This window comes from Nestor notabilis, unplaced genomic scaffold (assembly GCF_000696875.1).
Source record: "Nestor notabilis isolate BGI_N333 unplaced genomic scaffold, ASM69687v1 scaffold524, whole genome shotgun sequence".
In the NCBI taxonomy this organism is placed as follows: domain Eukaryota; kingdom Metazoa; phylum Chordata; class Aves; order Psittaciformes; family Psittacidae; genus Nestor; species Nestor notabilis.
Genome location: NW_009925826.1, coordinates 12,650 through 117,658, shown reverse-complemented (window position 1 = coordinate 117,658; position 105,009 = coordinate 12,650). Strand labels below are relative to the sequence as shown.

At 40.0% G+C, this 105,009-nt stretch overlaps 1 protein-coding gene across 1 annotated transcript; it reads right to left on the bottom strand.

Annotated features, from left to right (window-relative positions):
* Positions 1-27,601: 27,601 nt before the first annotated feature.
* SLC35F1 (solute carrier family 35, member F1) lies at positions 27,602-78,188 on the bottom strand. Its single transcript, XM_010013208.1, has 7 exons — positions 78,128-78,188; positions 77,537-77,664; positions 64,435-64,594; positions 59,608-59,764; positions 54,776-54,828; positions 49,320-49,474; positions 27,602-28,850 (listed from the first exon to the last, which is right to left on the bottom strand). Exons 1-7 carry the CDS (start codon positions 78,186-78,188, stop codon positions 28,626-28,628), a joined length of 939 nt encoding a protein of 312 aa, XP_010011510.1. The 3' UTR covers positions 27,602-28,625.
* Between the last annotated feature and the right edge of the window lie 26,821 nt (positions 78,189-105,009).

Below are 105,009 nucleotides of genomic sequence, written 5' to 3'. Positions count from 1 at the left end.
TATCAGCCAGCAGGAATTGTCCTGAGTCTTGAGCTTTGGGTTTAAGGGTTCTCTTGACCCTCTCTGGCACCAGGAGATGAGCCCTATGCCATCGTATTTAACCTTCTCTAAGAATAAACCAAACCAAATCTACCTGGTAGTGGTAAAGTTCACAGATGCTTTAGGACTGACAACCTATTAGGGTATATCACCACCTAAGTATCACTTTCCACAGACATCCCCAATGAAGGTGTTCTGGAAGTAATAACATTGGGAATCACAGAGCTTTTAAACACAACAGCTCTTTATTCAGATATTGTTTGTACACATGACTGCCCAAACAATTTAACTTCATTTTGAGCATGAAGTTAAAAGTAGTATTTGCTCCAGTGGTTTGCACTGTTATGGGAAAAGGTTTTGTAAGATGTGCTGCTTATGTGTAACAGTTGCATAATATGAGATATCACTTACTTACAATGTCAGTTGACAGATTTAGCCTAATCTCTAGAACCTGAGGCTGATGGGAAGTGTGTCCTTTCCGATTCTGTATTAATCAAAACAATGGAATGAGGCCAGGTCTACACCAAAGAGAAAACAACAAAAAGTTTGTTACCTTGAAATCTGAAAGTATTTCAGCATGAAGTTCCCGTGTCCTGAAGCTAGCTGTAGTCTAGACAGATTTTGATACATATATATACACACATTATTAGGAACAGTTCATTTCCATAATTAGATTTTTAATCTACCCAATGCAATAAGAAATAAGGTAAAAATTGATCTTACTTCAAAGTCTTGGCATCTAGCACCCACTGAACAAAAAAATTTTCAATTTCTAAAAATTCATAAAAAACAATCCAACCAGTAATGAGGTGAAATGAAACCTCCTTTACAAGTAGAATTTATTTGGGTTTCAAAAGATCAATAGCATGCTTCTTGGCTGAAGAAGTTCAAATTGCAGTCCTTAAGAATACCAGTGCATGGAACCTAGCCTTGTTGCTTGTGTCTGAACAATCAAAGCACTGTTTTGTTTCTGATAAGGAGAAGCAGTTTCCTTCGCAATCTCTGGAAGTTAAAACAACCACAGCAACAGAAAAAAAGATTTAGCTGCACATACATGTTTAAAGCAGTAATAAAAATGCTATTCTACTTTACTAGCATGTTGGACCCCAAGTGACGAATAACAGATGAAATCAGCATGTTAGACACCACATAGGCCCGAGCTCCCACACGGGGAAGAAACTCCACAAAGAGAGAGGGTCAGGAAGTTAAAAGCAGAAGTCAGCAGTGCTATAAATGTAATTCTTCAGTGCTTGAGGAGAGGAGCTGCCTGGTTCAGAGAGTCCTTTTCAGAAAGCTCTTCTGATCTTCCCCTTTCCATAACAGGGGTTTGCTTTCTGTTTTGCTGAGCAAGAATAAAGAGAGGTGGAAGGAGTGGGGCAGGTTGTTTTAGTGTGAGCTAGGACAGGACATCAGGTCAAATTATTGACAAAGATTCTTCTTTTTGTCACACACAGAAGACCATATAGTTTTGTATGAGCGTAAGTCTACATCAGAATCTAATGCCTCATTAGACACAATTGGGGAGATCAGGCAATGTAAACAGGCATCTGGCCTTACTGGGTAGAACAAAATCAGAATTTTAGGCTCTGGAAAACTCTGTTCACAGATCTACTAGGCAATAAATCACTGGGAATGCACACGATGTTTTATGACAGAAATCCTCCTCCATTCCATTAAACCATTTCTTGCTCTCTTTGTCATAGCCTAAAAGAGGGTACTTGATAATAAACACTCACAGGTCTGATTAATTTGCTGCTGTTTGTAAAAAACCTTCCTGGTTTCACATAGACCTGGACAACCAGTATGGTTAGGAAGTAAGATCTGAGACCAACCAGAACCCACATCATTATCAATCAGGAACTGATGAGATCTTTTCAAATTTCAAATTTAGTAAGGCTTCAGTGTGTATTTCTATGAGCAAAGGTACTTACAGAGAAATGAAAACAAGGCAGGAGATGCTGAAATCTTTTCTCTCTTTTGTTATTTCATGAGCAGATCCTATTCTGTGTAAACATCACAGCTGGGCTTGTTGGTAGACACCAAGAACAGCATTTACCATCCTAACACACTTTTTTTTGGGGGGGGAAATGCTTCCAAGTGCAACAGTAAGGAACCTCAGCTGCTGTCAACTACATGCAACTGAAAAGTCACATTTTACTCCACATGCTGATCATCATTCTGTATTCTGTGTTTTCAACCTGTGCTTAACAGTATTCACAGGTTGTCATATATATTGCAATTAAAATAAAGACATAGTTATGAGTGTCCTGGGTTCAGCTACAGCAGTCATTTTTTCCCCTTCTTAGTAGCTGGTGCAGTGCTGTGTTTTTGACTTTCAGTCTGGGAACAATGCTGATAACACCGATGTTTTTAGTTGTTGCTAAGTAATGTTTACTCTGACCAAGGACTTTCTCAGTCTCATGCTTTGCCAGAGAGGAGGGGAAGCCAGGAGGAAGCAGAGACAGGACACCTGACCCAAACTGGCCAAAGGGGTATTCCATACCACAGCACGTCATGCCCAGTATATAAACTGGGGGGAGTTACCCGGAAGGCCCAGATCGCTGCTCGGGTCGGGCTGGGTATCGGTCGGCGGGGGGTGAGCGGTTGTGTCCTTTTCCCTTGTTATTCCTCTTATCATTATTACTGGTAGCAGTAGTGGTTTGTATTATACCTTAGTTACTGGAGAGCTGTTATTTCAACTCGTGGGAGTTACATTCCTTCGATTCTCCTCCCCATCCCTCCGGGAGCGGGGGGAGGAAGGAAAAGGGGGGGGAGTGAGCGAGCGGCTGCGTGGTTCCAAGTTGCCGGCTGGGCTTGAACCACGACAATGAGAAAATGACTAACTCTTTACATCTACTTTTATCTTTGATTCTGTGCTGTTGCCTATATTGGTAAAGAATGTGACATTACATATTTTTTATCTCTTTTCAGATGTCTCTTCTTTTTAATCTCTTTTATCGTATTCCCTCATACAGTACTTGCTGGTTCATATTTCTTATACTCTAAGGAACTACAGTCATGAAGTTTCTGTAGCTGGTTTACCCACAGTACTGATTACTTAAAAATGGGATGGAAAATGTAATTAAATAAGTGTACCTTCAGTTTAACTCCAAGTCCTCCTTCTCGGGGAGGTTACATCAAAGCTGACCTCTCAGTTTCTTCTCTGAATGTTTCACTGCAGGCAATGAAACAGAAGTGTTAGTTCAGAAGCTACGCTATTGTGGTGATGGTGATCCACTGCCAAATTTGGCACTGGTGGCAGGGACAGAGATTCAAGCTGACACTGAGTCTCAAGGTCTTTTAAATTAAATTGACATCAAACATGAAAAAGGTTTGTCGCAAGCACAACAGGCTGGCAGACACAGGGAAGGCTGTGGTATTTTTCTCTGTCAATCCGTTTTCTTAATGTTCATTTTTCAAACATATCTCCTTTATCTATATTGCTCTGTTTGAGTACGTGGAGGATGTGGAGATTTTGGGATGTGGACCCAAAATACAGTGGGTACGAGGCTGTGTGAGCTTCCCCTCCTGGTCCTGGCTGTGCAATTTGCTTTCTTAGATGAGACATTTTATCAGTGGTTAGGAATAGCAGACTTGTGAGTAATATGAGAAGAATCTGTATTTCACGGATGAAGAACATTGGCCACATCTGTGATGTGATGTGTCTCTGACAATTGCCACCCCGGCAGCAGTACTTCCAGCTCCAACCTCAAGGGAAGGTAGGTATCTCTTCTCAAAGATCAGAGAGGAAAAAGAATTCTGAACAGTACTGTAACTAATTAGAGGATACTATTAGGGAAAATGGAAAAGAAGGTTAACCGAGTCTCTGTGACCATTCAGATGCTTGAGGACTTGATAATTAAGAGGCAGGATAATTCACAGGCTTAACCTGAAGTATATAGTTAAGTCCATGACTGCATGAAAGCCTGTATTGTCAACCACTCTGAGACACTTGCAGCATCCACACCTCAATTTAAACTGAACTGGAACCTGATATGCCTTGGGAACATCTACAGGTATTGCTGTGCCGTATCCCTGCCTCGTTCACAGTTCATTGCTGTATCAGTGATATGTATCCTTGCTTCCAAGGAAAGACAGATTAAAGAAGATAAGAATCTTGTAGGGTTTGCTCAGTGCCAAAACAAGTGGTTGTTGTTTCATCCTTTTCATATACAAGGCAGCTGCATGAAAACAAGTTTGGTTGGTTTTTTTGACTCAGTATTTCCGGGAAGAGTGATTGTGAACAGACAGTGGTGGTGTCTCATTCTGCTGCTCTTGCCATTATTTAATGTTTGCGTAGTGTTTACATTCTTGTGCACTTATTTTAACATTGTTGTGTTTTGAACACTGTGTCTTTAATGTTTACTTTCTTTATTGCTAGTCCCTTCTCAGCACCAGTCTGATCTTCTTCACTTGTTGGCATGCTTGGGGAAGGGAGGATGTCTTGAATTTTCACGCTGAAAGTAGCAAGTTATTGTGATCTTGTTACTACTCCAGCTGAACCCCTCTGAACCACCATGGGAACCCTTACAAGACACATTGCCCAGGAATATGAGCTGCCTACCTACTTCTGAAGTACCCCGAGGAGAGCAGTCTTCACAGGAGGTCACCCCGCGGCTGGCCCCAAAACAGAATTTTTGCAAATGGAAAATCTAACACATAAACCAGCATTAGCATATGCAATAAATATGTCAATCAACACGAGTCTTTAGCTAACTTGCATTTCAAAGCCAGGATACACATGCGAAAACAACGGACCTACTCTGACTGGCTTTCCATTGATGTCCTTGCAGTCCCTTCTGGAGAACGTTCGCTCCTAAAGGAGGGCAATCAGCAAGATTTTGAGTGAGGTGAACATTACTTTCTAGGAAGGTAGAAGCTGAAAACGTTTGTAGTATTCTCTTTCAGCTTATATACGACTGCTGTTTTGTGTCAGAGTTGTTGGTGAGTGATCATTGCAAGCAGTAATTCTGATTTTTTTGCTCTGTATTGTCTGCCTGCAAAATCCACGGGCTACAAGAGACAGGCAAACACGTGCTCTGTGAGTGAGCAACCATTGCAGCAGCTTTCTTTTATATTCCTTCAGGGAATGCTGGGGCAAAGGGACCAGCATGGGGCAAGGCAGAAAGGGCCCCTCACTCTGCACACCACAAGGGCGGCTGGCAGCTCTGGGCAAGGCCGTTCTTCTTCTCTGCCACCCAAAAAGTGCACAAAGGCTTACATGTCTTACAAACCCCATCTTACAAAAGTTAAGGAACGGCTGTGGCCGTGGCACATTCTCTCTTTAAACAGAAGTCATGATGCCTGTGGCAGGATGCTGGGTCCTGTCATCTACACTCAAGACAACATCTACCCACACACGAAGCAGTCCAACAGGTTTGATCTGCTTGGGCTAAGCAGGGACCATGCAATTGATTTCACTCACAAGTGGAATTTAAAGCAGAATTTAAAACTGCAGACCCAGAAAATTGATCTTAAAAAACTGCTCAACTCTGTGAAGAGCTCATAAACCTAAAATTAAAGCTCTAAACTAAATGCAAAAGCCGTAAGATACTGCATTATGTTTCTCAGTTATACCAATTTAAAATTTTCACACTGAGATACTCTGAGTAGCCCAACCCTGTGTCAGTAATATCACCTACACTAACACCATGCAAGCACAGCAACAAACCCTCTCAGGCAGGAGGCCAGGTGCCAGCACCAGCTACTGAACTGAAAATCAATTTTTTCTCTCAAGCGTAACTTTATTCTTGTATTCTATGAATATATCACTGTGTACAGGGACAGCTGTACACACATTTTATAGAGATAACTAAGATGAAACCACTGACTTAATAAATTCATTTTTTTATAGCTGTTCCATACTTCTATGCAGCTGTATAACACAGAGCAGGACTGAAGCAAAGTAATGTGAAGAAGGAAGAAAGTGAAGACGAGGAGATCTTCCAGTACCCAAAGGCCTTCAAGAAAGTTGGAGATGGCCTTTTTATATGAGCAAGTAGGGATAGGACAAGGGGGAATGGCTTTAAACTAAAAGAGTGTAGATTTAGATTAGACATAAAGAAGAAATTCTTCACTATGAGAAGAGTGGTGAGGCACTGGAACAGGTTGTCCAGAGAACCTGTGGCTGCCCCATCCCTGGCAGAGGTCAAGGCCAGGTTGGATGGGGCTTGGAGCAACCTGGTCTAGTGAAAGGTGCTCATTGCAGGTGGGCTGGAACTACACAAGCATTAAGATCCGTTCCAACCCAAACTATTCTGTGGTTCTATGTTTTTTAAGATCTGTTACAGATCCTTTCTCTGGAAAGGAAGCTTCTTTCCTGCAAGTTTTATTGTTTCAGTAAAGGATTGCTTTGAGGGCTGACTATTGGCTGTATTTCTCATTCTCCTGTCACACGCACATAAACAATCTGGTATTTGCATCCCCAGTTCTCCTTCTCCCTTGTCACAAAGTTTTACATTTACCTGGTCTTTAAAGTGCCCCAGAATAATCTGGACTTGGTGTGCCCTTTGCAGATTTAAAAAAAAGAAAAAAAAAAAAACCAGATCAGCTTTGTTATCCACTGTGTTAATAGATGTAAGTAATTATTTCCAATACTGAATTATAGCATATAAATTCACTCACCAAATATTTACTTGGAATTGGAGGGGAAGAGAATAAGGAAGAAAAAAATTATTCAGACTAAAGAGAGCTGACTGCAGAAGCCAGCAGTTAATGCTTTGCTGGCAGCAGGCTGAGGTTTCTGCATTTATTCTAAAAGCTAGCAAAATGCAAAAAAGCAAGGTCTAACGTACCACTGAAGCAGTAGAAAACGCCCTCTTATAACCTTCTGTTTGTAGTTATATCATTAATAATATGAATACCTATTTTTCCACCCATATTAGTCCGCTTGAGCCTGACCTGAAATTGTTTAATATTCTTCTTTCACCACAAGAGTTAGTTGATAGCTCCCTCTAACTCCCGGGTCACACATCTCAGCACAGCTCAAGATCATGCTTTTGGCAGAGGTATCCCTCACAGGAGGCAGATCTGCTCACCACTGTGACCGTTTGATGAGCTTAGAACAAACAGAGGCGTTTAGGCAGAAGTGCTGTGGTCGTCTTGCTCTAATGGCTTCATTATCTGGCACGATGCCTGGCATCTTTTGATGCCTTGTTATCTTGTAAAAGCAGAACAGCTGCACACGTGGTACAGTTATTCCAATGAACAAGTCACAAGACTCTCAGAGATATAACTGGTGAAAGGCTGTTGAAATGCTTTTAGAATTATAATGACAACTTATCAATGCTTGGAACAAAATCATCCTGTTACCGATTAATTCACAGGCTCTGGGAATAGTGTTTGCCTGTGAAATCTCTTCTGCCTTTTTTTTTTTTTTCCCCTTCCTTATTTTCTGTTGGTGATCTGTAAAAACGGAATGTTAAGAACAGCACAGCCATGGACTCTTCTGAATTTAGCTCTGTTATCAGATAGCTTTCTTGAGAGACTAATAGATAAAAGCAAAACATGACTTTTCTCACCAAATAACAACTACTTTGACATGCACAGTTTGAGAGATAAGGCACCTGTGCATGTCATCATCTACAGACCTGTGATCTTTATACTACAGCTGTGTTGCCCACTGGGTAGCCAGCTCTAAAATGTGGGCATCAGCCCACCTGTGACCATGCAGGAAAGGAAACCTTTAGGACTTTCCAGATGAGTAGAGACTCCCTCACATGTAAGCTGGTCAAGAATTGATCCAGATGAAACTGAATCTGGCTTTTATCAGCAAGCAATAGTGAGAACCTATATTTCAACCAGTTGCCAGTAATTAAAGATCCCTTTTACTCAATGTACTCAACCTTAGGCAGACATAAAGATCTGAACCCACGCTACTTGTTGGCAGGTATTCAGCTGATGGACTACAGCTGCTAAAAATTATGCTCTAACAAAACAGAGATGATAAGCAGAGGAGACTCAGTATTAGATAAATTTTCACATGAAGGAGAACTTTTCTGACAGGCTCACACTCTCTGAGGGCAAGCAATTCCACATCATTCCAAAATAAGCCACAACACAGCTTGTTTCAAATAGAGGAATGACTCAGAGGGTGCCACTGTCACCACGTCTGGCTGTGAGTCCTTCAGAAGTCACAGTGACACCCTCGCTCACTTTGAGCACTGGATGACAAAAGCCAGAGTGATCTTCACACTTCAGGCTGCAGAACAGCAGGTGGTTTGCATTTGTATTTAATCCAAGTGGTACAACAGCAGGGTTTATACAAGCTCACCCAGCTGATAATTATAACCAAAAAAGCCCCAGAAGCCATCCCTCCTGTCAAAACCCCATGGTAGAGAGTCTGTGCAGGACAGCTCCTGTGCTAGTGAAGTCCTGCACCCTGGGACCTGGCCCATGCCAAGGCTTATTCTGTTTGGAAGCAAATCACTGGGAGAAGAAAAGAACACCTTGATGTGTTTCTGAGAAGGCAGATAAGAGAACACTAAACTGATGTTTGCCTTGGCTGGAAGAAGAAGTGTGCCATGAAGACAGGTCTCTGAGTTTTGTCTGTGGCACTCGGACTTGTGTCCTGAAAGGGGAAGTCCCTCAGGCCAGTACTGTATGATAACACTGTGGTTGCCATAAGGTTATCAGAAGTTTCTTGTTTTCAGTACTGCTTTTCAAGTCCATCTACAAGGCAGGAGAGTACTGGCAAGAGATCATGACATCTAGAGGGACTCTTACCTCCTTGAGGAAAGGAGCCCAGTATGCGTTTGTCAGCCTTTTGAAGTTACATTGCTAAATGGAGAAAGAAAATACTTTGCACTGGCTCCCCAGGACAAGGATGAACATTTCCATATTGAAACCTCTGCTTTACTTACTGCTCTGGTTACAACTTTTCATTTTTTACCCTGTCTGAACCTGAAATCATCTACCATCCCCACTCACAGTAGGCAGTTTATGCAACATATTTCACAGTCTAGGTGCTTGGTCTACAGAGAAATAAAACAGAGATGCTGGCTTCCAGAAACAGCATATGCAGGTCATAAAACAGAAAGCTCTCTGCTCTGTAACTGGTCGCAAACTAGCCATCATGTCCCTCATGTAATCTCTCTTGCTAAGCTCCCAGTCCTTTTTGTTTTGGTTCCTCTTAGAAATTGACCTCACTTGTTATTTCAGTCACAAATACCGAACATTGCATTTGAGATTCTATGCAGACAACCCTCTGCTTACTGACTATTATTTATTAAGGACAGATTGTCTGCAGATGCCCATTACGTAATTACGAAAGACTAAACAAATAGTATGGGAACAGCTTTCGGAGTCCCAAATGCCAGTGCTGATGATGCATACAACCACTGCTTTATTATCGAAGAGAGCACAATATCAGTTGATCAGGTTTGTTCCCTAAATTAAATGGACTTTTGGTTTCTAAATTCCTAATCTAAAAAAAAGTCAACACCTTTCTCAACTTCGAAGCCAAGTCCCTAAATGGTGAATGGCATTGACACAAAAAACCATCTGTCCATTCATAGATTAAAAAGAAAACAAGCAAACAACTCTTCCATCTCTAGGATGAGTGGCTGTAATTTCTCCCCAGGTGATTTGCTCATTATCTTTTCTGACATCTACACAATATGGGAAGCTGAGCACAGTTGTGCTGCTTTTTGCTGAGTTTTTTGGAATGTGTTGACTTACTGCTCTCCTTTAATTGGTTCCTTTGTCATTTTGGCAACATGTATTTTAAGGAAGTCCTCCAAAATAATACATATCTGGTGAAAGACTGAGTCTATAGATGTTGAATGGGAGGTAAAGGAGTTGCATGTTCTCAAAAGTGACAGAGCTCACAGGAAGGTAAGCTATGCTGACTGAAATGGGGTCATCTACAGCTTTGTGCTTGTTTTGCCTTGGTTTTTTTGGCATTCTCCGTCCCAAATCTTCCTTATGCAGCCTTTGAAAAGGCTGTCATAGACTGATACCACACTGTTAAAAATTACAGAGTGTAAACAAACATAATGAACTCCGTCTCAAAGGTCTTTCCAAGAAACCAAGGTACATATTGGTTAAGACCATAAATTGCACACTTTCATTTGAACACTGACTGTACAGCTGAGAAGACAAAGAAAGTACTTTATGTATTAAAGATCAGTTTTGTTTGCTTTCATTGAAAAAAGACAAAGACATCTTGCCAGGTATCTTGAACAGGATACTTAGTTTTTTAGTCCCATTTGATCGGCCACTGGCTTATTTCCAAAAAGATGTGGTTCAAAGCGTGTGGAATGAAGGGACTCAGGTGTATAGATCCAGAAGCAGCTCTACCCATTGAACAGATGGTCACTAGGGTCTATGTCTTTTTCGTTGGTGACAATAATTAACCTCAATAAGCTTCATTTTTCCAACTTCGTAAAGCTCAGACAACACCGATGTGGCATTACTAATAGGGAATGCATGTATTAGGATATGAAATACGGTGAACATCATGCACATAATCTGAAAATCACGGCCCAGTGCTGACTTCTCATGAGGTTTTGCAATTGTGCCATAACAAGCTTCCCCTACCAGGGAGTAAAACTCTGAGCTGTTTATCATTTGCTAATACATACCACAACTGTTATAGGCAGCTTCTTCAAAACCTAATATTGTAATATCTATTTTGACAGACATAATCTTGGGATAAGCAGCACTGAACATAATGTGATTAGCAGCTGTAATTTCCATTTGATGCGAATGCAATAACCCTAACTCAAAACTAAACCAGAAAATAAGTAACTGAAATTTTCAGTCAGTCAGCCCTGGGGATAAATTTAAACAGAAAGTACTCATCGCCATTGTGGAAACTGTCTGAGGCTCTTGAAACCTGCTCAGCTGAGCCCTGAGAAATACCACTTTCAATAAAGCCAATCTAAACACCTCATATCAATTTAACTGTTAGCACAGTAGCAAAGAATTTTCCAAAGCTTCTGATATTTTTATACAGCATTAGTTAGCATAGGAAGAAGTGTTTCCTGAGTAACAAATACATTATCATTGCCAAACACCACTGTTGGAAATGAGAGACAACAAGCACCTGGTAGGTTATTGACAGTGTGGTCTAACCAGAGAGATTTTCTTATCCTTTCTTTTCTTTCTATTTTTATTTTTGACATTTTTTCTTATGTTGCTTTAAACACTTCAGGTAACGTGGCTTCTTCATCCTGTTTTATGAAACCATTCTAATTTGATAAGTAGTAATCAAAAATTTACCTGCAGGCTAAATTTTTTGTTAATTAGTCTAATGTAATTGACTTCATCTCCCCCTGCTTGAGAGTCAAGTCTTTCAGACACTCAGGAAAACTCACAGTTATGGACAGATAGTGCAACTTTACCTGCTTGTATAAAGCCTCTTTTTTTTGCCCAACCCAATCTTTCCACATTTCAGACATTCCTGACAGTCCCCGAAGACTTCCTCCCCTTCCTACAATTACTCAGGTTTGCCAGAGCCAATTCTTTGGAAGTCAGAGATCAAAGGCTAGGCTTGGTGCAGCTGTACATAAAGTAGCACTGGCTGAACTCTGCTTAATCACACAATGCATCTGAGGAAGCTAAAAATCTTTCAGAGATTTTATTATTATATCAAAGTGAACTCTTCTCACAAAGAAGACCTTGATTTTTAACCCTTCCTAGTTTTTCTCACAATTTGAAACCAAACAGCAAATTTTTACTCTCTGAAAGATGTAGTTGCCATTATGGAGTGAAATTAAAACAATCTCAAAACTTAGCGGTGTGTACTGGAAAAGAAAACAAAAGACAAACATGAGGAATGTCCGAAAGGTTTTCATGGTCTTGTATGCTTTGTTGTGCATGTAATATAAGATTTCAGGTAGCAGTTCAACCCTCAGCTTAAGAGGTCCTGTGAGTATCAGCAAAAGACAGTTGATCAATTGTCCTGAATATGCACCGTAGAAAAGTGACAGTAATGGCTATGACAAATTGTTATTTAAGGAGACTGTCAAAAACTCTAACTCAGGACCAGAGGCTTACATAACCCTGCAATGTTCTCTATATACATAGGATAAATTAATCTTTATTTAATAAAGTCAAGCAGACAGCTCCAGTAACAACTCATTCTTATGCTTTAGTCATTGAGCTCTTCAGCAAGCCACAAGCATCATTAATTAATAGAAAAAGAGCACAAGCATTTAGCAAGAATTACTTTGAACAGTTCAGGAAATAGATGTTATGCCCCAGCTACTGCCGCTGTTCCCAGAGCACACATCAGAGCCTTCTTCCTATCAGCAGTATGCATGTAGCTACAACTTCTGCCTTGTACATTATGTTCAGCTCTTTCTCTCACTTGGATTGTGCTATGTTGTGTGGACCCCATTCACTGTGATTGAGGACCTGCTGAAGTACAGCGTGTGGAAACCACAGCCAGAGAGGACTGGTGCATCCCAGAGCTTACACCAATGTGGAGCTGATATGTGGGTAGGGCATACCAGCAACCACAGCACTTCTGTCTCTAAGGTCAGATGTATCCTCCTTCCACCTTCCACTGCTTATTCCCTTCTGTCTGTCTCCTACATTTTTATTCTCACCTGTCTCCTCCTATTATTGTCTCTGCTCCTTCATGAACGGTTACGTGGTGTTTAAAGTGTACATGTTGAGCGTATATCCATACAGTGGGCTCCTGCATACCCTTGCATGACCAAAGAGGGGACATACATGCATATATATGCACTCTTTTGTGCAAAGGATATTCTCTATGTCTTATCACATGAGAACTAAGATGAAAGTCAGATGATAGATGCTGTATCTCATAGAAATGCAAAAGGCCATGTTTTCAAGAGCTGCTGTGTTTTTCTGAGGCTTTCTTATTTTACTTAACATTCAAAATCAGTTAGAAAAATGTTTTTTGTTGACTCACATATCTAAATGTCAATTGTCAGAAAGGCTCTAGCTACTTATTTCACTACGAAAATATTCTGCACCTAAGTATTTCAGTTTTCTATGGCATTTCTATTAAAACCAGTCATACCTATAGGGCACTGAGGCAGTCATTCATGAACTTCTTAAGGAATAAATCTGCTATTTGAATAATTGGAAATGAAAAGTTAAATCCTGAAATTCAATTTCAATGTGAGTTTTCACTGCAGGCCACAATGTTCTAATACCCTAAACATTAGAAAAACTGAAAATCTAATATCAGTGTAATCTCAGTGGAGAAAGGAAACTTCAGATTCAGCACAAGCATTTCTCTTTTATTAAGTAAAGTACCTCATCTTGCTGGAATTTGTAATCCCCATTGTAGCCCTATGTGAACTATTTTGACAGAATGAATGGTGTTTTACAAGCCATGTGATTTTGACATCAAAACAAGAATATCCAACAACAACAACACAAAGAAAACAGATGAAAAGCCAACGTTTGATCCCATAGTGAAGAATGGTCCCATCACAGCCACTGTGTGATAATCAACGAAACACAGACAGACTCAGATTTAACCCTCACTTGCCTGCCTTTAATCCACAGGTAATTTGAAAACGTTCCTGCTGATGGACAGAGGTTTACAGGATGCTTTCATTAACCCATAGCAGTGTTCTCAAACTACACATTTTCCCAGGGTCAGGTAAGATGATGAATAGATATTAAAGTAAGGGAACTGAACGCTGTTGCCAATTCATTTGTGTAGCAGGAGCAGGAAAGGTGTTTTGGATGGAGTAACTGCAAGAAATTTATAATCTCAAATCCTGTTGTAGGAAATAGACAAACAATAACATAATTACAGCAGCAGAACTCATCATGGCAATTTCCAATTTCTTCTCCCCCCAAACCCCATAGACTGCAGCAGTCTATGCTGCAGATAAACCAAGCAGAAATTGTGAGTTCTGGGGAGACAGGTAAACATGGAGAGATTTCCTGGATTAATGACTTCTGTTCTAAAGTATTGGAGCCTAAATGAAAGATGTTCTATTGCTGTTGGGATCAGAGTATGTTTCTTACATACATGGACTCCAAAAATGGCCAATAGAACTGTAAGATATTTTTTCATTTGTAAGCCAAAACCCAGTCTAGTAGATAGCAGCAGAGAACTGCTCTAAACCGGTGGGGTGAAGCAAAGGTGGAAAGAACTTGTGACGAAAGAGACCTTAACAGCTTATGCTTTTAATGTTTCACTGAATTTTTGGGCTTGTGTTAGTAGCTGGGACTTCAGGGATGCATTTTAGTAAGGAGAAAAAAATCAGGCCTTAAAACTCATGTAGACAAAATTCCTCAAGATCTTGGGAGGTTTAGAACTAAGACACACAGGAATGAGGACTCTAAATGGTCTTTTAATCACTGCTTTCATATCTGCAGAACAATAATGAAAGTATCAGATTTGAGGGAAAGTCTGTATTGTCAACTTGCAAAAGGATAGCATAAGAAAGTTGGGTTGGCAAGAGAAACAATGTACATTTTTTCTACCAAAATCAGTGTCAATACCTGTGGAAAAGAAGGTCAGAACCAGAGTTATTTCATTGGAGGGAATGGGGGAGTAATGCTGCACAGGACAGGACACTGGATAACGAACATCTCCCTCTTCCTCCACACATGAACACCTAGGGCACATATGCCTCTTCTTGATCACAATTATTTCACCTATTTGAAACAATATAAGCTTTGAAAGAGCCATAAAGGTGACTCACAGGGAATCCACCCTCTGATCAGCACTAAAACTACAGTCCTCTTCCCCAGACAGACTCTCAGGGGCTCAGTCAGTGTTGAGCAACCACTTTATAGACACAGATGCAGCTGACCTGCTGCCAAGGGATACTAATCACTTAATTTTCCAAATCAGCTATCTCCATAAAAGCACCAGTGTCCCTCTGCTTTTATACTTCAGGAAAAAAGTAGTTGCATTGGAAAATTATGAAACAGATGCTAGAATTATTGATGCTCTATAAAGAACTTCCAGCATTACAAGTCTCTTGGCCATGGTGACTTGTTTCACATTTGTGTTGCCATCTTTAATTATTTTTATAAGCCCTCACAACAGGGGAAGTATAAGCCAGACATGTAAAACCCAAAACAGAACTGAAAGCCTGTGCATCTGGTTTATGTCCTGTAGTATTAAATATTCATATACTAGCAAAAGGCCAAATCACCAAAATAAACCATCATATTGAAAAATTTAGCTCTACTGTGCCGTCAGACTGTAGGTATAGAAATCTTTGTGGCAGAAATACCACTATTTGTCTGAATGTGTCTGCCTATGTGTGAGGGCACCAGCAGAAAATGAAGGGTTAAAACAACAGCATATAGCGCTCGATAACTGAGTAAATGGGACAACGGGCAGGAACTGTGCTGAAGATTAGTGGAAAACAAGATAAGCAAGGTTCAGAGGCTTGTCCCATGGTAACTGTTGAATCCTCAGGGGTACATCAAGTCTGTTCAGAAATTAGTTTTCTCTCCTGACGGATGTGTTGAGGACTTGGAAACTGAAATCCTAGTTCTTGGTGGTGTTCACTACTGATCTTCGATGGCTTGTGATGGGTGTGAATGAGTACAATCCATGAGACAGTGAGTGTGACTGGTGGCAGCTGTTTAAGGTATCTCCTTACCATCTGTAAGGTCTTATGCAGACTTCTCTTACATAAATTTACTACAAGATTTCAGGTACTAGAGGACTGTTCTATCTGAAATGAAAGAAGTAACTAGCTTCCTTATACTGAGGAAACCTTTAAAAAGAACCCCAAAACAACATTCACTTGCCTGATGCCAGCTGAATGCACAACACTTCAGCGACAAAACAGTGAGGAGGTTCTGCTGCTGGAGACAGTTGTGCTAATTACTTTTCCCCCTCCTTATCTGCAGCAGAAGCAAAAGCAGAAGTGGAATTGATTTCCTAAGCTGTGCCCAAAGAACAACCTTCAAGGAGAAATTACTTTAATTAAAACCAAGATGTGCAGCGGCATTTCTTCAGGACAAAACTGCACACCCATCGAAAGTATCAGCAGCTTCAGGACTGCAGAGTTCACAGTAGTTAAGAAGAGAGATGAGTAGATCTGATGGGAAAAGGCTGAACAAGGCTTAAGCCATGCTGTCACCCACAAAATGATGTCAGAGAGCTGCAGACAGTTTAGTCTGACCTGAGAAGGCTGGTTTGAACTTGAGAGGAAGGTTTGGGAGTCATTAGCATTTACCTGGCAGATGGTGTATGAACAAGTTTACCCATGGATAAGATGCAGATGGAAGAGAGAAAGCAAGCAAGGAATTAAATTCTTCAGGGCTTAGAGGAGAGCTGGAGGTGGCACAGTTAAGAGCATTCTGAGGTTAAGCTGTGAAGCTGAGAAGAGGCAAACCAGAAGAATGACAAGTTTCTGGACCTCAGAGGAGCATGTGATTGCCAAAGAGACTTGCTGTATAATCTCAAAGTTTTTGCCAGTTGAATGAGGAGAGAAAGTGCAGGATCAGAGTTGTGTTCACAAAAATCTTCCCAAGGGCTCGGCAGGAGCTATCCTGAAGCTTCAGCAAGAGCTGGCAGTTGGGCAGAAGGCAAAGGGATTAGCTACTGCCCAGCCAGCATTTGTGCAAAGCACCTCCAGAAAAGGTCAGAATTTGCAGCTGTCTGTTATCAAACAGCTTTCTGCAGAAATTGTTCCATGTGCACAAATGCCTGAAGGCATCATCAGGGGATGGAGATGGGAGGGTGGCATCCAAAATTAGAAGCTGACAGCTTAAGAGAGGAATGTATTTCAAGAATAATCCATATTTGCAGCAGTTCTCTTTTCTGCTTAAATGCAAAATCAATTAGGTGTCTCCTATTTTCAAATTCAATACATCAAACACCACACATTCATTGGAGAAACAGGGATAAATGTAGAAATTGTATTAAGAGCAATCCAGTGCTCATGGCATTAGTTTTAAATACAACAGCATGTCTAAAATTTAAAAGTTATGCTATATTAAATGCGAAAAGGACAAATATATTTCAAATTCTTTGTTCCTTTATCATTTTCAGTTGTATCCTTTAAGGCTTTTAAATATGTAGAACTCTTATATCCCAAGCATATTCCAAGCAGAGATGTAAATATATATATAAAAAAAGAATACTCAATAATGGCAAGTTAAATTATTAAATCATGACAGTGGCAAGCCCCAGAAACAAGACTTAGCTCTGCCATCACTCAGAATTAACACTACCACTTGCCTCAGTAAGAAGAAAGTATGGAAGCCAAATGGGCATGATACAAGTGTCACCCAAAAGGTATATGGAGCAGTACCGTATATACAGCTATGCTGTATACAAGCTTTGATCTACAGCTTTACAAGAACATAGAAACATTCAGATCTAGCTGTAAGTAGCATGTTTCTCCAGGTGGCAAGTCAAAATTTTAGACTTTATAAGAGACAAAGAAAATATTCTTTCTTTTGGAGTGCTACTGGATAGCACAGATACCTACAGTATGCAAATGAACATCACCTGCTACATCCTCAGAAGGCTGAAAGGTATTTTTGCTTGTGTCTAGGTAATATAAATACAAATAGTGGCATGTTAAACCTCTAAAGTGAAAATCAGCTTTGCACATTCAAGGCCAGGTTCAGGTCACCAGCTGTGAGTGAAAGGACCCTACAGAAAAATTTGTTCTGTGGGGCTGTGGATTGATGCCATTTCCTCAGAAGTCCAGCAGCTCCCACAGAAGATGTACGTCGATCCGCAGCAGCTGCTGTTGCAATCTGAGGACAATTCTGCATAGACATCTTCCATTCTGGGATTGTTCCTTCTGCACTAGTCAATTTATGATGTGACCGTCTGGTTTATTTTCTGAGCACCACACCTTTCATTTCATGGAAGTCAGAAAGCCCGAGCATTTTAGCTGTGTTGCTTCTCCAAAATGCATGAGTGACAATTAAAGATTCAAAAAGTTCTTGGTCAGTGGTGACATCTTCTGCTCAGTGTGCTCTCATATGTGCTGCTTCACTTTTTTTTCTTAATTCTCTTTATAAAATCTGTGAATCAAAATGGACCCCTTGGGCTCTGCTATTAATGACTCTGGCGCACCACTAGGCACCATTAGGAGAGGAAGAGCAGAGGGCAATCGTAGCTTTCCTGCCTTATGAACCTGCAGTTACAGACACGAAACTGTCACAGAAGACGCCCACAGAGCCAAAGCAGTTTTTCTCCCTTTATTTCTCTCCTTCCTTTCCTCCTTCCTGCAGAATGAGCAGTGAAAGAAGTGACACCTTTAGTTCTAGCTCTGTTGCAAGCAAAGTAGGGGATACGCAGGAGGGGAAACATTGAACATAAAATCTGGGAGTTGCTTTTGTCCGGAACTGCTGGTAACAACATTGAGTTATTTAATAAGTCTTAAAATTCTTCCAAAGTGTTTTGAAATAACCAGCAGAAAGCACCTGGCATTTCTCATTGAAGAGCCAGTGGCAAACTCCAGGCACTACTTCCACAGTACGTTAAACACACCAATTGCCATTCAGCTTGTGCAAAGAACAGTCAGAAGTCAGCCAGTATCAACACTGTGAAATAAAACCCAGCAGACTAGGGTGGGTTATTTTCCCTCTGCTCAGACATACTGACCATCTCACAAGTTCACAGAGGTGACCTCTCCCCACAGTATAAACACCCAGCACAGCAACAATGTTCCCTCATACATCTATACACATTTTTAAGAGTCATTTTGGGGTGGGGGCCATTGGTAGGAAAAAGAAGTCACAAAGAGCAGGGCAACAAGAATACCTTGTGTGACAACAAGAATGAAGTCCCTTTCCATATTATCATTCTTGTTTGAGGAATTTTTCTTCTATCTTGATATCTGGGAAGGGTTGTTCCTTGACTTTGGCAGTGTTTTGTTCTAGGTACGCACACATCCAACACAAGCACCACAAGACACAGCTTCTAAAGAGGAGCCACCTACAAACACAGCTCCTTTCTATTTCCACCATGATTTCAGAGGGAGGTATGGGAGGTATGGATATGGGAGCCCCCCAGGCAAAGCACTGCCATGTGGTAAGTCAGTTGGAACAGGTAAGAATAGAACTCTCTATCTTCTAATGTTAGTAGAAGTCAACAGAAGTGACATTGCAGTGTGGAAGAGAACCGTTGCTTTATAGAATCAGGAGAAGTCACAGATGGCTGCCTGAAGCAAAGGGCAGATGCACCTGTGGCAGGAGGAGGTGAGGGCAGAGCACATTTCTGCTGCACCTACTGCTGATGAAGGGGAGAGCAAGATCCTCAGATTTTGCAGTGTTTTCATAGCAGGCAGGGTGATGAATCTCTCTCCCACCCCTCTTTAGCCTCTTAAATATGTCCCCAGACCACAGCGCCTCTGTCCCCAGCCTTTCTTTCCTTCACAATTCATGTTCATCCTCCACCCCTTTTCCATTCCAAGAGACCCCTCTCCCCCTATTCCCACAATCACCACTTTCCTCTCTTCCCCTCTGCCATGCCTTTAGCTTTCATGACTGTAAAGGTACCTCACCGTCACAGGGGGCTGCAGGAGTCTGGACCTGGCCTTGCAGACACTTTCTTGCCTGGAATGCTGACTATGCAATGGAGGTACAGGACTGGATTTCATGTGGCTGAAAGTGTCTTGGGCTGCCAAAGCCATTTTTTTTTTTAGCCTTTCTGTGTCTGCATTTTGCTTTAAGTCTCCAACACTGATGTGGAAAAGGCGTCCTGGTGCAATGTGTGGGCAAAAAGCATGGTAAACTCATGAGGAAAATGCACAAGTTAAAATGGGAATGCTGCTGTATTTTTCTAATGAACATGTAGCCTCTCCCTGATATTTCATGACGCACACTCAGAGCAAAGTCCATCAGTATTCCCTTGTCATATTAGAATACCTGTGCTATAGCTGGCAGTGATGTTTCCCTTTCCACAGCAGTGGAGACAAGCCATTGCTAGTGCAGCTGCTGCAATTGCTTTCTTTAGCTCAGCAGCTTACAACAGTAATTCCAGTTAAAGTAAACCTGTGGAAGAAGCCAGGCTGCAGGCTCTGCTGAGCATGGCCCTGTATCTAGCCACAATTTGAAATCAAGTAGCTATAGCAGCCCAAACTTTCTCATGCTGTCTTGACCGTATGTCCTTCCCTCCCTCACCCAGGGGAAATAAAAAAAGCTCAGCTGTGTCTGTCTCCCCACCCTCTCTCATTAACTGGAGTCTGAGGTAGAAGCGAAGATTTAGGTTTGGGAGCTGAGTATTCACAGTCCTGCTCTCAGTCTGTCATGACAAACACCAGCTCAGGCACAGTTCATGTTCGCACCAAACATGGCTCAAAGGAGTTACTTGTACAAGGAGAAAAAGCAGCTGTGAGCTGTCACAGTTATAGCTTGGATAAACTCTGCCTTTTTTTTTTTCTTCTTCTTAATGAAATTAAGATTTTCCTTTATGTGACCAGCTGCAGAGGCTGGAGAGGAAAACATGAGCTGCAGGTGAGATGTGGGAAGAGGAAGCCAGTCCCTGTGTATGTGAATGGATTGTTAATGCCATCTCTGAAAATAATTTAAGAAATTACAAGCTGGAGAAGCATTTATGTTTGTCTTTTCTATCACGAAAGGATGATGTAGGTTACCATCACTTGCTCAGTCCAAATGTCACTTCACAGCCTGAAATAATATGGCTTCTTTTGTAACTGACTTGTCAGTGACTTCAAGGATACTCATAGCTCATCCTCCAACAGCCTACCCTCTTAACTTCAAAATCAGAAACAGCTTTACCAAGCAAGTTTTCACCTTCCCTGTCAGTCAAATGGCAGGCAAAGGAACATTGTTTTTTTGACTCTCTTAGGACTGGTTGCACACCATATGGTAGAACGGGGGTTGGAGCAGCATTTAAAATTCAACCTCCACCCAACCAAAAATAAAAATAAAAATAAAAATCCCTCCAGTTGCAATGGAGCAGGGCTGGAATCTGGCATTCATATAGATACCAAAAGAAGCTGCTAGTCAAATATTCTGTGGCCAGAAGCCCATTTGGCTGACTACACAAGCAACAAGGCAGAAAGATGTTTGTTCAAGAGGTCACAGAGCAGGCAGAGGACCCACACCATGGGGGGCAGACTGGAAGTGAAAGGCAGAACAGTGAAGTCTTGAGGATGTGAATGAATTCATTTAGGTCAGGGCTGCACAAGGCAGTGTGACTAACTTGCTTAGAGCAAAAGGGCAGAGAAGATGAGCTTAGCAGTTGTCTTGGCCATGCGGAAATAGGTGGATGGTGACTGACTTGGCAAAAAAAGTCTGACAGACAAACAGGGTAACAGAACACAAGTACGAGGGACCTAGGTGCTATCCTCTTCCTTTCTTTCAATACATGCCTGTTCCGCTTTAAACTGTTTACTTTTATTGTATGTTGTATCAAGGCTCAAGACTAAAGATAAAATTTTGTGGTTTCCAGTGCTTTGCTGACCAGTGTGGCCCACTTGCACTGTGTGCCCTGCCACAGGAGGTGGTGTGCTCCTAGGATGCAATGTCAAAGCAGGGCCTGCAGTGCCAATGTTCCTCATCAACTTGGTTATTAAATAAATCTTGCTGAATGGAGACTGAAGGGTGGAAGAGCTGATCTGCAAGAGTTCTAAATGAATAAAGTCGTCATCCTGCTTTGTGGGTACTCTTTTAATTAAAGTGTAGGCTCACAGAGGAAGTGTGGGGACATAAAGACTTATGAAATCCAGTCCAATGGTTGCATACGTGTGTGACCTATTTACCATCTGCAAAGCTGTTTAATGCCAAGAACTACGTTAGATAATTCAAGCTGAAGCTCAGAGGGAGTCAAATAATGAGACTCTTCAGATTGTTGTCGTGATTAGCCCATTCCCTTCCCCCTTCTCACTTGGGAAGTTCATTTAGGCAAGTAGTCATTTTAAGAATATGCAAACGCTGATTGCCTGCTTGCTATGGATCTGGCAAAAAGCCAGGCTACCGTGACACTGGCCACTATAGGCAGCGTGAAGTTAAATATGCATGACCTCACATAACGTTGATCTGTGGGCTCGCAGGCGTTCTGCACCTGTAAAAATCCAAGCTATTCTGTATGCAAAGTGTCTCTAGCACTATAAGTTGATCACTTAGTGTTTCAGTGCTCAATGATCATGTAAACTCAGCACATGTTCATTATCTGTCTCTGATTTGGTAAGGTGTGAGAATAAAAAAAGATTTGTGTTTATACAAAGTAAATCAAATACTTGGCTCTTGACAAGCATGTATTATGCATTTCACATGGCAAGGAGGGGAAGATTTCATATGGACAGCTCTGCAGTTATGTTCAAGTTGGATGAGTCCACTGCTATTGAGACGTGGGGAGTAAAATGCAATAGTTAGTATAAATAATGTATTTGGCAGTAAGGAATTAATAATGCATTATTAAGATCAGGGTAGCACTACGCAATTGCCTGAGGGCATTGTACATAATAAGGAGTCACAAAAAGTTAAGTGTAGCTGAAGGTTATAAACAAGAATCTAAGTAGTATAAAATCTATAAATCCACTAAAATCAGCTCCACCACTTCACCTAGTCTTGGTTTACAAATACTTGTATAGTATATAGGATTGACAATATCTGTATTCTTAAAGAGATTCTGCCGTCATGAGACTATCCAAAAAGGGGCAAATTCTGACCTTATGAATACCAGAGGAATCAGTGCATAGTTTTCAATTAATAATGGAACTTCTAGGATAAGAAAAAAATGCCTACAAATAATAGCAACTGTACGCTTTTACAGCAGAAAGGACTGCACAGAGTGCTGACTTCTAATTTTGAGCCTCAAGATTTACTTTGAGCCAAGCTTTTTTCTTCCGCCTCGTTGCTGTACAGCAGCAGTGGTAGCAGGGGCTCCCGCTTGACAAGGGAAATGCTGGTGAAAGGTAGCACAGTGGTTCCTCCCTGCACCCAGCAAAGAGAATGATGGGACCATGGGGCACCTAAGGTGTTTTCCAAGGCTGTGGAAGCTGCTCCATGCCAGTGGTGTGGCCTGACGAAACACTGTGGGCCTTTTACTGAAACTAAAATAACAGCTGCAGTGCAAGTAACAACATCGGAGGATTACAACTGTCTTTGTGTGGTCAGTTTGGGGGTTTTTGTCTCCTGTTGGTGGCTCACAGCCAGTCTGTGACTAATCACTGATTAGTGATCCCAGCCCCAAGGAATTAATGTCCTTCATATAGCAGGATTTTTTATTAATAAGTACCACAGTGCATAACCCTGCACTTAAAATTGGAGGAGTAGGATGTCATGGCCAATGCTCTTACTCCAATGTCATCATCACTGCTGCACTGTTGGCATTTGGTACTCGCTTTTCAACTGCCGTGGAAACTGGTCTATGGCCGCATAAAGTGTTCCCTTTCGCAAAGATTTGGCATATTTTTTTTTTCTTAAATTGTGGAGCAGACTTAAAAACCAGCTTTTGTAACTGTAAAAAGCATCACTTCCTTATTTGTATGCCACAGCATACTGCTGTTAAGCATTCAGATTTGGATTTGTAATATTTTGGAGAACTAGCTCTAAATAAACAAAAACAAAGGGAGATGGGTAGGTTTAAGCTGATTGAGTGTCCTTCAGTATTGAAACATGTTTGATTTAAGCACAGAAAGATCCATTAATGCCTATTTATGATGTATTTTTAGAGTAATTCCAAGCAATTACTATTCATATGACTCAAGCACCCAGGCTGAATTCCAGCCAGGCAACAGAAGGAGATTTTTGTAATGCCAGAGAGACTCTTGAGCAGATTTGGAGGAAAATACAAATCCAACTGTTAGCATGATAAAGCCATACACACCAACTCAGTTTCTGGAGCTCTTGATAGATTAGGAAACATTCCCACTGGAAAATCAGACATAAACCAACCCATTTGTACAGCACTGCTGGCTTTGTAGTGTCTGGGGCTCCATGCAGTTACAGTGCAGAGGGAGACTGGAAACGAGCTCACCAGTATCCGTTCCCTTTTTTACTCTCAGCAATGAAGTATGTGAGAAATACCAATGAGAAGTTTCTTGCGGAGACATCAGGCAAGGAGAGATGGACAGATGTGTATGCTGGGAAACCCTCTTAGAGGTGAATACATGTTCACAAAGTCTCACACACTCAGGATCTTCCCTTCCTTTCTTCCCATCTGGACTTTAAATGAGCCAAAGTCTCATTTTCTTCCTCATTCTGCTCCTCCTGACACTCCTTTTCCCCCAGTATCTAATTTTTGCCTCCAGCCTTTCTTTTTCTGTCTCAGGACTCTAGTGGGAATAGCGCTGCAGCGTGGGGCAGGTCAACCAGGAGGGAAGGCTGGGCAAAGCAGCTGCAGACACTCAGTAACCACTGTCAGATAAGCCCTTTAACATCATACACACACGTTGCCCCACATTAATTCTAGATTGATTAAGCATTTCTGGAAGGCAGTGGGAGGAGTGGTTTTGTGTCCAAATGAGGGCAATAAATATCAGGATACCTGAGCTAGCCATAGGGGAATGGCAGGTTAGGACAGAGGGTGCACAGGAGACCTGTTATCCTGCACAGGAAATGCCTTATCCTTCTGGAGCAGCACCTGGGGGCCAGGCAAGATACCTGCAGGTGTCCAATGGCACCTATGCCAAGGCATGTTGGATGGAGTTGTAGGTGAACCACATCACAAGGGAAAGAAATCCTCAACACAGCAAAAAATTATGCCTTGCAGTAAGATTTACACTTCAGAAAAATTGTTTTAGGCTAAGAAAACACAAAGGAAACAGGCAAGGAAACTAATAACCCTGCTTTCATAAAGCATTTATTTCTTTTATTTGAAAACATTATACAGGCATTACATTGCCACAGCCAGTCCATATAGGTGCATGCAAATATCAAAATGGAGAAAGGTTTGTTCAGCTTTTTGATGCAGGATTTGGGGTTGGGATTCTGTTTGCTTGGTTTTGGTTTTGGTTCGTATTTCCATCTGCGGTGTCAAGGTTAGTGTGCTTTATTATGGCATTTAACAATAAAATCCTACCCATGGGGTAAACTTTGTATTTGTAGCTAGCTCAGGAATACTAAATGGTTTAAAAAAAAAGGAAAGAAAACGATACTACACGCTTGTCAAAATGTTAATAGCACAAGTTAGCAATCTCTATACTATACATTGAAACTTCTTATGACACAGTGGTGCAAAATTTTCAATTGCTTGGTCTATTGTTGTGTGTTTTGAAACTTTATAGCTGGAACAAAGACAAGGTCTGTCTCCCAGTGAAGGTTTTCATCCAGTAGCAGAAAATTACATCAGTCTTGCCAAGGGCTGCTCAAGGCCAGCAGTATAACAAGAGTTTCAGTTTGTTCAGGCAAGGAGCTATACAGAGCTAGAGACGTCCTACATGACACAGAGAGTAGATAGCTGCCGGTTAGATAGCAGAACCTTTGCTGGTGCACACTGAGGTCTTGAACTGCAGAAAACAAGCAGGTAGAAGTAATGTTTTCCTTTACTAGACCTCAGTTTTTCAGTCAACACAGTTACTTGTAAAGCTCTACTACTGTTTTCCTTTTACGGTCCATCCAGCACGAGAACACTGGTGCTAACCCAAGTATCCACCTTGTTCAACAGGAGACACAAAGAGTGAAGCAGCCCCACTTTGCACATCAGACTCCTCCTGTGCAGGTATCACAGGGGATGCTGGCTGGGTGCAGAGCGCACACCGAATCATTTGTAACTTCCTTCCGTACAACAGAGCCTTTGAAAATGGCCTATAAAAATTGCTTCAGGTGGCACCTCTCAGCCACTCGTGGATCGCAAACCCTTGAAAATAGAAACTCCCCACCCAGTGACCTGGTTGGGAGATGCCTCCTGCCCAGCTGTTTCTGAGAAGACTCTAACAAACATCTACAAGTAAGGGTCAGAAAAATGAGGAGGGGGAGGCAGAAGGACCACAAACATTTGGCTTAAAAATAAATACTAATAATGAAATTAACCAAAACAATTATGCAAAAGGAAGGAATTGTAAACATGAAACATACACGCACGCAATCCTCAAGGTTCTCAGACCAACACAGGGACAAACATTCAGAGAAAGGTATTTAATTGGTAGAAAAGGTAGCAAAAAAGACTGAAATGACAGGTGCCCATCAGTGTGGCTCTGGGTACCTGAGGGAACCATGGTGATTGTAACCAGAGCCCCTGCTCCTGGGAAATGTACAAAACCCACCTCAAGTAGAATTCCTCCCAGGGCTTGACCGGAGGATGCTTGCTGGCCCCTGTGCATCAGGGCTTCACCTCACCATGTGCTTCCCACCTGGACTTCCACCCTACAGACCTTAATGTTTCTTGTGTGGTTTTTAATTTATTATTTTTTTTTTAATCCTGTAGGATTTAGACTGTCCTGAACATCCCCAGGATACGGACTCTCATTTCTCTGTAGGAATCTTTTTTAATTTTAATCCTCAATGATTTAAGAGAAGAAGCTTGGAAACATCAGTGCTAAAAAGATTAAATAAACAGAAGGCTGGGGGGGAGGGGGTGTTGGAAAAATCATACATTTGTTTAAAACCAAGCCATCTTAACGGAAGCTTTTGGGCCAGTTTTGGGCACAGTTTGGGAATGCTGCAGACCCTTCCATCAGCTGCAGCAAGATTGTGTCAGGCAGCCTAAACACAGTGAGATAGAAATCTGCTCTTCTCCTCCACAGTGAGAGTAAGATTCAACATACTTCTGCTGTTCAGTAGCATTTTGGCATTTGCCACTTCATGTATATTATGCATACATGCTTCTCCAAGACTGCTTCAGGGAAGTCCCTTCTATATTAAAGCAGAACAGGACTATAAAAGATGACTGTTACCTCAGCAGAAATTCATCCTGCTTGGTTGAACTGTGTGGCCTTTTTAATCTCCAGAGTACAGATTGATTTTCTTTTTAAAACAGAAACAGGTAAGTTGAATTTTTCAAACATAAAGCCCTACATTTTCACTTGAGACAGGCTTCTTCAGCAGAATAACATTCAAATCAAATTAATCTTCTATGCCCACAAGCTAAATATTCATCAACCCTGTCGTAAACTCAATTTTCAAACACAATGAATGCATACACACTTTCGTAGTGCTATTGTGTACTTAAACTCCCTCCTTCTGAAGATCCTGAAGCAGTTTAAAATAACTTGGTCCCACAGCAACCCTGTGAGGTAGGTAAAATATGATTATTCCCATCTACAGATATTGGGAAACAGCCACATGTCATGCCCAAGGATCACACAGATGTGGTAGATCTGTGAATAAAATCAAGCTCTCCTGGATCCTTCTCCTACCTGTTAGACATAAGATCATCTCTCCTTCCTTAATTTTAAATTGCAAATAAATGACAGATATTGAAATAATTATTTCCTTTTATTGAGCTCTCAGAAGAGCAAACATACAGATAGAGATGGATTCTTTATGGTAGTGACTAAGATATCCCCCGTTCTGATAAGGCTCTTGGGATAGAAGTACAGTTGCAGAGCACACCCTTACTATTTTCACATGTCCCCAGGAATGTAAGTAAACTGCTGAATTCTTCTGCTAGTTTTCTAGTTGATGGAAAATAATTGGCTGCACCCTGCTGGTACGAATGCCTGTGCGGTACTGCAGCAACACCAGCAGATGGTCCAGTCTTTCTGCTCAGAAATTCCTTGCTTAATCTTCCTGATTTTTGTAATTTGTGGGCTTTTGTAAAAAACCAGACACATTTCTAAATAGGTATTGTTAGAATAGTGAACCACAGGAGACTCAGCAAACTGGAACAGCAGAAGGCGCCCTTGATGCACTGAGTATCTAAAATGAGTGCCCTGATCCACATGATATTGTCATCTTACCTTGGAGAGGTACAATACATAGGAAACTAGAAAATGCATTTTTCTTCTTACAGATTTAAGTTAAAAAGTAAGAAATCTGTGTTAAGTCACGACTACAGAGAAACTAACTCCCCATCACCTCATGCAAAACCTCAGGTGCTAGGAAATCTGCCATGGATCACAGAGAGGTCAATGCTTGAGTATTTCACTTCTGCAAATATAGAAAGGCTAAAATGCTCGCCTTATACCTATTCCTAGAATAGAGACGGGTATTGTAAGTTGTCCCCTCTCTGGATTCATGGAACAGATTACCTAGAAAGGGCAACTAGACAGATAGATAGTACAGATGAATTAATTTGTCTTTCCCTCACCAAATCCAAGGAGCTAGTAAAAGTGTGTCAGGCTGTTGCTACCATGACTAACCCATCTATTTTGTGGAAACAAACAGATCTTAGAGAGAAATTAACAGTGGACTGCACAAGTGTATTTGCTGTAAAAAGGTGGCTTTTCCACAACTGGTGTGGCTTAGGCATAATATCGCTAAGTGGGTGCAGTAACACCCTTCTGTGATTTGCCTTTCGTAATTTCCACTTAGGTATTGAGTATCTTTCACAGGTGTTTGACATTAACTGATTCATATACAGCAGTTTGTATTGCAAACATGCTGCTCACATCGTAAATGAGGGACTGGGATCTCCTTGCAATGAACACTCTGGAACAAGTAATTTGTATTTTCATGAGCTTTCCTTATTTGCTACCTTGCAGCTCACCATTGTAACTGCACCTGGTAAATACCTTTCTCTATGTACAATACAGAGATAGTGGATATATGAACTCCACTGAATCATCAGTAGGTTATCAACGGCCCTGGGTTTAAGCAACTCTAACATGAGGCTCCTCTTCTGTCTCCTGCCCGAGGCTGGTGTATGTTACCGAAGGCTCCAGCTGGCCGGTTGCTGGCAGGTCTACAACAGGTCCTGAAGGGTTTCGAAACTGCTTGTACACCCGAGGATCCTGGGCAACATAGGTGGATGTGGAGGAGTAGAGCACCAGCCCAACAAGGATAGTGAAGAATGACAACAAGTAAAGTCCTGAAAACTAAGCAGAAATAAGAAGAGTCACTAGACACAGCACCAGTTATGTTGAGCTCATGAAAACCCACAAGCAGGGATACACACAGATTTGTTTTCCAAAACAATGCATTGCACAGAACAAACCCCCTATCACAGCAATGATGACTTTTTATGGGAATGTCTCTTTGAAAGTTGTTTTGCTCCCATCAACTCTCCTGTCTCTAATAACCAGCAGATAACTGACACCTTGCAATGGCCTGGGCATCCTAAGTATTGATCATGTGGGACTTGGGAAAGCTGGGTTCTGGTCACAGATCCAAAACCATTTTTGTTGTGCTTTTAGACATGCCAGCTACTTCTCTGATTTCAAGTTTCTCTAGCTCCAGTGTGGGGTACTATCATCTACAGTTGTCTGACAGGTAGTGGACAAATCTGAAGTTGATTACAGCTAAACCACATGTCTGTGAAGTATAACATGCTGTTCGTAATATAAAAATATAATTAAATAAGCATTGAAAACCTACACATTTAAAAAATAAATATTGTCATAAAGGCAGCTTCTCTTGCTTGTAAGAAGAAAGCAGATGCTAGAAGATTTGATGTGAGTTTGGACAGGATGAACTTCAGATGTGAAATATGCTCTAGGTTGATCTCAAGAGGTTTGAAAATGCATACGAATGGCAGTTAACCAAGAGCTCAGGTACACGTTTATTGGCACACAGCTTCAGTGGATCAGAGGTCAGCCTGAATTTTCTGACATACCCAGACCCATTGTTCCTGGACTAAAAATACAACACAAATAGCACTTCTGGCAGATAAAAGTAAAGGCGAAAGTAGGGTTTCAAAAGCACAGATCATTGGATATTAGCTTTCAATACTCGGTTGCCGATATGGGGGACACATAAATGGCTTTAAGACCATTCGTCTTATTTCCTTATCATAGACGACAAGTTATTTCTCCTTGCATGCTGTGTGTGAAAAGCCATGGAGGACAAATTGCAACTGGTGACAACAGGTTGGTGGGGATATAGAACTGATTTGTATTCAGACGGAGTTTAAAAAGTGTCTGTATTCTGCAACTGTCAGGGATCTGTACTTGAACACCAACAACCAGCTGCAACCTGTTACTGGCTGCTTCATGAAGTACATCACTATTTTACTCGAAGGTATCTGCAAGTCTGGTTTTTAACCCTAAATGACTATGCTTTGATGGATGCTCAATTTTTTTTCTCTGGATCACTTTAGAATGGCACAGAATGGATAGTGGATGGACTATTTTACCTTGGAAGCTTTTAGCCATTCTGCTTTTTATATTTAAACAAATAATCATTGTGGAGAAACCAAATTTTACTTAAACTAACTTTTTAGCGATGTTAATTTGTTGCCATTTAATAAACCTACAAAAGGAAGCATTTGGCTTTTTTACAGAATCCACACTATCCTTGAAAGCTTTGGACATAGAACCCATGGTGATATATCTTTATGTGGTTTTGTTTCCCACAGCTAGTATGCGCATCTTAGAGGGAGAGGACCATAATGGGGAAAGTTTAAATTGTGTCACGATTGCAGGGTAGGAAGAGTTCTGCTTTTTATTAGCTCTTAATTGCCTTTTCCCAGGAATGTCACCAGGTCCTCACATGTCATCTGCAGTATGATTTGATGTAATAACCATCCAGCTGTCCCATCAGGCACAAAGACAGTGTGGAGCCTCACCCTGCTTCTGCTGAAAGATTCCTCTCACATGACACAGCTCTGAGAGGACTGTTTAGGCTTAGATCTCCCCCATGTGGCAATCAAACCCAAGTCAATAATTTCAAAGCATTTTCCAATTGATTTTTCTCCCCATTTTCAGTTCAGTTTTGCTCTCAGCACTTTCCTCTTTGCATGTGAATTTGTGTATCACTTGGCAACAGTGGATTTGACTAAGCCAAAGCAAAACTCAGAAGCCAATTGCATCTAGTTTCCCAAGCCAGGAACTAGTTCCCTAGTTTCCCACTGTCCCTCTTTCCCACCTTATGCCTGAATTTCTCACCCTGGACAGCCACTTGGCTTTGCTTCACTGTATAACCAGAGTGCCAGCCAGATTTGTGATTGCCTTGTGTCCTGCTGTGAGGAATCTGTGCGGCTTCCAGCCGCTAAGTGTACTCTTTTTTTCTTGCTCTAGGAGCCACCTAGCCAAAACCGATTCACTTTGCTTTAGTTTGTGACTCCAGCTCTACCATATAACCCTCCTCCAGGCCATACGTCTCATTCCTCTCAGGGGCTTCCTGTCAGTGGGCTCTTTTGCCTGATAATGTTCCCTCCATGGCAGTGTCCCCCGCAGTGGCAGCTCTCCAGCCTGGGAGAAAGGGTTTGGACAAAGCTGGGAGAAATCTAAACAAAGGCCTGTGAATCGTTTCTTTGGTATCTATGCATAGCTAGTGCAAAGACCTGGATCCTGATAGCCCTATAACAATTCCATCTTTAGCTTCCTCAGAAACAAGTTAAGGTTCAGCTTGAATTGTTTTCTCCAGCAGCTCTCTGCAGCACTGGAGCAGAAGGGTTGTTAGTACGGTTAATACAGGAGTATGTACTGTAGGTATATGAGAGATCTTTGGGTTTTGTCAATACTCTGTCAGATTGACCTAATCCCCTTGAAATCAATGGGTATTTTCCTCCTACTAATATGGTAGTGAAGCCAGCAGTGTAATGGGAGGACACAGACTTAGTTCATCAAATACAAAATCTGTTGTTCACTGCACTGTGTTCCTTGGCCTCTAGCTGAAATCTTCATAGTATATTGAAGGTAGGGTTTCCAGACACACTCTAGCACTATGTCCACATGTAGATTTCGGAGGGTTTATTTATCTTAACCTGCTGAGATTCACTATTAATAGACAGCAAGAGAGAGACATTCAAAACCAGCAGAAAGAGCTACTCCTGAGAAACTGAGCAAGGGAAGATCTGGTTTCATTGCTACCCTCTACAAAACTGCAGTACCGAACTGCAGGCTCTCAGGAAGCGTGCGATTCCTTTCTTTGGCTAAAAAGCTACTTAAGAATATTACTGTGCTTCATTTTTCTGATTTCTCTCCCACTTTCAAAAACTTGTATTTCCTTTAAGAAAAAATATTTTTAAAATATCCAAATTTGCACACCTCTCCAAATCCCACTTCCCTCCATGCTAAACAGGATAGCCGTAAACTGTTCAGAGAGTAGCATGGGTAGAAATTGTTCATCTCAGATTAGGTAATGGGTGTCACACACTATAGAGTAAGCAACCAAACAATAAATCATGTTTCTATATCATTAAATAATTTTACTATAGATCTCATAGCTATACATATAGGTACATATGTATATCATAGAATCATAGAACAGTTTCAGTTGGAAGGGGCATTAAAGATCATCTAGTTCCAACCCCCCTGCCATGGACAGGGACACCCTCTACTAGACCAGGTTGCTCCAAGCCCCGTCCATCCTGGCCTTGAACACTGCCAGGGATGGGGCAGCCACAACTTCTCTGGGCAACCTGTGCCAGTGCCTCACCACCCTCACAGGGAAGAATTTCTTCCCAATATCTAATCTAAATCTGCCCTTTGTCATCTTAAAGCCATTATCCTTTGTCCTGTCACTACATGTCATTGTAAAAAGTCCCTCTCCAGCTTTCCTGTAGGGCCCCTTTAGGTGCTGGAAGGCTGCTCTTAGGTCTCCCTGAGCCTTCTCTTCTTCATGGTTAACAAGCTCAACTCTCTTGCTTATCATGCAGTTTCTTGAGAGGCCATGTGACTTTATGATTAAACCAGTGATTTAACACTCTCAGGTCCTGGGACTGATTTTCAGCCTATGAATTCTTCCTGTGAATCAAAATGATTTTAGATAACCCTCAGTTTCTTACCCATTTAAAAGGGACAGTAGTTACTGAATGAAGATGGGATTACAGAATAAAAACGGGAAATAGGGTATCATCCTCTAAGGAGAAGGCAGAGACTTTCTTTTGCAGAGAAAATCTAAGTAAGTGTCTCAGTTGCAATAATATTTCAGATTTCATCACTGACATTAAAGGTATCTGACAAAACTTACAGAGTAGTCAAATCAAATAGTTAAATCAGCCCTACAGATCTCACCATGGCTGCTCCAGTCTGATATTTGGGTGTCTATAAATGCTTTCCCAACTGGAAATATTCAATATGGAACACACAATGATATTTACAAACATTAAAAAAATAGGAAAACATAAAAAACATGTCTTCTCTAGACATGTTACTATCTGCGGTGAAAACAGTTTACACTAAACTACTATTAATTTTAGGCGTATAACAAGCCTGTCAATTTGAAGATAAACATACAAAGCAAAACCTAGACAAATGTAACAAGATAACATCTGTAACAAGATTTTTCACTGTATCAAAACCTGCACAGATTCTAGTGAGCGAATGTTTCTGGTATTTGCCTAAGAGACATTCCTTAGGGAGCCAGTACTTGAATGTATTCGCCCAGTCAGGCTTAGCAGAAGAGCTAATGGCATCTGATGGCTTAGCTGCAGGAGCAGGGGGCTTGCTCCCACAGAACCCTGCCGGAAAACCACTGCTGCAATACAGTCTAGTTGACCACACTAAATACATGGTGAAATCATGCTGATTTTCTATCATCCATGCACAAAGTCTTTTACATTAAAAAAGAGCAGAACCCAAACATACCTGCAGTAGTTTGTTGTGGTTTATTGTTTTTCTTTTTTTTTTTGTTTTGCTGTGGGGTTTTTTAATTTTTTTTTTTTTATTTTTAATAAAATACCTTAAAACGGTGCTAGGTACAATTGTGAATGAAGTTTACAAAACTCGTTTGAAATTCAGTTGATGAATATATAGGTGTCTGCATACTTGCGATTTTTAAAATCTAGAATGAATTATTAAACCTTTCAAAATTGACTTCCCACTAGTTCTTCTCCTCTACTTACTATATCTCCATTCAAAACTTCATATTTCATATATCATTTCATATATCATTAAACCGTTAGGCTAAATCACTTCTACTATTTCCACTTGATATGCTTTAAGGTTATCCACTTGAAAAGCTGGGTGCAAAAGAAACTTCTCGATGGGGAGCTAAGAGTGTGTTTGGTTTCATCGTCTTGAATAGTGATAAGACTGCAAGAGTAGAAGAAAAAAGAAAGAAAAGCTGTTCAGAAAGCAGTAAATTCGTGCCTGGGTCTGGAGAGAGCGAGTTGTTCTTCAGTATACAGATCAGAAATTTAGAAGGGAAAGCCCCGGGAAAGGGCATAGAGGAATCACTGTTATCATAGCTAGGAAAATACTGCACTGACCACTGACTGCTGCAGAGGGAATTCGCAGACAAGTAGTTCTGACTGTCACAGATGTCCACATCCACATTACCACTGACACTAGGGCAAAACAATATCCAGAGTGACAAAAAGAGACAGATGCGAGTCTGCAGAAAAGCCCATGCAGACAAAGAAACTCAATGATTTGCTAATTTTGGTTTATCATTCAGCTATCATGATAATGATCACCACCATTATTACAATGGTTATGAAAATGCAAATTCTTTTTTACTCGGTCCATTGAACTGGAAATAGTCTACAGAAGCAGACTACTGGAGCTGCAGTGCTCCAGTTCCCTTTGTATTTGACAACAGCAGCAGTAAGTAACATGAAGCCCGGCCCCTAGCCTACAGCAACCCAATTGTGCTTTTTAAGACTTTAAAATGAATTTTTTGTTGTAAGACTAACTGAAAATTTAGAATTGTCATGAAATGAATCAACTACCTTCTCCCTTACCTTGTCTAGAAATTCTCCACATTTTGATTTAAAACGAAACAAAACCAACCAAACAAAAAAAAATATTCAGGTCTATTAATTCAAATTTTAAATGTTAGAGAGAAGTGATCTCCTTAGAATTATACTGATGAAGATGAACAAAATATATGTATCAGGTGAAATTCATTTAGTTCCATATTTCTGTTGACACCCTCCATGCTCTCCAGGCAGGCTGTTTCTACCACCTTCTTACTGCCATCAGTGTGTCTGTGCAGGCTGATGAACTTCCCTGTTTCCTGAACTAATTCAGTTTGTAGCATATGCTGCACAGCCCATCAAAGCTAAGGCCAATAGGGGTTCCTACACTGACATATCTCTTCCCCCTGGGTAACTTCACACATGAGTACCTGGACGGGATGAGCGAAGGGAATTAAAACCAAATTTCTGTCATTATCTTTTATATAGCACACAGATATTTCCACTCAGTTTGATGAATTGATTGAGAGACTGAGCTTCTTTTCACACTGTTTTCGATTTTCGCCTCTGATATAGCAAATGAAGTTAACTGTGACCAAGCACAGAAGCTGCGCTGTGGGATCACGCACTCTCCAGCCAGCAGCAGTATCAGGAAGGGTGAGGGCTCTGAGAGCTATGCATTTGCACAGTGCTTTCACTTGTGCGGCTGGATATTACAAACATATTATTTTATCAATAGAAATGGGAGCCAGCATCCTAGTCATAGGTCATCATGCTCTCTCATAGCTCCCTCGGCTCAGACCCATGAGGATCTGGCCAAATTTATCTTAGGTTGGGATTGTGATTCACTGAAACTATTACAAACTATTTTTGTCCCAGCTTTTGATGAAGATGTCCCTTTGGGATTCAGGATCTGCCCTGCTTTTTAATCAGAACAATCTTCTGGTTCAGCCTCAATTACTTCTGTCTACTCTCAGGGGTGAGAGATAAAGACCTGACGTTTGGCTGATCACTGATCCCAGGTGGGAGTTATGGTCAGAGTATTTCCTAGGAATAGGTAGACATCTTCCCAAATGGACTGCAGAACTAAGCTCTAGGCAGGTGATGATACATCTTTGTCATCAACAGAAATGAGGGCAGCCATTTTGTAAAATCCAAATAGCACCAAACACCAGAAAAGCTGCTGAGCTTTCCAGACTTCATTTGAACACATAAAACTCATCCACCTGAACATTTATACATCCTGCTAGGTCTCTCAGATCTTTAATCTAGAGATCTCTGAAGGGACCCAAGCCACTAAGGATATGGTTAACATGTTTTCTCAGCTCTCCAGCTGCAGAAGCTTGAATGCTTGAGTGTTGTCCCCTGCTGGAAAGGGTACCAAGGGGCACTGGACAGCTTCAGTAACAATAACTTCTGAGCAGCAAGTCTGTACACTACAGGCAGGATGGCATCATCTTCACACTTTAATGACCTCCTGGCAAACTGTGAGGATATAATCTTAAGTGATGACTTAAGCTCCTATCTTGCCCTTCCAATGCAGCTCAGATACTAGGTGAAATTCATAGCTAGTTCTTCCACATCTTTTTTCTTTTCTTTCCTGTCCATTGGCAGTCACATAGAAATTTTTCACTGGATGAAGGACTCTTGCACTGCAGGCATGTCTCAACACATCATTGTTGCTCATGCCGGTCAGAACCCAAAGCAAGAAGTATCTGCCTTGCTTCAATGACAGTGAAAACCTGACATTGGCCTCATTGCCATTTAGTGAAAACAAAGAAGCTAAAGGAAGTTTTCCCTCTGTCATTTCATGCATGAAAGAAAGGCCATACTTCTCAATTCCTTCTGCCTGCTTGCGCCCTCAGTGTGCTCTAACTCAGATGAAATGCTGCCTATTACTATGGCTGACACTGAATCACAAATGTTGCATAGAAATTGTGATTTGAAGTAATCGTATAACACATTTTCTGCATTTTCCAGTTGAGTATCAAAGATTTCTGTTCTAGTGCTCTCATGTTTTGCTGTAGGTAAAACATAGTGGTCCATGCTTTCTGTAATATAGCAGCACCTTCTTTTTCAGTCCTTGCATGATATTTGCTGGTGGGCACAGTTTAACTCGTAAGACAGTGGTGAGTGGGAAAGTCCTAACCTCTCAAATGATGAGCTTACCTATACGGGAAAAAAATGAGGGGGTTACCAGAAAACTGTCACCACATATTCTCTTAAAATTTAAGCTTCATAGTTTTCCTAGAATTCATTGGTGGAATAAAACAAACTTACAGAGAAAACTGATAGCATTTGGAGAAAAATCTCTGAGCTGTAAGGCAAATACTGGGTTTACAACAAATCTGCATGATTTCATGCTTCTCAAAAGGTATCATTAGAAAAAATTCATAATTGTCTGCCCTTTCTAAATACGTGCCTGTTAGGGCAACATGTTTGTGCAAAAAGGCTTATCTTCATTTCCTGGGTGCCAGGACAGATGGGAATGCTGCTTTCTCTTCTGTTTCCCTTTGTTGCCTCTGTCATCAGATGTAGAGGAAAAACGAGCCTGTGTTCAGTACCCCTGCAGTACCAGCAGTCTATCTAATCAAAAAGTGCAAGGTAGAATGAGTCCTGCAATCTGTTTTAATCTTATCTACATAAGACAGAGATTTTTATGACATTCAAACACTTGTATTACATTGCTCTAATTTCCTGTGAGCATCCTTACTGTGGGACAAGGTTATTTCTGGTTAACTTCTCTGGTTATTTCATATCAATCACTTCTCAAGATAGTAGTAAAGCAGTTATCCTTTTAAATGTTCTTAATACAAAAAGGAAGAACACAAAAGAAGAGCTTATAAAAATAAAATCAATTTACCCTCTCCACTTTTACCTTTCAATATTCTTTGCTGGTTTGCCCTATCAGCTCCCACTTGCTACATGTCTGTCTGGTTTTGTGTGTAAGTAATATAGTAGCAGTTGTCTGCTGTACTCGATTCTCAAATAATATATATGAGGCTAATTGTGCTCAGTGTGTTCAAAACCAAGGCACAGTAATTAATTCATCTTGGATCTTTATATTTTCCTGATGAATTTAACAATATATTCCTGCAGCATTCTTCCAGAATGTAATTGTTTTCTCTCAGCCATAAAACAGGGAGCACTCCTACCCTGAGAAACAAGGAATACACAGCTGCAGTTACCCTTACCATGAGTGACTATGTAAGCTGTCTGAAGGGAGTGTGATACGGCTGTTTCAAATTGGAGTTCTCCATAGTCTGGCATGTTTGCTGCAGGCAACAGGAGGCTAAACTTCAGGAGTTCCATGAGCTCTCAACTGAGCCAGCTCACAAGACAGGCACACAAGGGAATCAGAACAGAGAGCATGTCCTAAGCTGTTGAATCCAACCCCCAATAACTGCATACAGTCAGATCATATATTCCATCTGGCAAATAGACCCTGTCCTCCTGCAAACATTATAAGAGCTTTTGTCCATTCCCCTCTAATCTATTGAAGACTATTCTGGAACCTCTCTGCTACAGTAGACAAAAAATCCCCCTAATTTCTACTCCAAATATATGCATTCTCAGATTCTGCCCATATATTCTCATGTCTTTAGCTCAAACAATTTTCCTTTCCTCCTTGTGAATTTACAGACTAATTTATATATGTTGAGGTACCATAGTCCCTCCCAGTACATCAGAAATCAAAGCTATGCTACATACAACAAACATTTTTCAGGATTTGCACATTCAGTACATTCTTAGTGGACACACACTTACTCTGTAAAGGCTTTGGAGCAGGTAAGACAAAAAGCTGTTTGGCCCTCTTGAGCTTGATCAAAAGAGTGTGTGGCCACAGCTAAAAAATGCTGTCCTTAGATGGTAAGTTGTCCTGTTCTATGGCATTAGCACTTCACCATCAATGCTAGAAATACCTAGATTGTCCCATTTCGAAACAGCTTTGCCACAACCATGCTTAAATTCCTCCCATCTGTTGCCACAGACATTACCTCGCACTTTGTGCTTCATTGCATTTCTCTATGTCACCCAGTAATTGTTGCCTGATTATTTTAATCCTCCTTCCTACTGACGTGCCAAAGCTATTACTACAGTCACTACACAAGGCCGGTCTTCAGACCAACTCTCTGGGACTTCCATTAGCGAGGAGGTCCTACCAGCAAGCCGTTTCTCTCTCAGCATGTTGCCTTGTCCTTTATCCTCATTAGCAAGTTTCTCACCTAGCTTCCAATCATTACAGTGTTAATCCTGTTCCTTAGCTTAATTGATAATTTTCTACACTGCACTGTACAAAAGCCTTACAGATTAAATCTACATTTGACTTTTGTCTACAAAAATTTGTTAAATTATCAGTCATGAGATTTAGATTGGATGATTTACCTCTATATGTACCAGGTTACATTTTGTCCAATTTTCCATTTATCTCCATGTGTCTAATTATTTTTCCCTAGTGTCCACTTCTGATTTTAGTTTATTGCCTACTTCATATACAATTCCTCCAATTGTCTATATTCCCACGCTTGAAAGAACTCAGCTTACTGTGTTCTGTTTCTACTTTTGACTTAGTAATTTCTATTTCTATTAACTACTGTGCACTGTTTACCTATTTAACTCTTGCTCTTAGTGAATATGACAAAAAGTCCCATTTTCATTTTGGTTCCGAACTAACTGTTGTTTAACTTTGGCCTCTGCTGTTTTTGCATAGCAAAAGTATTTCTTCTTTTCATATACAAGAAGAACTTTTACCTGTTCTAATCCAGGACAGTTTCACTGTTGTCTTCGTTGCCAAGCTTGGTTTATCTTTTACAGCAGTTACTCCTTTTCTTTTTCACCTGCACAGCATCAGTTTTCTTTCACGATTATTTTTTGCCCATTGTTTTCTATTGATTTCTAGCTATTTTTTAAGAAGAATGGTTTGTCCAGTTGCATCTAGAGCTCTCTCTTACAAACTTTCCTCTTGAACTTAAGATACAAAATCCAGATTAATTTAAATCAAAGCTATTTTAAATCTCCTTCAAACTGAGTATGATCCCTTAGAACACCTGAAAAAGCAGATACTCTTGTTTGCTAAATTTAGCCATGTCAGTGCTGGAAATAACTCTAGAAGTTTACTAGTTTACCAGTTTATTAAGGTAAGTTGCTTAGCAGCAGTGCTGATGACAAGCATCTATTCCATATTATGGTTTGAAAGCTTCCAGTTTAGTGGGAAGTGGGAGTTTAGGCACAAAGAAGATGCTTTTTGAAGACTTTCTAGTGGTTAATAAAATCTTACTACTTAGATTGAAAGCATGTAGAAGTGATGACTTCTGACTGATGTTATGTCTGCCTGTTGGTCCATTCCTTCATTTTGGTAGAAAATAGGAGCTAATTTGGATGATGTAACCCTGTATGTCTGTAACATTCATTAATTTGGCTGGTAGGAGGCACTGTCCTGGGTTCAGCTACAGCAGTCATTTTTTCTCCTTCTTAGTAGCTGGTGCAGTGCTGTGGTTTTGACTTTCAGTCTGGGAACAATGCTGATAACACCGATGTTTTTAGTTGCTGCTCAGTAATGTTTACTCTGACCAAGGACTTTCTCAGTCTCATGCTCTGCCAGGGAGGAGGGGAAGCCGGGAGGAAGCAGAGACAGGACACCTGACCCAAACTGGCCAAAGGGCTATTCCATACCACAGCACGTCATGCCCAGTATAGAAACTGGGGGGAGTTACCCGGAAGGCCCAGATCGCTGCTCGGGTCGGGCTGGGTATCGGTCGGCGGGTGGTGAGCGGTTGTGTCCTCTCCCCTTGTTATTTCTCTTATCATTATTACTGGTAGCAGTAGTGGTTTGTATTATACCTTAGTTACTGGAGAGCTGTTATCTCAACCCGTGGGAGTTACATTCCTTCGATTCTCCTCCCCATCCCTCCGGGAGCGGGGGGAGGAAGGAAGAGGGAGGGAGTGAGTGAGTGGCTGCGTGGTTCCAAGTTGCCGGCTGGGCTTAAACCACGACAGGCACAAATAGAGTAAGCGTTTCAATCTACTTAGTTAATCAAAACAGAGAAATTAATAAATTTCCAGTTTTATGCATGTTTCTTTCTGGTGGCTATGTGGACGGTCAGACACAATTCTTAACACACTTCCTAAATATTATCTTCTTTTCTGGAAACAAGGACTTAATACTGTAAGAAATCTCCAAATTTATAATGCAGCTGTTGCATTTAACTCTACCATTTGCTTCCTATGTCTCTGGGGAACTTCCAGCCTTTGTTTCCATATGCTAAGATAGAAATAGCATCCAACTTGAGGAATCATAGTTTGAAAATCTTTGTAGATTTACAGTAACTGAACCTTATTTAAGCTTTTGAATTCGGATGCTGCTTTACTAATTCATTAGGGTTTTTTTTGTTGTCTCCTTTGGGTTGCAAATTATTGCTGAGATATGCAGCTCAACAGATGCATTGTACTTGCTTGTCTTCAAAAGTATGCTTGACTTGGGAAATGCTGAGGTTCTCATTTACTTTTTTTTTTATGTTTCCCCACAAATAATTATGAAACTAAGCCTCCTGGTCTTTGTTTTCATATTCACTGAGTATCATTTAGAAGTATGTTGTAGTAAGATCCAGCTCATTTAATAGGATATCTCTGTTATATTCTTCTGTCTGCACTTTTTCTTATAATGAAGAAAAAGGCACTACTTATTACAATATTTTTTGCTTTCTGCAGTTCATTCAAACCATTTTCTTGTTCTCTGTTGTTACGCATTTCTCTTGCTCCACTCTCCCAAATTTCTCTTTTCAGCCCATGCTCACCAGCATCATTAAAACCCATATGGTTTTGTTGAAGATATATCATCCAAGAGTTAATTATTCCCAATAACAGGAAGATTTTGGGTAGGAATTATAAACTCACTTTTACCTTTCCCATGACTCTTCACCACTTTTTCCAAAACACTATGTACTTCCTTCAGTCTAAGAATTAAATTTCATAGTGTACTCTGTGGTATATTCAAGAGATCTCTGAACAACTTTTTCCTTATATTGAAACTCAAAACTAATTCAAACAAGGCAATGTGTGTTGACTGTTATTTGTCTCCAAGTTCTCAAAACCCATTATTACCATACCTGGATTCTTGCATTTCTTCAAGTTAATAATGTCCAAATATTAACTCCAAATGAAAATGATGGATGGAGGCCTTATGCTAAATACAAGGATACTGTTGCATGTTCCACCAGTTCAATGCCATTGCCTCCTTTTGGCCGCTATAGTGCCCAAGTGTCTGGATCACTGTTGAGCCTGGGGGCAGAGGTGGGGACAGAAGAGACTAGTGGGATCACCTCTTAAGACTATGGGCAGCAGTGACTTCAAACTACGTACAAAATGAAACAGCATCCTGAATTACAATTCCCTAACCATTTCTCACTAGTGAGAAACCTTTATCTCCCTAGTTCCCTAAACACTGCTCCCTCTTATCTACTCCTGTGAAGAAAGCAGTGAAGACTTGGGGATGATGGACTCAGCATTCTGCAAGGTGTTAAAAATTCAGGTCCCATGACAGTGATGTGAATTACCTCCTTCAAGTAGCCAAAGCGTATTTCTGGGTTTTTATCCATGTTCAACTCATTCTCCAAAGATAATTCTTTGTTCAAGACACTTAAGAAGGAGTATTTTATAATAACTGAAAGCAATACTGAAACTCAGCATAACATTGTCTGTATTGAAAAATGTCCATAATGGAAATTTATAATCCTGTGGCTCCTCTTCATTTTGTATAAAATATTAGAGAAAACTAATAGATTCTATGCTAGGACTTAAAACTTTTGTTCATGATTTTGATTGAAAAATAACAACTTCTCACTATAAGGTAAGTAAACCACTTTCCCAGTGCCTTGTAGGTCAGAGTACTTAAGTGGTTCATTGTAAGCAAGTCTAAGAATCAATTTAAGTAGATTACACAGGCAGATACGCTGTCTTCTTTTCTTTCTCTGGGGACTGTCTGTGAACAGGCTGATTTTACACTTTTTTTTGCTACAGTTAACATTTACATTCTTCTTTCATTTCATGCTTTCTTTTGAGTAGTCAATACCCACTAGACAATTTGCTATCCCATATGACCAAAGGCAGAACTCAGTCACATAGTGGAGCTTTTTTTTTTTCTCCCTTGGCTGATTGGATTGTCAGTGTAAACTACTTCAGTCTGAAATTGGCTCTATTCAGTGATTACATGAGTTTCAACTGGCCTCAAACACCTTTTATACAAATGAAAATTTACCTGCATACCTACCTTACGCACATTTTTAAAGAGAGTATAAATACATCAAATTGAAAAGCTCTTTTGAAATTGAAAACAAATCTTTTAACATTTTAACATTTAAGCTCTGCAGGAAGATGTGATACTGAGACATAAGAGAGATTTGATTCAAAAGTTACACACAACAAAAAGGGGGGAAAGTTGGAGAAAAGGAAAGAAATATTATGACCATCTAAGCATTCACACAAAAAACCTAAAGCTGTACTCTGAGTTGACAACCAGGTATTGAGTAGTAAGGCACAGAACAGTGGTGTTGTCAGTAAACCTTGTTAACCAGGCATTCATTAAGAATATTAAGAAATCTAGATTACATAGTTAAAGGAATATAAACTCATGGACAGTTAGGTAGATAAGCTCCTGGCTGTTCTTTTGCTGTAATTATGAACTAGTTCCTGGCTAGGAAACCAAACCGTATGCCTACTGGAAACTCTGGCAACTGCTGACTGCAGCTGACAGGATTATCTCCATGGCAGATGCCTGGAAGCCTTCAAAGCTCCTTCTTGGAGTTCTGGACTGCCTAATGCAGAACTGAGATTTGTTCTCCAGCTTCCAGAATTTATGAGCTGGATAATTTGTGTTTTCTGTGCCGGAGATCTTCCAGTTCTAGAATACCTGGTTGAAAATGTTGGAAAATGTGCACTGCTGCAACCTCTTAGATGAGAGGGCAAAAAAACAGTCAAGGTCTGAGAAATGCCATCTTCTGTTTCCTTGGGAGCATATTGAAAACAGATTTTTTTCCACTTAGAATTTCTCTTTTGATAATTAGGCATTTCCAACAAAAATGAATTTTGCTAGAAAACTGCTAACCAGTTCTGTTGTGAGCAGTCTTTTAACATAAGACAAAATAAAAATCCCAAGCTAAAAGCCAGGAAAACAATCTACAGAACTTGACATTTATGATGAGCTACTGTCTGAAAAAATATAATTGAAATGGAAGCTTTCATCGTAACTTTTACAATATGAATGCCACATCTTTTATACTCTTTTTGACAGCTCCAAAACAGTAAGTATCCATGTTTCACTATTCATGCTTTGTAACTAATGAATCTATTGCAAGATAACACTGTGAAAGGAAGAGATATCCTTTCAACAATGAACTATTTCACAAAGCTGCCATATCTGTGCTGTTTTGTTAAAAATCTACTGCCAGACTGTGCAACGTCTTGGTAGGAGTCATTTAATTTTCCAGCTTCTACTCTTTTTTGTCATTTACTTCACAGCTTTTTTATTGTATAGCATCCTGCATCCTCAGACAAAGAGCGAGTGGATGTGGCCCTTTCTATCAGAGGAATACACATTCAAGTGTGACCAAAGACAGACCTAACTCCTTTCCACCTCAAGGTAGCTCTTTAAATATACACAGCTAACTATTTTCTAATTTATTATAATTTGGAGGAAGAAATGCAAATAAACAAATAAATAAATGTAAAGAAATATGAAAAAGAAGACTTTAAAATGCCAGTTAGATGAAAGGCATGCAGACAGTACAGCTTCATGGGAACACAGTCGTTGAGAGGGAGATCCACTGTAAGAAATTTAGTACACTGGAAAAGAGAGAGAAACATGAACATCGTTTTCTGCACATTAGCAATAGCATAAAGAATTAACTAGTAATATGATTTACCCTCATTATCAAAGGCTTAGAAGCCTTTACTAGGATAAAAGTCTGGTGAGATTAAATTCCATTCAAACAGAGTTTATGGGTCAAACAGCTTGCATATCCAATTTCATCAGGAAAATATCTTAAATCATATGACTGAGGAAGTAATAATGTAAAAAATACATTTTTACAGTTGTTCAGCCTGCACTACCTGCTCTACTAGGAATAATGTTGCACCATTGTTTCCAGTAAGGGCCAAATTTTCACCTCAGTGAAGCTTACATAAATCCCCAATTCATGGACATTGCTTAGGATTTGTGCTGGCAAAAATTAAATTGGAACCTACTGCCCCCAACTTGTACCCTCTCTTCTCCATTATGTTAAAACTCACTCTCCTTCATGGCCTGTTTCTTGATGTAACGGGAAGGCTGTTATCTGCTCCCTTCCATTGGAGGGACTCTGCTGTTAGAATTAGCATTGAAAAGTCATTTTTAGAAGCATAAGTATCAGCAAGTGAGGCTTCAGCTAGCATCATTTCAGATTTCTGGTGCTGAAAGGTTTTGAGTATCATGTTTGTCTGTGTATCCAAGTCCTTTGTCACAGATACTCTGCATGAGTCTAAATCAAATTATATGACTTCCTTGATTTATTATGAAATATATGTTTTCTCCACTTAGAAATTGCTACTATATCCAGAAATTCTGAATTTTTATAGCTGCATCTTGGATAAAATAATGAATGAATTTGCCAAGGCAGAATATAATTGATTGTGCTTGGCTTGCTAGGTAATGATATAATATAGTGTGACTCGACCTGCTGGTGCAGAACACAATCAGTATGCGTGCTCTAGCTGGTGGGAAACTTAAAATAAACTGCTTAGATTATTTAGTGAGAACCCAATTTGCTTAGAATGACTAAAGCACAACATACAGCTTGCCAATGAAAAGTATGAACTTTAAAAATTCACATAAAATGAAGGCAAGACTGAGACTAAAATGTAAAAAAGAACACCCCCTAAGCAAAAACCAACTGAAGTTATAAAAAAGTGCCAACCTGTACACCCAGAGAACTGGACCTGAATTTCCCACCTCCACTGGTGTCAGTGTATCCACGACAAAGAACAGCTATTGCAGCCTCTGACAGGGCAAGGACAGTCCTGTTACTCAGAACATTAAATTTCCTCCATGCTATGCCGAGACATCCCTCTACACAGCATGTATCACATTTGTACGGCATCCTTCTGGTCCCAACACTGTTTACCACCATGTGTATAAACAGAAAGAATGGATGAAACCCAGCCAGCAAAACAATGCATTGGCTCTGCTCTGCAGGCTCATTTCTCACAGTGGGGGCCACTGTGGACTCCCTCCTGCATGTGTAGGGTGGGAAAGAACCTTATGCAGACTGGCTTTAGTACTCCTGGGAACACTGAAGTTCACAGAAATCAAGAAATCAGGGTAAATCAAACCAAGAGATGAGTCTGAAAGACAGGAGGTGAAGATGAATGTGATAGTACAGCATAACAACAGCAATAATAACAACTTCAACAATAACAATAATAGTAAGTTAAGTTTGTGTTTCAAAGCAGAAGATAATTCAATTGTGCTAAGAAGAAGGTGAAGTGAGAACAAATAGGAAAGTTTTGAACATCAAAACTCTATAAAATATATCAATAAGATGACAATTTTAAAAAAGGATTGAAGAGATGGAGGTGTATACTTAAATCCTATGGCAGTTGCAAATACTCAGCTACCAAAGAGGCCAGACACCTTTTCCCATTCACTGGGATATCCGGAATCAGTTACTGATTACAGAAGAACTAAAAGAGAGCTTTTATTTGGGGGATGTACATAATTTTAAGAATGATGCACTACAATTTAGTTATCTACCTCAAACTGAAAGTCATAAATCATTACATTTAAATACAATAAAAACTTGAACAATTAACATCTTGAACTATAAGTTAACTGCTTATCTGTCAAGTTAACATGCCATATTTCTAGTTTCTATGGGTCTGTGAACTGTACAATGTGTTACAAAGATATCTGTATATGGGTTAAGAATATAAATATAAACTCATTGTCCTGCATGACACGATGTTGCAAGTCTGTATGAGAAAAAAACTAAATGCTAACGAATACAAACACTTCAAGCACAATTTTTTCCCAGTTTGGTTTCAGAGGCTCTAAAACCCAGTTAAACTAATTTCCTGCATTTTCTATGGATTTTCATAGATTTACTGTTATAGGTGCAATAAACCCATCTGGTGATAAAGGTAGCAGTGCAGGGTAAAAATAATAACTGTTCCTTGAAAGACTCATGAAATTATATTCTTCAAGGGGCACTAAACCACTCAGTTCATCCTAATTCAGCAAAAAACCATTTGCTTCCCAGTGAAGTGGGGCTGTGCCCATTGGCCAGTGCAGCAATAAGCAGGAGGAGCTGTGTATCTGAAGGAGATGCAGAGGGGAGATGGGAACAAAACAGCTTTTTAGAAGCTAGAAAACAACCAAGTGTGCACAGTCTTAGGAGGGGAATTAATTTAGAGCATTTAAGGTTAGACTTCATTATTGACGGCAAGTCGCACATTTCACAGTTCTACTTCCTCATATAAAATGATACCTGACAGTAAACCAGAAAGAAAATGAGGAGGTGATCTGTCTAAGGAAAAATACATGGTAACTAAAGAAGGAACCAGATAAACAAGTGGGCTTTTAAATCTGGATCATCTTTGAATATAGCCTCTATTTTCAAATTTCTTCTGCAATGTAAATTGGGTATGAAAGGAGACACCAACAGCTTGGGAAGTTGATACCACATTTCAGGTAAAGTCTCTTTCACAAAGTCCTGACAATGGTCTTTTCTGTATCAGCGCTTCAGCTGGGAAGAACAAAGGAGAGACTCACATGAGTTATATGAATTGCAGGGTGAGTACAAAACATGAAGGAAAAGCATTGATGAAAAATGTAAATACAGTTTTACTACCTATGGGGTAACAAGCTTCCTGGAGAGAGAGACGAGCATTGCACAAGGTGCTGGAGGGACCTTTACTGCTTCTTGAGTTGAAGGGACTACCTCAGGAAGGATGAAATCCAACCAGATGAGGTGCAGAGAAGGATTTGCTCTGATTTGTGAACTAGGGGCATGGAGAGGATGCAACTGCTGCCTATTGGTGTGTCAATGGAATAAAATGCTAGGGAGACATGGGCATTCTTTATACTGGGGCATACTCTTGGCAGAAAAATGAGTAGACCAAAAGCCACAAGTAAATTTATGCTGGAAATAAGAAGGTTTGTAACTGTTGAAGTAGTCATGTCTTGAAGTAAGAGTTGGTAAGAGTTTATGAAGAAGGCTGCATGACATATACATTAACCCTAGAAGAAAGATTTTCCGTTTTCTAATCAGATGAGTAAGTGGCAGAGGAGACTGCCAGCTACTTCAGAGGTAGAACTTCACCAGTTATCAGGGCAGATGATGAAACCTTGCTTTCAACCAGAAAACCTTCCAGTTCTGATTCTCCTCTCTTTACTTGAAGTTTAAGGTTTGTGTTTTCTAAATTGCCTTTTTTGTTAGGTATGAGCAATGATGAGCACAAAGCTGTCCAACCCCTGCTGCCTTTGCTTCTCTCCCTCTAATAGAGTTTGACTTTGCTAGAACACCACCACCACTGTTTTCAGAATTAAATTTGCATGTCTTTTACAGTTAATATAGCCATTTTTCTTGGAAACAGTGAACTAGCATAGCTAAACATATTTTGCTATGGGTATCAAATAACATTATTAACAGGAGATAACAATATTCAGGTAATACCTAATGTCAAACACTTTGGGTTTGAAGTGTCGGGCAGAAGGAACGAGGAACCAGATCACCATGAGACCAACCCATGAAGTAGCAGACAACCTCTGTATGGTTTTGTCAGTCAAATTTTTGTTTCTATACTTGCTTTTCTTCTCTCTGCAAAATTCTTAAAGCCATAAAATAAAATAAAAGGCAGGAGTGAAAAAAAAAAATAATTTGTGTTGAACTCTGAAGCTTTGAACTTTCACTGTCTCATTCAGATTCACTCAGGTACCATCAGTATCACAAAGTCGGATATGAGTTGGTTAGCTACTCAGAATTTTAAGGCTTTTCTTTACCTAACACTTTTCTGGGCCACCATTTTAGCTATTAAGTAACCTCCCTCTTATGAATAAATGATGGTACAAATCAATTGCCTCCAGCACCCTGATGCTTCTTTCATGTGATGGACACTGGGGGGGATACTTGTGAAAAATGAAGTGCGCCTTCTTTTAATTGGAGACAAAATGTGTGCCAGATGTTTTAAACATTAGAACACCTGGGAGGTAAAAGTTCAGCTTCAACACAAATCTGCAGCACAATTTGGCATTTACACTAACAGGAAAGCCATTGGTTTGGTTGACAAGAAAGGTGCAATTCATGGACAACTACGAGTTATAATTTCAGAATCAGCACAATTCAGAATTCAGCATGTCCCTTGTTCTCAGGCAAAAAAAGGATAAAATCCTATGGGATTTTTGGAAGAGTCTTTCCCTTCATGCTGTCACCCTGGGTCTGGTTACAGCAGTTGAAAGTTATCTCTGATAAGTAAAATAAAATTAGTGATACAGTTGCTGATGAACAGATACTCAAAATTCATAACAATAAGACCAAATGAGCCCTCTTTAAAAACCGGGAATCATAAAATTCTTTTAAAAAAACGGGAATCATGAAATTCTTTTTGGTGTGGGAGGCCTGAAGATCTACTGTGTAGATCTAACAAAACTGGGAGGCTTCTTCTGTTTCATTGTTCTGCATTGACATTTCTTCATACATACTGATATTACTCAAATGCATCTCTCATTTCCACATACCTTGTAGTGGAAGAGGAATAATCCACAGAAGAGGCTGTACAGATCAGCTGTGAGTAGGGAGAGGTTGACAGCAGTAGCACTAGTTTTCTTTATGACCACTGGCATAAAGCTGTAGAGGCCAAACATACAGGCGCTGAAGCCAACATACAACAAGCCTGCAGAAGAGAAACAAGAAGCAGAGTGACCTTTCACAGCCTGCGGAAATAACTTGTGTTGGTAGGAAGAAGGCTGTGCTTTTAGAAAAGAATGAATAATGAGTTTTCAAAGAAACATGGATTCAAATTATTAAAATACACATATATATAGAGAGGGACTAAGAACATAATTCTAAATTTGTAAGAAAAATAGTGAAAACCATGTCAGAAGTGGACATGAAGTCCTTTCTCTGTGCTCTTCATAATAGCAGCGCAGTTTTAAATTGGTGTCTTCCACTACTAGTGAATACCTCATTTCCAACATAAATTTGAAGGAAACGATGCATTCAGACATGTCAAATCTAGTCTTTGATGGAGATGAATGTCCCCAACACCAACTGAGTTCAGCTGAGTTGGATGGAGCACACAGTATTTTCTGGGAATGGGCCCAAAAACTGAATGCAAAAGTATTTGCAGAGGAGTTAATGAGCCACTGTATGGAAGCATGAGGACAGCACTCAAATGACAGAGGTCCTAGTTCTATTTTGCCACCAAACCTGTCAAATCACTTCACAGTTTTGCACCTCTCTTCCTCTATCCTTTTTTGTCTGCCTTCCTTAATAAAGCTTTCCAGAGCAGAGAGTCTTTCTTGTTACATATTAACAGAGTGCCTCACACAAATTAGATTGTTAGACACTAATATAATAAAAATACATTACAGCAAAAATCTAATTTCATTTAAAAATCTAAATAACTTACTGGGAAAGAATTCATTGCTTCAGTTATTACTTGATAAATCCCAAGGCAAATTAATCAATATGAAGTTAAGAAAACAGCAAACACTCCACTCATCTGCTCTCATGCAAATGATATTTCTTAGGCTGCCGTATGCTGAGGAATTCCCAGCTGATATGTGCTCAAACCTAAATTTAGACTCACTCCAACTCTTCAGAGCATGTTGTTATTGACTAAAAGTTGCAGAAAATCTGATTGCCAAAGTCCTGAAAGGGATTAGAAGGGAAAAGAAACAAAAAAAGCCCATATGATTTGCATGTGCTTGCAGAACCACTTAGTTAAAAACTCTTTAGAAAAGTTATCTAAAGGACAAAATCAGCTGTAACAGCTTGAGTCCCTTAGAAGCATCTGAACTGAAGTGTACGTTCATCCGAAAAAAACACAGCAAATGCAAAATGTCAGTGTTCAAGTGTCCACATATCAATGGTTATGGCATGATAATGAATTTGAATTTTTATTTATATTCAGAATATGGATAATCATAAGAACTGCTTTTACTAACAGGTAGCAATTTTTTCAGGTGTACCATGTATATGGGTAACAACAGAATTAGTCTTAAGCAGTGCTTGAAACAGTTGCTTTATGCAAAATCTGCAGTTCTTCTGTAGTAGGCAAACAATTGCATCAAATGGAGCGTAGTTTTGATCAATGAGAAATTGTTCGCATACATGAGCATTAAGTCAGCTTTTCTTCCAGGCTTAAATCAAGAACAGATCAGGCTCAAAAGACATTCTGGACCCTAAGTAAGCATTCTTCAAGTACAGTCTGCAAACCACCAGCTGGTCCACAGAGCTCCTGTCAGTCAGTCTGGATTTTACTCATATATTCAAGTGCTTTGCTGGGTTACGGTCTCAACCAACAGTATAATTTTATGGTACTGCCTTGGTGTTCACATTATTTGCCAGCCAACTACATGCACTTCACAGGCTGCTTTTCCAAAGGGCATTTCAGTTCCAGTGGAAAATTGCTTAAACCACAGCTGTCCTATCAGAGGTGAATATAAAGTGTCATTTCATTTACATCTTAAATTACATGTAATATCCACCAGCTGGACAGCATTTAGTGGTGACAACAGCAAACTGGAAATAACGTCATATGATTTTCAGATACTGCTTCTTAGAGAGCCAGTTTTCAGACTTAAAATATGTTTTAAGACAAAGGCTTGGAGCCTTAGCTTCCTTGGGAACTGCATGTGGCAGGCTTGGGAATTGCTACTAGTGCTGCAGTTCCGGTTCCAAGTTGCTGTTAAAATAAAAGGCAGGAGTGTGGCACCAAGTGACTCAGTGCCCAGGCACTGAACATAAGCAACCTGGTAAATTAGGAGGTGTTTTGTAATAACCTGCTGATCAGCTGATCTGCCTTAAATGCTGAGAGGCTCGTAATGACTCCTTTCAGATGTGCTGGCATTGTCCTGAACTGAGGGATTAATCTTAATGTGCATAAAGGCAGCTGTGAGTAGGATTCATTACACCTAACTCTGGACACATACTGAGGGTTGGCAGTCAATGAAGAAATTGGGAAAATTTAGGGTGCAGACTGTTCAACCTCTTTTAGACACCAGCTTTAGCATAGTATGGTTTGTATCATGCCTGTTTATTGTTGCTGATGTAAAGGGAGATGATTCATCTAAATAAGATGTCTACATCCCAGGTATCTAAAGTTGGTGGAAGGAATCCCATCTTGTCTGTCATTGTTCACCCTGGTGGGTAAGGTCACCAGTTTTACCTGGTTGGGTGAGAATGCCTCACAAGTGTCTGTACTGGGTGCTTAGGATCAGAGTCGTGGGGTGATCCAGGCTGGAAGGAAGCCCTACTTCAAACCCTGCTCAAATCAGGCTCAGCTGTATTATCAGACCAAGTTACTCAAGGCTCTGCTCAGCCTGGTCTTGAAACCTCTGAGGATGAAGACTACACGACCTCTCTGGTCAAGCTGCTCCACTGCTTGCCTGTCCTCAGGATAAAGATTTTCCTCTTATCCAGTCTGGATCTCTCATTTTGGGTTCTGCCTGTTGTCTCTCACCCTCCTGCCATGCCCCGCTGTGAAGACCTTGTCTCTGTCCTTTTGATAACTGCTTTGTAGGTAATTCCTCAAAGACTTCTCTTCTGCAAGCTGAACAAGCCCCAGACTCTCAGTATTTCCCCACTTCTTTTAAAACTAGGCATCTCCACACAGATTGGCAGGATCTGCCTGCAGGGACTGCTCTAAAGTAGCCCAAGTACCACCAAGACTAAGATGCCTTGGGAACTTCCATTTTAGGTCCTGAGCGTGCTGGTTGAATGTTGCATGTTTTAGCCTTCATGTTTTTACTCCAAAAGCTATCATTCCATTGGGATAAGATGGAATCAGTTATGATTTTTCATACTGTCTTCCTGGAATAAAGACCATTTAGAAATATTCAATCCCTCTGTAAAAAAGGACACTTCCTTGGAGATTCAAACTGGCTTTTCACTTAAATAAAACTGATGTTAGTTTATTTGTTATTATTTCATCTATCAATCACTCTACAAAACGTGTCATGGTCTCATATGAAACCACTCAGACAGAACAGTATAATCATTCTCCTTTCAGTCAGGTTGTCATCAAGTATTAATACTTAAACCTTCAAGGTTTCAAACAGAGCTACCCTGATTTATACTAAGTGTGAAGATTATGCTATATATCAGAGGAATTTCCAAAATTAAAACCAGGAGGGCCACAGCCTGTTTTAAACATGATAGACATAACAGATTGGCTAGACCATTATATTCAAAAATAATTTGCATTTTACATCAGTTGAAAGGTAGCTCATCCATTCTTAATAGCACAATTATGGCAGATGGCAACAGGCCACCTTGAGTTGTTTATTAGGTTGTCTGCTGTGACTCTATCACTACCATTCAGAAGGCTGATGATTTAACTCTGCTGGACTGCAGGTTTGACTCTGTCACAGTGGATAACTGTTCAGAACAAGGCTGTGAACACCCTGGAAAAGATCTGTCAGTCACTACTGACAACCTCATATCACTGCCAGTGTAATGGAAAGCACACCAAGCGCAGTAGAAGCCAGGGAAGAACATACAACTACACATAATTGTCTCCATTTAATCCATGTTCAACTACATTACATTTCCAATTATTGCTTTAACAAAACAAGTACATATCTATGATGCTCTTGCTAAGATGATCTCCTTATAAAGCATAGGGACCCTTCAGAATTAGTGACTAACTTTCAGTGACATTTTAACGGCATCACAGAGCAAGTAAGACTTCAGTTTAATAGTACACTTAACTGATGTTGAGTAACAACAGAACTCCCATGGAAGTTTACATGAATAGTAGATTAATTCACTATGACCACTGCTAGTTTCATCAGTAGCAGATTAATTATGTCCCTGAGCTCCTTATCATGAAATATAAACAAACACTGATGCAATTATACTAATTATCTCAGATTAAAGAAGGCCAATACACTTACAGTACACAGTTGAGTGTGTTTCTCCATGGATACTTTAAATTGATTTGTCATTTAGTTTTCTAGCTCATCCATCAAATCTCCAAGACTTCTAGGTGCAGTGTTTTGCAAAAGATGCACTGTTTTTATTAAGGTTTATGAAATGAAGAGGAAGTTGTGAAAATGAAAGGAAATTGTTAAATAAGTTTAAAGAAAAGAACAGTGTATTCCATAACATGTATCCCCTGTCCTCAGAGATTCCCCAATTGCCTTTGCACACTTCTGAGATGTCATTTTGATGTTTGTTCTGAGACTAGGTAACAAGCTATTTTCAAGGTATTACCAAAGCTTGAATCTTCTGATAAGTATATGAGCTCTATACTATTAGTATTCTTTTATTTCTTCCATTGTTATAAGTAGTAAAGAGTGATTATAGGGGCTCTCCTAAATGTCGATTTGCTTTTAAAGCAAATAATTTGTTGGACTAATTAGAAAGGAGTCTTAGATCATGAACTTAGCTTCCAAACTGAAATGGGAAGATTCAATCCACTGCGTAGCAGAACACTGTAAGAGCTTCATTGTGCACAATGCTACCTAAACTTGTCTAAAAGACACATCTGCTATATTCCACTGAAACTACCTGGAAAGCAATTAACCACTTGCATACAGAAATGCTCCCTTTGGAAATGAGTTTATGAGGCACTGCAAGCACTTTTTTGGGTTTTTTGTTAGGTTCCATTTTCTTTCTCTGACATTCATTGAACAGGTTTGGCTCTTAATGACTACCATTTATTCGTCCCATGTGTTGCACTGAATCTTAGAACTGGAACTCCATTATTGTTTTACTTCACAGCTCTCTGCATAATTATCTTACAGTTTACATATGCTTAACCTAATGGTGCAACAAAGGCATAGGATGGCAGTGGGAGGAGATACCACTTTAGAACAGTGAAGCATGTAGTTCAACCTTTGGCAGTAACTGGTGGAAAAGTCAGAAACATTGGCTCCTGTGAAACTCTGCACCTGCTTCCCCAAACATTGGTTATCTCCACGCCTCCTTCAGCAACTATCTGCAGTGAGGTAAAGTGTTTTCTTACCTATTTGCCAATCCCAAGGAACTTTCAACAGCTCTTTGTGTTCCATGATTGCACTATAAGAGAAGAGAAGGCAAAATTTGATGGAAGAGAACAGAAGTTAAATTACTTCCACTCATTCAATTCAAATGCTGGACAAAACAACATAAATAACCTTATTACAAAAAATCTCAGTAGGAAACAAATGCAATCAGACTTTGCTAATCCACTCTGGCATTATCCCTGTGCCTGTGTAGTTGAAAGATCTTCAGGGCATTAAACAGACGTGATAGAATAAAATTTCCACAGGTTTATTTCCAACTCTCTATACCTGCCCAAAGTGCCCATCCCCCCATGTCCAATCCTCATATACTCTTCTGACTTAATATTCTGAAAGCTTTTCAACTTCAATGATTAATAATGTATCTGCCTGAGTTATTCATCCTTCAGAGCAGCTCTGCTGTGTCAAATAAATAGATATTACAGGCTGGCTTTGGGGAGAATACTGTGATTTTTTACACACTGAGAGAGATCATATAGTCACAGCAAAGAAAGTCAGGAAACAAAGCAAAGGATGGGCCAAGCCACAAAAGTCCACTTCCAACATCTTGCAAGTCTTGCACTGTACCTGCACATCAAAATCCCAGATCCAGGAAATTCTAAGGTGGTAATGAGTCTCAACTATTCCCAATACAGCCAAATAGACCCTTGGAGATTAGGTATCTCATGATCTAGGTCTTCAGTCAGCAAACCACTTTCTCTGATCTGTGGTCTCCAGGTAACTCCTGCTGTGCAGAACTCTGCATGCTAGTCTGGACACTATTTTAAACAAGTATAAAACATGAAATTACTCAGATTGAAAACAAAGTACCTAGTACAAAAAATGGCATGTGGAAGACCAAGTCTAATAGTAAAACTGCAGGAACTCAGTGCCTTCCAGATTAATCTGGTCTAGAGAGTTGCATCCTGGAAATTTTGATTTGCTTGCTGCTGATGTGTGGTAAATCTAATACTGTGTACAGAATAGTAAGATTATTTTGTCTGCAAAATAATTAAATTATAAGTGTCTTTGATGCATAAGGCATATGTCTCTTTTATCAGCAGTTCCTGAAGAATATCTGAAAACATACTGCAATGTCTCTTGTTCTGGCAAACAACTTTCGATATAACTTAAATGTAGGAACATTGCTTTCACACTATCGCCTATCCGATACAAAAGAGATATAAGACAATATGGTATGGTCTGTGATTCATTATGCTCCATGAAACAAAGAAGGGTAAGAACAATTCACTGGAGAATTGGAACCACAATGATCTTTGAAAGGTTGTAGTAATTGGAGTAGGCCCCTGATAACTGAAAAGAGACAAATGCAACATCCGGTTTCAAAAGGAGCAGAACTATAGCCTGGCCAGCCTTATGCTAACCTTTGGGAAGATTATGGAGAAAATCTTACCAGAAGACATTTGCAGGAAATAAAGAAGACATGACTGGAAACAGCCAGCACAGACTTCTCAAAAGCAAACCGTACCTGACCAAACTAACTGCCTTCTATGACTGGCTCAGCAGATAAAGGGGAAGGAATGAATGAGAGGATGAGATATAACCTACCTTGACTTTAGCAAAGCTTCCAACATGATTTCATGAGACATCCTTAGAGATTGAAGAGATTTGGACTGGATGGGTGGACTACCCACAAGTTAGTCTGAAGAAATGGGCCAAGAGAAACCATGTGGGGTTCAGTAAAAGTAAATATGAATGCCTGCACCCAGGAGTAATCCTATGCAACAGTACAGGCTGAAAGCTGACTGTATAGAAAGCTGCTTTTTAGAAATAAACCCTGGAGTCCTGGTGGACATCAACCTGAACATGAGTCAGTAATGTGTCCTTGGAGCAGAGGAGGCCTACAGCATCCTGGGCTGTGTTAGTGAGAGTCTGGCCAGCAAGCTGAAGGATATGATTTGTGAGACAGCAGCTGGAGTACTGTATCCAATTTTGGCCTGACCAGAATAAGACAGACATTGACAAACTGGAGAGAGTACAGTGGAGCACCATCACAGTGATCAGGCGGCTGGAGCACATGATGTAAGAGGAGATGCTGAAACAACAGGGTTTGTTCAGTGTGAAGAAAAGAAGGCTAAGCCAGGGGGAAAGGTGGGCAGAACAATAAATCAGCTGTCTTTACTTAATGGGTAGTTACTGAAAAGATAGGATGGATGACAAATGGACCCAAGTTGCAATTTGGGAAACTCTGATTAGATATAAGGAAAAAATATTGGTCAAACACTTGAACAGGTTGCCCAACAGGACTGGAATTTCAATTCTTTGAGATATTAAGAAGTCAAATGTACAAGTTCCTGAGCAACCTGACGTAACTTTGAAGTTAGCTTTGAGTCGCTTTGAGTAGGAGCTTGAACCAGATGACCTTCAGGGATCCATTACAAAGTAGGTTATTCTAGGATTAGGTGATTCCATCAGACAGCATTATCTCCATTTGTTAGGTAGTTACTATATTCCCAACTCCAGTCAACTAATTTCTACTCTTTTTTTAATATACAGTTCTTCCCCGCTTCACTCACATTCAACCCACTAAACTTCTCTTTCCATCATGCCTGGGAAGTTAGCCAACTCCTTCCTTCACTGTTTGCCCTGACACCTTAGCCATTCATTTGCTGTCCAACAGGCATTATCTGGGTTTATTTTATATTACAGTCTAATATTAAGCACTCTTGCTAAACTGTTCTAGGAAACAACAGCCTACTTCTTCAAAGTCCTCTTGGAGACACAGCCCTGTACTAGAGTCAAAGCACGAATCAACATGAATCACCCACACTTACGTAGATATTTGTAAACACACATGGAATAAAAGGCAAATACCACAGCTTTTTGCCATTATATTATTTTGAGATCAGTGCATGTCAGTAAAAGGGACAATCGCTTGTGGGTATTGTTTTGTGTTTCATACATTCAGCATAGTCCTACACATTTTTCAATGCTTTCCCTTCTTCAGAATTGTACTGTTCCCTGTAAATATGAGACTTAAACCTCCGGTGATATTAGCACACATCTTCCCCATCCTCAATCACTTTGTGGATGCTAACTGAACTTTGCTGTGTCTAGCATGCTGGGAAACAGCCCTGTTTCTGGGACATTCCTTCCCCAGACTACTTCAGTTTATAGGACCTAAAGGTTCTATGTTGCACCAAAATGGCCAATAGTGTTTCAGAGACAGTGTCTGCTATTTTAACATGGGGAGCTGGCTTCTTTTTCAAACAACTGATATATTTAGTTAGATTAAACATCTGTGAACACGTAACTATGTGAAATCTGCTGACCTCATCGGAGGTAAAAGTAAGGAAGTGCTGAATTGCTACATGGAACCAAGTACCAGAAACATTATTGGCCTCTCCTGTTATGCAAGCTTTCGCCACCTTGTTAAAAAAGTACACATGACCACTAAGTGTGGTCAAGTGTCCACAATGTGCCACAAAATTACTAGCAGTAAAAAGCTGCAGAAGCTTGTGGAGAAAATCATGCTGGTGAGAACTTCTGTGTGAAAGGGTGGCTAGAAAAACCTTAGGATTTTCAACAGAGAAATGTTTTCTTATTGTTTCCTTCCAGTTGTGTCCTCTGCATACAAAGATGCCTTGTCCCAGAACCAGCTTCTTATCCCCACCAAAACAACTCACAGAGCCTGTATTGTGACTAATTGCTTGGGTCAAGGGAAGGCAATAGCACTATAATTGAATTCAGGAATATGAGATATGTACATGACATGTACGCACTCACAGCAAGATGAGGGCACTGCTTTGATGCCCTGAGAATCAGTTAATACCTACCTATCATGAATGGCTGAACCCAGGACAACTGTAGGCAACAAAAATTCTTCAGTCAAAGATACTAGGCATATTTACGTGTTCTTGAATTCTATATTTTTAGAAAGGGAACTGCTTGTGTGGCAGCCAGTTAATATAAATAATTTTAAGTCACACTTTCAGATTCCACATAAATGCAATCAGCTTTCTGGCTAAAGAAATAGAACTAATTAAGTGGGAATTGGTGGGCCATTGTTTTGATCGGTCTCTGTTCTTAGAAGATGAATAGCTCAGATGTGCAGGGAAGCAACTTGGTTTTGACTAATAATCAAAAGTTATTCTGCGTGACAAGAACCAGTGACAGATCTGCATAAAATGTGGCAATCTTGCATGGTAGCATTTACTACACTTTCATCAGTCACAGTATTACAGAACTCGAAACTACCTTTCAACTCTTAGGCTTGTAGGTGAGTTGCTCATTAGTTATGTGTCAATACAGACAGGTCTCAGCAGCTCCTGAAATCCATGCGACAATCACCTGAGTACTAAGTATTTTGAAGTGAAAAGGCCGGTTTCTTAAAGGCTTTTTCATTATTTCTGCCATATCATAATGTGCACAGAACAATTAGTAAAATACCTTCTGACTGGACATATTTTCTACCTGTTTAGAAATCTAAATGACTTTTTAGAAGTATGAAACAGGACCAGAGAGAGTTGTGTATTTTGTTATTCACAGATCAGACCAACATGTGAAGTATTTACTTGTCTTCCAGCAACAAGATGGTAGGATGTGTCTTCTATTCCTCCTGCCCCACATAACTACTCAAGGACACCAGTACTTGAATTAGAGTACTTACATACAGATTCATGTTATTATTTAAATCCACCAATCAGAAATATGAAAATTAATGTAAATTTTGGAATTAGAGGGCACCTATTCTCCACAGGAAATGGCTACCTTCGAAGACAGGGTTACAGTACCTCATTGGAGGTCAAAGCTGCACTTATCTGAATGACCTTGCGGCTCAAACCTGCTCACTTACAGCTGAATTCCACTGAAGAAGGAGCCAAAGAGTCCGATCATGCCCAGGAATTCCACTCGACTCAGATTTCGGACGATGTACTCTTCACAAACATTTGAGATGCCATATAGCGTTGCTCCACCCAGTACTAAGAGATCTCCTATCAGTTTATTTTCACCTAGGAATAAGTAGGGGGAAAATCAGAATGCCTCAAAACAACCACTTTTTGTCTAGAACCATTGCAAATTCTTCAATAGAGATTTCAATCCTCAGTCACTAAGTAGCACATATCTGGGGTAATAAGCCGAATGCAAATGTCCTGTCAATTCACCAGCTGTCATTCAATACCCCAGCAAACTCTAGCAGAGGTGAAGGGAAAGCATCATCCTTGCTGTAGATAAGAGAATCTGAAAGAACCTGAAAAATTTGTAAAGAAATACAGAAACCAAGTGGCACTTTACAGTACCTATTCTTTTTTATTTTACTTTTTTTTTTTTTGCAGGTAGACTGTGACTCTCATATACAGAGCAAGAAACTTTTTTATCCTTAAAAATACCTCTTGATTTATCTATTTCCTGCCTTTTTGTTATTACTGATTTGTAAAATACACACTGAAGTAACTGAAAATGGAATCCTAACATACAGATTGGTTCAAAATGACCTTTTCAACATTTTTCTTTACGGTGTTCTTTTAAGCCTTCAGTTTTCATTCCAAACTACAGTGCTGAAATTTCCAGTGAAAAGAAACTTACAAAAATAAGTACAGTTATAAGAGGACAGACCAAGGGTTCATTTATCCAGTATCCTGTCTCTAACACTGGCTATAAGTGCCAGAAAAGTGTAAGTTGTTCAGGGACAAATAGGAATGAGGTAAAGTTTAAAATACTCCCAGTAATACTGTTTTAGTCGCCACTATTTTAAAGCTCAGAGGAGATGTGGCTTCTATGTATTTATCAAACATTACCAGATTTCTCTTTCACATACTCATCCAGTCTCTCACTGAATTTCTGTTTCACGGGTACCTTGACTGACAGCATGTTTATATTTGACCATTTATCTTTTTAAGATTTGGTAGTTATTTTCCTTTTAGCCTTCTTTTGCAGTCAGCCTCAGAAGATGCCCTTAATTTAAAATAAGCATCAGCACTTCACAAAACCTCTTTGTATCCCTGATGCATTTGATGTTCCAAAAGAGTCTCCAATCATTCCTCACTGAGCTCACTCATTTGGTATTTATTACAGCTACTCACTGACACTTCAGAGAAGTACTGCTGAAAAAGCTTTTGACCTTACGGCTTGGATGTGCTGAACTGCTGAGACAAAAATACCATCCTTTTGCATCTGTGAAACAAAGCTCAGAGGCTGAGCACTTCCATAGAGGTGGGATGGCCCCAAGCACCACATTGTGATGGCCCTCTCCAAAGTGCACTCATGCTCAGAGAGTGTGAGCCTCAACCTTCAGGGCTCTCCCAGAAGAGGAAGCCAAGATCTGGTCAGAGAATGGGTCTGCCTAGCCCAGAACCCTCCTCTGGTACTGGGCAGCACAGGGTGGCTGAAGAAAACGTAAAGAAATAGGGAAACACAGGGGGATATTTATCCGCTAGTTCTCAGTAGATTAGGAATTTTCTAAGATGGAAGCTGCATTAAACCATCAAACTTAAAAGAACTTGAGGGACTCTTCAGTGTGAAGTCTGTATATTTTTAGTCGATTATTAAAAAGAACTTCATGTTTTCAGCTTTTAAGCCTGATACCTCAAAACTATATTGGTGATCCCACAGTTTTCTGATTATGAGAAATATTTAAGAATCACTCTTTCTTGACCTTCTCCATACCAGTGAAGACTTCATGTACCTGTATCTTACTCTCTTAATTGCCTTTTATGAGAGATGAAAAGTCCCAGTCCGCCTATAGTCTCTTCATCCTGAAGCCATTTTAGGCCCTTGAACAACTTTTTTACCTTTCTCCATTGATTCTATGGGCTTATTTTCTGCTCATTTCTTTTTGAGATGCAGTGACTAGAGCAATATATGGTACTCAGGAAGTTAGTGTATCAAAACTTTATATACTGGCATAAAAACGTTTTATATTATATTTTTGGTTTCTTTGCTAACAATTCCTAGCATCCTGGTTGTCAAACACCATTTCTTTTCCCTTCAAGAGGCTGACTTGGGAACTTTGCCCCAAAACTGACATATCCTAACAGACATATTTTCATAGACATAAAATCCACATGTCTACAGGTTTCATTGCTAAGGACTGACTAGAGGCATTTTAAAGACTTTCAGGTTAATACAGTTGCACTTGACCAATTTGATGGTGTAGGTCATTCTTCTGAAGAAACACAAGGCATAGCTTGGCAAAACACGCCTTGCATTAATCATTATTAGTAATTTTTATGTTCTCTGGAAGCAGAATTCATACAGTCCTGAGAGGAGTTAATGTTTCATGGACTAGTTATAGCACTATAGTGTAGCATAAGTCATTTAAATATGAACTATGTTCTGACATGATTGCTTTTCATACTCTCACTAGGCCACTTTGCCACATTTTTACCTTAACCCACAGCATTATGAGGTGTCGCTCTTTGCTTTTGCTTGTAATTATCATAATATCAAAATACCAGTCTCAGTGTGTCCGATCTTAGACTAAACATACACTCATAAACTTATTAGCAGGACTGAAGGGACTGGTTTTCAGAGACTGTTGTAAGCTAGAGCTATGAAGTGCTTTGCAAAATCTGGATGTACCACTTACTTAGACCTCTGTATTTTAGACCCCTGTGTACTACAGGAGCACAAGTACCAAAGTACCTTCTGGATATTAGTTGAGGGAAGTGTTATTTTAAGGCACACTTGACATGTAAGGTGATACAGCACAAAGTAATTGCTTTTCCCATTGAGTAATGTGCAAAACATCAGTAAGGATACAATAAAAAGAGGTAAACTACCATATATTTATTAAAAGTTGAGAGCATGCCTGCACATTATACCTAATTCTGAAGACAGTTTGGAAAATATCTATTAATCTCTCAGTGATGCATTTTAAATTCATGTTCCCTTACTGTAAGAGTTGGCTGACTAGATTGCTGTGTGCAGTAGGCACCTAGTAGCACCTTCTAGGCATTTCCAGTACAGTAAGTAGCACTGTCAACAGGGAACACAGGTGCCAACAGCTCTTGTTGCCCAAAATATAGGATAAACAGAGGAGTTTACTGAGGACTAATGTAGCATCATTGCTACATCCTAGGAAATATCCTATAAATGGTGTGGAACCCTTAAAGAAGAATTTCAAGATTTTTTTTTCTTTTGCTGCCAATACTTCTTTTTATTTCTGGATTTTTAATGTGTAGTTTTACCCCTTCAGATAAATTATACCTGCTGATGTACGTTACTTTACTAAAGACAACAACATTAATAACATTATTTTGCCACTTAAAAAAAATGAAAGCTGCAGTCTCTCTGTATAGTGATAAGCATGGACACAGTTTTTCATGTGTAGGTCTGAATTAAAAGGCAATAATTCATGTTAACAGATTTTTTTGGACAAATTTACCTAACAGCTATACCCGTGCTTTAATAACGAATATGGCAAATAATACGTAATTATTGCAGTTGGATGGCAAAGTGTCAGTGTTCTTCAATCTGTTCCTTGTCTGCTGAGGTCCATTGCCCCACACTCTCCTGCTGATCCAGAACTTACCCGTTCTACCATGTTACTCGCTAGCTTACTGGGACACAGGCTGTTTCCTCTGGAACCCAGGGTTGAAATCCCAGTTCCTCTGAAATCAGTCATTCCCAGTGCAGCTTTGGCTGGCTGATTTCACAGTAGAGAGAATAGTCTTTCCTTTTTAGCTGGAGCAGGGTTATTTCTGGAGGAGACCAATAAACTGAAAGTTTCCTTTTAGGATAAAGGACAGGGATAAAAGGGGGCAGGGCGATATGTGAGCACTGTCACAAACTCCCTTGTCTTATTTAGTAGCATCCTGGCAAATGCAGTTCTTACAGCACTTGCATTTGTATTCAGAAAGCTGAGTCAAGAATTTTAAATCCCAGTGTATTATGCTCAGCTCACAATTCAGTGCTTTTAATTAAGAATGAAAACTGTGCCTAATTGACAATCTTTGAAAAGAATTTCCAGCCTTCCCACATCATTTGGGTTGGCACTAGAGAAATCAATGTGACAGGGGAAGTTGATAGATGAAATCTAACTCTGGTCTGCATTAATAGCTACACACGCATTATTCATATGATGCTGCACATAAAAAAAGAACATTTTACACACAAGAAGGTTCTCTTCCACAATGGCAGAGGCAATTCCCAAACGTTTACTCCGAGACTGTGTGCAAAACCCAATTGGTACAGTCAGCATGCACGTTTGGTGTCTTTTAGCATCTACCTAGTGACCCTGCCTCTGTACAAAAAAAACCAGCAAAGTTGAGGAGAATTAAAAGTACATAGTAGACAAGAGAGGTAGCTATGACTCAAAGATGTAGCCAATTTGGAAAGGAAGTAATTGAGGTTTGCAGTCAAGCAACTAAGCCAAAACAGAATGAAACTACAAGTATTTAGCTTGTCCCCCCAGCCTGAAGAGAGGGTGACCTGTGTGGCAGACACAGGGCCCATGAAGTCCATTTGCAGCAGTGCTGACTTCTAAGTGTTGACCCATTTTTGTTCCATGTCCCTCCTGACAGAGAAGCAGCTTTGAACAGTGCAGTGCTTTGGATCCATGAAGGCACAGGTTTTCTTGCCAATTTTCCTTTTTTTTGTTTTTTCGTTCCAGTCTGTCATGTTCTGGTCAATGTTTTCTCTGAACGGGACATGGTTGTACAACCCATCCATCCTCACTCACCTGCTCCTTGCTGTCTCCCAACAAGGACATCTGCTCCTGCCATGCAGCCCATGCCCAGAATGCAGACCACAATCCCAATGAAATGTACTGCCTTGTATCGTACCAGTAAGAAGAACCAGGAGAGCAGTATCACCACTGGGATGACAAAACAGTCTAGGAGCTGTCAAGAAAGAGAGGAAAAAAATTAACAAATCAACCTGCTAACACTTTGCTTTAAAATACTAGGATAGATTCCAGAAGAGAGGAACGGGATTATTTAGTTAGTAACAGCATTTTCTACCAGAAAGAAAGTGTATTCATGTGGTTGTATCATCCATCACATAGGGTAAGACTATTCTGTTCATGACTATTCCACAAATTCAGGAAGCCTGTTGCTCTACAGTAACACCCAAAATCACTGCTTCACTCTTGGAGTCAGAGGCATATTTCAAATCCATGGGAAGGAAACCTGGGCCAAAAGAGAGCCACACCACTCCATCTGGTCCTCACCTCTGGTGATTAACAGACAAAGACTGAGGGCAGTTTTCCTGCAGTCTAGACATATGCTTTAATTCAGTAATTTCACATCCAAATAGCATGAATGTTTATAATGTGCAAGTTGACCAGATTTATTAAATCTGGCTGAACAAATCAAGAGGGTTCTGCATGTAGAATACTTATGAAAAATCTGCCCCCTGTGGGGACTGTTAATTCCTTGAAAATATAGCCCCATATGCCTCTGAAGGAAAAACAAAACAAAACAAAACAAAACAACACCTTGTCTGCAGTGCAAGAAGCAAAATCTTCTTGCCAATAGACTCTGGGTTAAGAGAGTTCTCAAAGAAGTGTTACGTAAAAGTCTTTAATTGTGGTTTGTGGTTTTCAGTTTTATAAAGAGGCACTCAGCAATAAACCCAGAGAACCCGTGATAAAAAGGAAAACCACCAAACGTTTGTGAGAGGACCTTGAGACTTTAAAAGATACTTTAGAAACTACCAGTATGTTACCAGGAAACAAAAATCCTGGGTAAGAAACATCCAAAGAAACTTGGCTTTAATCTCACTTTTAGGAAGTGAGATACAGATAATTAAGAGTTGTGATTTTGTGGACTAACAATAGGATTTAATGAATTGTGCAGGGTACACCGCTGTTCAATGTTGACTGTACAGCAGGAACCAGAGCGATAGGATTCCATTTTCTTCCTAATGAAAATGTCTGGAACAACCAAAGGAGGAGACTGTGTTCATAGTTCTGGAAAACTACTCCAGATGTTGGTATCTTGATTTTAGGTGATGCAATTTGTTTTTTCTTCCCTTTGGGCCTATTACCTGCGACTTGCTTTCTCAATGGGATTCACCACTAAGCACACTAAGTGTTATCAAATGATGATCACATCCATTTTAACTTCTTTGTCTGTTCACGCATTATCTGAAGAGAGTAAGATTTTTGGATGATTTCAAGCATTCCAATGCTTAGAAAATTATTTTTCACATGTGAGATACCTATGTAATGAATATTAAACTTGGAGGATCTGCAAAAATATAAAAGCCAATTTTTGGACAAAGGAAAAATTGCCTGAAACTTTGTTTGAAAAACAAGAGTGTGCAATGGAAACCCACCCATTTCAAAGATACTCCAGACTGTGAGTGGCAAAAGCTTTCAGAAGAGAACCAGTTCTGCAGCAGGACCATGCTGCTCTTGGGAGGCTCAAGCAGCCCGAAAGAGCTGCAGAACAGATGAAGGAAATTACAAATGGGAAAGGTTCATGCTGAAAGCAGGTTTTGCTTTTAAAATGAGAGCTGATAGTATAAAAGGCACGGACAGGCTTCTTTACAGTGAAATCTTCCTCCAGCAGACCTCAAAATGCCATCCTTCACAGACCAAAAGTGAAAACGGAGAACGTCTGAAAGAACTGCCACAAGATCCTTCATCTGCACAGGGCATCTGTTCTGCCCCCGAAAAGCCAGTAACTGGTCTTTCCAAAACCATGCACATACAAGACACCATAGTCACAAGAACAACTTCAGAAGTCACACTGCTGGAAGCAGCTGTCTCCTGGGGCAGGGGGAGTGGTGGCAGGACTACTGGGCATACTCATTAAATCCTGGCATATGGTGCAGGCGAGGTGGCACATGGCCTTCTCCTGGCACTGCAAGGAGGGACAGGGCTAATCCAGCTGGAACATATGGTCACTGCTGCATGGATAACATCCTCTGCTCATTTGTCGTTTGCTGCAGATTACAGCGCTTCGCTAGTGCAGCCCTAGCATGCACCAGCAATAGGTGGCACATCTGAGAGAGCTTCAGTGTAACCTATGGGACGTGGACAAAGCTCAACACCCCCCCCTTCTCAATCCACAGCTCATGTCATTATGCTGGAAGTGTGTTCTTCATCAGCTGTGCTGGCAGACAGTGTACCCATCCTCTGTGCTGAAGATAGAGGGAAGGTGGTACCAAACAGCAGCGAGGCAGTTACTCCTTATACTGCTCATAGCTATCCCAAAAGATGTGAATGTCTCCATCCCATTCCCTTGCAGTGCAGCATTGAACGTGTGATCTTAATTCACAGTTTTCTCACCTTGTCACTGTTTTCCACTCCTTAAAGTGTGGCTACAAAGAAGATCAAGGCTCTTTCATCTTGGAGAAGACAAGGAGAAATAGGTACAAGCTGCACAGAGGAAGGTTTCATCTTGATGTAAGAAATTATTTTTTTACACTGGGATCAATCACTCAATCAATCACTGGAATGAACTCCCCAGGGATGTGGTAGACTCCCCATCACCAGAGTTTCTGCATCATCAAGATGTGATTTGACAGGGTGATAAATAATCTCATCTTTCCCAATAAAGGTTGGACCAGATGATCTTTGGAGGTCATTTCCAAGATGGACCATTCTGTGAGTCTAACTTCACCAGTAGCTGGTGTCAAAACAAGGTGGAGAAGTACATGGGCAGGCATCTGTACCATCTTGGAGAAGGCAATCAAAATCTGTCACCAGTAAGAGCCACCTTTACTTGGCTCAGTGCACATGGCTTCCCTTCCACTCTGTCCTCCTGGAGTCACCAGTAACCAGTAGATTATACCAACTCAATTAACTCTGCACTGGAGAAGAGGCACCCTTATACTTCATTTAGAGCTGAACATGGGTAAAAGAGGACCAACCAGAGGTACTGCACAGTCTGCCATTGCCTTCCTCACACGAGTACCTAAGTTTTAAGCACTCTCACACACATATGTGCATACCACCTCAGAGACGACTGTGCCCAAAACAGAGCAGAAAGCCTTATACACAGAGGTGTTTTAAGAAACCACTCGTAAGTTAGACAGTAAGCATCCGCAAGCATCCTTCCAGTTCTTTTCTGTGCAAAGGTAAGTGAACCTTAACCATCACTGGACTATTTGATTTTGCAAAATCAGGAGCTCTGGTCACTCACGAAAACAGTGTTTAAGAATAGATTCAAAAGTATGAAGATGTCAGCTTTCAGCCGCTAACTACTGCCTCTCAGGAAACAGTGTCTCGGTGGATACTTTTAAGCCCTAACACTGGAACCCCTTGCTCATCTTTACACACAGGACATGACATTGTGTGTACATTGTGGGACAGGAGTTCTGTCAAAGTATGCTTTACTTACTCCAGACAAAGCCCACGAAAAGATTTTATTGTGAATATGAGATATATTAGGGTGCTAGTGTGATTTCAATAGCCAATTTTAGAAATAGTACCTGCAGCATGTGTCCTTCAAGATGCAAATTCTCACTAAGAGTCTTTCAGTGGAAGAATTCCTCTCATTCCATAAATATTTAAACATACCTGTGCTTTCAAGTACGTGAAGATGTGTCTTTTAAGTGCTAACATGAAGGGATGCATGAACAGAACCTGTCACAAACAAGCAACACTGACAGCAGCTGGAAAACGCCCTTTTGGGGCTGGTAGTCCAAGGTCTAATCCACAAATTGCTATTTGAAATACTGTAACATCAATAGATATAAACATTAAATGTAGGTAATATTCACTGACATTATGCAGTTATTGAATTTTGCTTAGTTTAGACCTATAATTACACTATGGGTTACATGGAAATAAATTAGGTTACTACAATATAAGCAATAAGATAACCTAGTGTATCTTGCTTAACCATTTTTCAGTTATTGCTTTACATATAATTTCTTTAGGACTAAATTGCTCCTGCCTTTCTTTTTTCCTCGGATAAATCTGCCTAGTAGAAAAAAAAATGCACATATATTCTACAGACAAAAGATGTGAGATTGTGATTTGAAATCAGGCTTTTTTTGGTTTTTTTTAATTTTGTTTGTTTGTTATTAGTTATTTCAGCTATTAATAAAAAAAAATATACCTAATTGTCATTTTTCTCACTATAAAGCTTTTACAATAACAAAGGTAAACTATGCTTAGCTTGAATTTCATTGATAGTACATAAAGGTAAATTATTTACCAGTATTTCCCTAAGAATCATCTTTGATATTTTCCTTCTGACCTTGACAACCCTGTCATTATTAATGTCATAAATTAATGAGTAAGTGTGGTTGTCTGTGGTTTTCTGCAGTTACAGCTCTAAATTGTGCTCCTTTCTAAGACAGGATACAAAAATATATTATCTATTCATACACCATTCCACAGAAACTCCTTTCTATTATAAAAAAAGCTGTGTTGTTGTAGGGATTGAAGATTATTGACTCTAAAAGATATCACACTGCATCGAAGTCTGATGATGATATACAATGTTGAAATGTATTTCCTCCAATGACTTGTTTGTTAAATTACATTGACTTTATTATGTTTGTGAATCATAGACAAATACTCTTTTGCTACAGCTAAATATCCAGTCTCTGATCTCACAAATTCAGCATGTGTTTGCACATCTATAGCAAGAATGTTCTGCTAGTCATTGGGAAGGAGAGCTGGCAAGCTTTATAAGGAAGGTCTGCAATACAGAGGTTGAACTGCTGATCTGCAGTGATACCAAAAAAAAAAAAGAAAAAAGCTGGGCAGAAAATGCCCTATGGGAACAGCTGAGCTGAATTTCCCTTTTTAAGGATTCATTGGATTTTTTTTCTCCCAGTTATAAGCCCCTTTTTTCACATTAGGGGTTTCTCATTAGTGCTGCCCTCCAGCAAATCATGCGGAGAATCAGCTGCACCTTTTACTCAGCCTGCTCTCCAGAGCAGAGGGATCAGTAGTATCTGTCGCATCCACCCAATGTTGTATGGTCAAATACATGTGATGGCTATTGAATTCCAGCATGCAACCTGGTAAGTTTAATACAACAGCAAGTGCTATATCCAGTAAGAGACACACCTTCTGACATTTGCTTTGTTTTTCAAAGGAAGAAAGAGTCTGCTGCCCATTTGAGGGCTTTCTGTTCCAATTTTCACACTACCTTCACAATACCACACACACTTGATTCAACTGTACAAAAGCAGCCATGATGCGAACCCTCACAGAGCTGGCTGCTGGGTGCCAGGCGAACTGTATGGCAATTACGCTACCCTGTGGCTGAAACCTTCTACAGGGAAGGTGTGGATGCTGGCAGCGTTTCTGACAGAGTTATTTCAAGCAAGTCAAGTAAAAAAGGAGCATTGTTTTTACCTGTCATGTTTCTATTCACTAGCTCATCACAACTTACTCACTTTTTCCCATGGTTTTTACATAATAATTGAATTGATTTAAAAGCTATTACTTCATTCAGCCAAAATACACTGTGCTCTGGGCAGGGAGATTGGTGAGAGAATCAGTTAGTGTTGTCACTTGTTTAGCAAAAAAAAAAAAATTAAAAAAAAAAATGTTTAATTTCCATGACATGGAGGAAACAAAAGCCAGAAGGCTGCTCCCAGTCTGAAACCTCTTTACATCAGTATTTTGCCCACAATATTTCTGAATCTTTTTCTTAGGGCCACACGACCAATGCTTCTATAGCTGTTCCCATCAGTTCCTTTCATCTGTTCTTGGGATTTTCTCTGCAAACACAGAAACCTGTTCAAAATTTTTACTGTTGAAAGACCTTCCCATAGCACTGATTTGCATGCACCAACACCTGAGATGAGGTTTGTCACAGCTTCAGCTTTCTGTGTACATACAAGGAATCCAGCGACTTCCTGAAGTTTTGTTAAATGAAAGGTGGTGGTCACATCCAACCCACAATTCCTCTGCTCTCAACTCTTTACACATGGACGCACTTTACTACCAACATGAGTAATCACATCATGACTCTTGAAAAAAGACCTCCTGAGGACACAACTCTTCATCTTCTCATTACATGCACTGCAGCTGTGCTTATGCAAGGTCTGCTCAAATACCAGGAGAACTACCAACAAACTGACCACTGAAATGGCCTTTCCTTTAGTTGCCTTCTTCCTCCAATTTTACATACTATTGTCGGAAACAGATCATTCTAAGATAGCAGGCAGCTCTGCCAGCAGTCACATGTTTCTACAGAACTGTTTTCCGGTTTGCTTCTCTCTAAGTAAGATGACTGGATACGGGCTTTGAAGACCATTTTCTCAAAGTTGCTTATTAGAAACTTCTCCATGTCACCAGCTTCTGTAAGGTATGCAGGGGATTAGATCCTGGCCAGGAAAAAAAGTTTGGCTCACGGTGAATTTTACCATTAGAGACAGAAGCCCTGGAAACTGAGAGCTCTGTTAACTCCAAAAATACATTCAGAGGCTGAGCATACCGAGGGGCTGGTTTGTGAACCACAGATGTGTAACACAGTTAAAAGACAGAACAGCAACTCTAAGTATGATAATTAATCAGATGCAAGATACACCCCACAGACTCTTACAGTATAAATGTATAGTATGTAACACTTCTGCACAATGCTGATCTATCTGCAAACATTAACATTACACTATTCTCTCACCACCCTGAAGCAAAACAGGAAACTATGGTCAATCTTTCATGCATAGGACTGGGGAGTGGAAGCGAAGGAGTTACATTTATATCTGTTTTTGAGATATTGCACTTTAGTGGGCACTGGAAAAGGTGGATCAACAACTTCATATAGCACATCCCCTGCTCCTCACTTCCCAGATTTGCTCCAAAATTTTCTCAAAACTTCTGCCTCAACGTATATTAGTCCATAGGGACTGAGCACAAAGCAAAGTCTATCCAGCACTCCTATAATAAGCACTTACTGCTGACTCCTTTCCTTTTCCAGTGGCGGTTGTTGAGGTATGAAAACTGCCAGAGGTAATTGGAAGTATGATGTACTGCCGAGCTTCACAGTGATCTAAGAGTAGTTGAGAACATCGGCATTGTAGTCTTTACTGTCTGTCTCCTGGTGTCTATAAATCCCAGCTTTTACTACCTTTGTTTTCATCATGCCAATCAAAGGCTTGATTGCCCAAGGAATCAATTACCAGATAAATCACTATTTGGGAACACAGCTCCTCTCTTGAACAGTGCCTTACTAGTGACATCGTATGTGTATTCTACAGTACCACTATGCAAGGCACTGAAGAAATAGTCCAATTTCTATGTGATATCGTAACACAGAAAAACGATACCATTTCCTCTGGAGAGTGCAACACAACAGTGTAATATGGAGGTGGAAGAACAGCGGATTGCAGCAAGGAGAGCTAATTAATGGGACAATAAGGGAGAAGGGAGGGGGCAGTCTGCCTCCTAATGCAGCTTGGTATGATGAGAAAGCACTTACCTAGCAGCAAAGGTTACAAATGTTCGTATCATAATAGGCTTAATTGAAGACATTATGGACTTGGTAGAATGTACGTGTGTGGTACACTGTAAATGCAGTACAGGGAAGTCAAAACATAGTTTTAAACAAATCAAATGTCTAGATCTAAATAACAGCAAAAATTTTGCAATCTTTAAATTCCCTTTGGGGGAACTGATTTTATCTGCTGTGTAGAATATGTCTCTAACTAGTTAAAATACCCTTATTGAATATTTATTAAACCTTCTGCAGGCCTACATCAGGGTTGTTTTAAAAACCATTTGAATAAATATGGAAAGAATTACCAGAGGCAGTCCTGAAAGTTAAGTGTATAGTCTATGGGATCAGGTGCTAGTGTACACAGGAATGTATAATGTACTTTCTGCACCTGCTACAGCTGACGTGCAAGAAGGCTGCAAAATCTAGTACAAGTTACATTAATGTGCCAAAGAGAAACTAAAGATATTTTTGCGAGGTTTTGGCCACCTGGGAATCAGGACACACGTGTCAGAGCATGAAGCGTGACTGATCTCTTGCACTCTGGTACTTCTTGAAATACATGGTTTTGGATATCAGATTGATCCATCTGCAAACTACTGGACCTTTTACCTGGCATATACTCAAATTTTAAATGTACCCTCTAGAGAAGAGACTTCACTTACTAGCCTGAGCATTTTCACGGCTGTGGGAAGCCTGAGTTTCAATCCCCACAGCTAAGGTGGAGTTAACTCAAGCCCTTTCTGTGGGTACTGTACAGCTATGACTTCATGTAAAAGGTGGCTCCGCCCTTGCAATTTGGAGAGCACTGCAGGCTTTTTGTAAGCACTTGAGGTATCCTAAGATCATATCTAACAAATTGAGTTCCTCGGGGTACTGTGATGTAGGAATACATGGCTTTTGAATTTTAAAATGGAGACAGGTATTTAGGCATCTGTATTCATCAACACATAAGCCCTCTGGGCATGCAAAGAACCAGAACTTAAAGCTACCAAAGAAGGAGCAACTGAGAGGTTGGAACACATGTTTTCATGTCCCTGGATTGTGCTCTGAGCAGCAGGTTAATATACATAGACCCAGGGAAGTTAAATGTCTACAACATTCTAGGTATGTAGACGATTAGATGTGGGTTTCTTGGATTGTTCTACTAAATCTAGTTGCCTCTGGATTGCACTGCAGGTACCTAAGGCTAACTTGGATTTTATCCTTAGCAATTGGCCTATACCTTGATGTCTGAAACATAAACAGTGCATTGGTTTTCAATCTAATTTTTATGTCACCTAGTTTGTATGGGAGGTCTTTCTGTTTGTTAGGGTTTTTTAAGGGAAAATTACAAGTTTTAGGCTTCACAGTACTTTGTTTTCATCTTATGATGGAGCTGAGCGCCTCATTCTCAGACAGTAATTATAGAGTCCACAAGGATTTGAAATAATCAGAAGCACGTCCAAAAGAAAAGGTTCCACATTAACCTCTGATTTATGCCTGTGTGTCCTCATTCACTGTGGCTCTGAAAGCACCCAGTTAAAGACATATGGGAAGGTTTATTAAAAAATTCTGTTTTCCCAGACCCAAACCAAAAGGGAATTTTAAAGGACAGTGTAAGAAAGATAGGGTGTGAAAGTGGGGAAATGTAGGGCACCATTTTTCATCGTTTCCTGGAATCATGATGAGATAACGCCCATTAAAAAGAGGCAAAAAAAAAAAAAAAAAAATGGGAGTTTAAATTAGAAACTTTGACAGTCCTAAGATTTTAAAGCTACTGAATCCCTGGAGTTTTTTTGTGAAAGCAGAGCTGCAAATCAATTCCAATAAAGGTATACTTTTACAGTTAAGCTTCGGCTTTTTACTGGGAGCAACTTCATGTTTTTTGCCTAAAAGCACCACAAGCCCCGTACACTTGCATATTTGTTTTGCATGATGGAGCAGAGATATCATGTGGAAAAAACTATATGCTGTAAAACTGATTTCCTACTGAAATGGTCCGTGCGCCACCAGTATAAAAATACTGCAAGATTTCTCATTTACTGAAGTGAAAATTTCAAAACCTCTTACATTCTCCCCATAAAAAATGCCTTGGTCTAAAGCCTGCTGAAAATAATATCGTGATGAATTGACTTGCGGGGCTTGATTCTCAGTCAATGTATATACTGGGATAGTTCCCACAGCCTTCAGTCAAAGCCATGCCTATTTGCAGTAGGTAGCAATGGATCCTCAGGTCTCAGTTCTGAAAAGATTTGAACTCTCCTTGCTATGTGCCAGTGAGAATTTATGGCCTCACAGGTAGTGCTCTTGCAGGACCAGGCCTTTCAGAAAATGCTTGAGAGCCTGGTCCTGTCAGATTCTTCAGAAATCAGGTTCTAGGAAAGTCTTGCTTTCTTCCATCTTTAACTTTCCATTTCTTCAGTCTTCATTTCATATCACAACACACTTTGACCAACGCAGCTTCAGGCTGAATAATCCTCTGAGCTTCTTCGGTTTCATTATTAAACAGGGTGTTGTTTGGCTACATTTCATAAAATGTGTCATTTGATTCAACATCTTAATGGATTACCTCATACTAGTCCCATTCTCACCATATCTTTGGGCTTGTCTACGTTTAGAAGCTCATTCAAATTAAGGCATGAATTGAATTTAAAAGGCAGTTGCTCCACCTGTATCCAAGCAATCCAGGACAACTATGGGAAAAGGAGACACTGCATTCATTCCACTCCTGAAAGCAAGCTTGACACAGCATTTGAGCTTCCACCTCTCCCTTCTTTCAAGCTACATGGGAAAGAGACCTGAACTCTGTTGTAACCTTTATGTGGAAGAGGTCTGTTCCACCCTTCCTCTGTCTCAATATAAAAAGAGACTGTGGTTAATTTCAGCTAATAAATTCCCTGCCGAGACACAGGTAATGCCCTTGAAGTCTCCTGCCTGCTTCCTCCTCACACTGTAGTTTTTGATTGCTCCCACTAAAGACTGTGTTCATTGCAGAAGAGCATCCTCTGGAATTGATGTTTCATGGGTCTGGCCAAATGAACCTCTGATATGTGCTTGCTGGTGGCTGTAGGAGATGGGATTTAATGACCTGCATTGTCTTGCTCAGTCCGCTATTTCTACTTGCTATGAGTGAACACGCAAAAGCAGCAAATCAGCTTTTGCTTTTCTCTTTGAGGCTTTTAGTAGCTATAAAATCAGACAGTGTGAGGTTTATGCGGATTTATGCTTTACTTTATACTGAGTAATCTGATTTGGAAAAGTGTTAAAAAGCAATATTACATTGTCTGGGCACATTTCAGAATTCTCAGAACAACATTCTGATGGCAGAGGCATTTGTGAATATTTAGCATAAACCTCACACTCAGATTCCTTCAATTCATACTTTTCGTCCATTTTTGCTTCTTATTCAGCTAAACAAGCTCAGTATTTTCCAGTATTACTTTTCAACTATGGAAGAGAGATATTCCTAATTAGCTTTGATTCTGCAGAACATTGACTGATGCTTCTCTGTTTTACTGGCTCTGATACAAACTTCAGGCAAATAAGGTGTAAAATACACTGAACACTATGCAGTGTTGCCTAGTTATGTAGAGACAAAGTAAAAAGGGAGTAGGTTTGCTTTAGAACTAGTAGCAACGAAGTATGCAGTGTTTTCCCAACATAGACATTTTCCAGTCTCCTGTAAATGTTTCTATTATTCACTTCTCTGCTTAAATTGGAAGAAGCTTGATTCTTTTGTGCTTGTATTTAAAATATACAGGTTGGATCTTTGCAGAAATCGCTACCCTAGCTTTGGTTCACTGCATGTATAATTTTTTAAGGTAGAGTACACTTTTTGACAGCTGAAGTTAAGCTGTTATATAACATAAAACATCTAACAGCTTGCATTAAAATAAGACTCACCATAACTACACTCATTTTACTTAATGACAGCTTTTGAACTCAGATATAATTATGCATTTCTAAAAGCCTGAATTGGGTTTGCATGGCAAGGGTTTTGTAGTAGGGGGACTACAGGGTGGCTTCTGTGAGATGCTGCTAGAAGCCTCCCCCATGTCCCACAAAGCCAATGCCAGACGGCTCTAAAATGGACCCACTGCTGGTCAAGGCCAAGCCCATCAGCAATGGTGGTAGCACCTCTGGGTAACGCAGTTAAGATGAGGCAAAAGCTACCATGTAACAGGGACTGCAGCCAGAGGAGTAAGAATATGTGATAGAAACAGCCCTGCAGACAGCACGGGCAGTGCAGAAGGAGGGCAGGAAGTGCTCAAGATGCTGGAGCAGAGATTCCCCTGCAGCCCATGGTGAGGCAGGCTGTCCCCTGCAGCCCATGGAGGTCCATGGTGGAGCAGATCTCCATCTTCAGCCCCTGGAGGACCAGATGTCAGAGCAAGGGGTTGCCTGAAGGAGACTGTGACCCAGTGGGAAGCCCATCCTGGAGCAGGTTCCTGACAAGACCTGTGGCCCATAGAGAGAGGAGCCCACGTTGGAGCAAGTTTGCAGCAGGACTTGTGACTCCACAGGGGACCCACACTGGAGCAGCTTGTTCCTGAAGGACTGCACCCATGGAAGGGACCCACACTGAAGCAGTTCATGAAGAAGTGCAGCCCATGGGAAGAAGTTCATGGAGGACTGTCTCCTGTGGGAGGTATGCCGTGCTGGAGCAGGGCAAGAGTGTGAGGAGTCCTCCCCATGAGGAGGAAGGAGCAGCAGATACGTGATGAACTGACCACAGCCTCCATTCCCTATACCCCTGTGCTGCTGGTAGGGAGGACGCAGAGAATTTGGGACTGAAGTTGAGCCCAGGAAGAAGACAGAGGTGGGGGAAAGGTTTTTTTAAGATTTGGGTTTGTTTCTCATCACTCTACTCTGATTTGATTGGTAATAAATTAAACTGATTTCCCTAAGCTGAGTCTTTTTTGCCCTTGAAGGTAATTGGTGAGTGATCTCTCCCTGTCCTTATCTCAGGCCTTTCATGATATTCTCTGTCTCCTGTCCAGGGGAGGAGAGGAGTGGCAGAACAGATTTGGTAAGCACCTGGCATCCAGCCAGGGTCAACCCACCACACAACATTTGCACTCAGATATAAATATGAAATCCTAAAAGAAGTCATTATATTTTTCTCAAGTACAATATAAAGTGAGAAAAACATTTCAGCCCATACGAAAATATTTCCTTAAAGGACCAAATTAAGTAGATAATGCCAAAAATGTGATCATGAATAGTTTAGCAGAGGAAAATAAAATTAAAGCCAGTATATTTTTGTACAGTTTGGAAAACTGAGCAATAAAAATGGTCCAATATTAAAAAATGTGTTTTATAAGACAGCATTAAAAGGTACGCAGAAGGCATAGACAGTAACTAGCTATTAGTGCACCGAAGCAAATGGACGCTGCACCACTGACCTTATTCTCTTATCTCAAAAGGGAAAATCCTTTAAGTTCTTACCTGTACACTAGTAAGAGTGGTGTATTGATAAGCTTTGACTACCAAGTAATTGGCTTCTATATCTATTATTCCCAGGATCATGTACTTCCACCATCTCCTTTTCAAAATTGCCAGCAAGTTTTCTTCTCCTGTGGTAATAAACAAGAAGAATTATGTAAGAGTTATGTTTACATGCACAAAATACCTGCCTGTCAAGAGAAATTATCTAGGAGATCTCTTGCATTTACAATATGCAGTTCAAAAGCACCATATATAAAGAGGTACTCAAGGAGGTGAAGACTAACATGCCATATTTGTCTTGCAGATATTAAAATAGCCAGCTTGGTGAAGTAATATGTGAGGGTCAGACTGACTCTTTGCTTAAGATGTAAACAATACTGAGAGAAACAAGTGCAGCTTTGGATTACTGGAAATGCGTTCTTAGTTTTATATATATACGCATATGAAATGCTAAAGAATAGAGTAATTTATTACATACATTTATTCTTTCCATACATACTGATGAGTGTTGCATCACACATGATACAGGAGGGTTTTTCCAGACTGGCAGACTACAGTATTTGCAAATACAATAGAATATTAGAGCAGTACCTTTGGACAGATTACAGATCCCATTCCAAGGATGGTTGTTATCCTCTAGGATAATAACCATGTTCCAAGGATCGTTTTGATCCCAGAGGTTCAAGATATCAGACTTGTTTAGAGAAAGGTTGCACTGAGACAGATTTTGCGTGACAGATTGTTCTGCTACCAGGATCGATTTCTGAGGTAGGCAGGTTTGCTGACTTCTATGGGGGCCCTGTCAATCACCCAGTACTTAATTTCCACCACATGAAGACTGACAGTACAATAAGCCTGCAGATCAAACCTGTAACTTTCAAAAGGTCAAAGCATTCCTCATGCTAGGCTAGGAATTATTACTGTTCTCTGCTCAAAAGAAACCAGCTCATTAGTGAGGGTGGGCAAACTGTTACTTATTTGCATTACAGTAAGCTCCAGACATGATGAGACCCCACTGTGAAAGCAGTTGGACGTACCAACTGTGGCTGATTGCAGTACAACTGGAGGTCTGCAGCCTAAACAGGATTCCAAGTAGGGCTGACCTGTACTGCCAAAGTATCAGAAATGGAATTTGAACTGCCTTTAAGTTTAAAAAAACCCCCACTATTCTCAGATTTGTTCATGTGCTGCAGCCTTTCTAAGTGCCTGTGATTATCAAAATGAGTGCTGGAAAATACAGAAGAAGAAAAGGAACATTATTGTCAATTGCCACCAAAACTTGATCAGGCTTCCCAATTGTCTCTCATAATTTTTGTTCATCACAAGAGTGTTCGCTCTCTGGTTCAGATAGACCTGGTGATATATGAGCTAGAAATGGCAAGCTCCCTATAGCACAGAAGTATCTCAGAACTTGTAAGATGCAGTCACAGAAAAATAGATAATTACTTCAGAAGTTGATTCAGAAATCTTAGCCCCACAGAGTGACTTGAATTAGGATTTACCTGAACAGAGCACCTGAATCATTTGATGTTTGTTCATTAACAGATGCTTGCACATACACACTTCCAGTGGGATATTATTAGGCAACAACCTAATTATTTGTTGAAGTGAGAATGACACTGAGGGCAAAACTGTAAATGCTAAAAAGCTTTCCTTCCTTCCCTCCTCTGTCTCTTTTCTTTTCAATAAGCAGCAGAGAAATAGCAGAAACAAGGTGGTGAGTAGGTAAATTATTTAAGATCCTACATAGGAGTCAGTACATTCAACTACACCCACCTTTATTGTTACCACCAACTCACAGCAGAACCCATGAAATAGAAAATTCCACCCTTCGGATATTAATTATGGCTATATTTACATATTTCTTATGATGGTTTGAGCACGCAGAAGTATTTTAGATTTTTTTTTTTTGCATATATTTAGGGAAGTATTTTCAAAAAAGCATTTGAGATTAGATGTCCTAATTCCTACTAAAATCAGTGTAAACCACACAGACAGATCCTTTTGAGGTACTGAAACTGTATCTCTAATTTTTATGCTGCCCAGATAATACCTTTAAAACACCAACTGGAAAACATCAGTGCAACTGAATGATATGATTAACAAACATTTCAGAGGGATTTTTTTGTTTTAATTGTAAAGGGAAAGTGAAAAAAATAAAGACATCAAACTGCAGTCTCTATCTGAATAGTGAAAATCCCACCTGATTTTGTTACAGTAGGACCTTAGTGGTACCTACAAAGCAGAAAGTAACAGCAGACTCAAGAAATGTACAGGCATTAGGCTGCCTGAGCAAGGACTATTGACATACATCAAGGACTCTTTTGGTGCCTTTGGCTTGTTAGCACTGTCTTTCTCCAGCTTCAGTTTCCAACCACAGATCACCGTACTGCTCAGATATGGCCAAATAAGTTAGCTTTAAAAACAAATGCATGTCCATGACTTTTGGCTAATGTGTAAAGCCAGAGTTTCCAGAGACGGAAATGAAATCTTTGACAATTTTAACTGACATTCAGGGTTCTCTCTTTTGCTTTCTCTATCCATTCTTTCCTAATGACAGAAGTAAGAAGAATAGTTGGCAAGCACTATTTTATCTTTGATTAACAGTTCTGAGATATTCCAAACTGCAAAAGATCAGTTTTAGCTGAGAAGGCTGGGCAGAGCAAAAAGCAATGCCAAAATAAATTATGCAGGCACTCTTGTAGGCCTCCTTCAGATACGGGAAGGCTGCTATGAGGTTTCCATGCAGCCTTCTCTTCTCTAGGCTGAACAGCCCCAACTTTCTCATATAGGAGGTGCTCCAGCCCCCTGATCATCCTTGTGTTCCTCCTCTGGACTTGCTCCAACAGCTCCATGTCTTTCTTATGCTGAGGACACCAGAACTGCATAGAGTACTCCAAGTGGGGTCTCATGAGAGCAGAGTAGAGGGGTAGGATCACCTCCTTCGACCTGCTGGTCTTGCCAAGATGCCTTGACTTAATTTGGGAAGACTAAAATAAAAAGCAGAAGGAATCAAGAGCTTCATTCGGAAGTCTACATCCTGAATAGAAACATCGCCTTTGCACAAAACATTAAGCGGGGGAAAAATATCACAATTAAGAACAAAACAAAAAGAAACAATCTGTTGTTTGTGTTGTGTTTTTTTTTTAATTTCCCTTGATAACAACTCAAAGCAAAGTAATAACTCAGGTCTTCTCAGCTGTAAGCATTGTAGGCCAAAAGGACTGAATGTAGATACCTACACCTGAAATAGCTGCTAAGGTATTTTTAAAGCTTTTTTCTCCTAACATATTTCAGATGAATTCTTTAGGATGAGACAACCAGTATTTTGAAAATAAATACCTCTCCCACTGAATGTAAAGGGAAGAAGGATTATGTCAGATCATGTGGTTTTGTTATTATCTCAATAGGACTCCGAGTAAGGCTTCTACCCAGTCATATAAACAAATATTAAACCATAAAGTGTGCAGGTTAGCTTAAAGAAAACATTTCCAGTGAGCCAAAGTACATACTGATGTTGGTGAACATGCATTTATATGAGTGCACAGAGTAATACTATCTTGAGACACTGCCATCTTTTGGTGGATGTCCCCTTCCAAAAAACAAACTCCTCATGGTTTTGAAAATACAAGCCTTCATATTCAGTCTAACCAAAATGTAATGTAGATTTAAAAGCAAATTGCATATCAAGAATGTTTTAAGATTCAGAAAGCTAGCACACTGTTAACACAGAGAAATACAAATCCCTCTCTTTGCGCTTTCTAGAAGGATAGGTTTAGGTTTTTACATTTTTTACTGATTTTGCAGTGAGACACACATTTGACAGTTACATATACAGAGGAGCTCTCAGTGTGTGGAAGAAAGCTACAGCTTTGCCTCAGCTGGCTCAAATTAGAAATCAACAAATAAGCTGCTTTGTAGAAGAGATAATTTTACATCATATAATAAGGATTTACCCCTGGGGGGTTACAAAATTAAAAATAAATTAGAGAGAAAATTAAAAGAGGCTTTAGCTGTGCAGTGTCTACCAGAAATACATATATACATGTGCAAAACCCTTTTCACATTCACCCGCACAGCTGCAGAGGTACAATAAAAAACCCAACAACAGCCATTAAGACAGCAAATTCCCAATTATTTGTGTATGGGCTTGGGACACAGGTAGAATAACAGCACTGCTAGACCTGAAAATAAGCATATTGCTTCTCTTTCATCCTCTGCAATCTCTCTCTTTTAATTCAGATGACAACTTGCTATTTACATCCAGACCATCAAAGGAGCTGTGCTCTCCTTCTGCTTTACAGACCTTGGCAGAAGACATCTAAATGTGTGCACGAGTTTTACGAGGCAAAGGCAGTGTGGAGAGGGAGGGCTGCTGGGCACGCTGGTCCTTCCGCTACCAACAGAAGCGCCAGAGTCAAGTGCTACATGGTAAAGAAGCAATAGTCTCACTAAAGAATTTACTTATTATCACTTTCTTTGATAAAGAAACTCAGTTACAAAACACAATTACAGGATAATTGTTTCTTTTCCATTTTCACCCATTATAGCGACCTTTGCAGATACAGAACTACACCAGTACTTACGTTGCTTCTTTACAGACTTTGTAGTCCTCCAGCCCTGCACAGGAGCAGGAGAAGGAGGCAGTCAAATGGGGTAATACCATGTAGGGGTAACAAAAATCTTCTCTGTATTATTATGCCAAGAGGCTCCCACGCCTGAACCAGAAAACTTTGTTTATCTCCTGTTGCTGGTTCAGGGGACTTAAAACCTGTTATAGAAGGCTTTCAGCTCCCCACAAACCTCAAGAGACCTGTCCCTCTTCTGTGTGACTAGAAATCTTCTGGCCCCAAATCTTCTGACCCTTATTTCCTCATATCTGGTTGTATTACTGATAAATACTTTATGGGAATGCTGTTGCATAAAGGCAAAACACCACAACTGCTTAATTATTTATACAATAGAGAAAATATTCTCTTACAGGAATGCTCCTGCAGTCTGGCTTCACAAAACACCTGAATATACTATGTTCACCTTATGGATAACTGCTTATAGGCTGCACTGCTTTTGTCCTATACCATGTTTTCAGTAAATCTTTCGGGAGAGTAGATAACCTCAGGTCCTTTTGCCTCCTCAGAACATCTGATTTTAACCAACCTGATCTTATCCAGACCTCCTTTCTGCTGCTTTTCCCATGGTGGGAAAACAGTGTAACCCACAGACGTGCTGCTAACAGTGCAGAGTCACTGCTGCAAGCACCCTCCAGCTGCTAGCCATGTGTTCCTGCTGCTTGTCCTCTGCCAGCACTGGTGCTTTGGGGCTGCACAGTGAGCCAGGGCAAAGAACTGACTGGAAAGAAAGATTCTGGGTTTTCAGATCAGTTTTCAGACTGTGTCCTGAGTAATACGTGACCAAATTAATGTTTGTCCTGTAGAGGGTGAGAACCAAGTAACAGCGGACCCATGCAAGGACAACTCACAGGACATCAGCTGGCATACATGCCTCACTGGCGGTGAGCTATGTCATGGCAATGTGTTTACAACTTCTCAGGAAGTAAATCTTATTTACCAGTCCCAATCAACAGGATTTTTCAGTTTTGAAGAGGTTCTATTTATTTTCGTTGTCTGTTTTAACAAGATAGTGTTTGAACATCTACCTATCATAGAACCATAGAACAGATCGGTTTCGAAAGGACCTTAAGGATCATCCAATTCCAACCCCACTGCCACAGACAGGGACACCTTCCACTAGACCAGGTTTCTCAAAGCCCCGTCCACCTTGGCCCTGAACGCTTCCAGAGATGGGGCAGCCACAGCTTCTCCGGGCAACCTGTGCTAGTGCCTCATAACACTCAGAGTAAAAAATTTCTTCCTAACATCCAACCTAAATCTACCCTCTTTCAGTTTAGTAGTTAACATACTAACATTTATTTGACTTACACTTTGCAAAAAGGTACTTTATCTAACCTCTGATCTCCAGATTATCATAGGATTAGCACAAACTGAAGGTAAGGTTTATAACCCCTCTGTCTGCTACTTTTGTCATTTTGAGCCTCCTCCTTTCTATAATATGCTTAGACCATTAACAGGACATGCTTTCCAGTTACTAAATCACAAGCTTATCTGAAGTATTTAGGCTTGTTAATGCCTTTTAGAGATTTTGCAGATCAGTCTGGTTCGATTCTGGATGTAAATCATAATAGCTGAAGTCAGATCTAGGAACTTGAACATGCTTTTTCATAAAACATGAAAGGATTAATTTCTGGTGCCTTGATTTTGATCCAGCCTAAGCTCTGTGGTTAGATCTGATAATCTTCAGATGTCTTCTTATTTCATGAGGTTACTGGTCATACAATTTACTTTTAAGAGTAAATTACAACTAAAACTGAAACCATAAAGTAGTTGGTGATTTTGCTGATGCCTCAGTTTCTCTCTACCTGCCTGTGCAATAGATTACACACAGTTCTTCCCTTGGTGTCAGCCACAATGCTGTACATTACTGCTATGGATTACTGCAAGAAACAGACCATGGCAAGAACTGTGTAAAACCTAAAGAAAGCTCTGAAAATCACACTGTTTCAAAAACCAGACATCTAAACTCCTTTAAAGTAGCCCTTTAAAATGTCATGATAAAAACCACCGATGTTTCCAGCACAGTTTTCATTTAAGTTGTTTTATCTTCCAGCCTAAACTTAGGCAAGCACCTTTCCTGAAATGGCAGATCATGTCCTGGGAGAAGCACTTGCACCTCTGTAATGCAGAAGGACATGAGCACACCAAGAAGCTGGAGTCTTGCCTTAAATTTGAGATTCAACTATGTCCTTTTGTCTTCATGCATGGAATTTTCAAAACTGATTTCTAATCAATGTATTGTCAGATTTAAGTTGCCTCTGAGCTAACAATGTAGTCTGTCAGCTTTTGGAATTCAGTCTGGCTCACTCTCACACAGAACTACTTCAAAACTGCAAGTTGGAGTAGATCATCATTGTAGGTTAGTCCCTTCCAAAAGAAACAGTATTCCCTGCTGCTCTAAAACAATCCTATTGCTGTACTCTGTGAGCTCTGCAGTTAAACCCTTTTTTCATTGTTTATCCTATTTTATCTGCTATGAAGTTACTTACAGCACTGCAAAGAAAGATTTTGAGAACAAAAAAAGTCTCATTTTCAAATTTATCAGGGTATTAAGTGAAATTAAATAAATCTGTATATATCTGTATATCATTTATAAATCTGTAATTTGCATGAATAATTTATCCTGCTGGATAATCTTGAGTGTGTTTATCATATTCACAAGACTTACTTAAAATCAAATAATCTTAGAGAAAAAATATTCATTGTTTAAGGCCAAGGAATAAGTTAGGGTGCATGAGCTTTTTTTTTCCCTTTCATCAACTTATTACAACTAAAGTTGGCCCAGACACCTACTCACTCTTCTTCCACCTACTTCACTACTTCCCCCAGCATACAGATATGAATATATGAATAATGAATTATCTACTTACTACTTCTGATCCCTATAAAGTTTATTTCCCAAAGCATGAGATTTGCCTGACATAGTAAAAAAAAAAAACACACTCCAAAAAACCACAATGCAAATTGTTATTACTCTTAACTGCCCAAAAATCAAGCAGATCCAACTGAAGATGAATTGCTAACCTTGCCTTTAGCAAATAGTGTGAAAAGAATAAGGAAATCAAGGAGGATATATCTTTCTCTGCTCTCCATCAGCAATGTTTGAACACACTGATCCAATTTAAAACTAATCTGACAGAGTACAAAGATTTGTTCCTAAGATTTGCTGTGAATAGGTAACCGAGCAGAAGAGAGAAAACCTAACATCGTTGCCGCTAAGTATAGGCTTGGAGGTAAAACCAATTAGATACCAGACCCTCAACTGCACCTTCCTAGGCACCAGCTCATTCAATATGAGACATAAATCCCTAAAAGATCAGACGATGACAGTTGATGACAGTTGAGGAACTCACCAAACTACTACCTCGTAGCAGGTGCTGACATATGAGCAAGAACTGTACACAACATGGGGTAAACATGAAGGAGAATCTGCTTTTTACAAGTTATGAATCCTAAAGATACCTAACAAGAAAGAAATCTGTCTGCTGATGGCTAGTAAGAGGACAGGACTAGTAAGAGGAAAGAGACTTCTGGTAAATAACAGAAAATGGGAGTGCTGTATTTTGTGGTATGAACTCTAAGGAAACACATGCAGTCCAATACTGTGATGATTCCCGTTAGCTTAGCAACAACTAAACTAATATTTAAAAGGGCTTTTTAAAGTAGAATAAGATGGAAAGCTGATGCTAAAGAAGCACTGCTGGCGGAATTAAAACTTCTCCTGGAGTCAATAGTGTTAACCAGTAATATATAAAATCCTAATACCCAGCATTATTTCACATCATTGCCCAGGGCCAAGAGGAGAGCTGAAGAGTTCAGAATAGATTAGGGCTGGCTGGCTCAAAATCAATATAGCTTTACAAATGCTTCATGATGTCTAGAGGGATTTCCTATTCTTCTGCTTTGAGAGGCTGCAAATATGCACCAAGTCCTCTTGGAGTATCTATTTGTAGCAGCAGCCATGGGAAAAACTAGCAGAGTGATTCCCTTTTCTGGGACTTTCTTCACACCAGTTGGTGAACTGGAATAAGGCCTCATAAACTTCCAAATTAAATATTATCCCTGGAGAAATAGAGAAGCTTTGGGAACGTGTTGCTATCATGGGTTATAGCAAAAGCCTCAGATTGGAACAACCACAGATTATTCAAGAAATGCCACTAATAACACATGAAGCAGAAAATGTAGGAGCTGCCATTTGGTTAAAGCAATTGGGGGGCCTGCCCAGAACACTTCTTGTCTCCAAGGTGACCAGCTGCAGAGGCTCAAGAGAAGCATGTGAGACACACCAACCCATTGTGGTTCCTTCATTGTTGGCCACAGCATGAGCACCTTGTTTTATGCATGGCAGTAATTCCAAAGGGCATGAATGAACCCAGTAAAGAATAGAGAAAATCCAGGCATGAGCACATAGAAATACATGAAACACAGTGGCTTCAAGTAACACTCAGAGCTGGTGCATTCAATAATTTGCCTATTTCATGATGCTATCAGAGTCATGCAAACCAGAAAACTCAATGTTGCATCTATAATAATCAAAAGTACTTAATCCCCCCCTTATATCCTTTGCAAATACTACTGATATATGTTACTAAAAGCATAAAACATCACAGAACTATGCTAATTAATAGGAATAAGGCATCATAAAGGTACTGTGTCAACTAGACATTTATAGGCAATTCTGCTGAAGAAGGTGGTTAATCATATCACATAATCCTGAATGAGGATACCCAGAATGAGTTACCCAGCATGACTGTTAAGATTAGAAATCCGGCCAGATATCTTTTTAGATGACAAGTTTTTGGAGCAGGTGGTACTTTGTTGAATATCTGTTGTGTACCTAAAACAACGCGTCTCAATCTGATCTTTGGAAACGTAGCAATATTATTATCAGATAAACAAATCAGCATTATACATCCATGTATACATCCATAAAGGAACAAGCAATCTGGGAGACAACAGGAATGATGGAGAGCAGCCCCCCATCCAGGGTAGCCAGCGGGCATGCTCTTCTTTCCTCCTGACCTGGCAGAACTGGGCTAGAAAAACCTTACAATAAAGTCAGGTCTGTAGCATTTCTGACAAGAAAAATGCATTTTCTCCATGATTCAAACTCAGTAACGAGACAACTAATAGGTTTATGAAGCACCTCTAGTACATGTGTAGTCAGTAGTGCATTTTTCTGTATTTTTGAAGCTTTCACAAACACAGTTGTCAGTACTTGCCCATAAGCGCACTTGTACCCAGAAAGGTAGAGAGCTATGCAAGCTGATGCAATGCAGTTCAGACATTGTTTTGCTCTAGATAGAACATTAAAAGTTAATTAAATGCTCAGTTTGTACCAGCTTAGCTTCAGTAAATTGGTCAAATCAGCTTTGTAGCAGGGACTGAACCTCACCTGGTCTCATTTTTGAGCAAAATAAAGACTGGCATACAAAGTGATAACCAAGATCTACAGAGAAAGGAAATTTTGTGTCCCTGCTTAGTGTAGCCTTAAGCTAGTTTATGAAGTCTGAAAAATATAGAATCTAATTATTGTAGCTGTGCAACTGAAATAATGAGGAGATTGATAAGCAGCTAGATGCTACACTACCACGCTGGAGGTCTCCTGGAGTCCTCTAAAAGTCTGTCAAAAATTACCTGCAGTGGGAGGTACAAACTGGGGATATTCAGTAGGTGCTATTATAGCCTGAATTTATGCATCTAGTGCTACTGATGACTGGAGATTGTGCACATGCTTAAGGTATTGAAAAAGTAATTAACATGTATTATCTTTCCATGGTAGAAGGTGATAGCCAATAAAAGTATGATAGAGAAATCCAGGAGCTTGTAAAATATATATATAATAAAGTGGTGTAGTTTGGATCCTCAAACATCATGTAGCAGGAAAGCTAATGACACTGTGCTGCTATTTAATCAGTGAAAGACTAATATGACACTTGCTACTCACTGTACTAGTGTAATAAGAGAAACTGCATTAATTTATCCGGTGTGAAATTGAACTGTGCATCTCTTGGAAAAGCCAAGTGGGGTTTTAGGATGAGCTGGTGCTACAGGCAGAATCTGGAGTCAGCACATAAGCAGGGGCAGTTTGGTGCCCACTGGGATCCAGTTCCAGAAGAGCTGTGAGTCCTGGGAGGGCATGAAGAGATCAGTGGGGGAGTCAGCCACTGAAAGAAGTGGCCAATACCCCATTTTGGCTTCAGGATAAATGCAAGTAGATTGCAATGATGTATTAAGATCCCTTCTGAAATAATCAGCACTTGGTGCTTGTGATCTCTGAAACTGCCACTTTCTGTAAACTCTCCTGTAACATGTGGTACTGAGTCATACAGCACTCAGCAGGACACATTCCTTCCCACCAACAATTCAAGAGAACATGTATCTGAAAACACTGCTGAGAGGTATGCAGACTTGACAGACCAGCTGTGAAAAGTGACCACTCCTCTCCTGGTCCAAGCTGATTGCCACAGAGCTCAAGAAATCTCCAGCAATAAAAAAGCAGTGATACTCAGAATAAGCAACCTTATCCTAGACAAGTATTTTCTTTACATGAATTCTGATTTATAAGAAAAATGCTGACTACCTCACTGCCATTTATATGTGGCCTGTGCTATAACAGTAATTGACACTGTAGCCTTTCTGCAACATTGAGAAGACCTTACACCTGCTTAGAAATATGCCTGAGTCCTTTTTTAGGATAGGAAGTACTAATGTGTTAGGAAGATACTCTGCCTGATAACTGCGACATGAAGTTCTATAATGTGAAGCTCCAGGGTTAGAATAAGAGAAACTTGCATCATGTGCAATTAACATCCAAGCAGAAATCCATCAACTGATGAGGTATCCGACCATTAATGCATGAATTACAACCATGTATCACAACTACAAGATGCCCCCTTACACATCCAGCTGGTTAGTTATACCAACAAAACCTTTACTATTCTGCCATCTATCATTTTGTCCAGAAGCACATCATCTTATGCTTTCAAGCATATGTATCTGACTCAGACACTACTGATATTCTTTGATAATTTAATCAATCCAGTTGAGAGAGTCATCGTTTTTCTCCCTTTCTCCTATTCCACAGCTGAAGCCCAAGGGCAGTTCAATCATGCAACAACTGTTCAGTGCATAAGAAAAGTGAGTCAATGCACCTTCCTAGCACAAGCTGCTGAGAAGTGACAGAGCACTGAGGGCTGCAAAGCACACACAGACAAACAGCATTTTGATATTTTATATATGAGAGTGTTGTACTGATGTATCTAATGCTGAGCAATGCATCAGCACAATACTTCAGGGGAAGGAAACCATCCCCAGAGTATGGGTCACCTTAGCAATCCCACCTCTCAGAAAACTCGTCAGCACAGGCTGTATATCACACAAGACGAGGCAGTCAGAAAGCCTGAGCAGGCTGTACAACCTTCTCAGACAAGACATGTTACCTCAGTTTCAGTGTGAAGACCCAAACTTCATCATAAAGGCCATGATGGATAAGTATGAAATTGTTTGTCAGTAACAGTAAAACCGCCCCAGACTGTGAGAGAAGTGAAATAATAAGCTTTCAGGAAATGCAGTTAATATAATTCTCACAAAACACTGGGTAGCATCTAGCATCAAGAAAACCTACTGGTTTTAAAGATAAACTGGATGGATTTTCTTTTTTTTTTTTTTTATGGAAGCCAATTCACAGATGATGAACCTACACATGAGCTTGATGGGAAAAGGGGGTAGTAGCTGTCACTGATCCCTGAACTACAGGTGAGAAAGCCAAGGGTTCTATAACCGCACCAAACAAGAATGAAGACACGACTGAACATCCCATATCTTCTCCCATTCTGTGATACTTAAATACACATTCAGAATATTTTAAAATTATGACCTTGGTTTTCTGCAGCTTTGTGCCCAGTGAGTGCAACCTGGGTAAGGATGAGTTATACCTGCTTTGTCCAGTGTGGTAGTGGCTCCATGAAGTGCACAACAGCAGAGATTGTGGGCTTTCTGTGCTGTGGAAGCAGCACTGGGTATCTCCAGCTTACATCCTCTAGAGCAGATCTAAAAACTGTAAAATGTATTTCTGCTGTGAAGGCTCAGGCCTACAACAGTAAGATAAGCTGTGCAACGCAAGCACAGGTTTCAGGAGAAATTTATGCAGGGCAGCCCAAGTGAATTAGATCCTTTGGGATGTTCACACAGTTGTGGGTTTCTAGTTGCAAGAACCAAGCTGAGCTCTTCTACTGAGAAACTCCCAAGAGGCAATTAATATTTGATGGCATAAAATTCAGCATGCCAGACAGATGGCAAAGGAAGAAAATTAAGGTAGCACTTGACATAACTATTGTGCTTGGACATATGCATTCACCTGTTAAAACCATACATGCAATACCTGCATAATAAGAGCTGCTTTATCTACTTTGCTGGTGGTGACATTAGGTTTATGTAAGAAGTAGAAACGTCTTATAGAAATTTGTGAGCTCCTGAGATTTACAGGCTGATCATGAGATCTCTATCAATCCCCAAGCAAGTGGTGCAGCTAGCTGCAGCCTCAAGTGCACTAGTAGGAGTTCAAAAATCCCTTCTTTTTATTTTGTTTTCCTGCTCTCCATTTCCCTCTCTTGCTTTCCAGATTTTCATGGAAAACCACAGACAGCCTTTCATTGTCTTATGGAATGGATCAGCTTATCATTATGCTTTTTACCATCTCCCATACACAAGCAATAACGCACACACGTATCTTCAGTCATTTCAGCCTGGCAATATGGATCATAAAAGATCTTTGCTACTCCTAAGTGAGCTAGAAGACAACACCAATGGGATGATTAGGCCTGTTTATGGGATTAATTACAATTTGATTTAGCTTTAGACATATGACACATATGGCTTTGATTTCTAGATAGGAATTAGTAACAAGCCATTTTTAGTTCAAAAATGGAAACCACCAGTTCTGTCTCATGTTGTGACAGCAAAAGACTACAGAGCTCTCCTGACAAACTCTCTTTCAATTTTTCAGCCCCAGATTCATAATAACTATTCAGGTCTGCTGTGATCTGCCTTACACATCTTCTCTAAAAAAAATCCTGCTTCAAAATAAATGATTGCATTTAGTTACCTACCAGTTTACATAATTTGCAAATAAGGAAGGCTGAAAAATATTCCTGGGATTCAGACTTCTGCATAAATTTCACCAGTCAAAAAAGCAATAAAATTTGCTTAGACAAAATGAGAATTTTAATTAAAATTGAATAGTATCTCCAGTGAGGAGAAAATATGAAAATTTTTGCATTAAAAATATTTGTTTTACAAGTTTGAGATTTCTTTGGTTTCTTTAGTTAATTAATTTTTCATGGGTTTATTATTTACATACTTTTAGGAGAAGCTATGTGAACTGACTGACTCATGGTCTGATATTTGTGATATACAACCTATCATCAACCTAATAGCTGGAATAATATTTTTATCACGTAATCTTTTTTTCATAAATCACAGAATAAATACAGAAACTTTGATTTAAAAAAGAACATAAGCTTCCCTTACGAGGTATCAAAATAAATGAAAATGAAATGAAATAAAATAACATTGCAAATAATCACTAGGCACAATTAGTATATTCTGAGATTGGCTTTATGTTCTCAGCTCTTGCTTCAAACCTGCCTTGCAGCGTGCAGTCCTATGTCAGAGGAAAGGGCTAATGTGGATGGCTTTGCCTGGGCAGGAAGGATATCATTCACAACATTATTTTTTATCATCTTACTCTGTGATATCATATATATCTTTTCTTACTGCAAACAAAGTGTTAAGTAAATAATTAAGACTAAATATTGGAAATGACCCTTTTTTGAAAGAGGGTTTGATACCAACAGGCCTTTAACAGCTCTTTCAATCAGAGTATTTTGTGAGCTGGAAACACACATACTGATGTTTCCAAGTGTTGGTTTGATTTGCGTTCTGGAAAGTTCCAGAATTCAAACGCAAAATATCTCCCAAAACGATTATCTGCTTTTCCTCATTTTCCTGTTCATACCACTTCCCCACTTTGTACTTTCTGCCCTACATGCCCACTGCAACTTTACTTTTGCTTTTCCAACCTATTTTACTGGATTCAAATACGAATGTATCTTATATTCACATGCCTGCTCTTGCGGTCAGCCTGAAGCAATTCAGGCTAGCACCTTCCACCATGCCTCCATTCAGCAAGTGGCACTAGTTGGGAGCCAGACATTTTTCCTTCTGGGTCAGGAGCTGGCACATGTCTTTATGGTCATGCTTATAACTGTGGCAGAATTACCTATCTCAATCAGATAAAAAAAAAGCAGGGCCAGCAGCATCCAGGTTCTACAAGAAAAGCAGAATCCCCCCTTGCTCTTGAAAGGGGAAAGCAGCCACCAAGCTTCTCATTCAGATGTCTACAAGCAATGAATACCTTCTGGCCTGGTGCATACTGTATATGCACATGGCTTCATGCAAAGATTTATTTTCCTCCTAGTCCCCTCTAAAATAATATCAGATCAGATTGTTTTGCCCTCCAACAGAAGATAGCAGGAATTATGCTGAGCACTAGTTGGTATTAATGGTAACTACAGGTTATGCCCCACACAATGCGATTACTTGGTTGATCCTCTACATGCTACATGTGTACACACACAAACAAGAGCAATAGGGCCACAGTTATTCAACCAAAGAAAACAAGCACAACCTCCTTCAATTCAGTGTTTCTGTAATTCTAAGTCTTGGCTTTTGGATTGGAATCGTTTAATTTATGCTTTTGTCTTTTCCTCTCAAGAGTAGCTGTAGCAGAGCTGTCTCTTCTTTTGGCTGGTGCTTGTCTGAGTAGCTGCAGTTGGGAGACAGGAGTGAGTGCGTATGTACCTCTGTGTGACACATGTATGGGTTAGCACAAGCATACTTCTGCTAAGGGAGCTCTCCACACACATATTGCTGAGGGTGTCGTCACATCTTGTCCTTTTCTGTCCTCCTGCATCAGCACTCCTTCATATAACACTGTTGGTGCAGCCCAGAAGCAGCAGAGGAATGCAGACATACTCCATACACTATACTCTGCCAGCGCTGTTCCAGCTGCCACTTCTTCCCATATTTCTCTCTCCTCACTGCCATGAAGCTGATCCTCTCTTCTCTGACACCTGACAACAATCCAGGGACCTTTCAAAAAATCAATTAAAAAGATAAAGTTTCCAGCCAGCAGGGGTCAAATGACTCAGCTGCTTTTCTCATGAACAGTATGCATGTTTAATTCCTCCTCCTTAGACAAGCGAGGCAGCTCTTGCATCTCATCCACCAGACGAGCATCTTAGACCACAAGACTAAGCTCTGTTTCTTGGCCATCTACACATCTAGCACTCCAATATAAGGCAGAAATACTCCCAGATATCGCTATCCCTTATTGTTTCACCTTTAAGGTACCTTGTTGACCACCAGCCTGAGCATCAAGGCACAATTTCAATGTACTATTGTCATTTATAGACAAGCTACCACTACAGCTTAGCTGCTTTTTAGAGGGACACAGTAAGCTCTAACCACAAGAGTCATATTTAAAGAAGAAAAGGATTGTGATGAGTGTGTTAGCTTCCTTTAACAACATCTTAAAAAAACTGCAGTGATATTCCTCTAAAAAAATTTCCATACATAAAATTCTCATAAACTGTATTATCCCTAAGAGCATTAGTCAAAGTTTGAATGGTTCATCATCTCTGTTGCAGTCATTCACATGCTGTTGGGCTTGATACTGGATAAGAAGGACCTATGCAGCAATACTTGGCTTTTTAATCTGATAACTTTACTATAGGCCTTAAAAATACTACACCTTTTTTTTTGCCAGCAATTGCTTTTCTTTGTGTAGCTCACAGCATCGCTGTTTTCCTAATGTAAAATAGTTACAGAAACATCGATCTTTAAGTTATTAGACTTCGTGCTCCAGTTGCCTTGACAAAAACCTCCCTCTCCAATAGTGAAAAGATCTTCCTTCTGTTTCCTTCAGAGCTGGTGTGAAAGCTATTGTGGGCACTATTTACTGGGTCACAGACATCAATCATATTTCTACTGTTCGGTTTATTATCACCTAACAAAGACAGAAAACTGGCAGTTGGACCAGAAAAGATGCCAGGTCATGTTTTCCCACAGTGATTTACACCCATGTATGGTTCGATTTAGCAGCATGAACTCATTGTGACACGTGTCCCCTCTGAGAAATGTTCACCTGAACCCTTAGAAACATTGGTGATCAGCACACAGATCACCAGTGTGCTGTTGTTTAGGCACTATGAATTAATTTGGTAGAAAATGACACTGTTTTAGGCATATGGGCACATGGCTGACATTCACTTCTCTCAAGATAAATAACCTAGAAACTATGCAGAAGACAGTTAACAGCTTCCCTTTCTGTTTTATGGAAAACAAACTTACTTTAACATTACTGAAATTACTATAAAACATTTTTATAAAATGCACACCAGTATATTTCATAAAGATTGAGTGAAAGGCAACAGGCCATTAATCTAGCTAAATCTGCAAAATTAAAGTGCTAGCTTTTACTGAATAAACAGATACAGAAACACTGAGCCTTGGCATGGGTATTAGTTATTTTTACTGTTATTAGTCTTCAGTGTCATTTGTGCAAATAAGAAGTAACTTCTGACCTTCTACAGGGCACTTTACTCATTTATCTGACTTCTAAGACAACACAAACACCACAGATATCAGCTCCCCATCTTTCAAGAACGTGAGATCTCACAAAAAGCTGCTATAGCAAGGAGTGGAGCAGAACTGACAGATGTGTGTGCTGGGCAGGAAAGCAGGACAGTGGCATTAGACTTGGATTCAACAGAGAGCTTGGCCATAAAGACAAGCGTATGAACAGTTGAGTATGCAGCTAACAAGCAGCTACATATTTTCTAGTAGCATCAGCACTATTCTATCTGTGAATGGCTGGAAGATAAAGTTTAATTAGGTACATAGACAAGCAACTATGGCAGTTATCATCTCTACACTAAAACTTTTTCCACTTAGAGAACATTTTGCAATGCAGCTAAGGATTCCATAACTAAGTAACTTCCCAATGCCCTTAACATCATTAAGAGGAATACCAAGTTTAATGGCAGCTAAAAAACACACTTAAAAGTCATCCAGGCAGAAGTGAGCCTTACTTCAGAGGCTTCCATATGCTAAAGCATTCAACATGGGATGTCACCCATGAAAGAAAAGGTGCATGCTCTGTTTCAGTATGTTATTTGCTGCACGTGGGTAGTAGCTGATGAAGTAATTTTACTGGTGCTTGGTAGACTAACTGAGGGCAAAGGCAGGTATCAAGAGATTACCCTCTTCTGTTGCCTGGATATGGCTGCATATGTTTCCTGGATTAAAATACATAGCACATGTATATTATTGTGCATGGATGAATATGGAAGAAATCATAATACCCCTAACACAGGACTGAGGGTTCCTCACCTTACTGTTCTTAACCTGACACTCGTACCACAGAGGTGTGGGGAGGGAACCAGGCTTCTGAGGCACGTTCATCTTCTTTCTCCACAAGTATGTTTGAAGGAAATGAGAAAGTGACCCCACAGTGGTTACATACTAGAATATAAAACTGAATGATGCAGAAAATTATCTGGTCTTTATGCTTGCCTTTTTTTTTACAACCAAGAATTACAAATACATTTAGATTATTTCACATTTGGAACTGTCATGCTAAGAAAAAAAAAAAAGGGCAAATGAATTGAATCTGCCAGGTTAAGCTTCCCATCCCCCATCCCAAAAAGTCACCAACCCAAATGTCAATTGTCTGTGTTGGTTCTTACAGAAGGCAAACCATATGTTACATTCCCAGTGTCCACGTATTTCTGCAGCTTCTAAATAGCTGGCTCCCCCAAACTGCTTTTGGCCAGATTTTGGTTCTCTTCCAGTGCTGAAAGGCAGAGGGTAGGAGATGTCCTGCTGCTACTCTCCTTTCATTTAGAAAATGGAGAAGTTGTCTGGCTGCCAACCTGTCAGTGTAAATAAGTCCCCTCCGCAGACCTTATCAGATGAATCCCAATATGGAAACTTTTTACATATGAATTGGTTTGCAAGGAGTGCTCAACCCTTTTCAGAACAAATAGGAAAAAGAATAAAATAAAGGAAATGAAAAAGTAAAGAACCTGCACTGAAAGGTCACTTCAAAGGAACAAAAGTCCTTTTGGACATGGTTTCTTTCTCCTGTTCTCTTTCTTTCTTCACAGTCGGCTCCCCAACATCTACGTGCTGCTCCCCGAACTGCTGCAGGCTTAGTCACCACAAGCCTCATCAGTTGTACGATTAATTACTCCTGTTAATCAAAGCTGAAAGGCTGAAGGAACTAGAGTGCCCAACAGATTGGTAATGCAATATTGTACTCTCATCAGTGCCAGAAGTCCACTGACAGCCTAGGTAAGCAAAGACAAGAACAGCTCATAGCTCCTAGGTTTTCAGCAGCCTAGGCAGAATGGCTAGACGAAAGGAGTGTCAGCCTGTAGAAGTAGTGTTTATCCTGGAAAATCACCAGCACTGCAAATGGTAGCCAGGACTGTTGGTTATATTAAATTAATATTGTTAGTTACTTTGTTAAATATTAATCTAAGATAGAAAAAACAGAGGGTTTTTCTGGCTCTGCCAGAGACAGACGGTGTAATCATGCACAAATCAATTTAAATTCTCATCTGTAAACCAGATGATAATAATATTTCCAACAGTCCACCTTTTGAAAGCTTGTCTCTCTAGGCAGCCTCCCTGCTTGCCTCTCATGTTACATACGTATAGGATAGCCTCCTGGAGGCTGGTGCCTCTAGGAGCCACTGTAATGGTACAGATGAAGAGACACAGCATGGAAAGGTCACGCTGCTTGCACTGAAGCTCAAGACTCTCACCAGCTGTTGCTGGTTGCAAAGCAGGAACAGTTTGGACTAGAAGAGCGAAAAGATAGACTGAAGTGCTTTAAATATTTATTTTTTATACTTAAAACCAGATGACTCTGAAAAGCACTGTTCCCAGCTGCTGAAGAAAGCTGTTGAGACAGCCACTAAATTGTTATCAGTTCTCTTTGAGGATTTATAGAGCTGAGGGAATGCAACACAAAGATGGGTGACACTGATTCAGATTTGGCAAAAACGAACCACATAGGACTTATTTCTATCGCAGGGGAAGAAGTGTTACAGGCAAAGGAGAGGCACCAGGTGTCAGTCACATTTAAAAATCTCAGCGAGGCTCCTGGCAGTGTCACTGTGCTGCCTCCAGCCTCTTCCAGCACTTGCTGCTGGTGCTGCTGTGGGGAGGGGGCCAGGGAGCCAGGGGAGAAGGGGAAGGGGCTACAGCCCATGCTACACTCTCACCCAGTGCAGCGCACCCAGCTTCATTCACTTCATGTTTCCTGGCTTCTTCATTTATGTTTAATACAGGCCTTCAAATAGATACTCTAGGTACGCAGTCCAGTAGAACCAATCACAGTAGTTGAATTGGAGCAACATTGGGCCATTAGATAATGAAACTCAACAGCCAGAAGCATAGACCCTATATTTCCAAGTGTGTTACCCAGTCTTTGAAAGAATAGTCATTCTGATTAAGAGCTATGTGAACCAAATAGTCGAGAACTGACAGGTGATTCAATACCTCAAAACAGACTGGCGCACCTACCCTGAACACCTGCATGAAGAGAACAGTTAGTGCTGCTGAAGTCCATCGGATGGATTGTCTCATTAGAGAAGTCAACTTGAAGTGACAGTAGGTCAGAATTAATGAAAGCACATGTAAACATTTACTCCTCGTAAACAGAAATGCATTTGGAAAGGGCTAAGAAAGCATGGGGTAATTTCATGTTAAAAACAAACATGAGAAAAAAATGAGGAAAGGAGAAACCTTGGAGTAATTAACTCTGAAAGAGTTAATTTTGAGTTAAAGAGTACAGGTCTCAGCTGAGGTTGTAGCTAAACTTTTTTTGAGTGATATTTTGACCTGCAGACAGGTATGTATGAGAGAACATAGATGACAAATGTGATTAAAATACAGAGAAATGCCACCTCTGCACATGAATCCTATTTCTGTCAACAGTACTTTAAGCACTCCAGAATACAACTGAATCCTGAACTCCTGTCTTAAGCTTAAGCACATGCTTAAATGGCTTGCTGAATTGAGATGATGAAATGTGATCCCAGAATACAGAGACTGAAGGATAGGGGAACTCTAAGTCTAGCCAGTCGCACAGAAATTGTCTTCTTTATGCTCTTGACAGATTCCATGTTCATTTTTGTCTTCCTAAATACAATTCTGTGATAATAGAAAAATAAAAAGCAGGACCACATTCAGACTCTGGGACCACTCCCTTTCACTCAGTGAAATGACCCTCCATGTCAGTCTTTCAAGTGCCAGTAATTCAAATCACTCTTCCTGGATGGATGGTAAGCCAAGCAAAGTGACACTGGCTCAGCAGAAGGCCACTGGACAAGGTAGTGCCCAGCATTGATTGCAGCATGGTGTTCTGTCCTGAGCTGTTTGACAGCTCAGCGGTACCAGAGCATTGGAGCTCATTTAAGTGTGCGGTTTCCTTGGAGGGCAGATGTAGATTTTCTTGTGCATCTCTGACGAGCTTACTGTGTAGCAAGTAAATAGCAACATTTAAGTAATAACAGGAGATTGCTAATACTGAATATGAGACAGCTGAATTTGACAACTGATCGAAACCTCTCACCTATACTGAAGTCAAACATTAAGCTAGATTTTAGTACTATTACAACTCTGAACCACAAAATAGAAGGTACTGCACATGGAACAGCCAGGCTGACAAGTTACTGTGCAGGGAGCAAAGTCTCTTACTGCTACACAAAAAAAACCCCAACTTCCCTTTAAACTCAACAGCAGATAAAAGTGATTTGTGTTCCATCTAATTTGTTTTGTTTTTCTGAACATAGTGCCATTTTGTATTTTTCTATTTGATCTTCATTCCTCTTTTAAGACTGGTTTATTTCTTCTTGATGGTTTATGCTACTTTGTTACACTGTATTTTACTGGGGTAGTAGTTTAATAAATTCTTTAAGAAGCTAGTGATTGACACAGATCATGAGGCTATAGGGAGATCAGCTTCCTGCAGAAGTTATACACTCATACCGACTTACCCCATGGTGGGGAAAGTGCCCAAGCAGAGCCAAGCCTGGATAGTGATGGATAGTAGTAATGCTACAATAATGCCTGTTGATGGTGATAACTACAGGATTTTGTGCATCTTTGTGATCTTCTGGTGCATTCTTAGCCATACATTATTAAGAAGTTGTAGAAAGAGAAATCACGAGAAAAGGGACCCTGTTGATGGGTTACTGTTACTTTCTTTACTTTGGGCAGCCCTATTAAAATAGCCTTGATGCTGAACAGAAATCAGCAAGGTGTTGTCTCCAACACAGTAATTGCCAGCACGCTATACACTGCAACTTCATAAATCCATATGTAAGATCTAAATCATGAAAGAAAGATTAGTTTTCATTACATCCTCCTAACATGGTAATTTCAATGGCTAATTGTTTTCTAACAAGTTTACTATAGGCATCATACAGAATTTATGTTACTTTTTCCAGCCAAGGCTTTCACAAACATGTATGTCAAGCTTTGTATATGTTACTACATCTCATCTGCAGGCCAGGATGGTAAGAACAAAGCTTTCAGAAACAGCTATTGATGTGGGGTGCAAAAGCATTCAAAAATAAGAGCAGGAATAATTGCAGATCAATTAACATTTTGGCCACCAATACAAGCAGTTGGGAAAAAATAAACATGACAAAAAAGCCTGAGTGCAGGATCTGAACTTCAACTGGAAGGTCTCAGTGATTAAATAACTCCACAGCAGATGGTGCCAGACTGTTCCAAGTCTGTCTCTGAGGGAGAGTGAACTCCCTTTCTTTGGGAGGCCCTATAAAGGACATGTGGGAGATGCAGAACTGATCGCCCTTGCTAAGGAAAGACAGCAGGGATGACAAGGGCTGTGGCATGCCTACAGTGATGTGAAGCTATGAGTACAGTATTCTAACTCATGGTAGGGACCACTAACTGGGAAAACCTTTGTGACACTGCCTTCACAAGAGGGTGACACCCACTGCAAAGACTGTGCCATAGGATGCATCATCCTTCTGCAAATAGTACCTTAATCTAGTGCTGCCCAAACAGGGCTGCTTGCATTACTGCTATCCCTGCTGCCACTCAGGGGCCAAGGCAATGTTCCCACCCCTTCTGGGATGTGACAGCAGCAAAGGAAAGGAGAAAAAAAAACAAACAAGTTTTCTTTTGAGAGGTATTGGCTAGAGAGGTAGAGAGGAAAAGAGCAGAGAGCACCAGATGAAACACCTTCACATCAGGACATGAGCTAGCAGCCAGCCTGATTCAGCTCTGGTTTTCTGAGTGGATCTCCACAGAGTTGCTCTGTTTCTATATAGAAAATTTCAACCTTCTACCTGCTTACCTGACAACAGTGGCACTATAGGCCAGTGCAACTGAAGTGCAGGAGCAAGCCTGACACAGAGATTGTCTTTTTTTCTGCTCTCTGTCAAGACAAACAACAGAACCAGAGGCCTGTTTTGCAGCTAAGGACTAATGTAATTTATCCACAAATTCTATTGTTCTGCTAGTGCTATATTTTCTTAACCTGTATTAAATTGTTCAACAGACTGACGACTTTTAATGGTGTCTGCCAGACCAAGCTTCCCCCAGCAGAGCATCCCTATACTCTATGTGAGCATTTAATCAGTTCCCCAGCCCATAATGACAGCATATCATCAGTTTTGGTACCCAAAATCTGCTAGGTTTCTGAAATTAGAAAAAACATATATATATCTTGCATTAAACATAAGTGGTGAGATCCAAAAACTACTGTGCAGTTTTTCCCTCCACCACCTCCTTGTTATTCCCAACCTGGAATGCTATGAAAAGCAATAGCTAAGTTGGCCTCCTGTGGGACTGCATTCTTTAATTGGGAATGGGACCGATTTCCTTCATAGCTGATCTCAGAGGACAGAAAGCCCCAATTCAGCTCTTGCTTTTCCCCAAGCGAGCCACAAAGAGAAGGGAGCTAGGCTAAACAACAATAGCTTCAATCAGCCATACACGCACGAAACAAAGGGAATTTTTTTGCTGCACAGCCAGAAGAGGAGGGTTCTGATTGGCATTCAGACTTTGCAGCATCTCACTGTGGGAGAGAGGTCTTCTGCAGTCATTACTCTCCTATGGTGCTTGTTATTGACAGCACTTTCAACCGACTCTGGCAGAGAATAAAAGTATACCTCTCAGTAATATCATTCACTTCTCCTGCTTGCTGTTGCCCCTCTCTGTGCCTTATCCAGAGCACATGTGCATCTGACAGAGTGAACACAGAGACCTATGAATATGCAAAATGCTAAGGACCATCTTTTTTTTTAGCTCTGCTGCCATGGCTGACCGAAGCAATAGCTTGGCCAGTGTTTTGCTTATGAAAGAATGCACTACTTTGCAACTGTTAGCCCACAGATGGTCAACTGAGCCTGGCATCCAGACCTCATATTTAGTCTCAAAAGTAATTTAGAAAGCATATAGTTAAAACTGATGAGATACTATGTTCAAACAATGTGCACCTGCTTCTACTTTCTTACAACAGTTTGGAAGATATGTCAATGTGCTAAGCATGGAATAGAGGTGATTTAAGGAAAAAGAAATGTTATCAAATTCCTTTTTAGAATTTAAGTCTCTAGCACTTGGTAGTTAGAGTTTGCATGAGTGAAGTACACCAGATGTAAGCACAGATTAAAGAACAGGCTTTACTCGTACTGAACCTATGTAGATTCCTACTAGTAAGCTCACACTATGTTTTGGCCACTGACTTCTTGGCTATTCTAGCTGGAAAAATGCTTCCAGATAACTGTAATCACCAGTCCACTGACACAAAGAGCTGCAACAGCTTCAATGTTCTTGGGCCTGTGATGCTGATTCCTTGCAACAGGTCTCCTGTAAACACCACAGAACACCCAATTCTCAGCTGATACAAACCACTGCAGCTAAATTAGGGTGTGTACTTAATTCCTACCTGTCCTGAAGTCCTAAACATAAATTCTTAGCAGGAATAGTAACAAAGCTTTCCTCTGCAGAAGCTTAGAAAAAAAATACCTAGGTTTCCATTATACTAGTTTGTCATTAGTGTTGAATCAAAACCTTGGAGCTTTTGTAATGACAATGAAACACAAGGATATCACAGCCCACAGCAGGGATGAAGATTCAGTAATTGTCTCTGGTCATCATTACTGCTAATAACTGGCACATGTCCTAAAGAAATTAAAAAAGTTGGCTGCCCAGTAAGAGAAAGCAAACGAAGCAGGCAGATGGAGAAAGCGAGAAGGGGAGGGTTGAGAGGTAGAAAGAGTATTTTTAAGGGCTTGTGTCAGGAAACGGAGGTAAGGGATTGATCAGTGAGATTTTTAGTGAATTTTCAGTAAACCTGTTGCTCAGTGAAAGGAGTCACTGGTACAGCTTTGTTCTACAGAAAGAAGTGAGGATTGGTTCTGCGGCTGTGACCCTAAGAGACATTTGTCCTCTCAGAGTCAGCCTTGCAAGGTCCACATTAAATGCTTGAAGTGTTAGCCATCACTTCTGAAAGACAGGAGCTTGGAAAACAAGAAAAAACCCAAACCCCTAACAATAAAAAGAAAAAAAGTAACAGGCAAAACCTTCACAGATAGACGTGTTTGTTATCAATGCTAGAAGTTATTGAAAACCTGAATAGAGAATTCAGTATGTATTCTGCCTTAACCATTAGCTGCCTTAGAAACCTCTATGGTACAGGAGTCTTCTAGCATTTCCTCTGCTTTGTAGCAAGTAAGTGTGTTAGTGCTGAATTCTTAAATAATCATTGAGAAGTGAAAAGAACTTAAATAATTCATGCTTTAGTCCATTGTTAAGTATGTAAACCAAGGGCATGTGGTGCTGTACCATGCATGGCTGCATAGCATATGACTTCAAAGAGCCTGCTTGCAATTCCTATTTATGTAAAAATCATAGAATGGTTTGGGTTAGAAAGGACCTTAAAGATCATCCATTTCCAACCCCCCTGCCATGGGCAGGGACACATGATATATTACAATGCAAAAGGTTTAGAAAACAATTACTTTGCTTTGACAAAGTACTGCATTCTGAAGTGTATCTGATTTTCAGGACTTTGATGTATCTCAGATTTAAATAAGGCAATGAACAGATTTTATTTATTTTTTTTTTTTAAAGTGAGCAACCCTAGACAAGAACAAAGAAGAATTTGTATTTAAGACAAAAAAATTCTAATGTCAGGAAAATGATCTTAAGGGTATTTGCAATTGAAAAAAAGCATTTTTTAAAAATGTTTTGATTGTTTTGATCAAGTATTTCAAAATACATTTAAACTATTTAAGAATTTAAAGTCTTTCACATTTAAGAAACAATAGTTTCATTTTGAAATATGTTGAAAGTGTATTCTTGGACTTTTAAAGAATAACAGTGTGAAAGATTTGAAAGAAATGACAAATTCCTAATACATTTCATTGCTGCTGACCAATATTTTCTTTCTAAAACACTGCATGCACAAAACCATCCCTTACTTCTACTTACAATATTTGTTATTTTCCTCAACATACAGTTTCTGGCATCAATTCAACTTGCTTCTCTTGGAACCTCCATTAAAACCTGAATCTAAGCACTCACTTCACACAGCAAAACTTGAAAGTATGGATTACATATATTCTAAAAGTTAAAACCTGCCATCAGCCAAAAGGCATCCAAAATGCATTATTCTTAGAATTCAGGGTTTTTTATTTGTTTGCTTGATTATCATTTTTTTAAGGTCAGTTGCATCGTATCTGAAAAGTAAAGGCTGACAAATCTGGTACCATAAACACAACAGAAATATAAATCATGTTTCCCCAGGCTATAAATAAAAGTTACTGAATAAATGAATTATACCCTGAAGCACTGCCTTCCTAGAAATCGTGACCTTTGGGAGCATTGGGAACAATCATGATTGTATCAATACACTTTCTGTATAGTAAGAACTTTTTCAGGGGAAACAAACACTATTCAAACACAAATACCTTTGCATTGAGGCAAAGCTAAAGTTCAATTTGTTCTTCAATTCAAATTTTAATTAAAGAGCTCAATGAAATATAGAGAAGTGAAAAACAATTTGTATATATAAAAATAAAATTTGAAATGTAATCTAACAAACAATACAAACCAACCAGATCTATAAAATACTTCTTCTCCTATACAGCTGCAAAAGCAATTTTGGTTTTCAGCAAAAGGAGATGAAGGAACTGCTATTTAAAGCAACATCTGCTTATATCTTCAAGTGCAATTTTTCATTTGAATTGTTTCTAGTCACGGCTGATTGTACTCAAGCACAGAGAAGTAAATTAAAGAGGTGAACAGAAGTAACTCAGCCTCCAAAAATCAGTATGTGCAAATTGTTCTTGTAATTAGTGTTAACTGAAAAAAAAAAAAAAAAAAGCGGTTGGCTGAAGGTGATTCTTAAATCAAGGGTCAAGACAATTTGTTGTCCAATGAAAAAAATAATGCTTATAGGATAATTGTCATCACTTCTATGATGAACATGACTAAACCAAAGCTCTGAGTAATCTCTGTGGACAGAGAAGCTACACAAAACTAGTATCAATAAATGACCAACATAGCTTTTAGTAAGAATGTTAAACAAACAATTTAAGGCCTTTTTTTTTTCTTACGTCAAAGGGACAGTTTTATCTGCTGAACAGATAAAAGGACCTGCCACTACAAGATAAAGGGCATTTTGGTAAAGGATATGTGAAGCCAGGCCTTGTCATAGTCTTGGGACTG

Coding starts and splice junctions, on each gene's coding strand:
- SLC35F1 (XM_010013208.1), bottom strand. CDS start 78,188: ATGGTTATTATCCTAGAGGATAACAACCATCCTTGGAATGGGATCTGT. Junction 64,595..77,536: donor CCACTCTTACTAGTGTACAG/GTAAGAACTTAA, acceptor CTTTCTTGACAG/CTCCTAGACTGTTTTGTCAT. Junction 54,829..59,607: donor TTCTTCAGTGGAATTCAGCT/GTAAGTGAGCAG, acceptor CTTCTCTTATAG/TGCAATCATGGAACACAAAG.